Genomic DNA, 144,179 nt, shown 5'->3' with positions numbered 1-144,179 from the left:
AAATGATGGAGAATTCTTCTGGTTAATCAACCCCACCACTCACCATCGTACAGAACTAGTTCCCGACAGCGCCTCACAAAAGGACAGCTTGAAATGTGGAAGTTAAGATTAGAATTTTGATTGCAACGTGGGCATAGTAGAGGTGTCGACGGTTTTCAACAGACACGAATTTCCGAGATCCGACCCAGGACTCGAGCAGGTCCGACGTCCTAAATTCAGACTTTTGTCTCGGACTCGGGTCGGGTCTGATATAACTGTAACGGGTCTCGGGTATGTGCAATTGAAATGTATTTACCGACTGGACCAATTGCAACTCGATAAAACGTATATAGCTTATGTCCAGCTGAAACTGGTTCTGGCTGCTCGCCTGCTGCTGAGGAGAGAGAGTGAGAGAGAGCGAGAGAGAGAGAGAGATAGTGAGAGAGAGAGCGAGAGAGTAAAAAGAGTATTGGCCTAAGCTACTTTTGATTGCGAAGACGTTTTTCCTTGAAATAAAATGGAAGTTAGAGGAGAAAGAGTACAGTGAAAAGAAGCCGACAAGGGGAATCTTTTAATATTGCTACTGCAGGCCTATGAAGGCATAGTGCACCGGCACTCCAAACGAATCTGATAGTTGAACTTGAGGTGAGGAAGAATGTTTGAGGCCTACCAGAGTTACTGTAACGGCTTTCTTCCTGGGAAGGAGAGGCGGACCAAAACGCAGCGTGGTTAGAGTTCATGTTATTTTAATAAAGTAACTCAACATGAACAGAATGCAAAACAATAAATGTGAAAACCAAACACAGTCTTATCTGGTGCATAGACACAAAGACAAGAAACAATCACCCACAAAACCCAACACAAAACAGGCTACCTAAATATGGTTCCCAATCAGAGACAATGACTAACACCTGCCTCTGATTGAGAACCATATCAAGCCAAACACAGAAATAGACAAACTAGACACACAACATAGAATGCCCACCCAGCTCACGTCCTGACCAACACTAAAACAAGGAAAACACACAAGACCCATGGTCAGAACGTGACAGTACCCCCCTCTCAAGACTCCGACCGCACAACCTAAACCTATAGGGGAGGGTCTGGGTGGGCATCTGTCCGCGGTGGCGGCTCTGGCGCTGGACGTGGACCCCACTCCATAAGTGTCTTAGTCCACCTCCTTAGCGTCCTTTGAGTGGCGACCCTCGGCGCTGACCTTGGCCCAGTAACCCTAACAGAGGGCCACACTGGACTGAGGGGCAGCTCCGGACTGAGGGGCAGCTCGGGACTGAGGTAGCTCAGGACTGAGGGGTAGCTCAGGACTGAGAGATAGCTCAGGCTGGTTGACAGCTCTGGCAGCTCCTGGCTGACTGGCGGTTCTGGCTGACTGGCGGCTCCTGGCTGACTGGCGGCTCCTGGCTGACTGGCGGCTCTGGCAGATCCTGGCTGACTGGCGGCTCTGGCAGATCCTGGCTGACTGGCGGCTCTGGAAGATCCTGGCTGACTGGCGGCTCTGGAAGATCCTGGCTGACTGGCGGCTCTGGAAGATCCTGGCTGACTGGCGGCTCTGGAGGATCCTGGCTGACTGGTGGCTCTGGAGGATCCTGGCTGACTGGCGGCTCTGGCGGCTCCATGCTGACTGGCGGCTCTGGCGGCTCCATGCTGACTGGCGGCTCTGGCGGCTCATGACAGACGGGAGACTCTAGCGGCTCATGACAGACGGGAGACTCTAGCGGCTCTGGACAGACGGGAGACTCTAGCGGCTCTGGACAGACGGGAGACTCTAGCAGCTCTGGACAGACGGGAGACTCTAGCAGCTCTGGACCGACGGGAGACTCTAGCGGCTCTGGACTGACGGGAGACTCTAGCAGCTCTGGACAGACGGGAGACTCTAGCAGCTCTGGACAGACGGGAGACTCTAGCAGCTCTGGACAGACGGGAGACTCTAGCAGCTCTGGACAGACGGGCAGCTCAGGCTGCGCTGGGCAGACGGGCAGCTCCGTCAATGCTGGAGAGGAAGGCTCTGGCAGCGCTGGACTGACGGGCGGAAGCTCTGGTAGCGCCGAACAGGCGGTAGCACCTGTCTTGATGGGACGGAGGAACAGCCTGGTGCGGGGAGCCGGCACTGGTGGTACCGGTCCGGGGACACGCACCTCCGGGTGAGTGGCAGTGCCATCAGTGAATCTGAACGGGTCTCTCGGATCCCTACCAGCACGGGACTGTTTGGGTCTGTTTTCCACGGTCCTTTTCGGAACTGGTCTGAAGGTGATTGGGTCCATTCGGAACGGGTCTCAGTGAAATATGTATCTATTTATGCATAATTGGGTCGGGTGGGAAAGCCACGGATCCATTTAGAAACGAGTGTCAGTGTCACGACTTCTACCGAAGGTGGCTCCCCTTCCTGTTCTGGTGGCGCTCGGCGATCGTCGTCACCGGCCTACTAGCTGCCACTGATCCTTTTTCCCCCTTGTCTGTTTATTAGTTACACCTGTGTTTAATTAGGGTTATTGGTGGGGCTTTATTATCCAGCCGGCCCGCCTACTATGTGTGCGGGATTATTCTCTGTGTACATTTGTGCACGACTGTAGGTCACGGTTGTCCGTGTATGTCGTTATTTTCTGGACTGTTTAGTTCCCCGTGTTTTGGAGCATTTGTTTGTTTTGGCATCGGTTTCACCTGTGTGGTGAATTAAAAGTATCGCTACCCTGAACTCTCTGTTTCCTGCACCTGACTTCTTCCTCCACTACACCCCGGGCATTACAGTCAGGGAGTGTACGGGAGGCGAAGTCAGGTGCAGGAGAGCAGAGTATAGTTAACAGGCGCACTTTTATTCTTGTTCCAAAAACAAGAGCACTACATAAATCAAACGCGCTCAAAACACAGAACATTACAAAAGTAAAGTGCATAATAAAACACCACATAACATGAAACAATAACACACAAAGACATGATGGGAAACAGAGGGCTAAATACATGTAGATTGATTGGGGAATGAAAACCAGGTGTGTATGGAACAAAACAAAACTAAATGGATATATGGAAAATGGAGCGGCGATGGCTAGAAAGCCTGTGACGGTCGTGACAGTACCCCTCCTTGACGCGCGGTTCCAGCGGCGCGCCGACACCGGCATCGGGAACGACCCGGAGACGGTGAAACTCCTGCAGCAGTTCAGGATTCAAAACATCCGCAACCGGAACCCAGCACCTCTCCTCCAGACCGTATCCCTCCCACTCCACGAGGTACTGAAGGCCCCCCACCCGACGCCTCGAATCCAGGATGGAACGAACAATGTATGCCAGGGCCCCCTCGATGTCCAGAGGGGGCGGAGGTAAGGGATATAACTTACCTCTGGGCAGGTGTCTCTGAGCCTTACACTGGGCACACACCGAGCAGGAGGAAACATAAACCCTTACATTCTTTGCCAAGGTGGGCCACCAGTACTTCCCAGTCAGACAGCGCACCGTCCGACCGATCCCAGGATGACCAGAGGAGGGTGACGTGTGGGCCCAATAGATCAACTGGTCACGGACAGCAGGCGGAACGTACACACGCCCAACGGGACACTGGAGGGGAGCGGACTCTGTACGCAACGCCTGCTCAATGTCCACGTCTAGCTCCCACACGACCTGTGCTACCAGGCAGGAAGCCAGGAGTATGGAAGTCTGATCCATAAACACAAAATGGGTAAAGAACATGGCCCACCTTGCCTGATGAGGATTCAGTCTCCTCGCTGCCCGGATGTACTCCAGGTTGCGGTGGTCAGTCCAGATGAGGAAAGGGTGTTTAGCCCCCTCAAGCCAATGTCTCCACGCCTTCAACGCTTTAACCACAGCCAACAACTCCCGGTCCCCCACATCATAGTTACGCTCCTCTGGGCTTAGCTTCTTCGAGAAGAAAGCAGAGGGGCGGAGTTTTGGTGGCGTACCCGAGCACTGTGAGAGCACGGCTCCTAGCCTCGGACGCGTCCACCTCCACTATGAATGCCAAAGAGGGATCCGGATGGGCCAGCACGGGAGCCGAAGTAAACAGAGCTCTTAGCGCCCAAAATCCCTGTCCGCCTCAGCTGACCACTGCAACCGTACAGCACCCCCCTTCAGCAGTGAGGTAATTGGAGCAGCAACCTGGCCAAAACCCTGGATAATTCTCCGGTAGTAATGGGCAAACCCTAAAAATTGCTGCACCTCCTTTACCGTGGTGGGAGTCGGCCAATTATACACGGCTCCAATTATACACACTCTCCATCTCCACCCCTGATGTGGAGAAGACAGCCTGCTGAAAGAACAGGCATTTCTCAGCCTTGACGTACAGGTCATGCTCCAACAGTCGTCCAAGTACCCTGAGCACCAAGGACACATGCTCGGCGTGTGTAGCGGAGTATATCAGAATGTCATCGATATACACCACTACACCCTGCCCGTGCAGGTCCATGAAAATCTCGTCTACAAAGGATTGGAAAACTGATGGAGCATTCATCAACCCGTACGGCATGACGAGGTACTCATAATGCCATGTGGTGGTACTAAAAGCTGTCTTCCACTCGTCTCCCTCCCGGATACGCACCAGGTTATACTCACTCCTGAGATCCAGTTTCGTGAAGAAGCGTGCCCCATGCATTGACTCAATCGCCATGGCGATAAGAGGTAGCGGGTAACTGTACCTCACCGTGATTTGATTGAGACCTCTATAGTCAATGCACGGGCGTAAACCTCCATCCTTCTTCTTCACAAAAATAAACTCGAGGAGGCGGGTGAAGTAGAGGGTCGAATGTACCCCTGACGCAGGGATTCAGAGACATATGTATCCATAGCCACTGTCTCCGCTTGCAACAGGGGATACATGTGACTCCTGGGAAGTGCAGCGTCTGCCAGGAGATTTATCGCACAATCTCCCCGTCGATGAGGTGGTAATTGTGTCGCCTTCTTTTTACAGAAGGCGAAAGCCAAATCGGAATATTCTGGGGGGGATGCGCACGATGGAGACCTGGTCTGGACATTCCACAGTGGTGGCACTAAAGGCAACCCCTACACACCTCCTCGAGCACTCCCGCGACCACCCCGTGAGAGCCTTCTGTTGCCAGGAAATGGTAGGGTTATGATGAGCCAACCAGGGAAAGCCTAATACCACAAGAAATGCAGGAGAGTCAATGAGGAAGAGGCTGATTCTCTCCTCGTGATCCCCCTGCGTCACCATGGCCAAGGAGATGGTGGCCTCCCTGATTAGCCCGGAACCTAATGGTCGACTATCCAGAGCGTGTACCGGGAAGGGCCTAACTACAAGAAAAATGGGGATCCCTAAACTAATGGCTAATGCTCTGTCAATAAAATTTCCAGCTGCGCCTGAATCGACGAGCGCCTTATGCTGGTATGGTAATGTGGGGAAAATTCAGGGAAACAAACAGGTACAAACATTTGGTCAAAAGAGGACTCTGGATGAGTATGGTGCAAACTCACCTGAGGTAACACCAGAGTGCCCTGCCTGTTACCTCGACTCCCAGAGAAACCGACACGGCACCGACCGGCAGTGTGTCCTCTGCGGCCACAGATGGTGCGCGTAATGGCTCCTCCTCCAGTCTACCTACGCGCAGCCACTCTCAACTCCATCGGCACTGGAGCGGGGGGTGCTGGAGGATGGCACTGACAGAGCCCCCTCTGGATGTCCGCGGGTGACCAGCAGGTTATCCAACCGGATGGACAAATCCAACAGTTGGTCGAAAGAGATGGTGGCATTCCTGCAGGCCAGCTCTCGTCGGACGTCCTCTCGCAGGCTGCACCGATATTGGTCGATGAGGGTCGTTTCGCTCCAGCCTGCTCCAGCGGCCAGGGTCTGGAATTCCAGGGTGAATTCCGCCCGAACAAGGAGAGGAGCCGACTTCGGCGGAAGTTGTGACAACGAGTCCAACCTTTTGGACCTGTAAAGACCTCTATCACATAGGCTCTAGTGGGATTAATGAAATAGCCTGAAATGTTTGTTTTTTTTAGCTTAGATTTACTCAAGAAACATACAACGCAGTGTAGGCCTAGGGTTTTAATATTTTTTTTATGTATTCATTTGGCGTTTACAGTGTGGACTAAACAGAGGTCCCCATATGGAACGGTTTAGTACGAATAAGTGTACCGTTGCACTCCTAGTAATGGGCTAAGGGCTATACCCTCTCAAGCAATGACGTGAATTGGCCATAAAAAAAGAATGACATGCCAATTGGCTATATAAAGTGACAGAAGATGCAAACTTTGAAAGCTCACGCCCTTCACCCCATTTTAGCTAAAGTCCTGAAATTCGGTACATACTGTAGGTCCTTCGCCTCACAAGAAACATATTTGCCTCAAGGACCCATAAGGTCCACCATTATGGATTTTTTTATTTTGAAATTTGTGAAAAACACTTTCATGGGTAGTGCAGTTAAAACTGTGCTTTCCTGTTTTTTTGTATGATATTTCAACACACTGAGGTCGAAACAACACTCACAAATTATGATAATGCCCTTTTTGTATAAGAGCTGTTTGGGAAAAAAAACCTGCCACTTAATGTCACCTGCCAATCTGATTATAATAGATCAATTAATGTTCATTGTTTATTTACATATTCCCTCCTAGTTTTGGTGCTGGTCCCGCCCAAAAGCAAGTGTGAGTGTGCAATATGGCTGCCTTTGCACTGTATAGCCGAACAATTTCTTAGTCTAATTTGGCTTAGATTTATTTTTCATAATCTTTTTTATTATTAAATTTTTTTATTTAAAATTGTACCCCTTTTTCTCCCCAATGTCGTGGTATCCAATTGTTTAGTAGCTACTATCTTGTCTCATCGCTTACAACTCCCGTACGGGCTCGGGAGAGACGAAGGTTGAGAGTCATGCATCCTCTGATACACAACCCAACCAAGCCGCACTGCTTCTTAACACAGCGCTATCCAACCCGGAAGCCAGCCGCACCAATGTGTCAGAGGAAACACTGTGCACCTGGCAACCTTGGTTAGCGCGCACTGCGCCTGGCCCGCCACAGGAGTCGCTGGTGCGCGATGAGACAGGGATTTCCCTCCCGGCCAAACCCTCCCTAACCCGGACGACACTAGGCCAATTGTGCGTCGCCCCACGGACCTCCCGGTCGCGGCCGGTTACGACAGAGCCTGGGCGCTAACCCAGGGTCTCTGGTGGCACAGCTGGCGCTGCAGTACAGTGACCTTAACCACTGCGCCACCCGGGAGGCCTATTTTTCACTTTGCAATGGACTACATTGCAAATCAGGCAAGCTATACAGTGTATTTGGAAAGGATTCAGACCCCTTCACTTTTTCCCAATTGTTTTTACGTTACAGCCTCATTCTTTAAATGGATCAAATACTGGGGCTCTCTCATGCCGTCCCTGGAGGGGGTGCATCACCTGAGTGGGTTGATTCACTGTTGTGGCCATCCTGTCTGGGTTGGCGCCCCCCCCCTTGGGTTGTGCCGTGGCGGAGATCTTTGTGGGCTATACTCAGCCTTGTCTCAGGATGGTAAGTTGGAGGTTGAAGATATCCCTCTAGTGGTGTGGGGGCTGTGCTTTGGCAAAGTGGGTGGGGTTATATCCTTCCTGTTTGGCCCTGTCCGGGGGTGTCCTCGGATGGGGCCACAGTGTCTCCTGACCCCTCCTGTCTCAGCCTCCAGTATTTATGCTGCAGTAGTTTATGTGTCGGGGGGCTGGGGTCAGTTTGTTATATCTGGAGTACTTCTCCTGTCCTATTCGGTGTCCTGTGTGAATCTAAGTGTGCGTTCTCTAATTCTCTCCTTCTCTCTTTCTTTCTCTCTCTCGGAGGACCTGAGCCCTAGGACCATGCCCCAGGACTACCTGACATGATGACTCCTTGCTGTCCCCAGTCCACCTGGCCATGCTGCTGTTCCAGTTTCAACTGACCTGAGCCCTAGGACCATGCCCCAGGACTACCTGACATGATGACTCCTTGCTGTCCCCAGTCCACCTGGCCATGCTGCTGCTCCAGTTTCAACTTCCACCTGACTGTGCTGCTGCTCCAGTTTCAACTGTTCTGCCTTATTATTATTCGACCATGCTGGTCATTTATGAACATTTGAACATCTTGGCCATGTTCTGTTATAATCTCCACCCGGCACAGCCAGAAGAGGACTGGCCACCCCACATAGCCTCGTTCCTCTCTAGGTTTCTTCCTAGGTTTTGGCCTTTCTAGGGAGTTTTTCCTAGCCACCGTGCTTCTACACCTGCATTGCTTGCTGTTTGGGGTTTTAGGCTGGGTTTCTGTACAGCACTTTGAGATATCAGCTGATGTACGAAGGGCTATATAAATAAATTTGATTTGATTTGATTTGATAAAATAAAAAACTTTCTGAATGCACTGTACATGCGGATTTCTCAACATTTTCATGTACCGAATAAAAATCTAAAGTTCAATGTGTTTCTATCACATTTTCAACTCTACCAATAGTTTTGTCACAAAAACGTTTGCGTTAAATAGCTAATGCATGTATTTTATGTAATCGTACCTAACATAGTAAACGCAAATCCGGGACACTGAAATTAGTATGATATGTTACATTTGATAAGGTTACATAAGACAGATGGCTACTTAAAGGCAAAAAAGAAAGTAGAGTGGATGGGTGGGCGTATAACGTCTAGCAACCCAAAGGATGCGTGTTCGAATCTCATCACGGACAACTTTAGATAATTACCAACTTTTCAACTACTGACTACTTTTTAGCTTCCTTTAGCTTCCTCTACTTAGCATGTTAGCTAACCTAACCTTAACCCTAACCTTAAACCATTTTTGCTAATCCTTCCCCTAACCCTAACCTTAACTCTTTTAGCTAACCATTCCCCTAACCCTTTAACCCTTTAACCTACCTCCTAAACTTAACTCTAACCCCTAACCCTAACCCTGGCTTAAGTAACGTTAGCCAGCTAGCTAACATTAGCCACCTTGCTGGAATTATTTAGCAATTTTGTAACATTTTGTATATATATTTTTTAATTCGTAACAATGTACGTTTTGCAAATCCGTAAACATATGATACAAATTGTAATTCATAACATAACATACCAAATGGGTGATGGACATCCACAATTTAATACATACCATATGAAACTTAACATATCATGCTAAACGGAGTGTCTAGGATTTAAGTACAGAATAATACGAAATGCTCTGAGACTAGGTTCATACCAGGTTCATACCCCTTGACTTATTCCACATTTTGTTGTGTTACTGTCACACCCTGGCCTTAGTTATCTTTGTTTTCTTTATTATTTTGGTTAGGTCAGGGTGTGACATGGGGGATTTATGTGTTTTGTCTGGTCTAGGGGTTTTGTATGTTTATGGGGCTGTTTCCTTTCTAGGTAGTTTGTATGTCTATGGTTGCCTAGATTGGTTCTCAATTAGAGGCAGCTGTCTATCGTTGTCTCTGATTGGGAACCATATTTAGGCAGCCATATTCTGTGGGTACTTTGTGGGTGGTTGTCTTCTGTCTTTGTGTCTATGTTTCGTTTTTTTCACATTTGTTCTTTTGTATTTTGTAGCGTTCACATTTATTGTCCTTATTAAACATGTTGAACACTAAACACGCTGCATTTTGGTCCTCCTCTCCTTCAACGGAAGAAAACCGTTACAGTTACAGACTGAATTCCAGAAGGATTAAATATAATTTTACACACATTTACACACAATACCCCATAATGACAAAGTGAAAACATTTTCAGAATTTTTTCAATTATATTGAAAATGAAATAAATAAATATCTAATTTACACAAGTATTCACAGCCCTGAGTCAATACATGCTGGAACCACTTTTGGCAGCAATTACAGCTGTGAGTCTCTTAAGAGCTTTGCACACCTGGATTTGTACAATATTTGTAAATTATTCTTTAAAAAATTCTTCAAGCTCTGTCAAGTTGGTTGTTCATTGCAAGACAGGCATTTTCAAGTCTTGCCATAGAGTCTTGCCAAGTCAAAACTGTAACTAGGCCACTCAGGAACATTCAATGTCGTCTCAGTGTATATTTAGTCTTTGGTTTTTGGTTATTGTCCTGCTGAAAGGTGAATTTGTCTTCCAGCGTCTGTTGGAAAGCAGACTGAACCAGGTTTTCAGTATTTAGCCTGTGCTTAGATCTATTCTATTTCTTTTTATCCTAAAAAAAAATCCTAAGTCCTTCACTGTCAAACGCTCCCTAAAATCGAATATTCCCCGCGATATGCAACTTTCCAGGGAAGTCAGGAAACAATACACGCAGTCAGTCAGGAAAGCAAAGGCCAGCTTTTTCAAACAGAAATCTGCATCCTGTAGCTCTAACTCCAAAAAGTTTTGGGACACTGCAAAATCCATGGAGAACAAGAGCACCTCCTCCCAGCTGCCCACTGCACTGAGGCTAGGTAACACTGTCACCACTGATAAATCCACGATTATCGAGAATTTCAATAAGCCTTTCTCTACGGCTGGCCATGCTTTCCTCCTGGCTACCCCAACCCCGGCCAACAGCTCCGCACCCCCCACAGCTACTTGCCCAAGCCTCCCAGCTTCTCCGTCGCCCAAATCCAGTTAGCAGATGTTCTGAAAGAGCTGCAAAACATGGACCCGTACAAATCAGCTGGGCTAGACAATCTGGACCCTCTCTTTCTAAAATTATCCACCGCCATTGTTGCAACCCCTATTACCAGTCTGTTCAACCTCTCTTTCATATCGTCCGAGATCCCTACAAATTGGAAAGCTGCCACGGTCATCCCCCTCTTCAAAGTGGGTGACACTCTAGACCCAAACTGTTATAGACCTATATCTATCCTGCCCTGCCTTTCTAAAGTTTTCGAAAGCCACGTTAATAAACAGATCACTGACCATTTCCCATTGATAAAAGATTGTACTGTGCAGCTGTCTTCATCGACCTGGCCAAGGATTTCGACTCTGTCAATCACCGTAATGTTATCGGCACACTCAACAGCCTCGGTTTCTCTAATGACTGCCTCACCTGGTTCACCAACTACTTCTCAGACAGAGTTCAGTGTGTCAAATCGGAGGGCCTGTTGTCCGGACCTCTGGCAGTCTCTATGGGGGTACCACAGGGTTCAATTCTCGGGCCGACTCTTTTCTCTGTATATATCAACGATGTCGCTCTTGCTTGGGGTGATTCCCTGATCCACCTCTACGCAGATGACACCATTCTGTATACATCTAGCCCTTCTTTGGACACTGTGGTTAAAACCTGTTAGGGATGATGCGAATTTTCGCAGCTTTTTGTTAAAAATCGCGCAACATTTCAAAGTCCTGCTACTCATGCCAGGAATATAGTATATGCATATGATAAGTATGTGTGTATAGAAAACACTCTGAAGTCTCTAAAACTGGTTAAATCGTGTCTGTGGCTATAACAGAACGTGTTTAGGAGTAAAAATCCCTGGTAAAACTGTTCACCAAAAACACAAAAAAAATATTCATCCGCCAGTCAATGAAATGTCTAAGGCGACAGAAAATAAATGAGGATCCCCTGTAAACGCCTACAGCTTACACACGATGTCGCAAGTACTGGCATTTCATGTCTGCTTTATCCTTGGTTAGATGACGTATAGGCCCTTCCTGTCTTTGGGCGCACCACAGGATGTTGTGAAATTGAAAACATGGACGATGATTTCAAGACTTGCTGCTATCGAATACAGATCGCCCCGTGATCAATTTTATAGATTATTAACGTTTATTAATACCTAAAGTTGGTTTAGAAAAGTAGTTTGAAGTGATTTGTAAAAGTTTATAGGCAACTTTTGTAATTTTAAAAAGTGACGTTGCGTCTTGTAAAGGGGCATTTTCCTGGATCAGACCGGCCTTCAGCAAATGACATTTTGGGTATACAATGACGGATTTAATCGGGAAAAAGACCCAATTGTGATGTTTATGGGACATATAGGAGTGCCAACAAAGAAGCTCGTCAAAGGTAATGAATGTTTTTTATTTTATTTCTGCGTTTTGGGTAGCGCCGGCTACCGCAAAATCTGTTGTTTAGGTGAGGGTCTGGTATTTTGGGGGGTGCATGCTATCAGATAATAGCTTCTCATGCTTTCGCCGAAAAGCATTTTACAAATCTGACTTGGTGGCTAGATTCACAACGACTGTAGCTTTAATTCAGTACCTTGCATGTGTGTTTTAATGAAAGTTTGAGTTTTATCAAAAACTATAGGTGGGGCTCTAAATTTTCCGCTGATTTGATCCCGCCACAGGAACACTCCTCCATAAGAAGTAAAACAAACCTCCAAACAAGCTTCAATGCCATACAACACTCCTTCCATGGACTCCAACTGCTCTTAAATGCTTTTCAACCGTTCGCTTGCTCTTAAATGCTTTTCAACCGTTCGCTGCCCACACCCGCCCGCCCAACATTGCCTCCTTCACTCACGCCGCCAAACATACCCTAGTAAAACTGACTATCCTACCGATCCTCACTTTGGCGATGTCATTTACAAAATAGCCTCCAACACTCTACTCAGCAAACTGGATGCAGTCTATCACAGTGCCATCCGTTTTGTCACCAAAGCCCCATATACCACCCACCACTGCGACCTGTATGCTCTAGTCGGCTGGCCCTCGCTACATATTCATCGCCAGACCCACTGACTCCAGGTCATCTTTAAGTCTATGCTAGGTAATGCTCCGCCTTATCTCAGCTCACTAGTCTCGATAACAACACCCACCCGTAGCACGCGCTTCAGCAGGTATATCTCACTGGTCATCCCCAAAGCCAACACCTATTTTGGCCGCCTTTCCTTCCAATTCTCTGCTGCCAATGACTGGAACGAATTGCAAAAATCGCTGAAGCTGGAGATTTATATTTCCCTCACTAACTTTAAACATCAGCTATCTGAGTAGCTAACCGATCGTTGCTGCTGTACATAACCCATCTGTATATAGCCCATCCAATCTAACTACCTCATCCCCATATTGTTTTTATTTACTTTTCTGCTCTTTTGCACACCAGTATTTCTACTTGCACATCATCATCTGCACATCTATCACTCCAGTGTTAATTTGCTAAATTGTAATTAATTCGTTACTATGGCCTATTTATTGCCTTACCTCCTCAAGCCATTGGCACACACTGTATATAGACATTATTTTTTTTCTATTGTGTTATTGACTGTACTCTTATTTATTCCATGTGTAACTCTGGGTTGTTGTTTGTGTCGCACTTCTTTGCTTTGTCTTGGCCAGGTCGCAGTTGTAAATGAGAACTTGTTCTCAACTGGCCTACCTGGTTAAATAAAGGTGAAATATATATATATTTTTTTTATTTAAAAAATAACATGATGGAGCCACCACTGCTCTTGGCTTGTGCCAAGTGGTGGCTCCAAACAACATTTTAAACCAGTCTTGGTTTAGTCACTCATTTAATTTTGCTGCACACAATTTGAATTTTGTACAGAACAAACATTATCAAAGCAAAAATAATGAATACATCCCCTATTTAAATGCATCTCATCTAGTTGAAGTGCTGCAATGTGAAAGCAACTCTTTGTGCAAGTCCTCGTTGGTCATTGCCTGCCTCATCTGCTTGATCCTGATCTTCCATTGGAGATCGTTTCGTTTCAAGCATCACTGCTCAACTGATAATTGTATGAGAGATTAGTCATTAGTCATTCAAAAAACCATGCAACTTAATATGTGACTTGTTAAGCAAATGTTTACTGCTGAACTTATTTATGCTTGCAATGACAAAGGGATTGAATAATTATTGACCCAGTACATTTCAGCCTGACATTTTTTATTAATACAAAAATAATAATCTCAGAACATAATTCCACTTTGATATTATGGGTTATTGCTTGTAGGCCAGTGACACAAAATCGAAATGTAATTAATTTAAAATTCAGGCTGTAACACAACACAATGTGGAAAAAGTAAAGGGGTGTGAATACTTTCTGAAGGCAGTGTTTATCGACTGAATGGATTCCGCTAGTGCAGTGGTATTCAAACTGTTTCAGCGGGGACCACATTTTCTTCTCAGGAATTTCTCACAACCCCACCTCAAATCTAATGACACAACCTTAAAATCGATACATTTAAATTTTTACATCAACAAATAATCTTCAATTCATTACATTTTCATCTCTTATCAAAATGAAAAGAAACGAATGAATACATTTACTCAATAACATTACATTTTTCAAATTATCTTCCTCAAAAACTTTTGCATATTGTCCCATACAATAATCTGTACTCCCAACATTTTTTTCCTAAAAAAATAAATATACTTTAAGTGTACAAACATGATGAACACCTGCTCTTTCCATGACATAGACTGACCAGGTGAATCCAGGTGAAAGCTTTGATCGCTTATTGATGTCACCTGTTAAATCCACTTCAATCAGTGTAGGAGACAAGTCACAGAAGGATTTGTAATCCTTGAGACAATTGAGATGTTCCATTCAGAGGGTGAATGAGCAAGACAAAAGATTGAAGTGCCTTTGAACGGGGTATGGTAGTAAATGCCAGACGTGCCGGTTTGTTGTCAAGAACTGCAACGCTGTTGTTTTTTTTCACGCTCAACAGTTTCCCATGTGTATCAAGAATGGTCCACCACCCAAGGGACATCCAGTCAACTTGGCACAACAACTCTAGGAAGCATTGGAGTCAACATGGGCCAGCATCCCAGTGGAACGCTTTCGACACCTTGTAGAGGCCATGCCCTGACAAATTGAGGCTGTTCTGGGGGCAAAGGGGGTAGGTGCAACTTAATATTAAGAAGGTGTTCTTAATGTTTTGTACACTCTCATAAAGAGTATAATCTCATAAAACATTTTCTTTTAAGTCTCAGTGTCGTTATCCTCACAAGGGTGATGGAGTACTGAAAATAGGGGTGTCAAAATAAATGTATATTACCAATTTAACAAAATCTCTTTCTTTGAGCAAGTGTATTAGTATAAAATAATAATAATAATAATAATATATATAAACAATTGAGAATACAATATAGCTCAGTATCTTTAATATTTTATGCAGTCTCTTTTGGTCTTTACTTTTTTGGCGGAGTGGGGGGGTGGGGGGTGGACCATCCCTTTTGTCCTGATTCAACAGACACTTACCTCTGGGTGAGTCATGTAAAGTTTCATGTAAAGTTTCTCCTCATTTCCTCTTGCTTGCTCTAGTTGTCGCTCACTCAATCTCACACGTGTGCAGTTGCAGAGAAGAGGAAGAGATTAGCCAATTACACTCATTTCTAATAACAGCATGTCTTACCTTTTTTTTGTATGCCGGACAGTGCCTGATTTGACCTTGTCTGATTTTCAATGCAGTATTACACTTGGCTCTAACAACGTTTGAATGCTGAAGGTGCCGCTCAGATGAATGAATATTAGATTCTGACTTGTAGATCATGTATTATCAGACTTGGAGATAGATCATTTACATGTTTCAATTCAGTCACAAAATATTACAGGTATTTCCGGAAGGCGGAGAGAAAAACATCATAGAACTGGCGCTGTGCAACGTTTGGGTGTATATTTAGTGGTTTTGCACATCTTCGTGACTTATGAAGACACTGACATTTTTTATTTGAGAATTTGTGAATGTGTTTGCTATTGTTATGAAGCTTTAGCTGTCAGTATTACTGTTGTTGCATTCTGTATTCTGAGTTCTGTTCTTATGCTTCTGCATCATGGGATGAAGGTGAAGGCCTCGAGGGGAGCTGCCAGAAGCAAACGTTGAACCAAAATAACTGCTTGGCTGGGGGAAAAACACATTATAATAAATGATATGATTTTAGGAGTTAAGTCCTTTATTGTTATTGTAATTCATTCCTTTCTGTTATGTTTCTTTTTATTGTATTTTTACTAATAGTATGTCAATAGGTTTCAGTTACCACAGGACCAGTTGTTCACCAAAAAGTTCCACAGGACCATATAGATCCCATAAAAAATGTTGTGGTACAGCTAGGATCACGATTACCACATAAACCTGAATTCCTGTGGTATACAGCTACCACACAATTTACCATTACAACAACAATTACCATACCATGTGGTTACACCAAATAACCACAAACAAAAAACATTGAATTACCACATAAAAACAAAACAAAATTACCATACAAAACCACAGGATTTGTACCCCAGCTATAACAAATGTATGTAGTAAAATGTTCCAAAATACCACACAATGTCTGGATACCACAGGTCAGGTACCACAGGAATAGCCCAGAGTTCCACCCCAATGGGCAAAATCAACATTGTTTCCACGGCATGTCAACCCCAAAAACAAATGTGATGATGTTAAATCAAGGAGATGAGCACTGCTGGCACTACCTAGCATGGGGAATAAAATGCCTGTAGTGGGAGGGGTGAGTACTATGTGAGTGTCCAGGGTTGGATGGGAGCAGTGCGGTGAGAAGGGGTACTGACACTGGGTGGGATACTATGAGGCTGTCTGGTTCCCCCCTGGCTCACACCACCGTCAGAAGGCATGGACCTTACAGGAGCACACAGCTGCTCTTGGACACTTTCTTACTAATGAGGTCATGCTGTGTGGTGGCCAGCGACTGGATCAAGCCCCAGAAGTGCTTGAAGGTGATTCCCTCACCGTCCGACACACCCATCTGTTTCATCATCTTGCCCAGACCCTGCTCTGAGCCTCCAGTCTGGGGGAGGGAGGGAGCACAAAAACAATTCTTTATAATATAGGCATGGTATTTAACACTTAATAAGCACTTATGGACATGTAATAAGAAATAAAGTAATCATGTATAGACATGTGTAAGCAGGAAGTTAGCAATTAGTCTTTTACACTTTTGAGAGTATAGCATTGTTGCCTTCATTACTCGGTAGGCTATATTCACAACAGTACTACTGATATCCTCAGCGTAGTAATTATGTTTGACTTCATAATCCAATATTGTTCACTCTTCAACTGTACTGTATGCAGCTGTATCAACCTGGACTCAGGGGTAGACGTAACATAGTAGATGTACATTTTTCTCCCTCCATTTAGTATGTGCATATGGCGGAGGCGTCGGTGAACGCTCAAATGGAGGGGCGAGGGGAATGGAGTGATTTGGTATTCAGCCAAAGTGTGAACTTTGTCAACTGTGTCATATGTTTCAGGCTTTGTTACCCTCTAGTGGTTATAGATCCATGGCTATTTTTCTAGGAATCACCACCATATTTTACAATAGGTATGGGGTTATTTTCTGCAGTGGTGTAAACTACTTAAGTAAAAATACTTTAAAGTAATACTTAAGTATTTTGGGGGGGTATCTGTACTGTACTTCACTACATTCCTAAAGATAATAATGTACTTTTTACTCCATACATTTTTCCTGACACCCAAAGTACACATTACATTTCGACAGGAAAATGGTCCAATTCACACACTTGTCACGAGAACATTCCTAGTCATCCCTACTGACCCTTATCTAAACACTAACACCTACTGACCGACTAAACACAAATGCTTTGTTTGTAAATGAATGTCTGTGTTGGAGTGTGCCCCTGGCTATCCGTAAATAAAATAAAAACAAGAAAATGGTGCCATCTGGTTTGCTTAATATAAGTCGTTTGAAATGATGTATACTTTTACTTTTACTCTTGTAAACTGAAGTATATTTTTGCAATTACATTTACTTTTGATACTAAAGTATGTGTAAAACCAAATACTTTTAGACTTTTACTCAAGCATTATTTTACTGGGCGACTTTCACTTTTACTTGAGTCATTTTCTATTAAGGTATCTTTAACTTTACTCAAGTATGACATTTGAGTACTTTTTCCAACACTGATTTTCTGCTTTTACAACCTTTCGACGCCAAACCCACCACTGGTGTGCGTGGCCAAAGAGCTCTATTATGATGTCATCTGAACATGGCACTGGTTCAAATCCAAGTGCCAATACTGTTTAGCATTTGTTGGATGACATGAAAATAGAGCTCTTAGGCCACTCGACCTGAATGCACTGTATGTCCGAGCTGTTGTGGCTAACTATTGTGTAGCAGAAATACTCTACTTGATTGTCAAGTGGTGGATGAAGTCGACTTGGTGCAAGGAGTCATATTACAATTAGGCCTACAGTTGTTCTGTTCTGTTCGTAAGGAAAACTGTTATTTACTTCTCTGTCAGAACATTTAATCCCCCTCCAGATGAGAGAACAACCTTAAACCTTCATCACTTGTTTATATATTTGAACGGACCTTTTCCTGTTTTTCAGAAGCATAACTATCTTTGTCAACCACTGGCAGATTCAGACTAGTCCTGGAAAACCGCCTTAGGGCTCAGACAACTAAGCAGCGAGTTCCAAAATGAAGATACTTTGGACTTTTTAATGTTTCAAATAAAGCATGTGTCAGATTCAGTTCCTAGCGAGACGTTTCACTTTAAAGGGCCAGTGCCCTTGTTTTATATACACTGAGAACACCTGCCTAATATTGAGTTGCACCCCCCCTCTTTTGCTCTCAGAACCGCCTCAATTCGTCGGGGCATGTACTCTATAAGGTGTCGAAAGTGTTCCACTGTGATGCTGGCCTATGTTGACTCCAGTGCTTCCCAAAGTTGTGTGAAGTTGGCTGGATTCATTTGGGTAGAGGACCATTCTTGATACATATGGGAAATGGTTGAGTGTGAAAAACCCAGCAGCGTTGCAGTTCTTGACACAATGAGGATGCCCATGGCACACATACACAATACATGTCTCAATTTTCTCAAGGCTTAAAAATCCTTCTTTAGCCTGTCTCTTCACCTTCATCTGCACTGATTGAAGTGGATTTAACAAGTTACACCAATAAGGGATCATAGGTTTCACCTGGATTCGACTGATCAGTCTATGTCATGGAAAGAGCAAGTGTTCATGTTTTGTACACTCAGTGTATATTTACACACTATGAGGTTGGAATAATACTGTGAAATTGGGAAGAGCTGTTTATAAAGACTGGCTGAAATTTCTGCCTGTTTTGGTGGGATGGAGTTTTGGCCTGTCTGGTGTTATCACCAGGCGGTATAAGGTAATAGACGAATAACAAAGAGTTTTAAACCTCTCTGCCAATAAAATCTAGTTTTAAGGTTATATATCCCTCTCATTAGGCTCGTCCAATTAGGCCCCTCACTCAGACCACTCCCAGACAGTCCTAATTCATTTATTTGTGTGTCTTTTTGCCCATTTTAATTGAAAAACATAACAGTAAAGTACTTAATTGTTACCCAGAAATGATTTTATATTGAGAGAAAATATGGCTGCATTGGGCCTTTAAACCATGGACATCCAGATAGTTTACAATCCAGCGTAGGTGCTCATGATATGTGCTAACATGTTTAAAACTCAATTGGTTACTGAGTGCCAAGTAGATTACAGCCAAGTTTATTTTGCATCCAGCCTGGCAACCAACGCCTGCAGGCTTTTCCTGAGTGTTTGTTTGGGAGTCATAGGATGAGGCGTGTACTGTATGTGTGTGGTTGAGGGGGGTAGTAAGAGTCAGAGTCACGCCCTACTGGTAGAATCAATAGCAGGTGTGGCCGAGGAGGGCGAGGGCAATGTAGCCGACAGTTGCAGCTTATGTACCTTGACTAAGTTGGGCAGCTGGGAGGAGAGGAGGTCTTTGAACTCTTTGGTTTGGAGCGTGGGACCTTTATTGGCCGCAGCGGCATGGAACTTTGTGACCAAAGTGTCGATGGCCTTTTCCAGGTCGGAGTGCTGCGCCAGAGGAGGAGAAATAAACGTGTTAGGGTGGGGGGATCAAATAATATAACAATAACAAAAGCATTATCTGACAGTACTTTGAAGTTCATTATGTGACGTTTATTATTATAATAGATCATTAAGAAAGAAAGTTAACATATTCATCAGACAGACTCCCCAGGTGAGTGCCGAAGTGTACCGACCTCCACTCAATTTAGTCCCAAATACCAAAACAATCAGACACACTCACATCCGCCCTCAAGTGCATATCCTGCATGCCTCCATGCGTCGGAAGTTTACGCAAAGACGACACTCCGATGTTTAACCCTGTCCTTGAGTGACTGTTCGAACAACACTGCAGCATTCTTCTCCGCACAAATCACGCACTAACCAACTCTGTGTCGTTTTTGTCAATGTTGAATAGTTAGTATTGTGCTATAAAGCTAATAAGCCACAAAACAACTAACAGTATGCTCATGGGTGACATAGGATGACAGAGTTTTAAAGAAAAAATTGTGAGAAATAATATGCTGAGTGAAAAGTACAGTTATACAGTTAGTTATACTTCCAGGTTGCAAATGACCTGTTTGAAAAGTAGACCTTGTGTTTGGCAGTGGAATATGAAACTGTGTCACACAGACTTGTTATGTTGGTCATTGTGAAGGACATCATTCCATACTCTCTTTAAACCAAGAACCAAACACCCAATCTATTGTAACTGTTGTTTTTTTTGTTCATACTACTTTTTATTTATATCCTAAATCACTAACATTAAATAACTGTTCAGGGACTTTGCTATGTCACTCACCCCTATTCAAATAGATATTTGAATATGCTATTGAAATGTGAGCATCTGTGGGTGGGTCGGGAGGAGAAGCTTAAGTAACGAGAGACTTTTGGAAGGCAAATTGAGACAACCTGTCTACATGTAGAAGGTACTTGAAATACCTGCAGGTTGGGGTAGCTACAGTATGACAGCTCAACCCCTGACTGTTTATTTTCAGGGTGTGCCAGGAGTGGAGTGGCCATCTGGAATTTCAGGCAAATGCCAGATGGGCTGTTACATTTTTTTTCCCATCGGGCCTGTCTAACTTATAATGGGGGCCTTGAGGAAAAAACTGGGGCGTTGTGTCAGTCCGTACGTCTGTCAGTCTGTTCATCTAGCTGTCATCCCTCACTAATCTCCAAAGAAGGTCTCTGTGGCATAGGCCATGGGGACGGAATAAGAAGGGACTGATTGCCTCCCCGTGCTTTCCATTTCCACACATGGTCTGTCTATAGACACAATTGAGAATTGCTCCTTGCTCCCTCAACAGCATATGGCCTAGATTCATTTGTTATTGTCCACATTCTTTGCTGCTGTCCAGCATGCACACTGATCAGTGCATTGAAATGATTTGTGGTAAACTTAAACTGGCAAGAGTGCATGCAAAGTTGGCTATATACAAACACCTATAGGACGATCTCATGGACTGTGTCATGATGTAAATTGGATAGCATAATATGTCAATGGAATTTTGGTTAAACTACATATTGTGCCACTTCCAACGGTAATCAGAACCATGCATAGAAGTTGGGGGAAGTTATCACTCCATTCCTTGCTTCTAGGACGTGATAAGCCACCATCTCTTCAACTGCAACGTTTTGACAAGTGCTGATGAATGAAAATGAATGAATGACATTTTATTTGAATGTCAAATCACCAGTTGGCAACCCATCCCTAATGGGATTAATTGACACAAACAAACATTACAATAATTCACTGTGAAACGATCATTCTTCTTCCGGTGTTCTCTACATTGCACATCGCATCAAGAGTGAAATAATGTATGGTAAAAATCAATACATAGTAGTAAATAAGGTTATCCAAACAATAATTATATCCCTAGAGCAGTAAAAGAATATACATACATACTGTACACACATAGATACATAAATACAGAAAAAGAAACCAAAGGTCTGATATTAAAATGTTATAGTAGGCCTACCTGTTCAGCCATTTGGATCGTTTTGTGCTGTCCTTTTTCAAAGTAAAGTTTTCTCTCTGCGATGTTCAGCAATTGCTACTTTTCTCGCTCAGCGTTCAATTGCTTCTGTCACATATTGGCAAGATTCCTAAATGATCCCACTCAAGAAAAGAAAAAAATGCAACTTGATTCCACCTTCCGTGTCAGTCAGAGAAAGCTATGGGAAAGTGCAGTGCACTCAGTGTAACCCGATGCATTGGGACTGTAAACTCCAGGAGGCAGACATGCAGTCATATAGGCCTACCACCCTTATTTTATTGCAAAGTTCTCTTTAATTTAGAAGTTTTGCAGAGAGTAGCCTACACAGTTGTGCATTTAAAACATATAGGTTATTCAAGAGGAGCCTGGGAGTGCTTCCCTCAACATCTGGAAACATTTAGCAAAAGTTGAAACAGTCTGCAGATTTACACTGGAATTCATCTTTATTGTTGCATTTTGTTGAACCCCTCGTATAAGCCTACCTATTTCATGCAGTGTCTGTAAAGCTTTGAATATCCTCCCCAAATAATGTTTTTCTCAATAGGCCTATTTGTAAGAAACTTTTATGAACCATGCATACATGGACGGTCCTTATGGGTAGGCTTTTTTTCCGAGGTTGTTTATAATTGAAGTCGTTTGTCATTGTCCATTCCAATTGCCATTTGGCCTGCATTCATTTTTACAAAGTTATCAGAGGTTGATAAGGACGTGCTGGCGAACTAAAAAGTGATGTGTGCGCAATGAACAGGCACGACAACATTCTTGTAAGTATTAACAGAGTGGTGGGGAGACAATGGGACTCGATAAAACTGTTTCTGTCCATAAATTGTCATAGGCCTATTGGGGTTTTTACATGAAAACCAGTCAACCAGATCCTTTATTATGCTACCACAAAGAAATGGGCTGTTGCAGCCTGGTCTCATTGACTATACGTAACATAGGTAAAGCAAATCCGGGACACACAAATTACCATGATATGTTACGTTTGGTATCGTTACATAAGACACAAGGTTACTTAACGCAAAAACAAAATTGTAATTCGTAACATATCATCCAGAAATTAATATATACCATGCGAAACATAACATACTGTATCATCCTAAATGATTTGTCTTGGATTTACATACAGAATAATATGAAATGTTATGAGACCAGATTGGCTGTTTTGACAGGCCTAAATCTAGCCTAGATACTGGATCTGCACAGTCGGGTCCAAACCCATTGCTTCGCACTACCACTCACCTCTGTTAAACATACAGTATATCACAAAAGTGAGTACACCCCTCACATTTTTGTAAATATTTGAGTATATCTTTTCATGTGACAACACTGAAGAAATGACACTTTGCTACAATGTAAAGTAGTGAGTGTACAGCTTGTATAACAGTGTACATTTGCTGTCCCCTCAAAATAACTCAACACACAGCCATTAATGTCTAAAGCGCTGGCTACAAAAGTGAGTACACCCCTAGGTGAAAATGTCCAAATTGGGCCCAATTAGCCATTTTCCCTCCCCGGTGTCATGTGACTCGTTAGTGTTACAAGGTCTCAGGTGTGAATGGGGAGCAGTTGTGTTAAATTTGGTGTCATCGCTCTCACACTCAACATAGCACCTCATGGCAAGGAACTCTCTGAGGATCTGAAAAAAAGAATTGTTGCTCTACATTAAGATGGCCTGGGCTATAAGAAGATTGCCAAGACCCTGAAACTGAGCTGCAGCACAGTGGCCAAGACCATACAGCGGTTTAACTGGACAGGTTCCACTCAGAACATGGTCGACCAGAGAAGTTGAGTGCACGTGCTCAGCGTCATATCCAGAGGTTGTCTTTGGGAAATAGACGTATGCGTGCTGCCAGCATTGCTGCAGAGGTTGAAGGGGTGGGGGGTCAGCCTGTTAGTGCTCAGACCATACGCCGTACACTTGCATCCAATTGGTCTGCATAGCTGTCGTCCCAGAAGGAAGCCTCTTCTAAAGATGATGCACAAGAAAGCCCACAAACAGTTTGCTGAAGACAAGCAGACTAAGTACATGGATTACTGGAACCATGTCCTGTGGTCTGATGAGACCAAGATAAATGTATTTGGTTCAGATGGTGTCAAGCGTGTGTGGCGTGTGTGGCGGCAACCAGGTGAGGAGTACAAAGACAAGTGTGTCTTGCCTACAGTCAAGCATGGTGGTGGGAGTGTCATGGTCTGGGGCTGCATGAGTGCTGCCGGCACTGGGGAGCTACAGTTCATTGAGGGAACCATGAATGCCAACATGTACTGTGAAAAACTGAAGCAGAGCATGATCCTCTCCATTCGGAGACTGGGCCGCAGGGCAGTATTCCAACATGATAACGACCCCAAGCACACCTCCAAGACGACCACTACCTTGCTAAAGAAGCTGAGGGTAAAGGTGATGGACTGGCCAAGCATGTCTCCAGACCTAAACCCTATTGAGCATCTGTGGGGCATCCTCTAACGGAAGGTAGAGGAGTGCAAGGTCTCTAACATCCATCAGCTCCGTGATGTCGTCATGGAGGAGTGGAAGAGGACTCCAGTGGCAACCTGTGATGCTCTGGTGAACTCCATGCCCAAGAGGGTTAAGGCAGTGCTGGAAAATGATGGTGGCCACACAAAATATTGACACTTTGGGCCCAATTTGGACATTTTCACCCAGGAGTGTACTCACTTTTGTAGCCAGCGCTTTAGACATTAATGGCTGTGTGTTGAGTTATTTTGAGGGGACAGCAAATGTACACTGTAATACAAGCTGTACACTCACTACTTTACATTGTAGCAAAGTTTAATTTCTTCATTGTTGTCACATGAAAAGATATACTCAAATATTTACAAAAATGTGAGGGGTGTACTCACTTTTGTGATATACTGTATGCTTGTAAAAAAACAAATTCATGTCATAATCGAAGACCACAGTAAAACGCTTAATGTGTCTCTAGAATGCGCAGCTGTTTGGTTTCACATGCGGGCTCAGTAGCGACTGGTTTCCCAGGGGAGAAGGGTGTGTCCTGCCTTCAGAGCTTTCGATGTCCTGCTCTCTCGCCACTCCTCCTCGCTGTCTTCCAGAGAAACAGACACCACGCCCAAATTTGTAAAGCCACAGGATCAAGTGTGTTTGACAGGGCTGGCAAGCCCTAACTGAGGTATCTGTCAATGTCTCTGGTACGATGTCTCATTGCTGAGACGTTTAGGCCTATGTTGAAATGGCACTGTTCAGGAGACTAAGGGGTGGCCTCCACGCTACAATGTACGTACTATTTTAAATAATAGACAAATTAGGCATTAATGATCAAATTATCTTTCATGATTTTAAGATGAAAAACTCTCCATGAATGAACGAGAGTACAGCATGAGTAAATAACTTATAGAAGCTTCTTCATAAAAGACAAACACACACAATTACTCAAATCCATATATGTTTTTGTAACAATGGCGCCGGAGAAGAAGGCTGACGTTTTACGTGTCCCCAACCTATTGTCTTTGTTTATTTGCGTTGTTTGCGTGTACTTATTTTGTACATAATGTTGCCGCTACCGTCTCTTATAACCGAAAAGAACTTCTGGACATCAGGACTGCGATTACTCACCACGGACTGGCAGAATATTTTATTTTTCCTTTAACGAGTCTGTTGAGCATGACGCAAATGAGATACTGCTTTCTCGGGAACAGGCCCAGATCCCCGTGATTTGTGTGAAGATGAGGTGGAGAAAAAGGGGCCAGAGGGTGCCTTCTAAGACTTTGTAGGCGATCGAATAAACCCCCACTTCCCTCCATTCTGCTAGCAAATGTGAAATCTTTGGAGAATAAAATCGATGACCTACACGGAAGATTAAACTACCAACGGGACATTCAAACTGTAACATCTTATGCATCAGGGAGTTGTGGCTGATCGACGACACTATCAACATGCAGCTGGCTGGTTATACGCTGTACCGGCAGGATAGAACAGCGGCATCTGGTAAGACAAGGGGCGGTGGACTATGTATTTTTATAAATAACAGCTGGTGTACGATATCTAAGGAAGTTTTGAGCTATTGCTTGCCTGAGGTAGAGTATCACATGATATGCTGTAGACCACAGTATCTACCAAGAGAGTTTTCATCTGTACTTTTCATTGCTGTTTACGTACCACCACAAACTGAGGCTGGCACTAATAAGACAGCATTGAATGAGCTGTATTCCGCCATAAGCAAACAAGAAAATGCTCACCCAGAGACGGCGCTCTCTGTAGCCAGGGATGACGCTACTAGTAGCCAGGGACTTTAATGCAGGGAAACTTAAATCCGTTTTACCAAATGTCTATCAACATGTTAAATGTGCAACCAGAGGGAAAAAATCTCTGGACCACTTTTACTCCACACGCATATAATGCTCTCCCCCGCCCTCCATTTGGCAAATCTGACCATAATTCAACTTCCTGATTCCTGCTTACAAGCAAAAATTAAAGTAGGAAGCACCAGTGACTAGATCAATAAAAAAGTGGTCAGATGAAGCAGATGCTAAGCTAGAGGATTGTTTTGCTAGCACAGACTGGAATATGTTCCAGGATTCCTCCGATGGCATTGAGGAGTACACCACATCAGTCATTGGCTTCATCAATAAGTGCATTGATGATGTCATTCCCACAGTGACGGTACAGACATACCCCAACCAGAAGCCATGTATTACAGGCAACATCCACACTGAGCTAAAGGCTAGAGCTGCCCCTTTCAAGGAGCGGGACTCTAACCCGGAAGCTTATAAGAAATCCCCCTATGCCCCCCGATGAACCATCAAACAGGCAACGCATCAATACAGGACTAAGATCGAATCATACTACACCGGCTCTGACGCTTGTCGGATGTAGCAGGGCTTGCAAACCATTACAGACTACAAGGGGAAGCACAGCAGTGACACGAGCCTACCAGATGAGCTAAACTACTTCTATGCTCGCTTTGAGGCAAGTAACACTGAAACATGCATGAGAGCACCAGCTGTTCCGGAAGACTGTGTGATCACGCTCTCCGCAGGAGATGTGAGTAAGACCTTTAAACAGGTCAACATTCCCAAGGCCACAGGGCCATACGGATTACCAGGACAGGTACTGCAAGCATGCACTGACCAACTGGCAAGTGTCATCACTGACATTTTCAACCTCTCCCTGTCTGAATCTGTAATACCGCCAGGTTTTAAGCAGACCACCATAGTGCCTGTGCCCAAGAACACTAAGGTACCCTGGCTAAATTACTACCGACCCATATTACTCCCGTCTGTAGCCATGAAGTGCTTTGAAAGGCTGGTCAAATCTTACATCAACACATTATCCCAGAAACCCTAGACCCACTCCAATTTGCATACCGACACAACAGATCAACAGATGATGCAATCTCTATTGCACTCCACACTGCCATTTCCCACCTTGACAAAAGGAACACCTATGTGAGAATGCTATTCATTGACTACAGCTCAGCGTTCAACACCATAGTGCCCTCAAATCTCATCAAAAAGATAAGGACCCTGGGACTAAATACCTCCCTCTTCAACTGGATCCTGGACTTCCTGACGGGCCACCCCCAGGTGGCATGGGTCCTCAGATCTACAAAAGGTTCTACAGCTGCGCCATTCACAAGGCACTACATAGGGTAGTGCGAACGGCCCAGCCAAGCTTCCTGCCATCCAGGAAGACCCTAAAAATTGTCAAAAACTCCAGCCACCCTAGTCATAGACTGTTCTCTCTGCTACTGCACAGCAAGCGGTACCGGAGCACCAAGTCTAGACCCAAGAGGCTTCTAAACAGCTTCTGCCCCACTCCCCCTCTCCACCTCTTTTACATCGCTGCTACCCTCTGTTGTTAGCATCTATGCATAGTCACTTTAATTCCTCTACCTACATGTACATATTACATCAACTAACCGGTGCCCCTGCAGATTGACTCTGTACCGGTACCACCCGTATATAGTCTCGCTATTGTTATTTTAATTACTTGTTACTTTTATTTTTTATTCTTATCCGTATTTTAAAAAACTGCATTGGGCTCATAAGTAAGCATTTCACTCTCTGTTATATCGACGCATGTGACTAATACAATACAACGATTTTTTGATTTGATTTGATTTGGGGAAGGAAACACTGGCACAGGCAATTCAGTGCAGTCTTACAGTCTTCCACATAATTCACTTTCAGACAGTCCTGCCCTTTGCATTGTAATAGTGTCATTATGTGATGTCTCATTCCAATGTCTCTGCATGCATTGGTCTGTCTGTCTGTCTGTCTGTCTGTCTGTCTGTCTGTCTGTCTGACTTCCAACAGGACATCATATCACTTATATTTTAAATAAGAATTATGTTTCACTATGACAGAGATTTTTTCAAGTGAACCCAAAAAACAACCAGCTAAACAACTTTTCCTCTCCCTTCAGTCACCTCATTATTACGGAATGCCAGAACCTGTTAAAACTTGCAGCACAGTGAATTCACTATGTTCCGGTCTTGTTTGCATACTTGGCCATAGACATCACTGCAACTTATGTGTGGCTCAACACCCTGTCATGAGGTGAGGCGCTGATACAGCTGATGAGAACCTGGCAGGATCACGTTTCCCAGGAATGTCAAATCGATGAGTACAGTGCAAGGGTGCCTCTCAATAGTCTATAGGGTCTTCCTCTCCTTGTCTCCTCTCTTTCATCTGCACTGGTCTGAAAACACAGGATAAGTGAAAGCAATATGGTGGATGCCGACCGGAAGTATAATTTGACCTATCCAGTTCTTTTCTCATCAGTTCAAACAAAGGAAAGGAGGCGTGGAGAAAAGGGTGCTTTAAATGATTGAGATTCACTCAGATTTCCTGCTAGCCTCATCCTCTAGACCGGGAATTTCCAAACTGAGGTAGCGTACCCCAAAGGTACGCACAAATCTGTTTTTTCTTCACATTTTCAAACAGTCCATTTATATTTTCCCACGGGGCTATACATTTGGGTGATGTTTCAGTGTTCAGCGAAATAACAACACAATGTCAAATACAGGTAGCCTAGTCAAAAAATGATCATCCAATCACATTAACCTTTACTCTCTCGTGGGAAATCCACTAACGGTCAGTATGTAGCCAAACATAGCTGCTGCTCATTCCGTTTGCTCGAAAAATGATAAATGGTTAACAAAAGTAAGGCCGTGTGTGTCCATAGAGAAACATACCAGCTCTACTGGTAGTACTGCTACTACCAGCAGTACTACACCTGCACCTGTCGACGACACAAGTTGTTCTGCTTCCATGAGCACATCCAATGCTAGCATCAGTAATTCTACATTTGTTGTTAGCCCAGCTAGCATGGACACTGACAGTTGTGAATCTGATGCAGCCGAAGAGCTACTGCCCCCTTACCCGGGAAAGCACCGAACAACAGCCAGGTACGTTGGGCCATCGAAGAGGTGCAAATATGATGAGAACTACATTGATTTGGGGTTCACTTATAATGGGAGTAGTGCCTTTCCTCAGCCACAGTGTGTTATATGTGCAAAAGTACTATCTCACAACTCGATGAAGCCTTCACTCTTGCACAGACATTTAGAAACAAAACATGGCCATTTATAAAATAATCCACAGGGGTTTTATGAGGGAGAATTAAGATGATTTTGGAGTAGTAAGACATGCATTTGATTTGATTTAATAATAAGGGGCTAGAAGCGTCTTATATGGTGAGCTACCGAGTGGTTAGGACAGGCAAGCCCCATACTATTGTGGAGGACTTAATTCTTCCTGCTGCCGCAGATATGGCTGGGACAATGCTGGGGGAAAGGCCAAAAAAAACTATACAGCCAATGACTTCATCAAACACTGTTTCACGATGCATCAGTGACATGGCAGGAGATGTTTTGAAACAATTACTGCTTTGCATACAAGCCAGTGAATTCTATGCGTTACAGCTAGATGAATCAACAGATGTGGTGGGCCTGGCACAGCTCCTGGTATATGTCCGTTACGTTTATGGGGGGTCAATTAAGGAAGACATCCTCTTCTGGAAACCAGGACAACAGGATAGGATATTTTTAAAGTACTGGACAGCTTTGTGACATCAAATGGACTTTGGTGGTCAAGATGTGCTGGTATCTGTACTGATGACGCAAAAGCCATGACAGGGAGACATAGTGGAGTGGTAACGAGCATGCAAGCAGTTGCTCTCGAAGCCACTTGGGTACACTGCAGCATCCACCGAGAGGCTCTTTCTGCCAAGGGAATGCCTGAAAGCTTGAAAGACATTTTGGACACTACAGTGAAAATTGTTAACTTTGTTAAAGCAATTGAATTTAATCAGAAGCCACTCCCAGATTTCTGGATTAGGCTGCACTCAGAGTATCCTGCCTTGGCAAATCACGCTGTTAAGACACTGATGCCCTTTGCAACCACGTACCTATGTGCGAGTGGATTCTTGGCCCTCACGGGAATGAAAACTAAATACAGGCACAGACTGTGTGTGGGAAATGATTTAAGACTGAGACTCTCTCCAATACAACCCAACATTGCAGAGTTATGTGCATCCTTTCAAGCATACACTTGTCATTAACATGTGGTGAGTTATTCACAATTTTCGATGAACAAATGAGGTTTAATATGTGAAATGGCGAAATAAAGAGCAAAATTATTGATTATTATTATTTGTGCTCTTTGTCACTTCCCACGAGCCGGGTTGTGACAAAAACTGACACTCATTCTCATATTTAGTAAATGTATGGTATAGTGTGTGTGTGGCAGGCTTACAATGATGGCAAAAAACAACATTTGTGAGTGAACTGACCCTGGTTCTAGATGGGGTACCAGCTGGAAGTTGAATGTTTGAAGGACTATGGCACTATAAAAAGTTTGGGAACCACTGCTGTAGACCTCTACCATTGAAGAAACATCACACACCCTACAGGGCATAGTAGGTAGTACAACTTAAATGTGAAACCAGCAGCATTATCACTGTAATTGTCACGTACGTCGTAAGGAACGGACCAAAATGCAGCGTGGTATGTGTTCATGATGAAGTTTTTAATTAAAGAAAGCACTGAACACTGAATACAAACTAATAACGACCGTGCCGCTATAATGAGAACTGTGCTGACACAAGCAACTAACATAGACAATCACCCACAAACAAACAGTGAAACCCAGGCTACCTAAGTATGATTCTCAATCAGAGACAACTAATGACACCTGCCTCTGATTGAGAACCATACTAGGCCGAAACATACACATCCCAAAATCATAGAAAAACAAACATAGACTGACCACCCCAACTCACGCCCTGACCATACTAAATAACGACAAAACAAAGGAAATAAAGGTCAGAACGTGACAGTAATCTAAATGTGATCAACTGCAATCCCCAGGGGCTGCAATCCTGCTGTTTTTCATTTTCCCCTTGCAATTCATTGATTCGCGTCATTCATTTCCCAGAGACGGATTCAACGAAATTAACAAAACCTGTCAGACACTTACGATTGCATTTTCAACGCAGTAAATAGTATTAACAAATTGGTGAATTACTGTAGATCTGCAAAAGAGAGTCATTATTTAGTTGAATATACTAACGTTCCACATTGACCACACATCAAGAACTAGCTCTTCTGCTATACATGTAATGATCAGCTACATTTCCAAGAACAGAGCTGTCAATTATTAGTGGTTGTAACTGTAATTAAGTGATGCAATGGTTCTGTTGAGGTATTTCTTAATGTTGTAATAGTCAAACAGACGAGTGGACAGGAAACGCAGGCCTTTGCAGAGGGCTGAGCAGTGTTTTTAAATGAGGTTGTGTGGTTAGAAGTGGAGAGGGACTGAGTCTGTTCTCACAAACACTATGAGGCCCTCAATAGACAAGTGACAAAGTAATGAGGTATACACTACCAAACACCAGGCAAGTCAACATTAAACTGCCTTTAAGAAAGAGTACCAGTAGTCATTCTTGATGGCATAGAGGCAATCATCAGTCCTGTTCAGACCAGGAACTGCTGAAGAGTTAATTCATCATAATATGACATGTGAAAAGTACTGTAACATTTTACTGTATATGTAATCCACAAACAGGAGGGCAACCATTACCTACTGAACATGCAGACAAATGTAAATCACTGAAATACCCCTTTACCCCAGTACCATCGTTTAATTAGGCAAGTGTTGAGGATTATCTACCATGACTAATGCGAACACTTTGGACTCTCGGTCAAAATATTCCCAACAATTGGACTAGTCTTGCCCTAAAAGGTTTCTAAAATAAAGAATAGGAAGAATGTTAAAATATTTCAAAAAAAATATTGTGATCCTGTATGTTCTATGTACATTTTTAGCCTTGGTGTAAAGTTTACTCTCTTGTCTTGTCAATAACTCTTGAGGATCTAAAATGTAAAAAAACATTTCCGGGCCACCTAGACCATAGGTTAGCTGTAGATACACTGTTGAAAAGCTTTTATTCCGTTTATTCTCTGACGTGTCAAGAAGTGTGCTTGTCTTTTGCTAATCATCCAACTCTTGATGAGTTGAATCGGATGTGATAATTGTGCTGGTATAAGGGATTTCCTCCTCTTCTTCCGAAGAGGAGAGGCGAAAAGGATCGGAGGACCAATATGCGGCGTGGTAAGTGTCCATGGTTCTTTTAATAATAAATAGTACACATGAACAACTGAATACAAAAACAATAAACGTGGAATGAACGAAACCCAAAACAGTACCGTGTGGTGAAAAACACAGACACGGAAACAAACACCCACAAACACACAGTGAAACCCAGGCTACCTACGTATGATTCTCAGAGACAACTAATGACACCTGCCTCTGATTGAGAACCATACTAGGCCGAAACATAGAAATCCCCAAATCATAGAAAAACAAACATAGACTGCCCACCCCAACTCACGCCCTGACCATACTAAATAATGACAAAACAAAGGAAATAAAGGTCAGAACGTGACAGCGGGGACAGAACCAAAATGTGCACATGAGAGCAATGTTAGAGAGCAATGGACTTAGAAGCACTGCAGTACTACAAATAAAAGCAAACATGCATAGTGGTTGTTTATTGCAGTTGGATATACATACGTTAATTGTTCAGCCCAATAGGATATACAGTACAATACACGAAAATAATGCAATTTCCTGTAGTTGGCATAACTCCAAAATGATTCAAATGCTCAACATTCAACATCATACACCCCTAAAGGACACAGCAAGGCATTACAATTCAAAAAAGGAACGTAAAAGTACAGTATACACATTCATCAAAACATGGTATAATGTTTAGTAATGGATATTTTGGTAATCATCACATATTTTGTATGTGTTTGTAAAACCATACGGCCGTATACTGAGGAGCTCACAGTGTTAGAACAGAGTCTCTCTCCACCTCTAACTACACAATGAGTCATCAAAAACAAGGCTGTGTTCTCTGCATGGGCCTGTGTTTCCTGTCCACTTGTCTGTTTAAAGCAGGGTGTACACGGACTATAACAACACAAGGAAACCCCTCGGTAGAATCACTGCAACTCACATTTCAGCTACAACTAGCTACTATTAAACGACAGCTCGTGTCTTGTTTTAGTTGCTCACAATGTATTACAGAAAAGCGGGTAGAAGTAAGACTGGTAAATATGAGCAAATATTGACAACAAAAAAATGAACGTACAAGAATTGTACAAAACATCTTTAGCCCTCAGTACAACCTCAATTCGTCGGGGCATGGACTCTACAAGGTGTCAAACGGTTCCAAAGGGAAGCTGGCCCATGTTGACTCCAATGCTTCTCACAGTTGTGTCAAGTTGGCTGGGCGTCCTTTGGGTGTTGGACCATTCTTTATACACGCGGGAAACTGTTGAGCGTGAAAAACCCAGCAGCGTTGCAGTTCTTGACACAGCGAGGATGCCCAGGCACCTACTACCATACCCTGTTCAAAGGCACTTCAATCTTTTGTCTTGCTCATCCACCCACTGAATGGCACACACACAATCCATGTCTCAATTGTCTCAAGGCTTGAAAATCCTTCTTTAATCTGTCTCCTCCCTTCATTTACACTGATTTAAAGTGGATTTAACAAGTGACATCAATAATTTATCATAGCTTTCACCTGGACTCATCTGATCAGCGCATGTCATGGAAAGATGTCCTTAATATTTTGTACACTCAGATTATGCCAATGAAGATACATTACATGCAACCAGTTTCCAAATGAGGAGTTAATAAAACATAAAGGCTAATTTAAGTGGAGTAAAAACATTTTCTTATGGAAAAGTAGAAAGATAAGTAAACATTTACAATGTCATTACTGAAAAGAGTGTGAGATCTGTAGCTGAGTATGTGAGACTCAGTAGCAGAGTAGTCCTAAATGTGGTTTGCGTTCTGTTTATAATTGTGCCAGAGCAGTGGACAGGAAGTGACACCTATCAAGTCAGGAGGTACAGCAGCTACTTTGTTGTGTCCTCTTTGCACTGGTTTAAAGTACTTAGGTAAAAACACTTTAAAGTACTACTTAAGTAGTTTTTGGGGGTATCTGTACTTTACTATTTATATTTTTGACATTACCTTCCTAAAGAAGATTATGTACTTTTTACTCCATACATTTTCCCTGACACCCAAAAGTACTAGTTACAATTTGAACGCTTAGCAGTACATGAAAAAGGTCCAATTCACACACTCAAGAGAACGTCCCTGGTCATCCTTACTGCCTCGGATCTGGTGGACTCACTAAACATAAATGCTTACTTTGTAAATTATTTCTGAGTGTTGGAGTGTGCCCCTTGCTGTCAAAAAAAAGTTATAAAAAGGAAATTGTGCAGCCTAATTTGCTGAATATAATGAATTTGATGTATAGTATTTACTTGTACTTTTTCTCAAGTATGACAATTGAGGACTTTTTCCACCACTGTACTTAAATACATTTAAAATGTTATACTTTTACTCAAGTAGTATTTTACTGGGTTACTTTAACTTTTACTTTAGTCATTTATATTAAGGCATCTTTACTTTTACTCAAGTATGTCAATTGAGTACTTTTTCCACCTCTGCGTCTTTGTCGTGTGGTTTGAAGAGGCGGCACCAACTGCGGTGGGCTTTCAAGGTAATGCTCATAGGTTGACTTCTGAAGAATACATGCACTCATGACAAAAAACTCCCCATGGCAACTTGTTGTGACCTTCTGTGTCTTTCTGAATAATTTGTCAATAACAGTGTTTTATAAACCTTTTATTAATTATGACATACTGTCATACTGATCATCACCATTTGTGTAAATTATATTCCAATTCAATAAAACAAATGTAACTTTGCCTGCTGCGCTGACTCTCATTGAAACATAACGGAGACCACTATGTCGTGTAACTACTTCTTCTCTCTAAAAGATGGTCATTTGTCTGAGGTTGCTAACCAGAATGGTAGCATCAATTGTCTGGCGTCTATTTTTCCTCTCTGACATGGCCTCACAACCTTAACCAGGTCAAAGACAAGACCACCATATTGCACATTTAGGTTGGAAAGCATTTCAGTCTGTGTCCAAGTTTGATTCAACCCTTGCTGATATGCCAAATGAATAAAGCTACTTTTGAATTAGCTTAAAGAAGAGTGGCTTGCATAAAATGTAAAGATGTGCCTTGTAGAGATAAACTGATGTGAACAGACCATATATAACTTATAATTACTTGGACTGAAAAATGGACTGACATGCCTCAAAATATAACATTCTCCTGAATCTGCCATGGACTGCATCGAGAGACAACTATCACTTTAACCCCATATCAATCTATGCAAAGCATTAGGTTAATTACCATGTTTCTATATTCAGTTGCAGGGCCCATCATGTTGAAGGACTCAACAGTGACCCAGTTTCGACCTTTTGTTGAATTGACGTGGTCGGCGGCAACATCACCATGAACTGCGTTCTGGAGGGGTTGACATCTTACTGTTATACTGTTGCCTGCATGAGATTGCCCACACAACCCGGGGTGCTGCGAGTCCCCAAGAACACCATTATCAACATCAGGTCTCAGTATGACATCTCATAGAAGACGTGCCCTGTGTTCATCTACACCGCAGCTGTCACCGTCTCTGGGATTTACTACTGTGCTGTCATATACAAGTCCAGGCTCTGGCTAGGCCACTCAAGGAATTTCAGAGACTTGTCCCGAAGCCACTCCTGGGTCTTCTTGGCTATGTGCTTAGGGTCGTTGTCCTGCTGGATGGTACACTTTCGCACCAGTCTAAGGTCCTGAGCGCCCTGGAGAAGGTTTTCATCAAGGATCTCTCTGTACTTTGATCAGTTCATCTTTCCCTCGATCCTGACCAGTCTCCCAGTCCCTGCCGCTGAAAAACATCCCCACAGCATGATGCTGCCACCACCATGCTTCACCGTAGGGATGGGGCCAGGTTTCCTCCAGACGTGACACTTGGCAGTCAGGCCAAAAAGTTCCATCTACGTTCCATCAGATCAGAAGGTTTTCTCATGGCCAGATCAGAAAGTTTCTCATGGCCAGATCAGAAAGTTTCTCATGGCCAGAGACCTTTTAGTGCCTTTTGGCAAACTCCATGCGGGCTGTCATGTGCCTTTTACTGAGGAGTGGCTCGCGTCTGGCCACTCTACCATAAAGGCCTGATTGGTGGAGTGCTGCAGAGATGGTTATTGTTCTGGAAGGTTCTCCCATCTCCACAGAGGAACTCTGGAGCTCTGCCAGAGTGACCATTGGGTTCTTGGTCACCTCTCTGACCAAGGCCCTTCTCCCCTGATTGCTCAGTTTGGCCGGGCGGCAACCTCTAGGAAGTGTCTTGGTGGTTCCAAACCTCTTTCATTTAAGAATAATGGAAGCCACTGTGTTATCGGGTGTTGCAGACATTATTTGGTACCCTTCCCCAGATCTGTGCCTGGACACAATCTTATCTCGAAGTTCTATAGACAATTCCTTCGACCTCATGACTTGGTTTTTGCTCTGACAAGCATGGTCAACTGTGGGACCTTATATTGACAGGTGTGTGCCATTCCAAATCATGTCCAATCAATTGAATTTACCACAGGTGGACTCAAATCAGGTTGTAGAAACATCTCAAGGATGATCAATAGAAAACAGGATGCACCTGAGCTCAATTTCGAGTCTCATAGCAAAGGGTCTGAATACTTATGTAACGGTATTACTTCTTTGTCATTAAGGGGTATTGTGTGTAGATTTATGAGAATTTGTACTTTATCCATTTTAGAATAAGGCTGTAATGTAACAAAATGTATAAAAAGGGAAGGGGTCCCAATACTTTCTGAATGCACTGTATAGCCAAGTTTTACTTTAACTTCTATTCAGTAATAGTCACAGGCATGTATTTGTAATTTTTTTAATAATAATTAGAAATCAGTTTCCAAATCATCTAATAGCATTTTAATTTCCTTCACCAAAACCCTGCAACAAAATGGGAACTCCTCTTCCCTTAATATCATAGTTTGTACTACTGTAATAAAATTGACAGTATGTTAATGTAGTAAGTAGTCGTGTTAATTTGACAATAAATTCAGTGAATATGAAGATATTGAAAACGTTTTGTATTAAATTGTACCGTTCCATTTGATGAGATGTTATTGTGTGTCCTGTCAGACTTCTCCACAGTGTTACACCATAGTCAGTCTACAGGGTGCTGGGTCTCCTCTCTTCTTCTCATTACACTGACTGCATGGGCACAACTATCAGTCGAGAGCAACATTTCAGGTAAGATGTATTTCTGTATGATATTGTATACACTGAACAAAAATATAAACGCAACATGTAAAGTGTTGGTCCCATGTTTCATGAGTTGAAATAAAAGATCACAGAAATGTTCCAAATGCACAAAAAGCTTAATTTCTCACAAATGTTTTTCACAAATTTGTTTACATCCCTCATAGTGAGCATTTCTCCTTTGCCAAGATAATCCATCCACCTGACAGGTGTGGGATATCAATAAACTGATTAAACAGGTGCACTTTATGCTGGCCACTCTAAAATGTGCAGTTTTGTCACACAACACAATGCCACAGATGTCTCAAGTTTTGAGGGAGAGTGCATTTTGTCATGCTGACTGCCAGAGAATGTAATGTTAATTTGTATACCATGAGCCACCTCCAACGCCGTTTTAGAGAATTTGGCAGTACTTTCAAATGGCCTCACAACTGCAGACTAAGTGAAACCACGCCAGCCCAGGACCTCCACATCTGAAACCAGCCACCCAGACAGCTGATGAAACTGTGGGTTTGCACAACTGAAGAATTTATGCACAAACTGACAGAAACCGTCTCAGGGAAGCTCATCTGCGTGCTTGTCGTCCTCACCAGGGTCTTGACCTGACTGCTCACCTTCGATGGCCACTTGCATGCTGGAGAAGTGTGCTCTTCACAGATGAATCCCGGTTTCAACTGTACTGAGCAGATGGCGTCATGTGGGTGAGCGGTTTGTTGATGACAACACTTTGAACAGAATGACCCATGGTGGCAGTGAGGTTATGGTATGGGCATGCATAAGCTACGGACACCGAACACAATTGAATTTTATCGATGGCAATTTGAATGCACAGAGATAGTGTGACAAAATCCTGAGGCCCATTGTCATGCCATTCATCCACCGTCATCATCTCATGTTACAACATGATATTGCATGGAAACTTCTCGCAAGAACCTGTACACAATTCCTAGAAGCTGAAAATGTCCCCATGGCCAGAATACTCACAAGATAAGTCACCCATTGAGAATGATTGAGATGCTCTGGATCAACGTGTACGACAGCATGTTCCAGTTCCCGCCAATATCCAGCAACTTCGCACAACCATTGAAGAGGAGTGGGACAACATTCTACAGATCAACTCTATGCGAAGGAAATGTGTCACGCTGCATGAAGCAAATGGTGGTCACACCGGATACTGACTGGTTTTCTGATCCATAACGGATCTGTAAGCAACAGATACATCTGTATTTCCAGTCATGTGAAAACCATAGGTTAGGGCCGAATGAATTTATTTCAATTGACTGATTTCTTTACACATATGAACTGTAACTCAGTAAAATCTTTGAAATTGTTGCATGTTGCGTTTATATTTCTGTTCAATGTAGTCACGTATGTTGCCTGAATCATAGTCAAAAGTCAAAAAAGAAAGAAAAAAGTCAAACAAAAAAAGCAGACTAACTGAAAGTGCTATCTGTGTTCATTAGTTTTTTATTCAGGCTAACTTGAGAAAAGTAACAGAAAATCCCCAAACTAAAGAAAGGAGGAGGGCTTTCATTGTGAAAACTGCAGTAAACCAACATTCAGAATAAAAGTGCTTTGAGAGATTCGGAGTGCTTCATACCTACTAGGAAGATGTTAAATGCAAAATGCATAAAACATGTGTTAGAGGAGCCCAGTCCTTCCATAAAGTGCTATCTATCCTTCAAGTACTGTCATGATGAAATGCTCTTCTTTCTCATCTTGTGTCACTGTCTCCAAACATCCAGTAGATGTGAGTGTTTACTTCAAATCTACCTGTCCTGTCATTCAGATAGTCTGTAGTTTTTCTCCTTCCTATTCTAACATCAGGTAGGCTGGAGTTAACTATACAAACACATTAGGTAGGAAACTTCGTTAACCAAGTTATCTGTATCAACATTTTAAAAAGTAGCACGGGTCTATATTGCCTCATGTTGTATCATACTGTAGAAGTGTATAATTGTGGGGGGTTTTCAGTTCACTAAAGTCATAACTTTTTACTTACCAAAAACGACTACTGTCCTTTGTATTAAGAGTACATTAACATTTCATTGTAAAACTTTTATGTCTTGCCATTACTTACTTGATTTCATCATGACTGAATCCAGCTACACTTAATTGAAAACTACTAAACCTTATATTAAATCATGTGTGAATTGGATGGAATGCAGATCCTTGTCACTCATCGGCCAGAGTGCTTTATTTCCCATTCAGAACCAAGTGGGAGCATAACTATTTTCCAATCCTTTAAAATACTGTTGTTGTAGAAAATGAACTGTTAGAATAATAACAGCACATTCCATCTATTGTCTGAGTTTCATTCATTTCGTGAAGGCTGCTGAGGTTAGGTGATCGGATGGGAGCTGATAACCTTTTTACTTTCGTGGTATGCTATCTAGTATATTGCACTATTAGGTGAAAAAGTCTGAATATAGAATCTGCTAGTGGTTTGTTATAAGCAAAGCGGTGTCTGTCCAAAAGCATATGCTCAGAAAAACCACTCCTCACAGAGAAAGAGAGCGAGAGAGATATGCAGCTAAAGCTTAAACTACTGTGGTCAGCTTCTGTTCCGAAGGCTACAGTCCTGCACATGTTACCTGTGACACTTTCTCATGTTACACAATCTGCAGTCTGTGCAGGAGCCTTCTCATTTTGGTCAGAGAAATTAAGACGTACACTTTGTCAAAGTGCGCTTGAGATTGAGAATTTTAACATCATATTTTTTGTTGTTGCATTCAAGCAAAGTTTTTAAACATATGTTTTAGATATCTGTTCAAAAACAGAGGCATGTTTGGCACTAAGGGTTCCAGGGAAATGGTAAATTAGATAAGAGGTGATAAAATGAAATTTAAAAAAAACAAAGATTCATTTACAAGCCATATTGATTGATTGATTTGATTTTGGATAATACAATTCTTACAGTTGTAAAAGTACAAAGAATCCCAGAGGATGACACACAATAGTGTAAGAACACTTATTTCCAATATGGTCTTCTGTGTAGGACAAAAACAGGACACAACACAAGAAAATCCATGGAAATCCATGGGCCAGTGGAGGCTGCTGAGGGGAGAACGGCTGATAATAATGTCTGGAACAAAGCAAATGGATTGGCATCAATCCATGTGTTTGATGTATTTCATACTATTCCACTCCAGCCAATACCACGAGCCCATCCTCCCTAATTAAGGTGCCACCAACCTCCTGTGACATGGGCCTATGATAAGTCCCTAACTAGCCTACACCATAATAAATACACAATCCATACAAAATTCAAGAATATTCAGTAATTTTCCTATTTAGACCTGTGCACTTTTTCTGACGGGAGGGATCTAACCTGACCTCTGAAAGCCTTTCTGGACTGGGACAGCTTAATGACTAATGGGAGACTACTCCACAGTTGAATTCCAATATAAAAGAAAGTACTTTGCAATTGCGGACACCGGCTCTTGCTTTATACACAAATACATAAATAATCATCTGAAATGTTTTCAGTGGCAGTTCATAAGCATCTACATCATGACAAAATACAAGGAATTTTTATGCAATTTCTTTGTCAAAATCTGATTGGAGAACTGTATTTGTGCGTCTCCCAAAATTGATATGGTCCAAAGTCGCATACTGGACCTCCTGTGGAACGATCAACACCAGGGAGTTAATTCTCAAGGGTTCAGAAATAGGTACAGTATAGTTGATGCTTTATATTCAAGTATACAAAACTGCTTTAAAACTTTATGTGGACTGAATTGGGGCAGCAATACTGCAAATGTAAACCAGGCTCTCATATGTCAGGATTCATACCATAGAAGTGATATTACGTCAGTCAATCAATACATTCACAATTGAGATAACTGAGTAATCTAAAACAATCACTCTAGGGGTGAAAGTAGGTTTAGCCTCAATTAATTTGAGTTTGTTTACAAATATAATCCATGTACAAATGTCAATGTGTATTTACACAAACAGGTATATCACCTATAAGTACTGTATTTTCACTATACTTAACAAGTAATACACCAGTACGAGACATTTCAGAGCAGTATGTTCGGATCATAACATTAGTGTTTTTTCAACATGAATACACTATGGGGCCTTTCCTGAAAAAATATTAAAATATTAACTAAAAACCATGTTCAATGGAAAATGTCCATATAACATGTTTTTTTTTAGTCAAGGACTATTGGCTGAATCTATTCCCAGTAAACCGTCCCCAAGAGTTAAATTGGGCCGAAATGGAGATAAAAAATGAGTTCCACCACCTACACTATGTGAGAAAATCTGATAGCATGGCAATGGATTATAAAATCATGCAACATTAAAAAAAAACATTTAGCACGACCAAAAATCATAGTTTAACCCAAATACAATAACTACTTACCGAGAACGATGATCTAACTGGCCTTCTTGCTTCTCCCCGTCTCCCTGCAAACGTCAGAACTCAGAACATAAACACCAATGCAGCCATGACATCCACCGACAAACTACTTCAAAAAGACCTGGAATCCTTCAATCAACCGGCCCTGCATACGCCATCAAGAGACACTGTGGAAACTAAGGGTGTCTAAGTGCTACAATGGTACACAATGTGTTTCTCTACGACTTATTTTGAGCAATTTGGCGAACAAATAATATTTAATTAAAGCGCATTCATTCAATCTATTTCAACTGAATAGTTAAAAAGATAATGAAAACGCTAAAACATTTCCGCCACTAAATACCTCCATGTTGATAAAAGCCATCTTGAAATCCTTCTAAAGTAGTCGGCTGTTGTATTTTATTCATCCTAAAAAAAATATTTAAAAAATGAAGATAATAATTACCAGATTGATCCCGTTTGTTCTCAGTGACTGTGCCTCTTTGTCTGAAATTAAAACAGAGGATTTCACACTCTAGCAATCACAGGCTTTTCTATAATCCAATTTTGGAATGAATGTCAGACTCAAACCTTGTATCTGCATCAATAACCACAGGATGCCCTATAGGAAAAAACAATCAAAATAACACATTTAATATCCAGGTTGAAGAAAGCATCATGATTCAGTGATAATGTTTGTTGTCCATGGCCATTTGTTAACATTGACTCTCTGATCTCAAAAGCAGGTGGAGTAGACTGCTGTCTAAACGTAGCAGACACTTGCCATAAAGGTCACTGTAACCACTACAGAGAGCCTGACTTGTGTGAAAGAGGGGAAAGAGGAACAAAGTCAAGAATTATCAACAGATTTTAATTCTCAACATTCCTGTGCAAGAGAAAATACAGGCCTACGAAATACGATTTTATTCCATTTCCTCAGAAAATGACCTAATGGAATAAAATATTTTCGCCCATATTTAGCCACCTATTCTATGGTGTAACAAAACAAAAGAACTTGACCCATATGGGTCTGACCATTGAACTGGTTTACCTACATGACTACCCATAACCATAGGCATCACAACATGCACTTAGTGTTTTGAGTGGATACTAGTAAGTTATTAAAAAAAGACCGTGTAAATGTATATCCTGCAAATGTACCAATTGATGGGGCATGTTTCCCCTAAATTACAATGGTCATAACATCCTTTTCTGAGTACTATGGTATAAATTGTCTTGCACAAGATCATTTGGTGTTTGTTGAGTTGATCTTACCACGGTGCAGACACACAGCGATAGTGACAGCAACTATTATGGTGAGGAGAGCAGCTGCAGAGGCCCCATACATCAACATTGTGCACATGGCATTGGAATCTATAGTGAAAATAAAGACAAAGTCTAAATAAAGATAGTTTCAAGTTATATCTTTGTTTTCAGTGTTAAATCCCTTACTGAAAGAACAGGTGCAAAAGCTTAGTAAATCTGGGTCTAATGCAATTACCATTTTTCTGCAGCAGTGTTTTGGTGATATTTTTCCCCTCAAACTCCACCACACATGTAAACTCTGCTCGTCTGTCCCACTCCTGTGCCTGGACAAGAATCTGGTTCCTAGTAAACTCTGTGGCTGAATCACTGTTGTCTGTCCAGGTGGAGTCAGTGAGTCCACTCTCTTCTCTCCCGTCTATGAGCCAGAACACACGGACCTGAGACGGGACCACTTCCAACACCAAACACAGCAGAGGGATGAAGATGCGGTCAACCTCTGGCGAAGAGACGATTTGGATGGTTGGGGCTTTACTGCTGTTCCCTACCCTTTCTCTCTCTAAGGACAAAATGGTCATCATTTAACAATTACATTATTAAGAATTACCAACTTGGTTTTCCTCCCGGTAAACTGGTTGTTTAAAATAAAACAATGACTGGATTTATGATCAAAGAACATACAGTACACTACAGTTCAATCGTTTGGGGTCACTTAGAAATGTCCTTGTTTTTTTAAAGAAAAAAAAGCACATGTTTTGTCCATTAAAAGAACATCAAATTGATCAGAAATTCAGTGTAGACATTGTTAATGTTGTAAATGACTATCGTAGCTGGAAATTGCAGATTTGTTTATGGAATATCTACATAGGCTTACAGGGGCCCATTATCAGCAACCATCACTCATGTGTTCCAATGGCACGTTGTGTTAGCTAATGAAAGTTTCTCATTTGAAAAAGGATAATTGATCATTAGAAAACACTTTCGCCATTTTTGCAACAGTTGAAAACTGTTGTGCTGTTTAAAGAAGCAATAAAATTGGCCTTCTTTAGATTAGTTGAGTATCTAGAGCATCAGCATTTGTGGGTTCGATTACAGGCTCAAAATTCCCAGAAACAAAGTACTTTCTTCTTTAACTTGTCAGTCTATTCTTGTTCTGAGAAATGAAAGCTATTTCCATGCGAGAAATTGCCAAGAAACTGAAGATTTCGTACAACGCTGTGTATTAGTCACTTCACAGAACAGCGCAAACTGGAGCTAACCAGAATAGAAAGAGGAGTGGGAAGCTTGTGGAAGGCTACCCGAAACGTTTGACCCAAGTTAAACAATTTAAAGGCAATGCTATCAAATACTAACTGAGTGTATGTAAATATCTGACCCACTGGGAATGTCATGAAAGGAAAAAGCTGAAATAAATCACTCAACTATTATTCTGACATTTCACATTCTTAAAATAAAGTGGTGATCCTAACCATTTCTTTTTTTTCTACATCGTATAATAATTAGTTAAGAAATCAAAACCATGAAATAAAACATATGGAATCAAGTAGTAACAAAAAAGTGTTAAACAAATCAAAATATATTTTATATTTGAAATTCTTTAAAGTAGCCACCTTTTGCCCTGATGACAGCTTTGTACACTCTTGATATTCTCTCAACTAGTTTCATGAGGAATGCTTCTCCAACAGTCTTGAAGGAGTTCCCACACATGCTGAGAACTTATTGGATGATTTTCTTTTACTCTGCAGTCCAACTCATCCCAAACCAGCTCAATTGGGTTGAGGTCAGGGGATTGTGGAGGCCAGGTCATCTGATGCAGCACCATCCCTCTCCTTCTTGGTCAAATAGCACTTACACAGCCTGGAGGTGTGTTGGGTCATTGTCCTTTGAAAAACAAATGGCGCTAACCAGACGGGATGGCGTATCGCTGATTCCTCTGAACAATTGATGTTGAGATGGGTCTGTTCCTTGAACTCTGCAAAGCATTTATTTGGGCTGCAATCTAAGGTGCAGTAAACTCTAATGAACTTATCCTCTGCAGCAGAGGTAACTCTGGGTCTTCCTTTCCTGTGGCGGTCCTCACGACAGCCAGTTTCATCATAGCGCTTGATGGTTTTTGTGACTGCACTTGAAGAAACTTTCAAAGTTCTTCATGTCTTAAAGTAATGATGGAGTATTGTTTCGGTTTGCTTATTTGAACTGTTCTTGCCATAATATGGACTTGGTCTTTTACCAAATAGGGCTATCTTCTGTATACCACCCCTACTTTGTCACAAGACAACTGATTGGCTCAAATCCATTAAGGAAAGAAATTCCACAAATAAACTTTTAACAAGGCACACCTGTTAATTGAAGTGCATTCCAGGTGACTACCTCATTAAGCTGGCTGAGAGAATGCCAAGAGTGTGCAAAGCTGTCATCAAAGCAACTGGTGGCTACTTTGAAGAATCTCAAATATATATTTTGATTTGTTTAATAACACTTTTTTGGTTAATACATGATTCCATATGTGTTACTTCATAATTTTGATATCTTCACAAAATAAAGAAAAACCCTGGAAAGAGTAGGTGTCTAAACTTTGATCTGGTACTGTATATATTGTTTAATTTAGATGTAACATTCAGTTTTGTGTTTATTTTTTAAAGGTTTATATCATTATATACATTTTAGTTTTTTAGCAAAATATATATTTTCTAGTTTAGTAAACTTTGTAAATAAATATGAACATACAAGACATTAAATTACCTGTCAAAATAATAACCTTAGAACCATTGCCAGAGTACACCGTTTTGGAGTGAACAGCCAAACAGTAGTACATGCCAGAGTCGCTCACATTTGCATTGGTGATTGTAACGGAACATAGGTTGTCCTGTTCCTGGTCCGTTGAAATGTTATCAACCGTTAAGGTTGTACTCATGCTGTGTGTTCCAGTCCTGGGGTCCACTTTTATCCAACTCACAGAGAAGCAGTAGGTGATAATCTCACTCAAATGGCATTTCAAGGTCACTGTATCACCAGCTTTCACCATCACCACTCCAGGTGTCTGGGTTATAACTGATGCGTGTGTAGCTAAAAACAGAAGTAGGAATAACAAGAATATAACATATATTTAATCTAATTACTGTTTAGCATGTTTGGTGCGTTTTCATAACTTTGTCAACTTTTTTCTCATGAATATACCAAGCATGGATGCCGAACAGAAAAAAAAGCTTAAATCACTGTCCACTTGTAAACAATATTTCGAAATGGAATCTTATAGGCCTGCTTTGTCTAACCTAAGATGTTAATTATCTTGAAATTGCTTGATTATAACATGAACAAAACTACATTATAAACAGGTTATAGAGTTAATGACGTACTGTATTTCAGATCACTGTTTCATCTCACATACAGGTAAGTAAGTTCATGAAAAAGTTATAACGTAGGCAGACAAGAATACTGTGGATATTTCTTGAAATAAATGAATGTAGGCCTATTTAGAGTAATGATGAAACAGTCTAAAGCCCTCACTGTCATCACGAGTTAGCGTTAGCCTAGCTAAACGTACCTTTTCTACATTAATTATCGACACATTGTCAACGTGTGCAGAATATAGTGTCATACTTGCCTTTCAAGACATAGCTCCAGCACAGCAGAAGTAGCAGGGGGCCTGGCATTTTAGTTTCACTCAATTTGAAGGGCATCATCACTTTGAGTCCGTTGAGCAACCTTTACGAGATGAAGATGTCTTGCCCATAGGCCGAGCCTACATCTCAAAAAGCGAGACCGCCGTGACAACATTTCACCGGAAATAAACACATGAAAAGTCCTGCGTTATAACTCAAACTGTGAGCAAAAAAAAGATAGGTCAGATTCCAGCAAAGACAACAACAAAACATGTTTTTCGAATGAATGCGAGAAGATTGAGAAGATTGCACCGACCTACCTTTTTTTTCTCACTCTAAGAACATATTATAGGCCTAGTTTTCTGTGAAGTAGTACAGGCCGAAACTACCTTTTGTGAATTGTATTTGACATGGGCTTAATTCAATATTAATATTAGGCTATTTCATCATTATTATATTTGATTTTATCAATAATCCTCGTTTTTAAACAATGCATCACTAAAAACGTTAGGTCAGAGGCCTGTATGCCTATATAGTATTGGTACATAATAATAATATAGTTATTATAATTGTTAACATTGCCTAATTATCTGAACTTAATATAATGTACTTTATTCATGGCTCTGTATGCAACTAATGATGATTCCAAGCCAAATTCAATTTACAAACTTGCATTATAGGCTGTTTTATTTCCAGAAGGGAATAAAGAAAAAAGTAGAACAAAACAAGTTTAAGAGAAACATTACATAGCCTACATTCAAATACAGACAGTTACGTGCTTCATAATGCTTATTGTTGTCTTATATAACAAAACAACAGTTGCACTAAATTGGCTATAGTTCATGTTCAAGTGGGGGAAAACAACATTGTATTGAATAGGCCTTGCCTATCATTGAAAAAAACGAAGAGCTACATACAGATCAAATGGCCAGAGTAACAATATATTCAGCCGTGTTTGTGCTTATGTTCGTAAACTCCTGCCATTTATTTCTAACGTTGCTTGCCTTGATCTAACCACAAAGGGCGCAAGCGACGTTGCAACTCAGCGAGGAAAAATTGCTTGTCTCGGCGTCTACACAAACTACCTGTTTACCATTGTGGTTTCTAGACCACCAAGCCCATGGAAACTCTTGAGATTGTCATGCACACTATGGTGTCATTGCTGAACATGTCAGTCGGAACATATGTCCGGAAATCGCCAAAGGAGTTTGATGAAATTACAATAAAATGTTGTAGGCTAAAACACAAGAGATGAATGGAAATTGCCGAAGTAAAACTGAAAATATGTCTAACGGATAATTTTGTCTTCACGGTAAAAGCGGCATGGCGATGGAGCTAAATGCGTTGATGCTGCAGTCATGCGTAAAAAGAAACGTTCGCAGTCTTGGTGAAAAATGTCAGCATTTACAACACAACTATGCTATGAGTTTGTGGCTTTCAAGAGTTAATATTTTGCATCAAGTCTTTAATGCAGTGTTTGACGGATGAATTAATGATCAAGAGTACCACAATGGAAATAAGTCCCAGACTTTGTGTTATCCTCGTGCTTGTTTTTTTTAAATGGTCGAATGAATAAACTAAACTAAACCTGATGCTGAACTGTGAACTCCAATAATTTCCCCATAACATTCACGTAGATTCTTCTAGTTGTTAGGAATTAGATTAAAATAAAAAACATTTGGATTTACAATGATTAGGGGTGAACTTGAAGATATTTCAATCTATTTAAAAAATACAAGAGTTTTACCTTTATTTAACTAGGCAAGTCAGTTAAGAACGAATTCTTATTTACAATGACGCTGGGCCAATTGTGCGCTGCCATATGGTACTCCAAATCACAGCTGGTTGTGATACAGCCTGGTGTATGGATCAAATGCATTATAGACCCACAATTGGCACAAACAAGCGCGTTCAAATGCCAATGCCCGCGCGCCCTCTTTTAATAAACATTTACGCACGGTGGTTAGGCCACCATTTATTTACCTTGTCTATCGAGTCGCAGACAGTCAGAAGACACTACCATGGCTTATATCCTATCAAAGACAAATTATAAACGTATAAATCAACAGCCTACTTAGCTACATTAATAACAGGGTATTTACTTGTAGGTATTTACTTTTAGATTGTAACACTTGTTTGGATTTGCAGGCCTATTGAATAATGTGTTATGGCAATAAGTACCATTTATTTACCATGTCAGATAAAGTGTAGGCTATGGACCAATATCTGAAGGAGCTGTCAATACACGTACCCCTCGATTTTGCATATTTGGAAATGGTGCAAAGACCTGCAAAAATTTGAAACATTGCCATGCACACAAAGGGCTGTTCCGAGGTAGCTGCTGAGCCTAAAATCTGATTTTCCCACCTGTATTTGGGGAGTTTCTCCCATGATTCTCCACAGATCCTCTCAAGCTCTGTCAGGTTGGATGGGGAGCGTTGCTGCAGAGCTATTTTCAGGTCTCTTCAGAGATGTTCAAGTCCGGGCTCTGGCTGGGCCACAAGGACATTCAGAGATTTGTCCTGAAACCACTCCTGCGTTGTCTTGGCTGTTGTCCTGTTGGAAGGTGAACCTTCGCCCCAGTCGGGGCGCTCTGGAGCAGGTTTTCATCAAGGATCTCTCTGTACTTTGCTCTGTTCCTCTATCCCTCGATCCTGACTAGTCTCCCAGTCCCTGCTGCTGAAAAACATCCCCACAGCATGATGCTGCCACCACCATGCTTCACTGTAGGGATGGTGCCAGGTTTCCTCCAGACGTGATGCTTGTCATTCAGGCCAAAGATTTGTTTTCATCAGATCAGAGAATCTTGTTTCTCATGGTCTGAGAGTCTTTAGGTGCCTTTTGGCAAACTCCAAGCGGGCTGTCATGTGCCTTTTACTGAGGAGTGGCTTCCGTCTGGCCACTCTACCATAAAGGCCTGATTGGTGGAGTGTTGCAGAGATGGTTGTCCTTCTGGAAGGTTTTCCCATCTCCACAGAGGAACTCTGGAGCCCTGTCAGGGTGACCATTGGGTTCTTGGTTACCTCCCTCACCAAAGCCCTTTTCCCGCAATTGCTCAGTTTGACCGGGCGGCAAACTCTAGGAAGTCTTGGTGGTCCAAACTTCTTCCAATTAAGAATGATGGAGGCCACTGTATCTTGGGGACCTTCAATGCTGCAGACTTTTTTTGCTACCCTTCCCCAAATCTCAGAGCTTTACGGACAATTCCTTCGACCTCATGACTTGGTTTTTGCTCTGACATGCACTGTCAACAGCAGGACCTTTTATAGACAGCTGTGTGCCTTTCCAAATAATTTCCAACCAATTGAATTTACTACAGGTGGACTCCAATCAAGTTGTAGAAACATCTCAAGGATGATCAATGGAAACAATATGCACCTGAGCTCAATTTCGAGTCTCATAGCAAAGGGTCTGGATACCTATGTACTGTAAATAAGATATTTCTGTTTTTTTATTTATGAAAGAAAAATAAATGTGCAAAAAATTCTAAAAACCTGTTTTTGCTTTGTCATTATGAGGTAATATATGTGGATTGAAAAACACAAATTAATTTTTGAATAAGGCTATAATGTAACACAATACGGAAGAAATGAAGCAGTATGAATACTTTCCGAATGCACTGTATATTGGAAATTCTGTGACTATTCAGTCAATAGCTTTTGAACCAAGCATGCCATGAATATGGTATATTCTGAATCAGGGGTGGATGGAGAACAATCCACACCTTAAAAATAAATACTCCTCCTAATAATAATAGATTTCCGAATGCACTGTATGTTAAAAATTCTGTGACTATTCAGTCAATAGCTCTTACACAAAACATGCCTGTAACGGCGTTCTTCGTTTGTTGAAAGAGAGTCGGACCGAAATGCAGCGTGGTGGTTACTCATGTTACTTTAATGAAAGAAAACGGAACGATACATGAAATAACTGTGAATACAAAACAACAAACGGAACGTGAAACTATTTACAGCCTATCTGGTGAATACACAAAGACAGGAACAATCACCCACGAAATACAAAGCGAACTCAGGCTACCTAAATACGGTTCCCAATCAGAGACAACGAGAATCACCTGACTCTGATTGAGAATCGCCTCAGGCAGCCAAGCCTATACAACACCCCTAATCAACCGCGATCCCAAATACTACAAACCCAAATATATAATAAAAACACAAAATACAATGACCAAGGCGTGACAATGCCATGATTAGGACAATGATATATTCTGAATCAGGGGAAGATGGAGAAAATTACCCCCCCCCCCCCCCCAAAAGAAAATGCAATGAAAAATGTTATTGAACAACAACAAAAACATTATCCATCCTCCCCTGATTCAGAATATATAACTATCATAGTCATGGCATGCTTTGTGTAAGAGCTATTGAGAGAGAAAACCGAATGTCCACCGAATGTCCAATATAAAACACATTTTACCTCGGTCCAGCAATTATGCATGTGTTGTAGCCTATACATAACTGTGGCTAAAACTGGACCCCTCAAGCTAATAAAGCCTAAATGCCAGGATCAATACTTTAGATGATAATAAATAGACTGGTTTAAGAAGGAGCCAATAATGGACAGTCTAAACAAGCGGTGCAAGCGTTGTGTCAATAATATAGTACTAGGGGGTAACCCCCCCCCCCCCCCCCTGTAATTCACATTAAGACCACAAGATATTACCAAATTATTTCCCCAACACTTTCTCTGGCTGACACTCATCTTGCTCAACCAAAAATGGCCTGTGTCATCACAACTTTTGGAGATATTTCAACAAAACGCGTGTGGTAAGTTGATCTAATTTATTTCAATTTAGAAAAAGTTGTAGATATATTCCACTGAAGTTCGATCTATAATTGTTTAAAAAATATATAAAAGTAGGAAAGCCTTAAGATAAATAATCCATTTGTTTAGAGAGAACATTCTTGATATATTTTTACTAAAGTAATAATATGTTGGATGAGTGTGTTGAGGGCAACTCAAGGGTAACTGGCCCCTTTTTGGTTATGAATGGGTTTCTACCTGTCATTTAGACAATGACTAGGCCAGTTAGCGCTAGTTTATGCTAACTTGAATTGTGCTCCAATTTTACTTGGGATAGCTGTATTTGTTACGTATGTACAAGTTAGAATTGTGCAATAGCAGAGCATAAGAGAGTTGCCACATCAATGTTACACTGAATTAATTAGTTTTATACAATAGTATTGTTATTAAATGTTATGTTCCATTCCAATAGTATATTCAAATTAATATTGTTTTTAATTAATACAAAATTATTTCAAAACCTTTTGCTCCTGAATGTAATTTTAAAGACTACTTGGATCTAAAAACTTGCATTATTCAAATACTATTTAGTGCAAGTGTACTAATGGTGACATGTGCAACATCACCCCCCATATTGTATTTAAATAATAAAATAAGACAACTCGACTTAGCTTTTACGTAGTACTTACTAAAGAAAAAAAGGGGTGGGGGGGTGAGAGTATTTTTTTTTACACGCCCCTTTTCTAAAAACAACATTTAATGAAATAACTAATGTTGGCATTTATTTACATGACCTTTATCCGCATACCAATTTTTCTCCAAACATTGCTTTTTTTGTGTCAGCAATTAGAAATTGTTCTTAGTGTGGGCTAGTTACCCCCTATAACCCGAACCGTTTCGACCTCACGATTATCCCTTGAGAAATACTTCATTGGGGATTTCCTCAGCATTGATAGGGCGAGATATGTTTTAGCAGTCGTTAAACTGCCTAGTTCAAAATTGCCGCCGGTATAGGCATGTAACGCCCATCTGACTATCCAAGATAGCGGCTGCGGTGGCAAATTGGTTTAAATTACATGAGAAAAAAATTATGGTCTGTTATAATAAGCGTTTCTCTTGTCCTTTCCTTAATGACCTTCTGTAAAACCGTCCCAACAAGAAGGCTGAGTGAAGGGCTTTCTATAATTTTCACCAGAGAATTGACCAGAGAGAGAGATTGACTGAAGATAAATTCTGTGGAGGGTGCAAGATCAAGTCATGACCAGGTAAAACTGATTTCTTTATCTACAGTACATGTCTGCACCTGTCATGAGCTCTGAGGCGCAGGGTTGCAGGCAGATGTTGGGGGTTTATGCATCATGTGCTGTGTAGGTTAAGTTGTGTTTTATACCCAGAAAGCTGGTCCACTCCAGCATATCAAGCAAATGAATGGCTTAACAATATGTAACTTTTTCCCAGGTAATTTATTTGCACGTTATAGGCTGGTGGTTGGTGGTTTCGCCTGCAAGGTATGTGTGCATAGCCTACCCAATGGTTTGATTTGTAATTAAAAGCTTAGGCTATGAGATGCTTTTCTGTCATTTTGTAGATATCAAGTGGCCATCATAGTTTCAGGTTTTGATCAATTCAATTTAGCTAGGCCTACCTATTCAAATATATCCTACCGTAGACCTATTACAATCGGAATTGTTTTGTTTCCAAAAACGGATAGTCAAGTAATATGTCTGCCAGAATGCTCTGCTGAAGTTGAGTTAGTCGTGGTTGATGCCAGTAAAAGCCAGACTGGGCTTTAAATTGACAACGGCATTGAAAAAAAATGTGTCAATGTGAATTGTAATGAAGGGAAAATGTAATGATGTGACCTCAAGCGACATGGTGGATTTGATCGTATAGCCTACAATATTGTGTTTAAAAGCAACAGAGGATAAAATACATGTTGGTTAGTCTTACCGGTTTTCCTCCTGTAGATGGCGCCTGTTGATCACTAGAGATCAGTCTACTAACAGCAATCTGTTGATCAACGGTGTGTGTTCACTTCGCTGAACAGGGGCAATACAATTGTATGGGAGAATGCAGGCCATTCAGACAGGCGTTTTTCATCTGGGAGCGCCTTGAGCAAATGTTTACGGTCAGAGTTTTCCTCTTGTGGGCACGATTTATTTCGTTCGTAGCGAGAAGAGAGCTTGCTACCTTAGTGGCGTTAGGTAGGCTTCTACAACAATCAGACCGTCTACCTGAACGCAAGGGCGCTCTGGTTAGATCAACGGGAGGGATATAAACGCACAAACACTCGGTGAAGGTACACAAATCCTCTGCACTTTGAGATGTGGGTAAGAACGCTGTGTCGAGTGGCATTTTAGTAGCTTTTGTTATATTCGTTTGCACAACACGTTAAATATAGGCTATATAGCTAGTTAGCTACTTTAATTTAGCACATTTCAACCAGCACAACGAGAATGTCGTTAGCCTGCTAACGTTTGCTAGCTCACCCTTTTTTTCAGTGAGTGTTTTGATTGCAAACAGCCCATGTTATAGCCAGCATACTCATGGCAGCCTGCACATGCTTCTGTCATTTGCGTTGAAACGGAACAAAACATCCGATGCACATGTGTGATAATGCACGGTTGTTGTATTTTGCAAATGATTCCGAATGACTTTTGCGCGCTGTGTACGTAGAGAACGCAACACTTCTGGGCTGAATATGGGAAAACACGTGCTTCCCTCTGCCTGTGGCGGAGTCGCGCTGTGGAATGTATTGACTGTTTTCCTCTTGCACTTGGTTGTTATTGTAACGTTATGCAACCTGCTTTCAGCGATGCCGCTGGAATTCAACGTTTGTGAGTGTTGGGTAATATCAGCAGTGAAAATATCAGCTATAGTCTCTGGGCACATAACCTTTGCCCTGTCTGTTTTCCCGGCAACGTTTCCAACCATACTCATAACATGGGTATGGTTGTCTACACTCGGTCTCAAACGTGAGTCTACCCCCTGATTCCACTGCTGCACAGAGATAGAGAACAGGCTACATCTGTGTAACAAAGTGATTTGAATGCCTTTTTGTTATTCTGTGACAGACCTAATGCCAAGGGAAAGCCATGCTTGGCTGCAAATAAAGGCACGGAAGTCATAATTGACTGACTATTGTCTTTATGGAGAGGGAGGGTCTTCTTGCTCTTAACCTATTGAGGTGGACAATTGGATAGATGGTTGAAGTGTGCATCAAAGGGGCACAAACAATTGCTTCTTCCCTTTGAGGAGGAATTCCACAGCTCTTGAAACCAAAGTTTGCACAACAAAATCATCTTGTATGAACTCCGCTTCAGCCTCAGGACATGCTTGCTGGTGCTTTATAACCTGGCAGGGAGTCGTTGTCCAACCCTTTTATCTGACAGTATTGTTCATAAATGGGGTATTTTCCCTCAGATCTTTGTATCATGCCTCAATGAGTAATGTTTGATAGCAGGTAAAGGGGTGTGGTGGGCAGAAGTGCAGGTATCTGCTGGTTTGTCTATTTAAGAGAGGCTTTGTATGCTTCATTCTCACACACGTCTCCAGGCAGTCGTCTGTCAGCTGTGTACAGTCTTGTATCATTAACCTTTTTTTAATTTACTATATTATTTGTTTATTTAAGTGGAACTGACATAATGCTATCAGGTTGTAAATCACAGCTGGCCCGGTACATTGTTTGCTGCCTCAAGCCAATCGGGATGCACTGTTTCAGTTTTAAAACTTTGGACAAAAGTGGTTGAATGTAACGAAGGCTGGGAATGTCAATACAATCATACTAGCATAGGCAATGATGACAAGTCAGTCATAACGTGGCTAATAGGATAGCTTATCTATTGATTTATTTAGCAAGCTAAAAACACAGAGCCAAATGTTAGTTATAAATGCAACATGTAAAGTGTCGGTCCTGCGTTTCATGAGCTGAAATAAAAGAACCCAGAAATGTTCCATACTCACAAAAAGCAAATTTCTCAAGTTTTGTACAGAAATTTGTTTACATCCCTGTTAGTGAGCATTTCTCCTTTGCCAAGATAATCCATCCACCTGACAGGTGTGGCATATCAAGAAGCTGATAAAACAGCATGATCATTACACAGGTGCACCTTATGCTGGGGTTAATAAAAGGCTACTCTAAAAGGTGCAATTTTGTCACACAATACAATGCCAAAGATGTTTTGCGGGAGCATGCAATTGGCATGCTGACTACAGGAATGTCCACCTGAGCTGTTGCCATATAATTTAATGTTAATTTCTCTACCATAAACCGCCTCCAATGTCATTTTAGAGAATTTGGCAGAATGTCCAACTGGCCTCACAACCACAGACCACATGTATGGCGTTGTCTGTGAGTGGTTTACTGATGTCAAAGGTGTGAACAGAGTGCCCAATGGTGGCGGTGGGAATAAGCTATGGACAACCAGTACAATTGCATTTTATCGATGGCAATTTGAATGCACAGAAATACCATGTGATCCTGAGGCCCTTTTTTTAAGGAATCTGTGACCAACAGATTCATTTCTGTATTCCCAGTCATGTGACATCCATAGCTTAGGGCCTAACTAATTCATTTAAATTGTCTGATTTCCTCATATGAATCTTTGAAATTGTAGCATTTTTATTCAGTATAGCTAGCTGCTGGGAGGATGATGTCATTGAGTGAGTGGGCAACTTTTCCCCCCCATATCATTTTTTGGTGTCTACAGCTAGAGATGCCGGTGTCATTTGGTTAGCTAGCAAAACATGTGTATCACTTTGCTAGGTAGCTATGCTGAACTTGAATGACTGTTATCCACAGTTAGCCTATCTCTTAGTTGTCAATCAAATGTATTTGGCGTCCATCAAATGGGAGGCAAGGCAGGTTCAGACTCTGTTGTCAAAATGTGGTTTGGGACAAGCATGAATTGGCAGGCAAACTACAGAAAGGCAAGCAGGCTACTATTCTCCATGGACAAGCTGAAAAGGTTTTGAGTGTTTATCTACTGTTCACTCGTTAGATTTGAGCTCCTATCTCACTCTTGTTAACATTAGTTGATCTTGTTGTTGATGTGCATAGGCAACTGAGTGAGAGAGAGCCTACCTCATTGTTTGATCAATAAGACTGTAAAGTTCCCAAAATCTAAGAGGACTCCTGTGGAATTAGCATATTTTCAGAAATCCATTCAGGTGTGTTTTGAGGCTTTTGGCGAATGCTTTTTAATTACCGGAATTGCTGGACTATTAAGCGCACCTGAATATAAACCGCACCCACTGAATTATTAAAAAATATGTATTTTGTACACAAATAAGCCGCACATGTCTATAAGCCGCAGGTGCCTACCGGTACATTGAAACAAATGAACTTGGTCACTATCTTCCTCCTCCTGTGCACTGAAACCACTGAAGTCATCTCCTTCGGTGTCGGAGTTGAATAGCCTCAGAATTGCTTCATCCGATGTTGGATCGTTTTCATTGTCGCTCTCGTCACTTTCATCCGGAGGCAAATACCCCGCTGAGCTCATGCTGCCCCTTCAACACGCAGCAGTCCAGCCTTTCGAAACCCGTTGATGATAGTGGATTTTTTGACAATGCTCCACGCTGTCAGGACCCACTGGCAGACTTGACCATAAGTTTCTCTTCACATGCAGCCCGTTTTAGTGAATGATTTTTCTCCCCACTTGTCATCCAAGCCTACCACTGAACAAGGAGCGCCACCTTAAATGCACGATTTACACTGATGTCGAGTGGCTGCAAATACTTTGGGCCATCTGCTTTTCTTCCCTCTGAAAGCTTTTGTTGTCTTTTTGCACTAAGTCAGTTCCTCACGCTGCTGTTTCCAACGTCTTATCATCGACTCATTAAGGCCAAGCTCCCGTGCAGCAGCTCTATTTCCTTTTCCAACAGCCAGATCGATCGCCTTCAACTTGAAAGCTGCATCATATGCATTTCTCCGTGTCTTTGCCATGATGAGGGTGACAAAATTACTACCGTAATCAGAATGATGGGAAGTTTGAGCGCGCTCGATTTACGTCACATTATGTGACGGTGCTCAGTTTTTTGGCGGCATGAATCTTGTGAAAGCGGGAAAAATCCATAAATTAGCCGCGTCATTGTATAAACCGCGAGGTTCAAAGCGTGGGAATAAAGTAGCGGCTTATAGTCCGGAAATTACGGTATGTGAAGTCGCTCTGTTACTGCTGCCTGTAAACACGCAGCCCAGTTTAAAGTGAATGATGGCAGGCCTGTGTGGAAAACGTCTTATTTTCATATAGGCCTACTGTAGCTCTGATTGGCTATTGTTATGTAATCAAATCAACTTTTATTTGTCACATACACATGGTTAGCAGATGTTAATGCGAGTGTTGCGAAATGCTTGTGCGTCTAGTTCCGACAATGCAGTAATAACCAACGAGTAATCTAACCTAACAATTTCACAACTACCTTACACACACACACACACACACACACACACACAAGTGTAAAGGAATTAAATAATATGTACCTAAACATATATGAATGAGTGATGGTACAGAACTGCATAGGCAAGATGCAGTAGATGGTGTCGAGTACAGTATATACATATGAGATGAGTAATGTAGGGTATGTAAACATTATATGAAGTGGCATTGTTTAAAGTGGCGAGTGATTATATTTTTTACATCAATTTTTACATTATTAAAGTGGCTGGAGTTGAGTCAGTATGTTGGCAGCAGCCACTCAATGTTAGTGGTGGCTGTTTAACAATCTGATGGCCATGAGATAGAAGCCGTTTTTCATTCTCTCGGTCCCTGCTTTGATGCACCTGTACTGACCTTGCCTTCTGGATGATAGTGGGTGAACAGGCAGTGGCTCGGGTGGTTGTTGTCCTCTTTATGGCCTTCCTGTGACATCGGGTGGTGTAGGTGTCCTGGAGGGCAGGTAGTTTGCCCCCGGTGATGCGTTGTGCAAACCTCACTACCCTCTGGAGAGCCTTACGATTGTGGGCGGAGCAGTTGCTGTACCAGGCGGTGATACAGCCCGACAGGATGCTCTCGATTGTGCATCTGTAAAAGTTTGAGTCATTTTGGTGACAAGCTGGACCAATTCAGTTTGTCCGTGATGTGTACGCAGAGGAACTTAACTTACTACCCTCTCCACTACTGTCCCGCCGATGTGGATAGGGGGGTGCTCCCTCTGCTGTTTCCTGAAGTCCACGATCATCTGTTTTGTTGACATTGAGTATGAGGTCATCTTCCTGACACCACACTCCGAGAGCCCTCCCCTCCTCCCTGTAGGCCGTCTCGTCGTTGTTGGTAATCAAGCCTATCACTGTAGTGTCGTCTGCAAACTTGATGATTGAGTTAGAGGCGTGCATGGCCACTCAGTCGTGGGTAAACAGGGAGTACAGGAGAGGGCTCAAAACGCACCCTTGTGGGGCCCCAGTGTTGAGGATCAGTGGGGTGGAGATGTCACCTACCCTCATCACCTGGGGGCGGCCCCTCAGGAAATCCAGTCCCCAGTTGCACAGGGCGAGGTCGAGACCCAGGGTCTCGAGCTTGATGACGAGTTTGGAGGGTACTATTGTGTTAAATACTGAGCTTTAGTCGATGAACAGCATTCTCACATAGGTATTCCTCCTGTCCAGATGGGTTAGGGCAGTGTGGTTGCGATTGCGTCGTCTGTGGGCCTATTGGGGCGGTAAGCAAATTGGAGTGGGTCTAGGGTGTCAGGTAGGGTGGAGGTGATATGGTCCTTGACTAGTCTCGCAAAGCACTTCATGATGACGAAAGTGAGTGCTACGGGGTGGTAGTCGTTTAGCTCAGTTACCTTAGCTTTCTTTGGAAAAGGAACAATGGAGGCCCTCTTGAAGCATGTGGGAACAGCAGACTGGGATAAGGATTGATTGAATATGTCCGTAAACACACCAGGCTGCTGGTCTGCGCATGCTCTGAGGACGCGGCTGGGGATGCCTTCTGGGCCTGCAGCCTTGCGAGGGTTAACACGTTTAAATGTTTTACTCACGTCGGCTGCAGTGAAGGAGAGTCCGCAGGTTTTGGTAGCAGACCGTGTCAGTGGCACTGTGTAGAGTCCGGTCCTGGACAAGATGGATGTTTTTATTATGGTTTATTTAGTGCAATGTCTATTAATTGCCCAAACACGCAGCCGCTTTATAACTCTCTATATTACTTTAGAATTTTCACAAATGCCTTACTTTTTAATATAATGTTTGGGATTGAAGTAGAGTATGAAAACGACCATATGTTTTTTATCTAACTTGGCAAGTCAGTTAAGAACACATTCTTATTTACAATGACAGCCTACATCGGCCAAACCCGGACGAAGCTAGGTCATAGTGCGCTGCCCTATGGGACTCCCATTCACGGCCGGTTGTTTTTTTATTTGTAATAATGACAAGTACAACAATACTGAATGAACACTTATTTTAACATAATATAAACAATACAAATACATTTAGCCTCAAATAAATAATTCAACATGTTCAATTTGGTTTAAATAATGCAAAAACAAAGTGTTGGAGAAGAAAATAAAAGTGCAATATGTGCCATGTAAAAAAAAAAAAAAAATCGAACGTTTAAGTTCCTTGCTCAGAACATGAGAACATATGAAAGCTGGTGGTTCCTTTTAACATGAGTCTTCAATATTCCCAGGTAAGAAGTTTTAGGTTGTAGTTATTATAGTACTATTTCTCTCTAAACCAGGGGTCCCCAAACTTTTTCCTGTGAGGGCCACATAACTTTTCCCTTCTCTGATGGGGGGCCGGTGTCAGTTTGTAACAGAAAAAGTGTGACGATCGTAGGGGAGCTTAAAAAATGTATTGTTTTCCAGAAAGCCACACATAACCAAATAACACTTTCCAGGTTCTTTACAGAAAAAAAGTCAGGAAACAAATAACACTATTAATGAAATAAATAATAACTAAATAACCCTCTCTGAGTTCTTCACAGAAAAAACAGGAAATAAATAATAACTAAATAACTCTCTCTGGGTTCTTCATAGAAAAAAAAGCCATGGAACATTAACTTTCTGTCGTGCCATGCACAATCTTAACAGATAAAAGTTCAGCTCAGTTGTCAGAGCAGAATCTCTCTGACACATATGAGCAGTCTCTTAAAGTTCTTGTGTTCCTTCCTTATAATCCTTTTGTAGGTTCCAGTAGGCTTGTAGACACCGCTGTTTGCAGCTCTCTCTCATCAACTTTCCTGTGAAAACCACAAAAGAAGCAGGTTGAGAAACTGAACTAAGTGATACAGCACCTACACAGCACAATACATTTCACTACCAGTATGGTTGTAAAGATGGATTTTATCCCAGTAGATTTTATTATGATTATATTTGTTTATGCTCAGAATGACTCATTCAAGTCAGAAAAGTGAGCTTACCTATGTATGTTCATCAGTGTGAACTGTGGGCCTGCATCTGGCTGGTGAGAAGTTGAATATCAGGTTCCATTCTAGTTACAGCCAGTCTCAAGCACTGATGCAAATGTTCATCTGTCAATCTTGATCTCATCGGGGTTTTCAGCAGTTTCATGCGAGAAAAGGTTTTCTCGCAGATATACGTGCTGCCAAAAACTGTGGACATTTTCATTGCGTGTTTTTTGATGTTTGGATATGTGTCGTTTGGGAGGGCGGCATAGAAGTCAATGAGACTGTTGGGCTTGAATGCGTCTTTCAGAACATCACAGTTCTGTAACTCAGCCAACTCAAACTGATATGAAGGCTGGGCTTCATCAATGTCGGCAACAAAGGGGTTCTGAAAAAGACGGATTTCTTTTGCATGAACATGTAGTTCACTGAATCGCACACCGAACTCCGCCTAGAGCATTTCCAGTGCTTCCACACACTTTTCAGCTGGGAACGGGACCGCTGGGTTCTCTGTCGACAGGTTTTGGGTAGCAGGAAGATGGACGAAGTTGCGCTTTTTCACTTGTTCCAAAAGCAGCGCTAATTTCACCTCAAATGCTTTTATGTGTGAATACATGTCGCAAATGAGTTTCCCCTCGCCTTGTAGCTGCAAGTTAAGGCTGTTAAGTATTTCTGTCACGTCTGTTAAAAATGCGAGGTGCCATTTCCATTCTGGGTCGATCAGCTCTGGGACCGTTTTGTCTTTTAAATGAAGAAATGCGTTAATTTCGGGTAGCAGCTCGTAAAAACGCCTCAAAACTCTGCCCCGGCTCAGCCATCGGACCTCTGTGTAGTACAGCACATCTCCGTGCGTAGACTCCAGTTCAGACAGGAATTCTTGGAACTGCCTGTGTTTAAGTCCCTTTGCTCTGATGAATTTTATGCACGACACCACAACCTTCATTACAGAATCCCACTTCAACACTTTGCAGCACAGTGCTTGCTGGTGAATTAGGCAGTGGACTCGTAGCGGGGCGGTGAGACCCATTTTTTCCAACTCCCGGTTCATGCGTCCTATTAGACCGCGAGTTTCGCCCACCATGCTAGGAGCCCCGTCAGTCGTGATGCTAGCTAGCTTTGACCAGTCCAGGTCCAACTTCTCCATGGTTTGGCACACTTTGTCAAAAATATCCTCTCCGTTGTAGTCCCTTTGAGACTTTGGAGGGCTGCCAGCTCCTCGCATATCTCAAAGTTTGCGCTAACTCCACGAATAAAAATGAGCAGTTGCGCTGTGTCTTGCACGTCCGTGCTCTCATCCAGTGCTAATGAAAAAAAGTCAAATTCTTTCGTCTTCTGCTGCAGCTGGGCATATACATTACTCCCGATTTCTTCAACGCGTCTGGTGATTGTACTCGCCGACAGATTTACGGCATTAAATGCATCTTTCTTCTCGGGACACACCTCCTCCGCGACAGCATCCATACATTTCTTAACAAACTCTCCGTCAGTGAAAGGCTTACCGCTTCTTGCTATCAGTTTAGCAACCCGAAAGCTGGCCCGAACGGATGCCTGGTTCAGCTGAGCTTGGCGTACAAATGTATTCTGCTGAGATAGTAGTCCACTTTTTAGCTTTGAGAGTTTGTCTGCTCGTATTTGGCCTTGCAAGCTATCGTACTTGTCTTTGTGACGGGATTCATAGTGTCGGCGAAGATTGTATTCTTTGAATACCGCCACCATCTCTTGACAGATGAGACAAACAGCCTTTTCTTTGCATTGAACAAAAAAAAATCGTTTGTCCACTGCAGGTTAAATACCCTGCATTCTGAATCAATTTTTCTCTTACCTAACCTTTTCGCCATTATTCCGTTCTCTCTTTGACAGGGCCGGGCCTAGGATTTTTTTTTCTGGAGGCCAAATAGGAAAAAATTCGATAGCGTCTCTGGTATTGTTCAGAGGGCCGGGCCAAATGTGCTGACGGGCCGTATCCGGCCCGCGGGCCGTAGTTTGGTGACCACTGCTCTAAACCATTTGTATGTCATATACCTTTGACTATTGGATGTTCTTATAGGCACTTTAGTATTGCCAGTGTAACAGTATAGCTTCTGTCCCTCTCCTCGCTCCTCCCTGGGCTCGAACCAGGAACACATCGACAACAGCCACCCTCAAAGCATCGTTACCCATCGCTCCACAAAAGCCGCGGCCCTTGCAGTGGGGAACAACTACTCCAAGTCTCAGAGCGAGTGCCGTTTGAAACGCTATTAGCGTGCAACCTGCTAACTAGCTAGCCATTTCACATCGGTTACACCAGCCTATTCTCGGGAGTTGATAGGCTTGAAGTAATAAACAGCTCAATGCTTAAAGCACAGCATGCTGCTGGCAAAACGCACTAAAGTGCTGTTTGAATGAATGCTTACGAGCCCGGTGGTGCCTACCATCGCTCAGTCAGACTGCTATATCAAATCAGACTTAATTATAACATAATAAAACACAGAAATACGAGCCGTTGGCCATTAATATGGTCAAATCCGGAAACTATCACTTCGAGAAAACAAAACATTTATTATTTCAGTGAAATACAGAACCGTTTCGTATTTTATCTAACGGGTGGCATCCCTAAGTCTATATATTGCTGTTACATTGTACAACCTTCAATGTTATGTCATAATTACGTAACATTCTGGCAAATTGGTTCGCAACGAGCCGGGTGGCCCAAACTGTTGCATATACCCTGACTGCGTGCAATGAACGCAAGAGAAGTGACACAATTTCACCTGGTTAATATTGCCTGCTAACCTGGATTTCTTTTAGCTGAATATGAAGGTTTAAAAATATATACTTCTGTGTATTGATTTTAAGAAAGGTATTGGTGTTTATGGTTAGTTAGTCATGCAACGATTGTGCTTTTTTTTGCAAATGCACTTTTGTTAAATCATCCCCCGTTTGGCGAAGTTGGCTGTCTTTGTTAGGAAGAAATAGTCTTCACACAGTTCGCAACGAGCCAGGCGGACCAAACTGCTGCATATACCCTGACTCTGTTGCAAGAGAAGTGACACAAAGATATTCATGTTAGCAGGCAATGTTAACTAAATATGCAGGTTTAAAAATATATACTTGTGTATTGATTTTAAGAAAGGCATTGATGTTTATGGTTCGGTACACGTTGGAGCAACAACAGTCCTTTTTCGCGAATGCGCACAGCATCGATTATGTGCAACGCAGGACACGCTAGATAAATGAGTAATCTCATCAACCATGTGTAGTTATAACTAGTGATTATGATTGATTGATTGTTTTTCATAAGATAAGTTTAATGCTAGCTAGCAACTTGCTTTGGCTTCTTGCTGCATTCGCGTAACAGGCAGTCTCCTCGTGGAGTGCAATGAGAGGCAGGTGGTTAGAGCGTTGGACTAGTTAACCGTAAGGTTGCAAGATTGAATCCCCGAGCTGATGAGGTAAAAATCTGTCGTTCTGCCCCTGAACAAGGCAGTTAACCCACCGTTCCTAGGCCGTCAATGAAAATAAGAATGTGTTCTTAACTGACTTGCCTAGTTAAATAAAGATGGAATAGAGGTGTAAAAAAAACAAAAAATCGACCGAATTGGTGACCAAAAATATCGATTTCCGATTATGAAAACTTGAAATCGTAATTAATCGGTCGACCTCTAATATGAACAGATTTTTATATACGATTTCATGTTGCTATAATGCTATCAGTTCCACTTTAAGTCTGACTTTGTTAGTATAATGAGTAATTAAGCAATGTCAAGTTACAAGTTAATTGACATGAGAACTTGAGAAATAGCAACTCTACAGAGCGCCAATGGCTAAATTACTTCCGGACATGAAGGGTTTGTAGAGTTCTTCCTCCTTCTCACCTTTCTATGCTCTGGGCTGGTCAGATCTGCTGTAGTCATGGCAACTCCACAGGGGCCTAGGGGATCAAAGCCTTCACCAAGCCATTCCAGGAGATTGCTTTCACGTTCTCTCTCTGTCCCGCTCTCTCGATGCCATATATATATATATATACCCAGACAAAGACAAGTCTTTCTTGCCTTCTCTCTCTTTGCAGCTGGGGTTATCCCTACCTAGGGCTATAGAGGTCATGAAATTTTGTCATGCGAAAGACTGCCTTTCTCAAGGGTAATTGACAGTTAATGAACATAAACATCAACATTTATAATATAATGAATCAATATAATTATAATATAGTATAATGTATCAATTGAATATATACCATAGTAAATCCATTGTTTGTTTCAGGTAGGTCTAAAGAAACATGATATGAAGAAAATGTTTTTCAGATGAAGAGAATATGGGTTGGCCTATCTATTGTAAGTCATCTGGCTATGCCACAGGCTTGTTCATTTAGCAGACAAGATATGTCATTATTTTTTATGAATTTATAGTAAGAAGAATATAATTGAACTTAGCAGAATAAAATGTAAAGGATATTTTGGATGATTTGAAACAGGTTTTATAGGTTTTAAAGTTGCCAAATAACTCTAGTTGTTAATGATACAAACCTTACATGCTGACCAGACCGCACGTGCGCATGTTGATTTTTGTCAATCCACCCCAGATGCGCTCAGGACACGCAGGTTGAAATATCAAAGCAAACTCAGAACCAACTATTAATTTGGGGACAGGTCGAAAAGTATTACACATTTATGGCAATAGCTAGCTAGCTTGCTGTTGCTAACTAATTTGTCCTGGGATATAAACATTGGGTTGTTATTTTACCTGAAATGCACAAGGTCCTCTACTCCGACAATTAATCCACAGATAAGAGGGTAACGTTAAACCAAGTTTGTTTCTTGTAATCTCTCTTCAGGCTTCTTCTTCTCCTTTGGACTTCACACGGCGGTTTAACTTTAACCTCTACAGGATCGGTGTTTCCCCCTGCGTGACGGTTGAGTAATGTAGGCTAATGTGATTAGCATGAGGTTGTAAGTAACAAGAACATTTCCCAGGACATAGACCTAACTGATATGGGCAGGAAGATTAACAAGAATTTAAGCTAACTGCACTGTCCAATTTACAGTAGCTATTACAGTGAAAGAACACCATTCTATTGTTTGAGGGGAGTGCACAGTTATGAACTTGAAAATGTATTAATAAACCAATTATGAACATTTGGGCAGTCGTGATGCAACATTTTGGAAAAAATGCAATGGTTCAATGGATCGATCTAAAACTTTGCACATACACTGCTGCCATCTATTGGCCAAAATCAACATTTTGCCTCGATCCCTAAGTCATGTTGGCCTTTCTCTTGCATTTCAAAAATGATGATTAAAAAATAAACCACCAAAACTCTTCCCGGAGCTGGCCGCCTGGTCAAACGTAGCAATTGGGGGAGAAGGGCTTTGGTGAAGAAGGTAACCAAGAACCCGATGGTCACTCTGACAGAGCTCCAGAGTTATTCTGTGGAGATGGTTGTCCTTCTGGAAGGTTCTCCCATCTCTGCAACACTCTACCAATCAGGCCTTTATGGTAGAGTGGCCAGACGGAATCCACTCCTCGGTAAAAGGCAAATGACAGCCCACTTGGAGTTAAATGTAAAATTTCATCATTTTTTAAAAACATATTTTATTTGCAAACATTTCTAAAACCCTGTTTTTTGCTTTGTCATCATGGGGTATTGTGTGTCGATTAGTTTTGTTTCTACATCAGTCTAAGGCTGTTAGGTAACAATGTGGAACAAGTCGAGGGGTCTGAATACTTTCTAAAGGCGCTGTTCATGGGCTGCACGGTGCGACTAGAGCGGGCCTGGATTACAGGCTACCGATTTATTTGAGAAAGTCGCAGAAAAAGCTTGCGCTCTGTTCCTTGCCTTAAACGCTGTTCTCTCAAGTGATCATATTTCCATCCATCAGACTACTCCAATTGATCACGATTTAGGGGCAGAGGAAAAAAGACATGTCACCCCCCTATGTGCCCGAGGCCGCTATCCTCCTGTTTGTTTGGGTAGGATACTCTGGTTATTTCGCTCCATGCATCAACTTCTGTTTGAGGAGCATGCAGCCTCTCACTGCACGGCGGGATATTCCATACGTAGCCTCTCACTGCACGGCGGGATATTCCATACGTACGGTAGTGAGAGATTCTGTAGCCGAAGGTATCCTAATGTGTCACCATATTAATTATGAAAATATAAAAACATGTCATATTACTAGGCTATTCAAAATCAATACAAATTCTGTATTGTAGGCTAACTCTGTAAGTCGCCCTGCACAATCAATGAACCAACAGCATCGCCTAGGCCCATAGGTTCTCTCCTAGACTCATTGATAAAAACTTTGGAATGTAGCACAAGATAACCAGTCCATCCAGTATACATGATAATACATTCTACGTTCAAAGGCGATTTACTAGAATTTGTTTAAATTGTTCTAGCCTATATTCCAAAATTAAAGACATCTCAAATAAAAACCTTTTTTAAGCGGTTTTCTGCTGTGCGTAATTTGCTGTAAGCTATGTATTGTATAACGAACGGCACAATCATTATTTTATTTCAGTTTTTTTTCTGTCTTGATGTCAGTGGTTAGAAGGACAATAGATCCTTGAGTACCAGGGCATTAGTGAGTTAGACAACCAACACATGTCCTGAATGCATAGGAGGAGATGACCTTTTTTGGAATTTTATTGTGGTCATGACTCATGACTGCCGGTGTGGGGGTAATACAGTTTTCTCAACAGCCCTACCCCAATGAGTCATAGTGACATTTTAATTTAACCCTAGTCCCCAATTTAGTCTCAGATTATACCCTGACCAGAATTTGGTGGTTTTAGCACCGACATTACGGTATAAACATCTGAACTATTGTCGCTGTGAAGCTGTTAATATGAAGCAGTTTTCTTTGCTTATTCACTTAATCCCCTTTTTGTTTTGGTGGCTCTGTTTTGCATGGCTTTTTTTTGACAGATTTGGGGAAGCTGCATACAAAATGTTTTTTATTTCAAGAGAAAGTTCTGTTTAGCCCCAATTCAGAGTCACACACCGAAGTGAACTTGTAATTTAGAATGGTACTGTGAAATTTAAGAAGTATTTGTCCGTGGAGAGATGATTTGATCACTTTGCTGCTTTATTAAAATAAAGATTCACCTATTTTGAAAGTTATATTGTTTTTGTGAATCTCTGAGCGATGTTCAATCAATTCCCGGGGGCCTTTTCATGTTTTCATGTGTCTCTGCACTATTGTCTTTCAAGCAAGCTGAAATTCTGCTGGGGTGACATAGCATCATGATAAAGCCGCTGTCACTACACTGGAAGTCAATAGGAATACAACTTTTAGACCATGAAAATGTCTATCATACATGTCAGATGTAAATACTGGCTGATGTCATAACGCAAGAGCTTGTCTTCTCTCGAATGAGCCATTGATCATATTTTTGCGACATTCCTACTTTGAGAAATGTATAATTTAAGAGGTTGCTCCACATTTCTCCTATTTGTCTGCCTCATCAGTCCAAGGGTGCATTCATAGAGATACACTGAACAAAAATATAAACGCAACATGTAAATAGTAGCCATCTTTCATGAGCTGAAAGAAAACCCCAATAATGTTCCATACCCACAAAAAGCTTATTTCTCTAAAATGTTGTGCACATTTGTTTACATCTCTGTTAGTGAGCATTTCTACTATGCCAAGATAATCCATCCACCTGACATGTGTGGAATATCAAGACGCTGATTAAACAGCATGATCATAACACAGCTGCACCTTGTGCTGGGGACGTAAAAGGCCACTCTAAAATGTGCAGTACAGCAACGAATATAAGTCTATGAAGCAGTTTTATAGAGTTAGTATTCAACAACAGAAGGGACATGTCTCAGTTACAAACAATTTTCTTTACAGATAACAAACATTAAGTATTTATTGCTGAATTGTAATGACAGCCACTAGCAGGTTAGCTTATTGGCCAAAGAGCAAGCTAACTAGCTAGCTAACTTGCTAGCGAGCATGAAGGAGAACTCTATGGGAGTGTTAGCCATGCTGTTGGTAGCGGTAATCATATTGTATCCTTAGCTGGCGGGAGCGTGCAATTGGCATGCTGACTGCAGGAATGTCCACCAGAGCTGTTGCCAGATAATTTAATGTTAATTTCTCTACCATAAGCCGCCTCAACGTCATTCTAGAGAATTTGGCAGTATGTCCAACAGGCCTCACAACCACAGACCACGTGTCACCAAGCCAGTCCAGGATCTCCAAACAGCTTCTTAACCTGCGGGATGGTCTGAGACCAGCCACCTGGACAGCTGATGAAACTGTGGGTTTGCACAACCAAAGAATTTCTGCACAAACTGTCAGAAACCGTTTTCAGGGAAGCTCATCTGCATGCTCTTCGTCCTCACCAGGGTCTTGACCTGACTGCAGTTCGGGGTCATAACCAACTTCAGTGGGTTAATGCTCACCTTTTGATAGCCACTGACATACCATTTATTACAGAGAATCTGTATCCTCTTGCCTATAGGCGACTTAGCTTATTCAAGCCTGTCTCAAAATACAACACGGCACCTTTAAGACCAAAAGAAAACTATTCACGTGACTCGCTTTTCAAAGATGTCTAGAAATGTACTCGTTTTGTGCCCTTGTAGGAAGCAATCACTCCCCTATTGCTGACTACAAATGATCTATAACTGGGCTAATAACTCGCTAACTCGCAAAGGATATAAACAAAGTGTGCACACGTGGTTACATGCAGTTCTCGCTTTGATCTCAAAACAAGCGTATCTACTAACGACCGTTCATGCTGTAAACACATTCCAGTTCAAAGTAAATGGCACAGATCCATATGGCAATGGTCTATTTAAGCAATAAGGCATGAGGGGGGGTAAGGTATATGACCAATATACCATGGCTAATGGATGTTCTTATGCACAACGCAATGCGGAGTGCCTGGATACAGCCCGTAGCCGTGGTATATTGGCCTCATACCACAAACCCCTGAGGTTCCTTATTGCTATTATGACCTGGTTACCAATGTAATTAGAGCAGTAAAAAGAAATGTTTTGTCATACCTGTGGTATACGGTCTGATATACCACGGCTGTCAGCCCAATCAGCATTCAGGGCTCGAACCACCGAGTTTACAATTGCATTTAGGCCTATTTCAGCTCTGATTGTTTATGCCGCACGGGTATGTGTAGAGTAAGGGCTGAGTAGTGCATGTCAATGTAATAGAATCCTACTCCGATGCATTCTGCCTCCAACAAAATCTCTTTGAATAGTTTGTTTTGGTATTTTCCATTGAAAGTGGCTGTTATTGCGTGGATTCTATCACATTTGCCACAGTAAAAGGAAACGTTGATGGTGTTAACAGCGAAATCTCTAGAACAGTGGTCACCAACGATATCTATCTACGGTCAGATTTTTGTTTGGCTTAACTTGTCATGCCAACGCATTGTTTGGGACATTGCTCACTCATACTTTTTAAAATAATTTGCTTTTTATTTTACTGTGCTGATGGCGCCTGCATCTGTTGGTCATTCTCAGCAGAGGGAGAAAGCAGCAGACTGAGGGTTCGCCTCTCAACATCCCTCCACTCTCCATTTACTCTACTAACCAAAAAGGTACACAGTCCTCCAGCTGCTAGTGAAACTCGAGTCGCACCGCATCATGCACAAATTCATGTTGTTACTCCTATGAACAGAGAAAGTCAAATATTCCTCTATATTAAAGAAGACCCAAGCCGCTAATAATAACAATGCAAGCCTATAGATGCACCTTCCTACTGAGTAAGAAATTTAAACATGAACTTTCATGAACATACGGAATCTCTTTGCCATATGTGTTGACAGTTATCTCTTGTCATGATTTTAAACATTTTGAAATCTCACAGTATCAACTTTTCTGTAGCTTTCTTTTATGCCTGCTACGTTGCTGCAGACACTATTCTGAGCCGTCCGATTGGCCAGCAGTAGGCCTATAGTGCTCTTGATTTCCTCTTTGGGCCCGCCGGGAAGACAGGATTTTTGTACCTTCAGACACATGAAATGGTTCAAAATGGCATCTGTTTTCCTACCCAGCGTGCAGTGCAGCTGATTGGGTGCACCTACTGCCAACAACCCCCCCCCCCCCCCCAATCAAATAGGAATGGCTTGGAGATCAATCGGTTGGTGACCACTGATCTAGAAAGTTGGGTGAAGTTCAATCTCTCTGTAGGCGTATATTTCTCTGTGGCAGTCCGGGGAGCTGCATGGCAGTCTCGGGGCAAGCGTGCGCCCCAACACACATGCAGCTTAGAGGGAACATTGGTGACAACACTAGGAATGACCCAGAGACCCTTGAGCTATGTGGGTTATAGTGACAGCAGGGCTCCTCTCATCACATGTATGTCACGCTGGAGGTGTCACATGGACACGCTGGCGTCCCTAATCCTTCTTATTCTGATGGTCATGGACTAGTAGTCTTAATGATTCCAGTGAGTTTTTTTACTTTATCACTCAAGTATAATAACTCAATGCATGTACATTGAGTTAACGCTCAAATGTCATCAATGTGTGCATATCCCAGACCAGTGGTTCCCAACCAGGGGTACTAGGACCCTTGGGGGTATGTGGTCTAGCCACAGGGGGCATTTGAGAAGACTCATTAGACCTTAGACTTACTGGTAAAATGCACAATAGTGAGTACTCCAGACAGAGTCAAATTCAGTTGGTGGTACATTAAATGAAAACTGTTGGGAACCAATGACCCAGAGTACAGGCTCAATCTAGGTGATGGAAAAAACAGCCAGATTTTCCAGTGATGTAACCTGGTCTACCAAGCCTGAAAAAACGGTTCTGCAAAAGCTGGTCCCTGATAATTGTAAGATCCCCCACACAACGCTCTGTTTTCTATTAGTGCCCTTCAGGAATGCAGCATCGCCTGCGTATATCTCGCCCTACGAGATACGAGCATCCTTCACAACACTGCCCAGATAGGTAGAAACAGGGTGAGGGAGAGAGAAACTGAAAGGGAGAAAGAGAGATTGACACTGCGAGAGAAACCAAGGTGGAGACAATTGGAGAAGCCTAGAGAGGCAAAGACTGACCACCAAGGAGATCTCAAACGGGCTCTGCAATCTGAATTTTTAACCCCTTGGTGAATGAATGTTTGAGATGTGTTTTTTGTTTTGTTGGAATAGGGAGATTAGTAGCTACTGAATTGGATGTTTTCATTCTACAGAAGGAAACTTTGAAACCCCCAGAAGATGGGTCACCCTGACATAGGTGAATGTACTTTATATAAAGGTGAAATAAAAAAAGACAAACTAACCAAGGACACACCTGCTGTGGAATGTGTATGTGTGCATGTTCCAAGAGTAGGCTAATTAGGCTATGCTTGTTCACATTTTGGACAAATGGCTGTTGTAATAGATGTCGTGAAAATATTGTACATTTTATATTAGACCTATTCGAGTTAGATAAGACAGTCTCCAAAAGGGTTGTGGCAAGACGGATGAAGGGATGAATGGCAGGTATATTTATAGTTCCAGTAGATTGTCTTGGAACGATTACTCAGATTAATGATGAGATCTGTTGGCGAGGTGCTTCCGTCTAGACAGCCTGAGACTTCAACCTGTCCTCATTGCCACAGGTAAAGTCTGACATATCTGTGCTAATCCTCATGCATACAGCATCTGGGTAATCCTGTTATGCCACTCTGACAGGGGTGGACTATGTTCTTGATTGGCCTTGTGACCCAACACAGAGTTGGCACCGTCTATGGAGTTATGGGGGCTCCTCGCCGTGTCTAGCTTACTTAAGTAGGGCCCTATAAAATCCTGGATGTCGAACGCGGAATCCAGACATTGAAACAGAATTCAACAATATTCGAAATGTATAGAATTTAGAAGAAAATATATTCTAAAATGATTATGACCAAGAATATCATAAGACATGAACATAAATTGCGTAAATTGCATTTGCCTTCAACCTTCTGAAGCACAGTGTTAAATAACACTGACAACAATATTTTTTGTGATTTGATTTTATTAGTTTTCTTATTTTTACGTTATAAGGTTGGTAGCAACATGGAATATCATTGTGGAGATCTGTTGCAGATATTGTCTACTATAAAATCCACAATGGAATGCTCTATGGGATGGCTGGCTAGCTAGCTAAGTCGCTAGCTAGCAAACGTAGCTGCACACAATATCAGCATGTAGCGTAGCTAGTTAATGCACTTTATTTAGGTGATTTTACAGCTATCAATTTAGGACTCTACAATCTCACCATGTTCAATCTGCAGATAGTTGTGCCTCAGAGTAGAGTCAACATTCGCAAGGGCAGATATACTTTTGAGGATTGAAACGTTGCGATGGATCATTGGGGATCATTCAATATTCCCTTTTGTTCAGTGAAATCATCCCATGTGAAGAGTCAACTCATTTAATTAAATTTCAGTTTGTAACTAAATCGTTTTTTTTGGTTTCCATTGGACGGATTTTATCACTTGCAATTGTCTACTTATGATAAGGTAAAATGTTTATGTTTCTGTCTCCATATGATGTGGTAAATATATCCAATGCAAAAAAACATCAACATTTAAATGGTATAAATATTAATTTGCATATTCCCGTTAATTCCACGGGAAGTTTCCACCTCTGAATGTGCCCCAAAATGTGCAAACCTAATCGTGACATTACGTACATTCAACGAAAATAGACATGTTTCTCGACACATACACCGACTGTGAGAAGGTATTGCGTGATGATTAGCTTAGCAACTGCGTGACGCAGCATGACAACGTGAATTTATGCTGCGTGGGACGTTATACGTTCCTTCATTCATTGGATTACTAGCTCCTTTCTATAATATCTCTGGCAACGGCACCATGCAATGCACCCTGGACTAAAGAGGTGGACAAATAGGAAAGATGTGCTAGACCCTCCTTTTAAATTACACATTTCTCAGGGTAGGAATATTGCTAAAATATCACCAATGGCTCATTCGAGAGAGGACTTCCTCCCTACTTATGACATCGGCCAGTATTGAAATCTGACATGTATGATAGACATTTTTGCAATCTGAAAGTTGTGTTCCTGTTAACTTCATCACGGTGCTACGTCATACCTTCCGGATTTCTACCTGCTTGAACGCCGATCACTTGAAAACATGAAATGCTTTTAAGAGCAAAAACCTGAATAAACAGGAACAATCTTAAACCTGGAAAAACTAAACAAAGAAAAAGTAATTTTGGGAAAAATTGAATTAGACTAATTTAAATAGATTTGACATGGCCATTAATTACCTTGCACAGTAGATATCAATGAACATATTGGTAATGCATTTCACTAGATCATTTTCTTTTAAAAGGATCATATTGTTATGAGCAGCAGTCATTTCAACCTAGTGTAGAGTAGGTCTTATCTGTATTCCTCACTGAACCCCCTTGTTGTTCTGTATGTCAAACGGAATTTCAAAGTGATTAAGTCCAAAATCAGTTTGTCAGGCATTTCTCTAGTTATAACCGAAATGACTGAATTTTGTACCGTATGAATCATTTAATTTAATTTAGGATATTCCATGAAGTTTCTAGTAATGTTTTCCACTAAAGAGCCTGTACTCGTCTGAAGTAATTTATTCCTCTTAATGCAGACTTGTGACGACTGATTTTGGATATGTTTTTCTGAACTTATTAGATAATTTTAACTTTGTCACATGACAGAACTAAAGAACCGTCAGGTTGATGGTGCCTTATGATGCTAAGTTATGATCTATAATGCTCAAACACACTAGTGGTTTTTCTTCGTAGTGTAGAGCATCGTTTCCCAAACTCGGTCCTCTGGACCCCAATGGGGCCACGTTTTGGCTTTTGCCATAACTCTACACAGCTGATTCAAATGATCAAGCTTGATGATTAGTGGGTTATTTGAATCAGCTGTGTGGTGCTAGGACATATATCAAAATGTGCACCTCGTTGGGTCCCTGGGACAGAGTCTGGGGAAACTCTGTGTTAGAGGAAGTGGCCTCTCCCCCCTCTTCTCGTGAGAAATGAGTCATTCCCTTGCATGCAGGCTCTCTATCCACCCACAACTCCACTTTGCTAAGGGAGTACTGATCTTCTCTCTGACCCTCCCTCCCTCCATCTCTCTCTCTTTTTCTCTCTCCCTCAGATGCGATGACGGCTGGCTCCAGAGACCAGAGGAAGTGGCTTTTGCATCGGTGCTGCTCCCACAGACCCAGTGTTTGACATCTCAGACAAGCACCAGCCACTTTTCGCCTGACGCTAGCTCCCTAGCCCTGATTTTGCTCTTTGGGTCATCATGGAACACCAAGGCCTACTTTCTATCATCGTGGTCATTCTATGGGTTATGGCTGTGTGTTTGGCCAGGCTTACCCCCCGGGTCTCCTTTCCGATGGGTAAGTCGAACACACATTTTATGATCTTGTTAGCTCCTCGATTTGTGAATATGAACTTTGAAATGGAGTGATAGATTTCAATGCTTTCATTTAGTCTCACTGTCTTGAAATGAAGTGACAGTCGCTTAAAGCAAAGTACTTTGCAGTTGTGATACGCTCCAGTGACTGTCTAGTTATGGATTTGTGTTTTTTTGACTTAAGAACAGATCAGAAAGACACTCTTTGTGAGAATGCTTGCCTGTCATGCCCTGCTTGGGCTGAAGACACCCACCCAGTCCACAGACATTTACAAGCCCAATTTAACAGTGCTCCCGTACTTGTGTCGTGATATGAAAATGGTAAGGACTTGCAATGGCTGGGTAAGTATTGATCTCTGTTATGGTGGTCACTATTAGAGCTCTGGTATTAACTGCATCCCTGACATGACAAGATGGAGGTTCAACAGGACCAACGAAAGGTCAGAAGTGCAACAGCGCAAACAGGGTAGACATGCGATCGTGACTGACAAGCGAGGCGAAACATTTCTCTTGGTGAGGGAGTTTCAGCTTTAAGTCGTGTTAGTTCAGTCCGTTTTCAAGAATGAATCAAAATCCAAATCTTTGTCGTCTGTGTATGGTGGTGGTGGTGCTGTGTTTATGTGCACATTGTATTGCTAGGTCCAAAGTTGTCCCACGTGAGCCTATTACAGGCCTGTTGCCATACATAATTTGTGGATATTCTGGAGAGGGGAATGAAAGTTGAACTGAACCGATGCTCTGTTGTCTCTCGTACAAAGCACTGCTCTGAGGTCTTAAGAAAAGCTCACGAGTTTTGTCCCAACTAACGATCTACTAATGGGACAAGCATTATGGTTAACGAGGCAGCCAGCAGATGACATCACAATGGTTGAACTGTTTGGTTGCATCGTCTTCAAAGCTTGTATTCATTACTATCGTTAAGGGCCTGGGTAAAAATATATTTTTCTGTGATATGGTTTTTAAACCGTTTCAGTTTGCTCCAGTTTTGAGTATTGGAAATTGTAACATAAAGTAAATAGCTGTTGGCCATTTGTTTGTATAACAATACTGTTCCTGCCTTAGTTTGTACTGAAAATGCCTCCATTTCTAACCAAGTATCTCGTTATGCACGGTATCACACACAAATATTTACGTTTTATCTTTCCAGGTTATGGCTTGTGGTTCATTTAAAAGCTGTGTTGTCTGTTGTGACCGAGGCCCTAATAGATTTATACTTAACATCGGAAGTGTTGTGCGACGCTAAATATTGAGTTGCCGAGAACTACTCAGTAAAACAAGGAATTAGTCTGCAGTGTCATGAAGGGAATCGAACAGGTCCTTGGCTTGCAAATATTACGGGACAAGATGTGGACACTGGCACAATTTGGAAAACAGTTTGTAGTCCTATAATGTTCATAGGGCCCTACACATTTATTTATTCCTTTTTTTCCTAAATTATTTTTTCTTCGTTATGTTTTTAAAGGTTTCTGTAAAACGTTTGTTTTTCGTTCTGAAAATCACATGTGTTTTAAGGGAATATCCAATGTACTTTTTTGAATCCACAACGATGCTTGAACCTACTTTTGAGGTCTGGTAGAAATAGAAGAAATTTAGATTTTTGGGTGTAGTTACCCTTTAATGCAAGTGCACACCAGAAAGAGGCCGTTGTTTGGTTAGCAATGTTTCTGTAGCGCTCATGTGATTGCCTAGTTTGCAAAACAAATGGCCACTGGATTGATGCAAACAATCGTAACTACAAAGTAGCCTAACGTTTAAGGTGTTTGGGAAAGCCTTTCCATATCCGCTAGAAGAAGGTTATCATTAGCATTATCGCTAACAGCTAAACAGTGTAGACATACGCACGCACACACAGGCATTCCTGTGCTGTTTCAGAAAGTTGAAGGAAAATACTAGTCACTGATGCATTTTGTTCATGTCTTATGATTTACAATGAATGACTCTTCTAATAGGTTCAATACATTTTAGTTGATTTACTACTAAGTTCAGTATATTGTTTGAATCCCATTTGAATGTCTGGACTCCGTGATTCCGTTTTGCTTTTATAGGGCCTTAAGTTCACATTAAGAGGACCTGCTGTATAACACAAACGGAAGCCCAAATGGGGTCCGACTACAAGAAAAGGAAGCGAAGATGACCTGATTGAGGAGACAAATGAATGTTAAAGTTGATATATTTGTTGATGTAGGTGAAGCCTTTTGTTTTCTTTGTGGCCTGGAATGAATATCTCCGTTGTTTGGGCACAGTATCAGATAAGGTTGTGTGTGTGTTGCACAGGAATAGTACAAGTAGGGTCACTCATACCCTTTTCACAGTATTGTGCCCACCCAAACCGTTCTTTGCTGGCTTGGAAGCATCTTCTCACATTGTCCTTTTCAGAATGGTTCCAACAACAGGCCGATGCAGTATAGCTCAGCTCAGTAGTGTGAAAAGGGTAAGCTTTTAGTTTTCGCGGGAAGCCTGAATTGAACTCCTGGAAAAATGCCCATTCTCATAGACAATTGCCAACACCCCATTCAAGACCCATTTTCCCACACTCAATGATACAGCACAAATGCTAAGTTAGAGTTGACAACACTTCCTCCATCTAGGGACACAAGATCAGCATCTCCACCAATGCTGAATGTGTAGGGCCTGGGATTAGGGTCTGGGGTGCTGATCTTTGATCATTTCCTGAGAGGTGAATGTAGACACAGCTGCTTCAGTGTCTTTTCTCCTTTCAGATATCACTTGAAGGTTGGCGGCAGGCAGGGGTTTAGGGAACTTAATAGAAACCTGTGACGTCCCCCTCCTCCCAGGCAACTCGTAAAGGTGATTAGCTCTGCTACCTGTGGCTGAGATGACCAAGAGAGCCTGGCAGGCTGATGCCTTAAGACCTGCCTGCTGCTTTAGTTTGGTTGTAGTTAGGGATGCATGATATATCTGTAAGCATATCGGATTCGGACTATATTAGCTAAAAATGCCAGCATCGGTCTGATGTCTAGTTTAACGCTGATGTGCAAAACCGATGTCAAAGCTGACATGCATACCTATATAACGTAGGTAGATGACGTAATGACACCACGAAGAATACAGGTCTACACGTGCAACTCAGCATTCCTAACCTAGCCCACAATGTCTGCTGTGTCGATTGAGCAGTCAACAAGTCGAGCAGGCATTTGAAAGAGTAAGAACATTTCAGCGAGACAACTCAAAGGCGAAATCCATTAACGCCAAGATAATGAAATTCATTGCACTTCGAGGACTGGTACACACTACCAAGTAGGTGCTATTTTTCAGATGCTGCCCTACTGGAGTTGCACAGTGTTGTTGAACTCACATCCAACCAAACTGACATTTGGACCAGCAATATCAGCCCCATGAGCATTAGGAGTCTGACAGCTAGGGTTGCACATTTTGGGTAATTAACGGGAATATATGGGAAATATATGCAAATTAATGTTTTGCATTGGATATATTTACCATATATGGAGACAGAAACATAAACATTTTACCTTATCACAAGTAGACATAATTGCAAATGATTAAATCTTTCCAATATATGTATATTTTTTAAATGTAGTTATGAATTGAACTTTAAATGCGTTGACTCTTCACATGGGATGATTTCACTGAACAACAAAGGGAATATTGAATGATCCCCAATGATCCATCGCATCTCCCAAAAAACATTTTCAACATACATCTGTAAAATGATAGTCTAGAAACTAAAGCTTTGGTTGTCTTCCTCTCAGGCTTCCATGTCTTCTCCCTTCACCTCCTCAATGTCCACCTCTGAGGCCTCATCTTCACTGTAACTTTCCAACCTTGTTGAGGATGGCTCGTTGTCAGGCTCAAAAAGCCTCAAATTTGCCCGGATGGCCACCAATTTTTCAATTCTTCTATTGGTCAGCCTGTTGCGTGCTTTGGTGTGTGTTCCCAAACAAGGACCGGATGATTGAGGCAACAGAGGAAAGAGCCTCAGATCCACAAAGTCCCTTCCACCAGGTGGCTGATGAGATACGTTGGCACAACTACCATATTGCATCTCCTCATACAGGCCAAGGTGGCGAGGCGGTAGTGATGACACCATAGGCCTTGTTGATCTCTGCACCAAACAGGATGCTCTTGCCAGCATACTTGGGGTCCAACATGTACGCAGCGGCGTGTATGGGCTTCAGGCAGAAGCCTTCACGCTTTGATGTACACTGCTCAAAAAAATAAAGGGAACACTTAAACAACACAATGTAACTCCAAGTCAATCACACTTCTGTGAAATCAAACTGTCCACTTAGGAAGCAACACTGATTGACAATACATTTCACATGCTGTTGTGCAAATGGAATAGACAACAGGTGGAAATTATAGGCAATTAGCAAGACACCCCGAATAAAGGAGTGGTTCTGCAGGTGGTGACCACAGACCACTTCTCAGTTCCTATGCTTCCTGGCTGATGTTTTGGTCACTTTTGAATGCTGGCGGTGCTTTCACTCTAGTGGTAGCATGAGACTGAGTCGACAACCCACACAAGTGGCTCAGGTAGTGCAGCTCATCCAGGATGGAACATCAATGCGAGCTGTGGCAAGAAGGTTTGCTGTGTCTGTCAGCGTAGTGTCCAGAGCATGGATTGAGCATGGAACCTCCATGGGTTGATACATTTGATTTCCATTGATAATTTTTGTGATTTTGTTGTCAGCACATTCAACTATGTAAAGGAAAAACGTACTTAAGAAGAATATTTCATTCATTCAGATTCTAGGATGTGTTATTTTAGTGTTCCCTTTATTTTTTTGAGCAGTGTATTTCAGAACTGCAGTTTCCTCTGTTTGGAGCAACAGTGTAGTGGGCAGGGCAGTATGGATTTCTTATCTTACATCTGCAAGTAGAGTCTGAACATCAGACAGGATGGCATTGTCTCCCTCATTCTGTGCAATGGCTGCTGCTTTAGGTTTCAGACCACTTACCACTCTCTCCCAATATGCATCATCTAGGAGGATCCTCTTGATGGGGCTGTCCATTTCGGCAGACTGTGATTTGGCCATTTCTTGGAGAGACTCCTTCCCCTCCAGGAACCTTTCAAACATGATGACACCACCCCCCCAACAGGTGTTGCTGGGCAGCTTCAATGTGGTGCTCTTATTCTTCTCACTTTGCTTGGTGAGGTAGATTGCGGCTTTAACTTGATGACCCTTCACACACCTAACCATTTCCTTAGACTCTACAAGAGAGCCATCATTTTTTGTCAGTGCCATGATGTCCTTAAGGAGCAGATTCTCAATGCATGAGCAGCACAGCCAATGGGTGTGATGTGAGGGTAGGACTCCTCCACTTTAGACCAAGCAGCCTTCATGTTCGCAGCATTGTCTGGCACCAGTGCAAATACATTCTCTGGTCCAAGGTCATTGATGACTGCCTTCAGCTCATCTGCAATGTAGAGACTGGTGTGTCTGTGCTCTTATAGAATACTGGTTGAGGGGTGCAGATGATGTAGTTAATTATTCCTTGCCCACGAGCAGTTAACCCACTGTTCCCCGGTAGGCCGTCATTGTAAATAAGCATTTGTTCTTATCTGACTTGCCTAGTTAAATACACATATACTGTATATATTTATTTTTTCGTAATTGTAATCTAAATTTACCCGAAGGCATGTAGTCCTTGGCTGACAGTGTAGTAGTGTGGGCTCAATAGCATCTCATTACTATGCAAGATCTTGAAGAATCAGCTGTAGATGTGATGGAAGAATGCACTGTGCATGCAGAGGGTTGCAATTCTATTGAATTGGGGATAGGTTAACCAAAGTATGCCACAAGACCTAGAATTGCCTTATGTGTATCCCACAAAAATGGTTCACTGTTATAAGCTAACTGTTTTGATGAATTTAAGCAAAATTCTCCAAATTCCAGGGCTTGACTTCTCATGGAAAGTTTCCAACCCTTTGCAACTACTACTGACAGCACAGTGGGTCGACAAGGATTTCACACTGAGGAAAGCTGTATTGCATGCTCAAGTGTTTGCTGGTTCTCATACCACTGCTGCCATTTCAATGGCATTTGAGAGCACGTTTTAAACTTGGAAACATGAACAATCCAAGTCCCATTCGAAAACCTGACTTGAGAAATATGCTCAACTGTGTCTGCAGCAGACGTGATACCCTGGCATGGCATTGAAACACCTGCTCAACAAAACTGCCAACACAGACCATCGGGTTAACTTGGAAAAGTACTCTACTAGAGGCTGTGAACAAGCAATTCGGTTGCATTCTCTCTGAGCCTCTACTGTGTGGCCACCATGCTCGATGCTAGGTACAAGGACCGCTACTTCGATGCAGACCAGAAACAGGGTTTACGTGAAATGTTAGACACAGCTGGACAAGATGGAAAAGGACACAGTGACAGTGCACACTGGGGAAGAGAGGCCAGGGGTTGACAGAGCTGAAACTTCACTGCTTGACATGTATGATGAAATCCTGGTTGAGACTGAACAATGAAACAGCACAGCAAGTAAGTGATGGGGACATACTTAAATACTTACAAAATAACTTTTTGGTCAGTTAGTGTGTGTTTGTTCAACTATTTTAACTACTAGAATGCTTTTAAAGGCTGTAAAAAAAAAAATTGTAATATCGGTATTTTGGAAAGGAAAATATTGGCTATTGGTATCGGCCAACAATGTCATATCGGTGTATCACTAGTTGTAGTCCTATTTTCTCACAATAACATTGCGTTATTGGAGTTTGTGTACAGGAATCGCCTAACTTACAAAGTGGTTTGTCTTACAGTATGTTAGACCTGTGGTCAAATCAGTATAATAAGTAGTTTATGCTTTTCTCCCAGTTTGCCAGGCATAGCGTATTAACCCCAATATCTGGTCTACCTCTGCTGTAGTTAAATTGCTCACTCTCTGTTAGCTAAATGAGTACAAACACATTTTTGATAGTGTTCGAGCCAAGAGACATGGTTGAGATAGACAACCACGTTTACAAGCTAAACTCCTTGTGACCCGAGACTCTGTGCTGTTTAGAATTCCACAGAATAGGGTTTGAGTTGGCCGTCGGCGAAGACCTGACTATCACTTTACAGAACTCACTCATTTTTGTTGTTGACATGAGGATTTTTGGAGTTCCTCGTCTCGTTGGTCTTGAGGAAATGCCCTCGGGTAGTACATTTCTGCTGCTTGCACATCTCCATTTCCATCAGGCTTTACTTAACCACTCGGCCTCAGACAGTGGGGCCTCAGTCGGCTGGAGCCAGCCACCAATGTAGTAGCCATCGCGCAACATGTGGAACAGGAGTTGTGTACACATGCGTGCGCTTACACCCGCACACATTTTATAGACACACAAGTTTTAGTGAATGACGTTTTATTGGAGTGTGACACAAGGAATCACACAAGTGTTGAGATCATTACAAATGGATGTCCATCACGGTAGTTATTCAGATTCAAAATGGCATCAAAATGCCAAGAGAAACATGAGTCCTGTATCCACAATTGTGTTCAGTGTGAGATTGAAAATAATCTCTTAGGATTAGTTTCCACTGAGGTCTCTTCATTTCCTCACTGAGGCGAGCCTTGAACCCCTGTGTGTGTGTCTGTGTGTGTGTCCAGATAGCTGAGGGATGATGACGCGCGCTGACAGGTAATGGAAAGGATCCCTCCCAATCCCCAGGATGATAGGTCTTATCTGCAGTGTTGCGCAACCCCCCCCCCACTTCACGCTCTTTCTAAATGGGTGACTGCTCACAGCCCAGCCGTTGCTCCTTCATGAGTAACCAACCCATGAGACATGACCCATAGAGCAACACCGTAGTCAGGAAATACAGTATTCACTCCCTCTGTCAAATGTCTCGCATGGCAAATTCTACAATGTGACGTGTTACGTTTGTATTCACAGGTAAGGAGCTCACAGATGTTTTGGACTTCTAGATACGAAAGTTTGTTATTTTACTATTTCAATTGAAGTCAGTGTGACTCTAAATGTAAACTCATCTCTTTAGCCGATATCCTGCCCCATTTTCCACTCCAGCTGTGTTGCGTTAAAATACCTGTCTGAAGGCACGTGAAACAGCAAAATCAACTGTTGCTTGTTTGTCTGGGCAAGGCCTCCTCCACACGGCCTTACTCAGGACCCCTGTGAATCCCTTGCCAAGCTTGGATGGGTTGCGGACAACATTTCACTTGAACCTTTGCCAAGGACTGTTTGCTTCACTCCCCAGGCCTCATGAGACTTGATCTGTGTGAAGTCATGCTCTGCGGAGAGTTTACGTCTCAGCTCGTGCCTGCAAGGGTGTGGAGTCTGTGATTCATCTGGCCATGCATGGGTGTGAGGGTGCAAGTGTGTGGCGTGTTTGTGGGGGTCATTAGCCAACGGACATCATTCATACCCACCCCAGTCAGACTGAGAAAGACCTGTGTATTTTTGTGAACTTTCATTCTGAGTGTAGAGGAACTTTGAGGTTGTGGGAGAATCTTCCAGTGTGCTTTTTGCACACCCCGGGGAGAGGGAGATGTGCCCAGTAATGATGAGTGTGGCTATAGACATGAATTAGTGTGAGAGGATGTGAAAGAAAATGTCTGGGGGGAGAGGAAAAAAGTGAGAGACAAAAGAGAGCAAATGTGAGTGAGAGAAAAACAACATATGAGAAAGAAACACTGAAACAGTTGGCTTAAAGGAATAATCCACTCAAACTTTCTTTTGGTGTTTATCCTCCCATTAGTCCACTGTTCATGCAGTCCCAAAATGTTGTGCATCTCCACAATCAAGTATTCAATATATAGGACTTTCAAAAACCGAATTGTAATGATGTGGCAAGTTACAAATAGCTTTTTGACAGTCCTATAGCTCAACTTGATTGCTATTTTGTGAAAATGATCAACAGCACGTGAGTAAAACCTGATGTTGCGTTTTTCCATAATACAGTACCTCTTGGCCCAGCCTGAGCCTACAGCTGCTGGGTGGAGTTAGGGTGGGGTAGGGTGAGGATCTATGTCCTTGCTTGAGGATGAGGGGGTGGGGAAGGATCTATGGCAGTGTTGGTTCTTTATACAGGGGTTACGTCTGTAACCTCCGGTTGCCACTAGCATTTTTTTTCTTCTAACAAATTCGGCGATATCTTTGACAAAATGATTGTCTATCAACAATGACAAGCAACTGGGGTCTGACAATCTGGATGAAGAATTACTGAGGATAATAGCGGACGATATTACCACTACTATTTGCCACATCTTCAATTTAAGCCTACTAGAAAGTGTGTGCCCTCAGGCCTAGAGGGAAGCTAAAGTCATTCAACATACAACAATAGCTAAGATGGGGAGAAGTCTGTCCATAATAAAGTGCTGCTCTGCCTTAACACTATCAGCAAGGCAGGTCCGACAGGCCCTGGTTTTGTTGCACCTGGACTACTGTTCAGTCGTGTGGTCAGGTGCCACAGAGGGACTTGGGAAAATTGCAGTTGACTCAGAACAGGGCAGCACGGCTGGCCCTTGGATGGACACCGAGAGCTAACTTTAATGACATGCATGTCAATCTCTCATGGCTCAAAGTGGAAGAGAGATTGACTTCCTCATTACTTGTTTTTGTAAGAGGTGTTGACAAGCTGTCACTGAGCTGTCTGTTTTAAAATACTAGCACACAGCTCGGACACCCATGCATACCCCACAAGACATGCCACCAGAGGTCTCTTCACAGTCCCCAAGTCCAGAACAGACTATGGGAAACGCACAGTACTACATAGAGCCATGACTACATGGAACTCTATTCCACATCAGGTACACGTAGTACCTTATGGAACAGCGGGACTGTGAAGTAACACAAACACAGGCACAGACGCATGCATACACACACCATAACATACGCACTATACACACACACACACAAACACTTGGATTTTGCGTTGTAGATATGTGGTAGTGGAGTAGGGGCCCGAGGGGGCACACTTAGTGTGTTATGAATTCTGTAATGTTAAAATTGTATAACTGCCTTACTCTTCCTGAGGTCAGGCAAAATTATCTGCTGCTGTAGTGTAGCTACATACTGAACATAATCATACACCATTATTGCCTGACAATCTTCTGAACTTCCCAATACCTTTCTGATGCATTTCAGTCACTTCAAACCATACTTCCTTCAGATTGAAATACTTTCAAAATTACTGTCAGACTGATTTGTAATGGGCCCAATTAAAGAAGTTAACACTGGCCATTGATTACCTAACTGTTTTTAACATGGTGGAGTTGCAAAACAATTTTGATATATAAATGGGGTCACGGCCATAAACGTTTGGGAACCCCTGTCTATGGCTTTGCCTGGGAGGCTGAGAAGAGTTGGTTTTGACTAAACACATCTAACATGATTGGTGCTGATCAAATGTTCACTGTCGAACCTCGAGTCTGGCCCTCGTTTGTGTACACAGCACTGAGATCTGGAACACACATGGCTTGGCCCGAGTCCAGTTCTTCCTGGATTAACCAAAACTGAGCATCCGAGAGAGAGACGACCCATATCAGACCCTGAGGTGAGGGGGTGGTGCCTTTCAGACAAGTATTTTAACGCAACTCAGCTGGAGTGGAAAATGGGGCAGGATATCGGCTAAAGAGATGAGTTTAAATTTAGAGTCACACTGACTAGAGTCATATCAAACTTTCATGTCTAGGAGTTCTAAAAAAAAATGTGTTAGTCCACTGTTGATGCAGTCACAAAATAGCAATCAAGTTTTCAAGATATAGGACTGTCAAAAAGCTATTTGTAACTTGCCACATCATTACAGTCCGGTTTTTGAAAGCCCTATATCTTGAAAACTTGAATGCTGACATGCACAACATTTTGGGACTGCATCAACAGTGAACTAATGGAAGAAAAAAAAATACCAAAAGAAAGTTAGAGTGGATTTTCTGGCTTCTCTCTCCCCTAGAAAACCCCTGAATAATGTAATTAATTAATTAATGTGTATTGCCATCCTCCCATTTCCTGGCGCAACCACTTCTGTGAGGGAGAATCCCAGTGGAGAAGCACATCCCCGTTGAAGCATAGACCACACTCATCATTACTACGCACATCTCTCTCTCCCTGGGGTGGGCAAACGGCACACTGGAAGTTTCTCCCACCACCTCAGTACCTCTACGCTCAGATGGGCTGGGTATGAATGTTGACTGATGTCCCCCACAAACACGTCACACTCTTGCACTCTCTCACACACACACACACACACACACCCATGCATGGCCAGATTAATCATCACAGATTCCACACCCTTGCAGGCACACGTTGAGACGTAAACTCTCTGCAGAACATGACTTCACACAGATCCAAGTCTCCTGAGGCCCGAGGAGTAAAGCAAACAGTCCTTGGCAACCGTTCAAGTGAAATGTTGTCCGCAACTCCAGCAACCTTGGCAAGGGATTCACAGGGGTCCTGAGTAAGGCCGTGTGGAGGAGGCCTTGCCCAGACAAACAAGCAACAGTCGATTTTTGCTGTTTCACGTTCTCCACTAACTCCTAAGATGAAGCGGTTTTCTCATGACCTCCACAACAAAGGAGCACTGTGTGCCCAGGGCCTGGAAAGAGCCACTTCATAGGTGGGGTGGGCATGGAGGACAAACAATTACCTTGATCGCTGAGCTGGTGTTTTTGCGAGACGTCTCCCGCTAGCTTGGAGAAGGACGGAGTGGTGAAAGGTGACCTTGCACACAATGAAACCAGTGTTCAACTAGAGAGGGGTGGCAAAAACAACCTTGACCGGGGCCTAATGACAAGTGTTGACTACATTAACACCAACTTTTTCAACTGGAATCACACATTTTTCATGTAGGGTTGTAGTCTGTTCAAAAGATACACTGCTCAAAAAAATAAAGGGAACACTTAAACAACACAATGTAACTCCAAGTCAATCACACTTCTGTGAAATCAAACTGTCCACTTAGGAAGCAACACTGATTGACAATAAATTTCACATGCTGTTGTGCAAATGGAATAGACAACAGGTGGAAATGATAGGCATTTAGCAAGACACCCCCAAAAAAAGGAGTGGTTCTGCAGGTGGGGACCACAAACCACTTCTCAGTTCCTATGCTTCCTGGCTGGTGTTTTGGTCACTTTTGAATGCTGGTGGTGCTTTCACTCTAGTGGTAGCATGAGACGGAGTCTACAACCCACACAAGTGGCTCAGGTAGTGCAGCTCATCCAGGATGGCACATCAATGCGAGCTGTGGCAAGAAGGTTTGCTGTGTCTGTCAGCGTAGTGTCCAGAGCATGGAGGCGCTACCAGGAGACAGGCCAGTACATCAGGAGACGTGGAGGAGGCCGTAGGAGGGCAACAACCCAGCAGCAGGACCGCTACCTCCGACTTTGTGCAAGGAGGAGCACTGCCAGAGCCCTGCAAAATGACCTCCAGCAGGCCACAAATGTGCATGTGTCTGCTCAAACGGTCAGAAACTGACTCCATGAGGATGGTATGAGGGCCTGACGTCCACAGGTGGGGGTTGTGCTTACAGCCCAACACCGTGCAAGACGTTTGGCATTTGCAAGAGAACACCAAGATTGGCAAATTCGCCACTGGCGCCCTGTGCTCTTCACAGATGACAGCAGGTTCACACTGAGCACATGTGACAGTCTGGAGACGCCGTGGAGAACGTTCTGCTGCCTGCAACATCCTCCAGCATGACCGGTTTGGCGGTGGGTCAGTCATGGTGTGGGGTGGCATTTCTTTGGGGGGCCGCACAGCCCTCCATGTGCTCTCCAGAGGTAGCCTGACTGCCATTAGGTACCGAGATGAGATCCTCAGACCCTTTGTGAGACCATATGCTGGTGCGGTTGGCCCTGGGTTCCTCCTAATGCAAGACAATGCTAGACCTCATGTGGCTGGAGTGTGTCAGCAGTTCCTGCAAGAGGAAGGCATTGATGCTATGGACTGGCCCGCCCGTTCCCCAGACCTGAATCCAATTGAGCACATCTGGGACATCATGTCTCGCTCCATCCACCAACGCCACGTTGCACCACAGACTGTCCAGGAGTTGGCGGATGCTTTTAGTCCAGGTCTGGGAGGAGATCCCTCAGGAGACCCTCATACACCACCTCATCAGGAGCATGCCCAGGAGTTGTAGGGACGTCATACAGGCACGTGGAGGCCACACACACTACTGAGCCTCATTTTGACTTGTTTTAAGGACATTACATCAAAGTTGGATCAGCCTGTAGTGTGATTTTCCACTTTTAATTTTGAGTGCGTCTCCAAATCCAGACATCCATGGGTTGATAAATTTGATTTCCATTGATAATTTTTGTGTGATTTTGTTGTCAGCACTTTCAACCATGTAAAGAAAAGTATTTAATAAGAATATTTCATTAATTCAGATCTAGGATGTTATTTTAGTGTTCCCTTTATTTTTTTGAGCAGTGTATTTATTGGCTGAATACATGACTAATTTGAGGACGTTACTGCATAAAATATTCAGATTGCTTAACCTTTGTGAACCCAGAGGTAGAACTTGCTTTCAATGCAAGGAAATGAAGACTTGAAGAGAATACTTCTCAAAAGCATCATTTTTAACGTCTTTATGATTCAGTCGTATGATCGTTGCATTGATTCTAGGGTGCTGAGTATAGTGGTCGATGTAAATGGTTCCCAAGCTCTGCTACAATGACACAAACCAGTCAAACCACCACGCTGTCTTCACTGCAGCTCATACAGAGTAAACCCATATTTCACCAAACTTTGTACTGTTGCAAAAACTACCCTTCAGAGTTCACGCGGAACTAGTCTTGTCCACAAGCCGTGTGTCTGACAGCTGTGAACCCAGGAAAGCCATGCGAAAGCAGAACGAATGCCTTCACAAGTCTTAAAAAAAACCTGTTTATGTAAAAAGCGTGAAATAGGCCTAATCAATGTAATCCGTTTGACTGTTGACTGGTTTTGAAGAATTGCCTAAAGCTGTTTTCTGGGTTCACTCACAGCACTTACTGTTCAAGTCTCATTAATGTTGTCAATGTTTTGTCGTCTGTAACGCCCATGGCGCTCTAGTATTAGCTTCTGACGCCCCAGGCTTACGCGTTCTCTCTTGACAGGAGGTACAGGAGGTATTGTAACAGATCATAACAGTTTTCTGGGTGGCAGTGCCTCTGTTCAGTAAGCAGAAGTGTTAGAACAATTCAGAACACTGATGTACTTGTCAGGCATCCACACGTATAGATCACTATTCACGCATGCATTTGTGCTGTGTTTAAATCGAGGCCTGCGTGTTAAATGTAAGGGTTGTGTGCGTGCATGTGTTTTGAACACCTCTTTTTATGTGTGGCCGTGTTCGAGTCAGGACTGTGTGTTTCTGTGAATGCATTCAATAGCGGACCGTATGGTTGAGCCGCGGTACATGTATGTTTCCGCTGTTGTGTTAGCACATCACTCCAAATCTCTATCTTATCTCTTATGAAACCGAGATCTCATCTCACCAGAAATACTGCCCTAAGCAGGAAGTGGCTTTGTGCATTGTTCGTCAGCTCAATGTCACACATACACAGGCACCTTTCGCAATCACTCAACACAAAGCTGTCATAGTGAAGCTCTGTGCCGATTTCAAAAATAAATAATGTATACACATACAGTTGAAGTCTGAAGTTTACATAGTTAGGTTGAGGTCATTAAAACTAGTTTTTCAACCACTCCACACATTTCTTGTTAACAAACTATAGGTTTGACAAGTCAGTAAGGACATCTACTTTGACACAAGTAATTTTTCCAACAATTGTTTACAGACAGATTATTTCACTTATAATTCACTGTATCACAATTGCAGTGGGTCAGAAGTTTACATACACTAAGTTGACTGTGCCTTTAAACAGCTTGGAAAATTCCCGAAAATGATGTCATGGCTTTAGAATCTTCTGATAGGCCAATTGACATAATTTGAGACAATTGGAGGTGTACCTGCGGATTTATTTCAAGGCCTACCTTCAAACTCGGTGCATATTTGCTTAGCATAATAGGAAAATCAAAATAAATCAGCCAAGACCTCAGAAAAAAAATTGTAGACCTCCACAAATCTGGTTCATCCTTGGGAGAAATTTCCAACTGCCTGAAGGTAACACGTTCATCTATACAAACAATAGTACACAAGTATAAACACCATGGGACCACGCAGCCGTCATACCGCTCAGGAAGGAGGCGTTCTGTCTCCTAGAGATGAACGTACTTTGGATTGAAAAGTGCAAATCAATCCCAGAACAACAGCAAAGGACCTTGTGAAGATGCTGGAGGAAACGGGTACAAAAGTATCTATATCCACAGTAAAACGAGTCCTATATCGACATAACCTGAAAGGCCGCTCAGCAAGGAAGGAGCCACTGCTCCAAAACCGCCATAAAAAGCCAGACTACGGTTTGCAACTGCACATGGGGACAAAGATAGTACTTTTTGGAGAAATGTCCTCTGGTCTGATGAAACAAAAATATAACTTTTTGGCCATAATGACCATTTATGTTTGTAGGAAAAAGGGGATGTTTGCAAGCCGAAGAACACCATCCCAACCGTGAAGCACGGGGGTGGCAGCATCATGTTGTGGTGGTGCTTTGCTGCAGGAGGGATTGGTGCACTTCACAAAATAGATGGCATCATGATGATGGAAGATTGTGTGGATATATTGAAGCAACATCTCAAGGCATCAGTCAGGAGTTTCTTAGTCGCAAATGGGTCTTCCAAAGGGACAATGACCCCAAGCGGACTTCCAATGTTGTGGCAAAATGGCTTAAGGACAACAAAGTCAAGGTATTGGAGTGGCCATCACAATTCCCTGACCTCAATCCTATAGAACATTTGTGGGCAGAACTGAAAAAGTGTGTGCGAGCAAGGAGGTCTACAAACCTGACTCAGTTACACCAGCTCTGTCAGAAGGAATCGGCCAAAATTCACCCAACATCGACAACAGCCACCCTCGAAGCAGCGTTACCCATGCAGAGCAAGGGGAATAACTACTCCAAGTCTCAGCGAGTGACGTTTGAAACGCTATTAGCGCGCACCCGTTAACTAGCTAGCTATTTGACATTGGTTACACCAGCCTAATCTCGGGAGTTGATAGGCTTGAAGCGATAAACAGCTCAATGCTTGAAGCATTGCGAAGAGCTGCTGATAAAAAAACGCACAAAATTGCTGTTTGAATGAATGCTTACGAGCCTGCTGCTGCCTACCATCGCTCAGTCAGACTGCTCTATCAAATCATAGACTTGATTATAACATAATAACACACAGAAATACGAGCTTTTGGTCATTAATATGGTCGAATCCGGAAACCATAATCTCGAAAACAAGACGTTTATCCTTTCAAGGAACCGTTTATTTTTCTTTCTAAGTCTAAATATTCCTGGAACCTTCAATGTTATGTCATAATTACTTAACATTCTGGCAAATTAGTTCGCAACGAGCCATGCGGCCCAAACTGTTACATATACTCTGACTCTGCGGGCAATGAACACAAGAGAAGTGACACAATTTCACCTGGTTAATATTGCCCGCTATCCTGGATTTCTTTTTAGTTAAATATGCATGTTTAAAAATATATATTTCTGTGTATTGATTTTAAGAAAGGCATTGATGTTTATGGTTAGGGACAGTCGTGCAGCAATTGTGCTTTTTTTCCGCAAATGCGCTTTTGTTAAATCATCCCCCGTTTGGCGAAGTTGGCTGTCCTTGTTAGGAAGAAATCGTCTTCACACAGTTCGCAACGAGCCAGGTGGCCCAAACTGCTGCATATACCCTGACTCTGTTGCAAAAGAAGTGACAAAGATATTCATGTTAGCAGGCAATATTAACGAAATATGCAGGTTTAAAAATATATTATTGTGTATTGATTTTAGGAAAGGCATTGATGTTTATGGTTAGGTACACGTTGGAGCAACGACAGTCCTTTTTCCCGAATGTGCACCGCATCGATTATATGCAACGCAGGACACACTAGATAAACTAGTAATATCAACCATGTGTAGTTAACTAGTGATTATGATTGTTTTTTATAAGATACGTTTAATGCTAGCTAGCAACTTACCTTGGCTTCTTACTGCATTCGCGTAACAGGCAGGCTCCTTGTGGAGTGCAATGAGAGGCAGGTGGTTAGAGCGTTGGACTAGTTAACCCTAAGGTTGCAAGATTGAATCCCCGAGCTGACAGGGTAAAAATCTGTCATTCTGCCCCTGAACAAGGCAGTTAACCCACCGTTCCTAGGCCATCATTGAAAGTAAGAATGTGTTCTTAACTGACTTGCCTAGTTAAATAAAGGTGTAAAAAAAATGGCCAAATCGGTGTCCAAAAATACTGATTTCCTATTGTTATGAAAACTTGTAATCGGCCCTAATTAATGGGTCGACCTCTAGTCCAAGCACACCAAGCCAGTCGTGAAGAGGGCATGACAAAACCTATTCCCCCTCAGGAGACTGAAAAGACTTGGCATGGGTCCTCAGATCCTCAAAAAGTTCTACAGCTGCACCATCGGGAGCATCCTGACTGTTTGCATCACTGCCTGGTATGGCAACTGCTCGGCATCCGACCGCAAGGCTCTACAGAGGGAATTGAGTACGGCCCAGTACATCACTGGGACCAAGATTCCTGCCATTCAGGACCTCAATAACAGGTGGTGTCAGAGGAAGGCCCTAAAAGTTGTCAGACTCCAGCCACCCTAGTCATAGACTGTACTCTCTGCTATCGCACAGCAAGCGGTCTAGACCCCCCTCCCCCCTGCTACTTTCTGTTTATTATCTATGCATAGTCACTTTACCTACCTACATATATTCCCTCAACTCACCTGTACCCCCGCACATTGACTCTGTACCAGTACCCCCTGTATATCGCGCCTCTACTGTTATTTTACTGCTGTTCTTGAATTCTTTAAAAATATATATACACAGCTCACAAAAATAAAGGGAACACTAAAATAACACATCCTAGATCTGAATGAATGTGCTGACAACAAAATCACACAAATTATCAATTGAAATCCAATATATAAACCCATGGAGGTCTGTATTTGGAGTCACACTCAAAATTAAAGTGGAAACCACACTACAGGCTGATCCAACTTTGATGTAATGTCCTTAAGGCTCAGTAGTGTGTGTGGCCTCCACATGCCTGTATGACCTCCCTACAACGCCTGGGCATGCTCCTGATGAGGTGGCGGATGGTCTTCTGAGGGATCTCCTCCCAGACCTGGACTAAAGCATCCGCCAACTCCTGGACAGTCTGTGGTGCAACGTGGCGTTGGTGGATGGAGCGAGACATGATGTCCCAGATGTGCTCAATTGGATTCAGGTCTGGGGAACGGGCGGGCCAGTCCATAGCATCAATGCCTTCCTCTTGCAGGAATTGCTGACAAACTCCAGCCACATGAGGTCTAGCATTGTCTTGCATTAGGAGGAACCCAGGGACAACCGCACCAGCACATGGTCTCACAAGTGTTCCCTTTATTTTTTTTTGAGCAGTGTAATATATATATATAACTTTTCTAATTCATTTTTTTTACTTAACACTTATTTTTCTTAACTGTATTGTTGGTTAAGGGCTTGTAACTAAGCATTTTCACTGTACGTATGTATTCCGCGCATGTGACAAATAACATTTGATTTGACGTTTCTGCTGCTGAAAATGTAGGCCTAAGCCAATATTCTTTTAGACCATTTACTAGCTACTCGAATCCAACATGGATAGCATATGCGGGATTTGAACCCACGACCTCTGTGGGGCTGACACCATGTTCCAACTATCTGAGCCGTATGACACTCCTTGATTTATATGAAGGTCCAGGTCTACCTGTATGCGCTTTCTTTTGAATGTGAAAGGGAAGCCTAATGCCTGTCACTTTAATCTATTGGTTAACAGGTTCACCCGGGAGGTGTCTCAGCCACTTCGACAGCTCGGACGTCGGCAACACCACCACACTGTTGCTAAGCGATGACGGCGACACGCTGTTTGTGGGAGCGCGGAACTCAGTTCTCTCATTGGATGTCAGCCAGGAGGATGCCATTGTGATGAGGAGCAAGGTGCGGGGTTGACATTTACACCCGTGTTATTAACGTTGTATTATGAGCTCTATGAGACTTCATGAAGCTTTATAGACCCCATAAGCTTTAAAGCTTCATGCATAAGACCACCAGATTTTGTGGGAAAATACTTCAGCCTTACAGTTCATGCAGGCTATATCGGATCAGCAGTTTTCTATTGGTAAATATTCAACACTGCCTGGAGCTCGTCTATGCTGCAGAAAATGTCCCCCTCCGGTGGTTTAGTTCAGTGGTTGTTATGTGAAACACAAACACAGCTGGTTCAAGTCTGAACACTGACCTCTCTCCCTTCATCCTTCTCTCAGCTGGACTGGTCCCCCTCAGAGAAGGACCTGGACGAATGCTCCATGAAGGGCAAGAAAAAGGCAAGTTAACCCTGGCTCATACAATCCACCCATTTAGTGTTATTAATGCCACATGCGGACAGTGTTTCCCCCGAGATTTGGTCTTGGACAGGCAATGAATATCGCAAGGTTTTTCAATCGCACTTAATTTGAACTTTAGAGCTTAAATAATCATTTAATACGTTAGAATTATAAATGACAAAGCAAGTAGGTGGGGCAATATAAGGCTGGGCAAGCGGGTCGGTCTTAGGGAGGATAAACATGACTCACCGGAGGCACAGCTGTCGCTGCATTCCACTACCATCCACCCCAGCAAGACTGTAATTCCCTAATGGAACTTTTTTTGCTATTTGATTGATTGGATAACTTACACCGGCTTCCTGGCCGTCAATGTGTTTGCAATACGAAAGGAGGAAGTTGATACAAGATGGTCTTAGCCAATAGGGATTAGCAGATTTATGGACCTGTAGGTAAAGTGTTCTTGTTAACTCAGAAATCTGCGTTTTTCACAGAAGATGAAATGTCTTGCTGCATTTTGTAAACACAGATCTAAAATGCTTATTGTAATTTCTGTTCAGCATCAGACTAACTTTGGGCTTCAGTTGCACTTCTCCACTTGGATGAGAATTCACAAACAGGCATTCGTTTAGCAGACAGCACTGTGACTGAAGTGTCGCTACTTTTGTCTGGTACTTTTCTGTGCATCCTACTCTCCCCGGTAAAATGCCATATTAACTTCAAGCAAAACATTAGTAAATGTAAATGGCTACTTTCTTTTGATCGACTTTAGGAATATGATGGCCATGCGTAGTTTTAGCAAAAAAATACCTTGCTTTTTCATTGTGAACGCGTTTACTTGTGTAGCTGCTAGCCAAATAGCGCTGCACTTCTGTTGTCTTCTGATGAAGCTATTTTCTGCCGAATGTATTGTACTAATGTATTTACTGTGAAGAAAAACTATAGTTGCATGCCCCTGATCACTCTATTGAAGACACAAAAACTGTTGACATTCAAAATAAAACGCAGGTGAAAAGTGTTAAAACGCAGATTTTTTGGGATGGTCTGTGTTTTGAAAATGCAGATTTCTGAACTCTCAACGCGACCCCTGACGTTGCGTCACATGCAATGGGCTTAGCTACATTTGACATATCTTCCTCTGACCGGTCAAACAAAGCCATTCTATACACAGCCATAGTATAAATCAGATAAGAGATGACCATAATGGCCATGCATACAAAGAAAGCCCAATTCCATTATATAATATAGACTTGATCCTCTTCAAAGGTTATGCGAGAGCTTATACACGAAGGTACCTTGCACAGCTCTATGCACAAAGGTAAATATGTGTCATAATTACCAACATGCCCCATATCCCATGATTAAGGATTGAGAAAGGAGCTAGGATAAGTTATATCTTACAGAGGGATAAAGAAATGATGCGAAGCAAGCTGGTCTGTGTGTGTGTGTTGGGGGAGAATATGCGCAATTCTAGCAATAAAAAATTCCCAATTGATCTTAATTCAAGTTAAAAACATGACGTTTCGGCCGCCAATGGCCTTCATCAGAACTGCCGCTGTTGGGGCAGAAACAAGGAACTGCCATGGCTTATTGTAATGCAAGTCTTCCATGAAGTAAGCCTCCACATGTGGCTCCATTAAACTAAGTAATAGGATCAGGGTTACCAGCGCTCACGGTGCTTCCTCCCCCTTACCTGCTATCTGTAAGACTAATCTAGAGGCGAAAGAAATGCACACCTATTTAGGCGAGGTGCTGGCTGGCGGAGTGGAACACTTAAAAAAAATAAAGGGCCTCCCGTATGGTGCAGGGGTCTTGGGCACTGCAGTGCTAGCTGTGCCACCAGAGACGCGGGGTTCGCGTTCAGGCACTGTCGCAGCCGGCCGCAACCTGGAGGTCCGTGGGGCGACGCACAATTGGCCTAGCGTCCGGGTTAGGGAGGGTTTGGCTGGTAGGGATATCCTTGTCTCATCGCGCACTAGTGATTCCTGTGGCGGGCCGGGCGCAGTGCACGCTAACCAGGTCTCCAGGTGCACGGTGTTTCCTCCGACACATTGGTGCGGCTGGCTTCCGGGTTAGATGCGCGCTGTGTTAAGTAGCAGTGCGGCTTGGTTGGGTTGTGTTTCAGAGGACGCATGGCTTTCGACCTTCGTCTCTCCCGAGGCCGTACAGGAGTTGTAGGGACGAGACAAGATAGTAACTACTAACAGTTGGATACCACGAAATTGGGGAGAACAGTGGGTAAAATAAAATTTAAAATAAAGGAGAGCCACACACTCTAGGAGCTCAGATGCAAAAATATTTTTGTCCAACGTTTCGACAGACAAGTGGTCTTCATCAGGGTTTAACGTCTCTACGTTATATTGGCATCGGACATGTCACCCACCCTAGGAGAGGAAGTGACCTCGACAATTTATTGTTGAAACGAGAGGCTGCTTGGATCTTTAATTTAAAGACCCTTGCTCCCTTCGTTCTCAACGTAGACTTTGATCTGAAGCCATTCTTGTGATTTTGATATTGTAAATGTTTGTAGGCTTATGTAGCCAAATTGTATCTATGATCGTACGCCAACCATGTATGATTTTGGATGCTATTTTAATATGAGAATTAACCAATTATCAGGCCACACCCGGCCATGACTGGACACCTGTGTGTCTTTTGACACTATATAAATGAGTCATCCTGCAGTGTTTGTCACTATACCCTGATGAAGACCGCTTGTCTGTCGAAACGTTGGACATAAATATTTTTGCATCTGAGCACACTGAGTGTGTGGCTCTCCTTTATCTTTAGACAGACTGACATTAGCTTTGTTGCAGGGTCACCCAGTTCTGGTTCTGGATGTTCATTGTGTTTTGGAGGTTTATTTATTTGGCTTGGCTATCACCTACAGTTGAAGTCAGAAGTTTACATACACCATAGTCATACATTAACTCAGTTTTTCACAATTCCTGGCATTTAATCCTAGTAAAACATTCATGTCATTCCCAGTGGGTCAGAGGTTTACATACACCTAATTAGTATTTGGTAGCATTGCCTTTAAATTGTTTAATAACTTCAGTCAAACGTTTTGGGCAGCCTTCCACAAGCTTCCCACAATAAGTTGGGTGAATTTTGACCCATTCCTCCTGACAGAGCTGGTGTACATGATTCAGGTTTGTAAGCCTCCTTGCTCGCACACGCCTTTTCAGATCTGCCCACAAATGTTCTATAGGATTAAGGTCAGGGCTTTGATGGCCACTCCAATAACTTGACTTTGTTTTCCTTAAGCTATTTTGCCACAACTTTGAAAGTATGCTTGGGGTCATTGTCCATTTGGATGACCCATTTGCGACCAAGTTTTAACTTCCTGACTGATGCCTTGAGATGTTGCTTCAATATATCCACATAATTTTCCTACCTTATGATGCCATCTATTTTGTGAAATGCACCAGTCCCTCCTGCAGCAAAGCACCCCCCCAACATGATACTGCCACCCCTGTGCTTCACAGTTGGGATGGTGTTCTTCAGCTTGCAAGCCTCCCCCTTTTTTCCTCCAAACATAACGATGGTCATTATGGCCAAACAGTTCTATTTTTGTTTCATCAGACCAGAGGACATTTCTCCATAAAGTACGATCTTTGTCCCCATGTGTAGTTTCAAACCATAGTCTGGCTTTTTATGGCGGTTTTGGAGCAGTGGTTTCTTCCTTGCTGAGCGGCCTTTCAGGTTATGTTGATATAGGGCTCATTTGACTGTGGATATAGATACTTTTTTACCTATTTTCTCCAGCATCTTCACAAGGTCCTTTGCTGTTGTTCTGGGATTGATTTGCACTTTTCAATCCAAAGTACGTTCATCTCTAGGAGACAGAACGCCTCCTTCCTGAGCGGTATGACGGCTGCGTGGTCACATGGTGTTTATACTTGCGTACTATTGTTTGTATAGATGAACATGGTACCTTCTGGCATTTGGAAATTGCTCCCAAGGATGAACCAGACTTGTGGAGGTATAAAAAAAATGTTCTGAGGTCTTGGCTGATTTCTTTTGATTTTTCTATTATGCCAAGCAAAGAGGCACTGAGTTTGAAGGTAGGCCTTGAAATACATCCGCAGGTACACCTCCAATTGTCTCAAATTATGTCAATTAGCCTAAAGCCATGACATAATTTGCTGGAATTTTCCAAACTGTTTAAAGGCACAGTCAACTTAGTGTATGTAAACTTCTGACCTACTGGAATTGTGATACAGTGAATTATAAGTGAAATAATCTGCCTGTAAACAATTGTTGGAAAAATGACTTGTGTCATTCACAAAGTAGATGTCCTAACCGACTTGCCAAAACTATAGTTTGTTCACAAGAAATTTGTGTGAGTGGTTGAAAAACGAGTTTCAATGACCCCAACCTAACTGTATGTAAACTTCCGGCTTCAACTGTATCAAACTTGGCCAAAGTTTAAATTCTACAATTCCTAGAACAAGAGTATTGTGTAGACTGGAGTGACAGACAGTAGCACATAGTGTACCTCAAGGACCAGGATTAGGAAACCGTTTCCCAACATTAACCTGCCTTTGTTTTCTCCATCTCTTCCTGCACTCTCGTTTCTAGGAGCTGTACCTAGTTATTTGCACTGTTTAATTTATTATTATATATATTTTTTAAGTTATCCGTCTCCATCTTGTCCCCCCCTTCAGATGGACTGTCCCAACTTCATCCGGGTGCTGCAGTTCCTCAACTCCACGCACATGTACGCCTGTGGAACCTTCGCCTTTAGCCCACGCTGCGCTTACGTCGTAAGATTCTCTTTTCTCCGTCTTTCTTTGACTCCAATCTTTTACTGCCGCGACATACATTTGTACAGTATATTGTAACCCACACCCACGTAGATTATTTTCTTTAAATAATTTTCTCATACTCCAGACTCAAATGAGAACGAGCTTTATCGCCACCAAATGTATGATGCAGTGTACTCCAGGGCAAATAGTGATGAGGCCAAGAACTTAACAGGTTTTAGTATTCATCCCACACAGTCTTGCATTTATCACTGTGTCAAGCTTATTTTATTGGTTGTTTATCCCTATTTGTTCTCTCCTTCCGTCACTGCCTCCCTCACCATCTCTCTATTTGTTTTTTGGTCTGTCTATCACTTCCTCTCTCCCACCCACTGAGTATCTTCTCCAACTCTCTTAAGAGGGTAATGGTGCTTGGTCATGGGCTGTACAGTAAACCCATATTAGATATTCAATGGCAACGACATTAGTGCCAAGCACATCACGGCTGTAGGTCATTTTTTTGCTCAGAAACGTGCGTGCCGGTGCTTCACATGAAGTGGATCATTTCTTAATCCGGTTATGTGTGTGTGGTACTGAGCTCAACAACCAGTTCCGGCTTCAATGCTTGCCAGGTCACTCAAACAGGACATCCCTCACATATAATGATTCCCAAGACTGGGCTACACTTGTCTCTATCTCTATCTAGATAAAGACAATTTGGTTGCTCCTTCATATACTTAGCTAGAATTAAGCATCCTTTAGCGTCAAAGAAGCACGTGTTTCTTTAGTAGTCATTTTTACATTTTAGCCAGGTTTTACATGAGGTTACGGTCTCTAGTAGTCTTAACACTTGTAGGTTTTTAGCTGCTACACTGGCAGCTCAAGCCACTTAATCAAGTATTTACCCTCATGAGCCGATCTTCAATTGGCAGAAAATAGGCTCCAAGCCTAATGTCACGCTTTAAAAGGACGCTTCGCTCATACAGCCATTGAAGCAGGATTCATTAACTGCCGGGGGAGGGTGTTACTCTTGGCATATGCTCAGCAGAAAATGAAGTGTCCAGTGTAGCAGGTCTAACTATTACGGTCTTAGATAAAACTGCGCTAAACACAGATTAACGTAGGCTTCCTCATGAGTCATGACCTTTGGTGTGACCCTGCTCTGCTCTTTTCCTTACAGAACTCCGAGACTTTCTCCCTGGTGACGAGCCCCAGCGGAAAGCCAGAGGAGGGCAGAGGTCGCTGCCCCTACGACCCCTACCAACGTAACTCGGCCATCACCGTCGGTAAGAGATGACTCACAGGAAGTGGAAGTGTAATTTGACAAAGGGCGATGATGACGACATACACATTCTTCAGGAAGTGTTCCGTTGCGGTCGGAGCTCCAGTCAATGTAATCACTCAACCCAATGGCTTTCAATGCACTGAACGGAACCAACGATATCATGCACGCCATGGTATACTGGTGTCTACTCCTGAGATCTGAAAGGATTTGACAGGTCTGAGTTATATTGCAAACAAAATTAACCCAACCAATGAGAAGGCAACATGAAGCAATTAACATATTGCTTGAACCAATCCAATCCTTTCAGATCTACAGGAGTGCCTAGGGGGATAGGGATCCATGTGAACTTCTTTGTCTCTTCGATGTCATCATATTTGTCCCGTCTCATTGTGGGGTTAAGAATAGTGTGCGTGAAGGTGGTGGAGATTGCCATGATAACGTGGTGCTGTTTTAATCTGTGATTGTGTGAGCGAGAGGAAGAGCAGACGCTGATAATCCTCTTGTCAATACATCCTTGGCCTGATGTCTTTATCATTATGTGGGCAACATGTGACTGCTAGCAAGCGTTACAGGAGGGTGGGCAGCAGTTTTGCATATGTATCCTGATCAGGCCTATAAATCTGCCAATGGCCATAATTAACATTTTATGTTTTCAAGATTGTGATTTCACTTGCCGTTTTTAATTTTGACTGATTGTGAGAATCTGTCCCCAGCAGAATCTGTCTCCAACATTGCAAACATCTGGGCCTCCTTGGTGGCGCCACCAAGGAGGCCCAGATGTTTGCAATGTTGGAGACAGTTTCTGCTGGGGACAGATTCTCACAATCAGTCAAAAGGTACTGCAGCGTCAGCTGTGCCACCAGAGACTCTGGGTTCGCGCCCAGGCTCTGTCGCAGCCGGCCGTGACCGGGAGGTCCGTGGGGCAACTCACAATTGGCCTAGCGTCGTCCAGGTTAGGGAGGGTTTGGCTGGCAGGGAAATCCTTGTCTCATCGCGCACCAGCGACTCCTGTGGCGGGCCGGGCGCAGTGTGCGCTAACCAAGGTGGCCAGGTGCACGGTGTTTCCTCTGACACATTGGTGCGGCTGGCTTCCGGGTTGGATGCGCGCTGTGTTAAGAAGCAGTGCGGCTTGGTTGGGTTGTGTATCGGAGGACGCATGACTTTCAACCTTCGTCTCTCCCGAGCCCGTATGGGAGTTGTAGCGATGAGACAAGATAGTAGCTACTAAAACAATTGGATACCACGAAATTGGGGAGAAAAAAGGGGTAAAATGTATTTAAGAACAAAAAATCAACATCTTTTATTCCTCACAATATATATCAAGTCTTGACAGAACCTGTCTTGATGTGGAAGGCCATCAGTACATAGTGATTACATGCACTGACTGTACAACAATAATTTTTCTTTCCTCTTACCATGACCTTGTTGTCATCCAAAGCCAGTACAACTATCATTGCACTCTTGAACTTGTTGGCTGTTATGTCATTCTCCTGTATGTTTACTCAGATTCACGTGTTTGAGGCACACAGAGGCTTGTACTGGATGACGCTCACTGTGTGTGTGTGTGTGTGTGTGTTTAGATGGAGAGCTGTACACTGGAACGGTAGCGGACTACATGGGAAACCGGCCGGTCATCTCCCGCCACCTCAGCGAGGGCGGCCATGTTGATCTGAAGCTGGACGACACTTTGGGCTGGCTGGAGGGTACGTGTCTTCAACAATCTACTCATGATGTATTACACACACCCCCAAGACTCTTACATATATAGGATATTTAGCAATACGTGACAGAGGGAGAAATACCTACAAGTAACTTTTTCCACATAAATCCAACTAAAAGGAAATGTACATTTTGACTTCTGTATTTAAAGCACTCAATTTTTTTTAGGCAAGTGTTGAATGTTAAGTCATTTGGTGTTGGTTAAGCCTCCTAAACAATACGTCTGGAATACTTTCCAATGATTCCTTCGTTAATACATTTTCCTCACCTGCTTTCAGTAACGCACTCATCTCAATTAGTCTAGCCAATTGTTCAATCTTTTTCTCCAGATCCCACTTTCATCAGCTCCAACTTCGTCCCCAGCGAAGAGAAGATCTATTTCTTCTTCAGCGAGGTGGGCCGGGAGTACGACTTCATTGACAAGTTCACTGTATCTCGCATCGCCCAAGTCTGCACGGTAAAGACCCTAAGAGATGCATTATTGTGTGTTTGCCAATCATCGATTGTGTGGTTGTACGCCTGCGTGTGTGCGGATGCGTGTTAATGGTAATCCTCTCAACCATTTCCTGTCTGTCCCAGAGTGACGTCGGGGGCCAGCGTACCCTGCAACGACGCTGGACCACCTTCGCCAAAGCCCAGCTCCTGTGCCAGTCTGACAACGAGCTGCCCTACAACGTCATCCAGGACATCGTCACCCTCCCGCCACCTGAGGGCGCCCCAGTGGACGACACCCTCTTCTTCGGCATCTTCAGCTCTCAGTGGTCAGTAGTTTACACATTCTATACTCTATGAATGGGATGAAGTCATCTGTTGACAGTCTCCCGTAGGAATGGCAACTGTTTCTTGTTAGCAGGTCTTAATGATATGTACAGGTCTGTCACCAGCTCTCAACCCAATTGAACACTTATGGGAACCAGTAGTGGTGTGTATGTAAAATCACTGGTGAAGCCCAAAAAAAGATTACAACCTATGTATTAGATGATGATAATTGCGTTGTTTGCTCTATAACCTGTTAGTTCATATACCTTAAGTAAATTCAACAACATCTTCGTTTCATCACAAAACCGGAGAGCAACATCTGTCTGGTGGAGTCCACATAGCATATTACATGTAACAAACAGTTACATGACCTACAGTATGGTCAAGCAAGTTAATGTTTCTGACATTTTCAGACAGTACGGAGAGAATTAAATTAAACCACAAGGCCACATCCATGGCGATTTAGGATAGGGACAATTTTAGCTAGCTAGATAACCACTGGAGAACAACAACACAATGAGATGCAACAAATCAAGTTGTTTTTGTAAATGAGGTATGCTCAATGCGATTCGATAGGAGTGACGCCATATCCAAACTGGACCCCCCCCCCCTTTAAAAAAAATATATATATTCAGCCTCTTGCAAATTGAAGGAAATTATGAAACGTAGAGAGACGAAATACATTATTTTATGTTTTTTTTTTCTTAATACTTTTTTGGGGGAAGCGTGGCTACACTTGGCATTCATGAATGCACGCCACTGATGGGAACACTTTCTGGCGTGGCACCTGATAGCGTTTTCCTCCACCGTAAAAAACCCCCACCAAATGATGGAATTTCTTGTGGAAGAATGGTGTCGCATCCCTCCAATAGAGTTCCAGAAACTAGTAGAATCTTTGCCAAGGTGCGTTGAAGATATTCTGCCTCGTGGTGCCCCAACGCCCTACTAAGACACTTATGTTGGTGTTTCCTTTATTTTGGCAGTTACCTGTACCTGGCTAGTTCAGTATTGAACTCCACATTTTATTTGAATCCCTCCCTGAAAAACATTTGTCAAATAAGACCGCTTTAAAAATAAATAAAAAAGACTGGTTGGTATGTCGAGGGTTTTTGAAACGTGTGCATTTCAGAAGGGTGTTCAAGTTTTTACAAATTTAGCTGCTACCACATTGTAGCGTGGTTGTGACCGCAAGTGTCTTTGATGTTTGTGCACTACTAGGTCGGTGAACTCAGGGCAGTCGGCAGTGTGTGCGTTCCGCCTTGGCGATATCAAAGCGGTTTTCGCAGGCAACTACAAGGTTCTGAATCGGGACACGCTTCGATGGAGCATGCGGGTTCAGGAGAAGGTTGCCAACCCGGGAGAGGTAAGCTGTGTCCCCGTCTTGAATGACAGAGATCCCCAGAGGGTTAGCAGAAATAAATTGGCTTGTTAGCTAATTTGACCTTCTAAGAAGTTGGATAAAAGGAAAATATACATAAGAAGTTAAAACAACTTCTCTAGACAAAACAATGCTGGGAGAATGCCTTGTTTATCCTTTCCTAGGTAAATGTTTCTGATTTGTCTTGGATGCCTTGACATATTGTGTTGTCTCCCTATGTTGTATTGAGGATTAAATCAGCCATGCCTTACATCAGTGGTAAAACATTTACCAGAGTACAGATTATTGTATGGGAGTGCATTTCAGAAAGGTGTTCAAGTTTTTACAAAATTAGCTGCTACCAGATTGTAGTTATCTTAACCTTTTTGAGATAAATGTATTTATTGGTTTCTTTTCATTTTGTTGAAGAGATGAAGATGCAATTAATTGAAGGTTATTTGTTGTTGTAAATTGACAGATTTTAAAGTTGTCATTAGATTTGGATGGGGGGGGGGGGGGGAATTGAGTCTCCAGAAATCCTGGTGTAAAACATGGGGTCCCTGTTGAAAAAGTTTGAATACCACTGCCTTATATCATAAGCATGGCCTGGTTTGATGTTCAGTAAGAATAGACTTCCACACATTGGAATAATAAATGTGATATTGGAGTTAAGACTTTGAAGTCTTCTTTATGCAAATGTTTTCCTTTTCTTCAAACTCCTTAACATAATTGTTGTGGATGACTGCCATACCAGCCAATTGGCACACAGCTGGATGTATCTCAATAGCTGTGCCTGGCTCAATCCCATTTCTCTTCCTCGTCTCAGTGTGGCCTGCACAATGCCTCAGACAACACCCTTCGCTTTATCAAAGAAAACTTCCTCGCAGACGACAGCGTACACCCTGTGGGGCGGAGCCTGACCATGGTGTCACCTGACCAGCGCTACAGCCATGTGGTCTCCCAGAGAGTACAGGCCGCCAACGGCAAGGACTTCACCGTTCTCTTCCTGCTCACAGGTACTGGACATGTATTTAACTCGGTGTGGCAGGCAATTGAACTGGAATCGGCCTAAATATGACTGTATTACTCAGTACATGTATGCATGTCCAGACCATTACTGTGTTAGTAATTTCTTTCAAACGCTTGCTTTCAGAATCGGGCTACCTCCACAAAGCAGTGTTGCTGGAGAAGGGTGCCCACATCATTGAGGAGATCCAGGTCTTCGAGCAGCCTCAGGCCGTGAAGAACCTCCTGCTTTCCAAATCAAAGGTACCGTTCTAGTCATTAGGTATTCTCCATCTCAAGTTAGGTACTCATTCCACTTTACCCTTGCCTCGCTGTCACATAACATTTTAATTCAGAACCGGCTGGCACTCAACTTTAGTGCTTCAACCGTGCATGATGCAAACTGTGAATCCCCCTGTCGCCAAAGCTCTCAGGAGGTTGTTTAGATGAACTGCCCCTGTCATCTCTTCCCTCAACCTTCCCCACAACCAAACATCTGGTCACCTCATGCGTGACGGCCTTGTCAGTTCCTTTTACAGCGAGGCAAGCAATTGCTCGCCCCTGAGGAACAGATCACATTAAAGTATAACACAGTGAACCACGCGACAGTGGAGCGAGTTTCACGCTAGTTCTTCGCGTGATGCATATGGTGGGGCAGGCAGGCCCTGGTGAGGGGTCAGTGTATGTTTGTGTATGTGTGGGTGCACTAGGTTCATCTGCTCTCTAACCTCACCAGAATGCCCAGAGGTCTCAACCAATCACGTCACATCTGCTGGTGACTGACAGATGGACATGGCCTGTGGAGTCCGTGTCACTTGCTGGCTTCATACCGTCTGTGAAGTGCGAGGTGGTTGGTTAGCACGGAATAGACACACAGTCAATTGCACATGCAGAAACTCTGTGAAACGTTTGTATTACCACTGCATATAATATTTCAAAGTTTATCTAACAGCCTTCACACATAATGAAATACTGATGACGAATACAAATTGTTAAATTTTTGGGACCGTTGAACTATTAAGTGTACACTGAACACCACAGTGTAGGCTAAAGTAACAGAAGCTGGTAAGGTTTTGCAGGACTGTGTCCGAGGCAGCATGACAGTAGAGAAGGACATGGTTTTAACCCCGATAAGCCCCCTCTCTCGGACCTACTGCACGAGAGCGAGCGAGAGAAATAAGCTGGCAAGCTGTCTGTATGGGGGTGTGTATTTCACAACGCAGCTTTCCAGTGTGACAAATGTTATTTCGGACATCATGTCGCAGAGAATCTTTGTTCTCTGACTGAAGTAAAATATGCTCATTTAGCAGACACTTTTATCCAAAGCAACTATCAGTTGAAGGGGTTACATTCAGTACGTGACCCCTAACCCCATACCCACAACCCCAGTGTTGCGAGCGCCTTGGTTTAACCAAGATGGTCAAGATTAGTTTCAATTAATTATTCTCGTAATTACTACCCAATCATCAGTTTGTGCCATTAGTCATTAAGTGTATACTAATGCTAACATGCTTCTCGCCTTATCTCACATGTACACTAATATTAGCGAATTAGCACTAATGCTATCCTTCACCCCCACAGGGTGTGTTGTTTGTGGGCTCATCAGAAGGCGTGGTGAGGGTCCCGTCCTCCAACTGCTCCCACTACTGGAGCTGTGCCGAGTGTGTGCTGTCCCGGGATCCCTTCTGTGGCTGGGACCCCTCCGTCAAAGTCTGCACCCACGCCACCAGCATCCAGGACAACGCGTGAGTGTCACACCCCATCATGTTGCATTACAACCACTCCACCCAGCAGGCACAAACCCAATCAAATGGATTTATAGAATGTACCATGGCAAGTAGAATATGATACTTAAAGCTGGGTGTTTAAAAATGACATTTGGATAAAGGCTGTTGCATTTGATTTTGTGGAATTCATTTCTTTCTTTCAGGGCTGTATTCCCTGTACAGATGAGAGCATTTCGCTACACTCGCATTAACATCTGCTAACCATGTGTATGTGACAAATACAATTTGATTTGATTTGATTCCTCAACTAAAAAGCACTTTTAAATTGATAATCTCCATTGAACATGCTTCTTAGTGCAGGAGAAGGCTTAATGTGGACTTTAAACTGGCCCATAATATTTAAAAATTAAAAGAATAACATTTAATGGGTGTAGGTAGAGTAGATACTTTTATTGGATCATTTAAAAAAAATATATATATATTTTAACATTATAGAGTTATAGAGCCCATTGCATTCTCCCAGAAGTGTAGTTGCTGCTTAAAACCTGTGAATTCAAAAAAGCAAAAAAGTGATGTGTCCAAGATGATGCATAAAGCTTACTTCATTTAAAAAAATATATATAAAACATAATAATATTCACTGCATCAGGGATGGTTACACAGAAGTTTCGGCTTTGCAGCCTTCAGTGTGTAGGTACAAATCTTTTCCATTCAAAAAAGATTTACACTGCATCACAGTGTTGCTGTGTCACTACAGCCTAGGGTTCGATCCCGGAGGATGCAAGACTCGACTTTCACCTCTCCCGAGCCCGTTGGGGTGTTGCAGCGATGAGACAAGATCGTAATCCCAACCTAAAAAATAATACAATAATTAGTACCTACACAGTGAAGAAGGCTGCAATGCCAAAACATCTGTGTACGCTACGCTATCCCTGATACAGTGAATTTTATATATATATATTTTTTTTTTAAGTACATTTATGCATCATTATAGAGTTAACCAGAATGTAAACCGGAACTTTGCATGGACCGACGCACAGAATAAATCACACAAACTCACACGTAAACAAATACACCCACACACAAACTGACAGTGTTTATCTCGTCTTCTACAGAGGCCAGGATGTAGAAGGAGGGAATGTGCAGGAGGCGTGTGTTTCGCCCAGATCCAGATTTGGACTGCACAAAGGAAAAGCAGGTGAGAATCACACATCTTCATACTTTATCCTGTCAGACTAGTATAGTTAGATAGTGTTCATAGGTTGCACCAACATAGTGGTGCCCTAAAGTGGTGCTAAGCCCAGCCATGCTGGATGGAGGCTAACTACTATTTTGTCTAAATTGCCCTGTAGTGCCTGAAAATATGATGACATTTGCCAGCGTTATCATGTCGTCAAATGTACTTTAGTCAGATGGCAATGTTGTCATTGGCTAGCAAAGTGTGTCAAAAATAGCTAGCAATGCTAACATTAGCTAGGTAAAATCCGGTGGCCTCGATCCCCTCGATCTTAGCTAGCTAAGTAGTGTTATACTGCATCTAAAGTCAATCTGGTGACGACAAAAGGTTTTCCTACTAATTATTTGCCTCCTTTTGAATGTCATAGTATTTCCAAGCCACCGTAATGCTCTTTTGATGAAATCTTAATCAGCGCTCATTGATGATGTATTGAGTAGAATGCTCAGTCGGGCATCAATCCAGAACGAACGTTCAGAACAATATTGTGACCAAACATGCAACCTATGAAAACATAGATACACACTGCAGTGTGTGTGTGTGTGCTCAAGCCTTTGCTTGTGGGCTAGCTGCTAGCTTAGCCGCCAACTGCCATAACTAGCATCTGGCTCAGTCTAAGCTTGGGCCTCAGTCAGTGACTCCTGATTTCTGTTAGACTCCTTTCCCCTAGGCGAGCTGGTGTCAGTGTCCCTGAATGAGGTGGTGCGACTGCAGTGCCCAGAGGCCTCGAGCCTGGCCCACCGCCACTGGGAGCGACCCAACAGCCGCCTCTCCCCAGACCTCTACCTGCAGCTGGAGGATGGAAGCCTGCACTTCCTGGCCACGCCTGCCACCCTGGGCCACTACCTGTGTCTCTCCACAGAGAACGGCTTCCAGCAGAACCTGGCCATCTACCAGGTAAAGCAGAAGAGCAGCCCCACCCCTCAGGCCACTGCCATGACGACCACACGCCCTCAGAGCCCAGCGCTCCCCCCAACCACCCAGGCTGGTTCAGGAGGATGGCTCACTCCGCACTTGACTGGGCCCAAGCAGACCAAGCCGGAGCCCACTGCGCCAGCAAGGGAGACTCCAGTCACCACGAGGCGAACCAGCAGGAACTTTACTTTCTGGGTGGAGCAGTCGGGGGAGACTGAGACTGAGGCGGAGGGGTGGGGAGGGGAGAAGCTGCTCCTGGGGCAAACCTACCTGAAGGAGTTGGTGGTGGTGTCTGTACTGTTAGCGTGCTGCGTTAGTATTCTGCTAACTATGATGCTGTATAGCGTGAGGCAGCGCTGCCGCAGCAGGACGGCGCCCCAGGCCAACGCCCCAGGAAGGGACTCGGAGAGGGGTGGCCCTCAGGAGCGGGAGGCCCTTCGGGGGGGTCAGTCGCCATGCAGCAATGGCATGCGGAATGGGCAGATGGCACACAACGGCCAAGCCAACGGGGTTGTGTGCAACGTCACACCGAGGGGCTCCAATGGGCATCTTCCCAACACCCCTATCTGAGCACAGTCAACCACATCTCACCCTAACTATTGACATACCATATCTACTCTACCTAAGAACAATGTAGCCTTTACATGGTCACTCTTGAGCCATGGAGTTTTACATGAACACGGCTAACTGCAGCACTGTGTGTGGACTGTCATGACAGCGAGTAAGACTGTATGTATGGCCTGATGTGGTAACTCAACTAAAAGGACACTGTTTTCTTCTGGTACGATACCAGCCTGTGTGAATCAAAGTGCAGACTGATTAACATGACTCACTGCTCTTAATAAATAATCTGTATTATACTGTGCTGTATGTAGTTTGGAGACGAGGTTCCATTGACTAGGCTGTTATGTGTATTTAATGAAATAGCCAAGAAAGCCGATTTTATCGAATGTACATGAACTGCATCACTACACTGCCACAACCACTGCCGCCACACTGCCACAAAAAAAAAAGAAAAATGGCTCCTGACTAACTATTAAGGAACATGTCCACTCAAATCACAGGCAGGATCACAAACAACAGCCTTTTTTGTTCTAACAGTATTTTTGTAGCATCAGGTCTACATTGCTAAACCACTGTCTTTGTATGCAGCGCTATTGTGAAAGTTAGCGTAGCACGTTGTATGGTACAATGTTCTATTGTTATTTATTTTGCTGTTTTTTTGTTGTTGTTGTCATTCTGTTGATTGTGCTGCCAATTTACTCTTCTTTTTTCTCTTTCACCCAAAACGCACATTTTTTAAAATCCTGCGGTCTGTGAAGCCATGAGAACATGATGTTGATTTGACACTGTAGGGCTTACCTCTTCCAGAACAAGATTATGCTGGTGTTTCGAGACCTTTTTAGTTTTTATAATTTATGTGTTGTCAGCATATTAACTGGACAGAAATCCTCAAATCTCTTAAACTGTGATATTGCCAAAATTGCATTTTGAATGAAAACATGTTTTTTTTGCTAGACAGCTATTCAGAAACTGAAAGCAGATTATGAGAATTGGTTCATTTTAAGCTGCTTTAGATGACGATGAGAGAAACGAATAGTTATTAAACAAATATATGGTACTCCTCGTCTTCGGTACAGATCACAAACCACTTGTTAAATAAGTAGTTGTCTTTATTTTTATACAATCGTATCTTACTGTTTCAATGTTGCAAATAAACTGTTCAATTTGTGCAAAAATAATATCTGTAATTTGTGTTGAATTAAGGCCTACTGTGATTTTCTACAGCATTTTAAAGCTGCACAGTAATATGTTATTAATGTAAGCTTAGTTGAGTAGGATTTAACAGAGAAAATGGCCCCAGGCTAATCTCCAATATAATTTGGCCATTGTGCTGTGTTGTGAAACTGTTTTTCACAAAGATGTGATTCTCTGTCCCATAAATTCAGTCAAAAGACCAACAATTGGGCAAAAGATCAGAATCTGGCTTTCTGTGTAAACGCAGCCATAGTACCATATGCCACACAGAAGGGCTTGTTTGAGAAATACATTTAATGACTTGCTACAATGAACTGATAAGATGAATGGACTCAACATGATCAGATTGATTTTCATCAGTGTCTTGATGTAATATACTGAACTTCAAATCAAATTATTAATAGTCACATGCGCCGGTTACAACAAGTGTAGAACTTACAGTGAAATGCTTACTTACGAGCCCCTAACCAACAATGCAGTTAAACATATATATATATATATATATATATTGATTAGAGATAAAAGTAACAAGTAATTAAAGAGTGGCAATGAAATAACAATAGCGAGACTATATATGGGGGGTACCGATACAGAGTCAATGTGTAGGGCCACCGGTTATTTGAGGTAATATGTACATGTAGGTAGAGTTATTAAAGAGGGGGGGTCACTGTAAATAGTCTGGGTAGTCTTTTGACTAGATGTTCAGGAGTCTTATGGCTTGGGGGTAGAAGCTATTTAGAAGCCTCTTGGACCTAGACTTGACGCTCCGGTACCGTTTGCCAGTCTATGAGACGAGTGGCTGGAGTCTTTGACAATATTTAGGGCATTCCTCTGACACTGCCTGGTATAGAGGTCCTGGATGGTAGGAAGCTTGCCCCAGTGATGTACTGGGCCGTACACACTACCCTCCACAGTGCCATGTGGTCGGAGGCCGAACATTTGCCATACCAGGTAGTGATGCAACCAGGATGCTCTCGATGGTGCAGCTGTAGAACCTTTTGAGGACCCATGCCGAATATTTTCAGTCTCCTGAGGGGGAATAGGTTTTGTCGTGCCCTCTTGACGACGGTCTTGGTGTGCTTGGACCATGTTAGTTTGTTGGTGGTGTGGACACCAAGGAACTTGACGCTCTCAACCTGCTTCACTACAGCCCTGTTGACGAGAATGGGGGCGTGCTCGGTCCTCCTTTTCCTGTAGTCCACAATCATCTCCTTTTGTCTTGATCACGTTGAGGGAGAGGTTGTTGTCCTGGCACCACACTGCCAGATCTCTGACCTCCCTATAGGCTGTCTTTTCGGTGATCAGGCCTACCACTGTTGTGTCATTGGCAAATTTAATGACGGTGTTGGAGTCGTGCCTGGTCGTGCAGTCACGAGTGAGCAGGGAGTACAGGAACTTGCTCCATATCCTGTAGATAGGTCATTTATGACATTTTTGAATGTCACTTTAAAAGTTCTCCCATTTATCCACTGGGTGACACCCACTACACAGAAACAGCCACACAACTGATACAAGGTTAGCCAAAGATTTTTTGTAACTAACCCAAGATAGACCCGAGCTTGTCGTGTCCAATGGGAGTAAATTAATCATAGTGGGCAGAAGAAGGAGGTGGGCGGGGCCAAGCACAGGCTAGTGAGATCCTATTGGTGCATTCTAGCATTTATTTGCATATTTCCGTTAGGGAACTCCTACTCTGTGAAGTGCGCGTGTGCAATAACTCAATGCGCCCTTGCACTCCTAAACAATGCAATTTATTTTAAACTTTGGCAAAGGGTAAAGTCTACAAAACGCAGTCCACTCTGTTACAGATTCTAGTTTTACAAACAGAAAACTGTATGGCGATCAAATGTTTCATTGATGAGAAAATTAATAAATGTCGGCCATCTCGCTCCATCTTCTCCCACTGCTGGTCGGTGGACTTCCTCTCATCACCATATTTGGTAGTGAGTAGAAACGCCAACAAGATGCTCTGGCAATGATTTTGCCCAATTTGTCACAAATGCGCTGAGGAGGGAAAAAGTTTGATGTCAGGCTTGATTTGAACAATATGCAGTAAATATGCGAGATTGGTTGCAGTTGCGAGCCCTATTTTTGTAGCTCACGATTGGTCAGTTTTATGCGACATTACCATATTTGGTAGTGAGTGGAAACGCAAACCGGATACTTCACATTTGTACATCCGGTGGAATATCTGTCTCATTGTTCTTTCTGTGGTTTAGCATTAGTCTTGGAATCTTGCCATTTATCACCAAGCTATTCAAACTAGATTTCTAGTAGTAGGTCATATCCGGTAATCTGCAGCACTGACGTGATGCTTAAAACATTGTTATAATGATACTTAAAAGAAGAGTACAAACACCAACAATAGATCGACTAAGGATGCCAGGTAATAAACTTACTCACTCTCACTAACAGACACACGTACGTACACACACAGAGAAGACAACCGTAACTCTATTTGGCTGTATTTTCTCAGTGACATGAGACCGGGGTGTGCCATCAATCTATTTCCTACATCTAAATACCTGCAAATGGATTCTGTAGATTTACAGAGGAGACACAATTCACTGTGACCAAGTATTTTCAAATGTTAATGATCACTTCTGTTTATCTGCAGCAAAGCATCAGCCCACCCAAGGCCACTACGCAAGATTACTGAAGCCTATCCTGCTTTGAGGCTGTAACAAGCATATCCGCTGCTAGGCTCAAGTTTGTAGAGGGTGTCATCCGGATTGCGAATGGAAAAATTGACGGTCTTGACAGAAGAAATCTAAGGGTAACCATTAAGTCTGGATTCTGTGAGGGCAAACCGAGTCCAAAAGAGTTTGAAGTACTGCACTGAAGGAGTATTCAGATTGTTAGCAACTTGACAGGGACTGTCCTCCAGAAAATGCTTGACATATTTCTGGAGAAAAGCATAGAGGAGGGGCACCATGGAGAAGAGTGTGAAAACCTTAAATATTACAAGGCAAGGGTACAACATAGACCATTTCAGTTTCCTTTGTTTGCAGTCGAGGCCACAAATGACAAGATCCGAATCTCAGACACTCTTCTCAGAGGAATCCAGTGATTCTCTTTTTATGCCAGGACCTGAAACTATTGGAAAAAACTATTTACCATAAAACTTTAAAGCATTGACAAAAATTATACGCATACATTTAGCATAAAACTATCTTGTTTCCTTGTGATCATTACAGTAATACACGACATGCCAACAATATATGGACACCCGTTCAAATGAATTGATTTGGCTATTTCAGCCACACCTGCTGCTGACCGGTGTATAAAATCAAGTACTCATCCATGCAATCTCCATAGACAAACATTGGTAGTCAATTAGCCTGTACTGAGGAGCTCACTGACTTTCAACGTGGCAACATCATAGGATGCCACCTTTCCAACAAGTCAGTTTGTGAAATTTCTGTCCTGCTAGAGCTCCCCGGTCAACTATAAGTGCTGTTATTGTGAAGGGGAAACATCTAGGAGCAACAATGGCTCAGCCACGAAGTGCACAAGCCTAAGATCACCATGCGCAATGCCAAGCGTTGGCTGGAGTGGTGTGAAGTTCACCGCCACTCTCTGGATGTGATAAATCACGCTTCGCCATCTGGCAGTCTGACGGACGATTCTGGGTTTGACGGATGTTAGGAGAGCGCTACCTGCCCCAATGCATAATGCCAACTGTAAAGTTTGGTGGAGGAGTAATAATGGTCTGGGGATGTTGTTCATGGTTTGGGCTAGTCCCCTTAGTTCCAGTGAAGGTAAATGTTAACGCTACAGCATACAATGACATCTAGACGATTCTGTGCATCCAACTTTGTGGCAACAGTTTGGGGAAATCCCTTTCCTATTTCAGCATGACAATGCGCCCGTGCACAAATCGAGGTCCATACAGAAATGGTTTCTTGAGATTGGTGTATAAGAACTTGACTGGCTTGCACAGAGCCCTGACCTTAACCCCATCGAACACCTTTGGAATAAATTGGAATGCCGACTGCGAAGCCAGGCCTAATCGCCCAACATCAGTGCCCGACCTCACTAATGCTCTTGTGGCTGAATGGAAAATCTCCACAGCAATGTTCCAACATCTAGTGGGGGAAAAAACATTCCCAGAAGATTGGAGGCTGTTATAGCAACAAAGGGGGGGACCAACTCCATATTAACGCCCATGGTTTTGGAATGAGATGTTCGACGAGCATACTTTTGGCCATGTAGTGTACATCAAAGAACATTGAGTGAAAACATACAAATGGATTCTATTTCTATGTGAAAACAATTGTATATTTATAAAATAACTAGTTTGTCACCATTTTATTGTGATGGTTAAACATGACATAAGGTTCAAGTCAGTAAATTGGATATATTCAATATTAATCTGTCAAGCTAGCCTACGACAATTAGCAGAGTATGAAATGAACAAGACACAAACTGGGCAAATTGTATGGGGACAGCTTCCAGTGCTGAATGGTCAATAACATTAAAACCTCATTCAATTGAATTGAAATAACATTAAATAGAAGGATCACAATGGAAATAAGACTCCAGGCTTTATTGTGTTTTATTCATTCTAATTGAATGTATTTATTGTACACATGCCAGCACCTCTGCGTCTACACTACATTTGAATTTCTTTGGGTGAAAGTTCAAATGACATCTTTTTGGATTCATCATCTGGCTATATCCATGCCGGACTTTAGTAACACATTTGACATACAGCCACACACTTGACTAATTTAAATCAATGGATAAATGTATAGTGTTTCTGTCATTCCAGGAATGAGTTAAATAGGTTATCCTATGAGTTTGACTGCTGCTGTAGTTTTATAGACTTGACCTCTAGGACAGCTGTTGTTTCTGTTCTACACTAGGTTACTGATTTGACTAAAGGCATGACGAAAGGAGCTTCAACTATTTAGTTCTGCAATCCATCCTGTGAACAGGGACATATTTGGAGGTACTACAACATCAAACTGTCATAATAACCACAATAACCTTTTAATAGGATAACATTGTATAGAATTTGTATCCACTCACATCCATGACTATTCACATGTACTTCTCCATTTTTACATGAAATGAAGAAATGTGTGATTCAAACAGCTTTTTGTGCACATTCTTAACACAATTCTGTGAATAATTTGACATATTTCTATATCTGGCAGACCTGGATCATTTGGTTGTGTATTCTTCATCACAATTAACATTTTAAGATATAATTGTGGATACTACAATTATATTTCATACAGGCATGGTCAGGCAAAATGTATCCAATAAGTTGTTTGGTGGCTCTATTGGAAAAAGGCTTCTGTGGGATTAATCCTGTGATTCTAGCTGTGTGTGCAATTTCGTCCTTCTACCACTAAAGTTTTCAAAAACATAGTTGCCCCCACAACATAGATGTCTGAGTTTCCAACATTCTAATGTCAATGGCACAATTTGCGAGATTTTTCAACAATAGTTGTAGCTAGTGCATTCAAAGTTTGTTATTTATATCATTTCATGACCTTTCAGAACACAGTTTCAAATGTATCAGGTCTTCTGATATGTACCCTAGGGAGGGGTCAAATGTCAAAGTTCTGTTGAACTGAACATTCCTGAAAATGTGTCTGATGGATAGCGGTGAATCTAAGCATTCCATTTATGATTGAATTATGTCATTTGTTTTATACTGACAATGTTTGTCATAGGGTAAAAGTCCTGGGATGGCGGGTGAAAGAAAAAGAGGTAACAGAAAACTCCCAGATTTGGGGGGATGGCTCATAGACTACTATTAATGACCCCGAGCCCATGTCAGTTTGTGACTTGGGCGTCTGCAGGTGATTTCGTTTGGCTGTCATTCCTCATTCACCTGACTGTGGCACATATTCATCACTCCACCCGTACGATAGATGGCGGTAGAGATCCAGTAAACTAATTACAACCCCTAAAGAAGTAGTAGGGGTCAAAGTGGAACGATTTACGCATGTGACATTGAAAACGAGAAGGGGTAAATGCAATTTTCTGATTGATCATTTGGAAATGTATGTTATATGCATTGGTTTGCTATCTATTTTAGTTGCGTTTTCTGTATTGTGGAGACGATTGACTTTCAATCTTCCTTGAATCCTCGGCATGCATCTCTCTTTTCAAGCTAACTAACGTTAGCGAAATGTCAACAAAATGTCACAACAATTAGCTACATTGCTAGCTCTAGTTTTTTTCGGGTTAGCTACTAAAATTAAGCTAACTAGCTACATATACGCTTGGCAACGTACTACTAACCAGAAATTGCAGGTGTGTTTTGCTATAGCCAGAAGAACGATTACCATTCTAGCTAGCATAGCCAATGTTATCCAGCATCTAACTGACCAGTGATGAAAATGATGGCTCTGTCAATATCAGTGTTGCATTTGTGTCAATAAAACATCATGACAATGCACACAGTTATTCATACAGTGTATACTTACATTATTTGTATCTATTTTATAATCAACTTTACATCACAGGAGAATTTGCTGATCAGCACATTTCATCTATGTATCCAGCAAGCTATCTATACTGTCACTATCATAGAGATCCTAATTATATGGTTGCTATACTGTATGGGCATCAATAATTAGGCTGTTGAGTAGTAAATGTTGAAAGATAATGACTTCTCTTTGCCTCCCTCTGATTTTTACAAACCGCACACACCAATTAAGTAAAATTCTGTTTTAATTTTTTTTCCCTCCAGAAAAATGCGCTTAACAGCCATACTGTCGATGGCCGCTAAGGCTGCCTTCCCTAAAGACTACCGCTACGGCACAAGTCGGCCATGGACCATAGCAGCCAAGAGATTGAACCCACCAGGCAAGAAGAGAAGAAAGGTGTTCATTGAGCCCATAGCTTATGAGGACTGGTCTGTTTTCAAAGGGGACACAGTAAGTGGTCATGCCAAAAGGACAATGAAGATTTTTAGATATGGAATATTTAAGCAATAAGGCACGAGGCGGTGTGGTATATGGACAATATATCACGGCTAAGGGCTGTTCTTATGCTCGATGCAGCGGAGTGCCAGCTCTTTGCTGTGGTATATTGGTGGTATATTGGCCATATACCACAAACTTGATAATTTATAATAAATATTATGCACTGAAAATGTTATGCTTCCCTCTAAACACTGGTATTGCAGTTATATGCCTAATTATTTTGCAGATATAACAGTTATTAGACACAAACAAATTGTTAGGCAAACCATTGAGTTGATCAATTCCTTTCTATAAAAGCAACACATGGAAGGTTACGATAATGAGATGTAGGGCTGAAAAGGGAGTGTCACTGTCAAGGTTTATTCAGCCATTAGCCTAATGTTTTGATGCTTTGATATTCTAAACTGGTGTTCCACCTTGACCAGGTTGAGATTCTCTCAGGGAAAGACAAAGGAAAGCAGGGCAAAGTGGCCCAGGTCTTCAGACACAGAAACTGGGTCATCCTGGACGGGCTGAACACGGTAAGAATCCTAGTCATCGTTGTCAGAGGGGATATGTTTACCAGTTCCATAACAGAGAAGACATTCATACACTACATTCAGTATAAACACCCAACAGTTGTATACTATTTTGTTTACATACTGTATAACCCACTTGATATAGTGTCAGCTATGGTTGTTGTAGTCACATATTTATTTGAGCGTTTTAGAAAACTGTCCCTACTACCAATGAGGAGCTTCATAAATGCTCGATGGGCTACCTTCTAATATTTTTATCATACCGGTTTCTAGTGCACTGTCTTTGAATCTGGGTAGCCTTCTCAATGGCTTCACAGGCCAAGCTACAGTTGCAAAAGCAAAGACCAGGGCCCGGTTTCATCGCTAGAACCATAGGATCCTATTTTAAGAGCAACTCACAAACTAGACTTAATGCCATCCAGCAATTTATTTTGCTAGCATCATTACAGTGAATTTAGTGAGAATCCATTGTCATGTTTTGGACTATGATGATAAACAAGTATGGTATGTTTCTGTTAACAAATACTGTATTTATGATGTTGAACCCCACTTTATATTATTAAAAAAGAATATGGCCCTTTTTAGGCTGCATTACAAACAATGGACATTGATTTCAACTGCAATTGAAGTTCTGTTGTCTCTGCAATGTTTGAATAGATTAAATGAACGCAGTATTTCTCAATTTTAGCATTTCAGGTACATTGGGAAAACTGCAGATTACCGGGGGACCTATATTGCCAGCGAGGCTCCCCTTCTAATCCGAGACATCTCACTTGTCGACCCTACTGACAGGTGAGTCCCAGTGCATTATGGGGAGGTCCAGATTCTAACATTTGTCTAAGCCCATGATCACCAAACCTGTTTCTGGGTGTGCAGGCTTTGGTAACAGCCCAAAACTGAAACAACTGATTCAGTTAAACAGGGCTTCAGTGGAAAAGTCTCATGGTTTTCAGATCTTTACCACAGAGTGGTGCAGAAAACACCAATGCAAAAAAAGAAGCGGAACAATAACCTGCTCACCCAGTAGCTATCCAGAACCAGGGTTTGTGTCCATGCTCAGAGTTTAGTTTTGGATTTAGTTTAGATTTTCAGTAGATTTTATGTGCAGGGCTTGGATTTAAAGGTGCAATAAGTAGGATTTTTGTACACAGATGCACCCACATTTCTATTTTATTTAAATAGTTTATGATTAGTGAATGCTTTGACTTGAATCCTGACTGATCCTGACTACTTTAGTCCTGAGTTTGATACCAAACCTGACTCCTGTCTTGCTCCAACAGGAAACCCACTGAGGTGGAGTGGAGGTTCACAGAGGAGGGGGAGAAGGTGCGCGTCTCCCTCAGGACGGGCCGCATTGTCCCCAAACCAGTGTTCCAGCGCAGAGACGGCATCGTACCGCAGCAGTGGAAGGGTGAGTCTGCGTTTGGGGAGGGAGGAAGAGAGGCTAGAGGAGGGGCAAAGAAATCTAGATGGATTGAGGTTGAGAGGGAGCTTTTGTGAATGAGAGTCAAGCTTGTCAAAAATGTGGGTGAAGATGAGTGAGTGGAAAAGCAGGACACAAGCTGGTCTGGATGATGTTTAAGGAACGCCTTTATTTGTTTAAAGCGGTAATCAGCAGTTGAAACAATAACAAAGCTTATTCCCCACCACCGTTTTGGTAAAAGCTGAGGGATGGGACTGGAGGAATGTCACCACTCAAATTTCTTCAGAGTTATGGATGCAAACTGTCCATGATATCAATGTTCTAGTTTAAAAAATGTCTTTATGTAAATGTTTGTTCACATTTTACTTTGTTTACAAACATTGGAGTAAAACAAGCTTACCTTTGGGGTTCTGATAGGGTATGCCAGTTGAACTAAGCTCATGAGGCATTGATAAGTTATATTTTGAAGAATAAAAAAGAATTTGGTAGCAACTTCCGATTGCCCCTTTAAAGGCCCAATGCAGCTATTTTTTTTCATCTCCGTATCAAGTCATTTCTGAGTAACAATTAAGTAACTTACTGTAATGATTTTCAATTAAAATGTTTAGCAAAGAGCAATTTCTCAAGCAAGAATTTTGCTAGGAATGTTTGGGAGCGATATGAGTGGGAAGGGGAAAACTAGCTGTTGTTGGCAGAGGTCTTTCTTATTGGTCTATTAACTAATTAACCAAAACTCCATCCCACCAAAACAGGCTGAAATTGCAGGTGGCCTTTTCAAACCACTCTAGAGTGGAAATATACAGTGCCTTGCGAAAGTATTCGGCCCCCTTGAACTTTGCGACCTTTTGCCACATTTCAGGCTTCAAACATAAAGATATAAAACTGTATTTTTTTGTGAAGAATCAACAAGTGGGACACAATTATGAAGTGGAACGACATTTATTGGATATTTCAAACTTTTTTAACAAATCAAAAACTGAAAAATTGGGCGTGCAAAATTATTCAGCCCCTTTACTTTCAGTGCAGAAAACTCTCTCCAGAAGTTCAGTGAGGATCTCTGAATGATCCAATGTTGACCTAAATGACTAATGATGATAAATACAATTCACCTGTGTGTAATCAAGTCTCCGTATAAATGCACCTGCACTGTGATAGTCTCAGAGGTCCGTTAAAAGCGCAGAGAGCATCATGAAGAACAAGGAACACACCAGGCAGGTCCGAGATACTGTTGTGAAGAAGTTTAAAGCCGGATTTGGATACAAAAAGATTTCCCAAGCTTTAAATATCCCAAGGAGCACTGTGCAAGCGATAATATTGAAATGGAAGGAGTATCAGACCACTGCAAATCTACCAAGACCTGGCCGTCCCTCTAAACTTTCAGCTCATACAAGGAGAAGACTGATCAGAGATGCAGCCAAGAGGCCCATGATCACTCTGGATGAACTGCAGTGATCTACAGCTGAGGTGGGAGACTCTGTCCATAGGACAACAATCAGTCGTATATTGCACAAATCTGACCTTTATGGAAGAGTGGCAAGAAGAAAGCCATTTCTTAAAGATATCCATAAAAAGTGTTGTTTAAAGTTTGCCACAAGCCACCTGGGAGACACACCAAACATGTGGAAGAAGGTGCTCTGGTCAGATGAAACCAAAATTGAACTTTTTGGCAACAATGCAAAACGTTATGTTTGGCGTAAAAGCAACACAGCTCATCACCTGAACACACCATCCCCACTGTCAAACATGGTGGTGGCAGCATCATGGTTTGGGCCTGCTTTTCTTCAGCAGGGACAGGGAAGATGGTTAAAATTGATGGGAAGATGGATGGAGCCAAATACAGGACCATTCTGGAAGAAAACCTGATGGAGTCTGCAAAAGACCTGAGACTGGGACGGAGATTTGTCTTCCAACAAGACAATGATCCAAAACATAAAGCAAAATCTACAATGGAATGGTTCAAAAATAAACATATCCAGGTGTTAGAATGGCCAAGTCAAAGTCCAGACCTGAATCCAATCGAGAATCTGTGGAAAGAACTGAAAGCTGCTGTTCACAAATGCTCTCCATCCAACCTCACTGAGCTCGAGCTGTTTTGCAAGGAGGAATGGAAAAAAATTCAGTCTCTCGATGTGCAAAACTGATAGAGACATACCCCAAGCGACTTACAGCTGTAATCGCAGCAAAAGGTGGCGCTACAAAGTATTAACTTAAGGGGGCTGAATAATTTTGCACGCCCAATTTTTCAGTTTTTGATTTGTTAAAAAAGTTTGAAATATCCAATAAATGTCGTTCCACTTCATAATTGTGTCCCACTTGTTGATTCTTCACAAAAAATACAGTTTTATATCTTTATGTTTGAAGCCTGAAATGTGGCAAAAGGTCGCAAAGTTCAAGGGGGCTGAATACTTTCGCAAGGCACTGTATATAGCACACAGTATAAATCACATTTTGTCCAGCACTGGGCATTTAACATATACCACCTTGTGAAATCAACAGACAGGCCATAACTCCACCCATGCAAAACCTACTAATTAGAAGGTCCTGTGTCGATTGTATTTTCAACCAGAAACTATCAGAAAATAACACTGATAACAAAACCAAAAAAATATATATACTTTTACAGTGTTAGTTTCATCAGCTGTTATTACACAATAAAACACAGGAAATCTTAATTTCGACTCCACTGGGCCTTTAAATAATTATATTATAGCAATGTGAGAGTTGTGCTGAAGTTAAGTTTCCTGCGTCTCTAGTCAGAATTTGGCCTATGATTAGGATCATTTTGCAGTCCCTCCATGATTTTTGCGATGGCATTTTAGATTTTTTTTTTTTTGCCAAGTCAACGATTCTCTGCAAATTTGATCAATTACCGCATAAAACAGTAAAATCATCGCAATATCACAAAAAGGTGACCGATCACACACTACGATAACAGGGCTCGCCATTTAAACAAATCGCTCACATTTACTGCATAATATGGTTCAATCAAGCCAACAAACTTTTTCCTTCGTCAGTGCATTTTCGTAACAGGCAATCACAAAACAATTACTAGGGTGATGTGTACCATATGATAGACTGGAAGTTAGGTAAGTTGGGTCAGCTACATGCTGTGTACATAGTGTAAGTATACCCTTTCTTCTGATTTGACCCCCCCCCCCCCCCCTAATTTTGGAATCCCCTTATTGGTTGGTGTCTGCCATCCCAGACGGCCCCAAGGACACCAGTCCGGAGGAAACCCTGGAGAAGACTTACACGCCCTCCCTCAAGACTCTGGAGGAGGAGGTGATGGAGAAACTGGGCATCGAGGAACCCAGGAGGAACCGGAAGACCTACTGGTACTGAGGGGGAAGACCCTCTGGTGTCTGGGCCACACAGCCACGGGTTGGGTTGGGGCGTTGCATCCACGGTATCCCTACTGAATGCTCTTTATGGACCTACAGTAGGCCTATATCTGTGTATTAAAGAAATGTTCCACATCGCTCAGTCCAGATGGATATCAGAAATGGGTTGAGTGAGTACAGTAACGTGATGGGAATCTTCATGCGCACATAGAGATGTAACTGCATTTCAGGTCCTCTGTCAGGCATAAATTCAGCAGCAGTCACTATTTATGATGCTTTCAGAGTTTGTCTCAAATGTTTTGGTTTGTTTTTATCATAAATAAATGTCTAAGTAATCTACAATCCTGTTCTTGATTTGACTTTGAGTTTTCCTAGATAGTGGGACATACAAATGAACAATAGAAGTAATCCTAATGTTTCTGTGCTACAAATTGAGCAGGTCCATGCATGAGGTAAATACTACATCTGCATTTGTTATAGAATTGGCTACTTTAGTTATCCATTCAGATGTTGAACAAGTGGTCTTGTCAAAGCATCCCCAAGTGAACTTATGTCTGAGACCTGATGAATATGTGTAAAGCTGCAATGACGTCTCGTTGTTACCAGAACTGCACCATCAGCAACTAGTTCAAGCTTTTTAAACAGGTTTTTACTTTTGCAGGACGGCGTGGCTTTTGAGGGACATTTTGACAAATAGAGCGCTCAGAATTTGACAGACGAGTTGAAATCAGAGTTCAGGAGAAAGACGTCAAGACTCTAAAGTTCGAGCTGCAGCAAACGCAGAGCCAGGAAAATATATGTAGTTGCCAGCCTTTCTTGTAAAAGGGTTTGGGAAGATGAAGTAGAAAATACCTTAAGTCATTACTCTTCTTGGGAAAGCTCACCGCCACTTTGGCCATTTATATGTTCAAATGAGTTATACTACTTTGGGCCAGGGTGTAATAATGCCATTTTAAGCTTTAAGACAAATGTCTGGGTCTCTTTTCAATCCGTCTGAAGAAAAGAGGCGAAGGACCAAGTAATGGACATAGTCCAGAAGGAAATCCTTAGCAAGGGAGTGGCGAGGAGCTGGACGCCTTCTCAATAGGACCACACTCGCCTCATTTGATTAGGGTTCGTCATCTTATATGCCCAGTCACCTCATTTGACTCTGTTGGAAGCTGGATATGTGACATTCAAACTTACCACAGGGTGGTGTACAAAGTACTCATACAGGTTTTATATGATGGTCAAGAAGGGAAAAGCCCACCCCCAAAAAATAACAATACTGATGTACTGAACTGTTGAAAGTCCATGATTTATAATTGATTCATCTTTACATTTTATTTTACAGACGTGTAATAATATTCTGTCGGTCAATAGTGGAAAACCTACAGTTGTCCTTATTCAACTGAAAAGCAATCTTCATAAGTCTGTTTCTTTTGTCACTGTGCCATCCTACTTGTTAATTTGCATAATTTTAAAATAGCAGCTGCAAAGGTGTAGTGTAATATGGATACATCCATTTCTTCAATTTATACTGTCGATCCAGTTGATGCTTAGATTAGTTGATGCTCCCTGGTGATAAAATGGCGCAGACAGATAGGGCAGCCGTGCTTCTAGCTCCGAAGCAACTTTGCAGATTTTTTATATTTTTTATGTGTTATAGCTTACATTATTAGCCCAGAATTGTTTGGGGGTTAATTACATACAACTGGAAATAACTTTTGGATATCAGAGCGGCGGTAACTCACCAGCATTACGATCAGGAATAGAACTTTCCTGAATTTGATCCTTTGTTCGTACCCCCCATGGCAATTGAACTGATTCCAGAGGCTGATCCAAAACACTGCCGGTGGAGCAGAGGTATTCGGACTCCGACTCAGGTGGCGCGCACACCACCCATCGCTTCTGAGTATATTACTCGCAAATGTTCAGTGTCTGGATAATAAAATTGACGAGTTCAGTGTAAGGATCTCCTTCCAGAGAAACATCAGGGACTGTAACATACTTTGTTTCACGGAAACATGGCTTTCTCGGGATATACTGTCTGAGTCCGTACAGCCAGTTGGGTTCTCAGTTCATCGCGCAGACCGGAATAAAGATCTCTCTGGGAAGAAGACGGGGGTGTATGTTTCATGATTAACTACTCATGGTGTGAATGTGATAACATACAGAAACTTATCATTTTGTTCACCCCGGCCTGGAATACCTCACAATCAAATGCCAACCATATTACCTCCCAAGAGAATTCTCTTCAGTTATAGTCACAGCTGTGTATATTCCCCCTCAAGCCGATACCACGACGGCCCTCAAGGAACTACACTGGACTTTATGCAAACTGGAAACCACCTATCCCGAGGCCGCATTTATTGGAGCCGGGGATTTTAACAAAGCTAATCTGAGGAAAACGTTTCCGAAGATCTCCCAAAACATTGACTGTAGCACTCGCTCCGAGAACATTGGCCCACTGCTACTCAACAAAATGCCTACAAAACTGTCACGTAGAGTAGGCCAGAAGGATAAACTGAAAAACCTAACCTCTATCAAATAAAAAGATGGCTGAGCCATAAAAGTACTTATATGCAAGGGTGTTTATTGTTTAGTGAATCCGGAAGAAAAACAAAAGTACTGCCATCCAAAGTATACATTATGGGGACAGCTTTAAAACAATGCTGCCCCATCAACAGCTCAATCCAAAATAGTTCCCCCCTTGAACTGAGAGGCTCATTTTGTAGGGGAAGCCCCTCCCATCAGAACATACCCAGCACTAATTCATCAAAGCCTACATTTTCCACTCATCTAAACATAATGAATTATATACATTGCAACACGTTTCTCATGATACAATACACCAATATAACACACACCAACATAACACAAATTCCCATCCCTACTGACATGGAGTCTTCCAATATGCCCATTCACATGAACAAGCCATTCGGTTCAGGCACGACAAAGCCAGCCTGATTACCGTAGCTCTGGTCCTTATCCCAGCATACCTGGAAGCTACAGAGATGGAAAGAGAGGAACAGAACCAAACAAACAACGCGCTTGCCTATAAAATTGATAACTACAATGTGTTGCTTAAATTAAACATGAACGCTTGTCTGTATATTCTTTAAACTGTTACTGACGGGAGATAAGAATAAAGTATGAAATGTATGTACTAAGATAGGGAAGTTAACTTGTGTGACGACCTACATTGTTAACGGAGCTGATAACGGAGCAGGGAGGCGCGCTGAGTGTGTGTGTGTTAGTGTACCAAACGCTGCCCGTGGCCAGTTACAGACTTTTCCGTCACAAAGACCCTCTCCCGCCCTCCCTTCAGGAAAATCTGATCATTACTCCATTTTGCTCCTCCCTTTCTATAGGCAGAAACTCTAACAGGAAGTACCCGTGCTACGGACTATTCAACACTGGTCTGACCAATCAGAATCCCTGCTTCAAGATTGTTTTGATCACGCAGACTTGGATATGTTCCGGGTAGCCTCTAAGAATAATATAGATGAATACATGGATACGATGACTGAGTTTATCAGGAAATACATAGATGTACCCATGGTGGCTATTAAAATCTACCCTAACCAGAAACAGTGGATAGATGGCAGATGGATAGATGGCGGATTAGCGCAAAACTGAAAGCGCTAACCACCACATTTAACCATGGCAAGGTGACTGGGAATATGGCCGAATACTAACAGTGCAGTTATTCTCTCCGTGAGGCAATCAAACCGGCAAAACGTCAATACAGAGACAAAGTGGAGTCACAATTCAATGGCTCAGCCCCCTCCTGTACTTCCTGTTCACCCATGACTGTGTGGCCACGCACGCCTCCAACTCAATCATCAAGTTGGCAGACGACACAACAGTAGTGGGCCTCATTACCAACAATGACGAGACAGTCTACAGGGAGGATGTTAGGGCTCTGGGAGTGTGGTGCCAGGAAAATAACTTCTCACTCAACGTCAACAAAACAAATGAGCTGATCGTGGTCTTCAGGAAACAGCAGAGGGAGCACCCCCCTATCCACATCAACGGAACCGCAGTGGAGAAGATGGAAATCTTCAAATTCCTCTGCTTACACATCACTGACGATCTGAAATGGTCCACCTACACAGACAGTGTGGTGAAGAAGGCTAAATAGCTCCTCTTCAACCTCAGGAGGCTGAAGAAATTTGGCTTGGTACCTAAACCCCTCACAAACCTTTACAGATGCACAATTGAGAGCATCCTGCCGGGCTGCATCACCGCCTGATACAGCAACTTCACTGCCCTCAACCGCAGGGCTCTCCAGAAGTTGGTGCTGTCTGCCCAACGCATCACCGGCGGTAAACTACCTGCCCCCCAGGACACCTACAGCATCCGATGTCACAGGGAGGCCTAAAAGATCAAGGACAACAACCACCCGAGCCACTGCCTGTTCACCCCTTCTATCATCCACAAGTCGATGTCAGTACAGGTGCATCAAAGCTGGGACCGAGAGACTGAAAAAGAGCCTCTATCTTAAGGCCATCGGACTGTTAAATAGGCATCGATTGCACGTTAGAGGCTCCTGCTCTATATACGTAGACTTGAAATCACTGGCCACTTTAATAATGGAACACTAGTCACTTTTAATAATGTTTACATATGTTGCATTACTCATCTGATGTATATACCGTATTCTATTATATTCTACTGTATTTTAGTTTTTGCCGCTCCGACATTGCTCGTCCAAATATTTACAGTTGAAGTCGGAAGTTTACATACACCTTAGCCAAATACATTTAAACTCAGTTTTTCACAATTCCTGACATTTTATCCCAGTAAAAATGATCTGTCTTAAGTCAGTTAGGATCACCACTTTATTTTAAGAATGTGAAATGTCAGAGTAATAGTAGAGAGAATGATTTATTTCAGCTTTTATTTCTTTCATCACATTCCCAATGGGTCAGAAGTTTAGATACACTCAATTAGTATTTGGTAGCATTGCCTTTAAATTGTGTAACTTTGGTCAAACGTGTTGGGTAGCCTTCCACAAGCTTCCCACAATAAGTTGGGTGAATTTTGGCCCATTCCCCCTGACAGAGCTGGTGCAACTGAGTCAGGATTGTTGGCCTCCTTGCTCGCACACGCTTTTTCAGTTCTGCTCACAAATTTTTGATAGGATTGAGGTCAGGGCTTTGTGATGGCCACTCCAATACCATTTTGCCACAACTTTGGAAGTATGCTTGGGGTCATTGTTCATTTGGAAGACCCATTTGCGACCAAGTTTTAACTTCCTGACTGATGCCTTGAGATGATGCTTCCATATATCCACGTAATTTTCCTTCCTTATGTTGCCATCTATTTTGTGAAGTGCACCAGTCCCTCCTGCAGCAAAGCACCGCCACAACATGATCCTGCCACCCCGTGCTTCACAGTTGGGATGGTGTTCTTTGGCTCGCAAGCCTCCCCTTTTTTCCTCTAAACATAATGATGGTCATTATGGCCAAACAGTTCTATTTTTGTTTCATCAAGCCAGAGGACAGTTCTCCGAAATGTATGATCTTTGTCCCCATGTGCAGTTGCAAACCGTAGTCTGGCTATTTTATGGCGCTTTTGGAGCAGTGGCTTCTTCCTTGCTCAGCGGCCTTTCAGGTTATGTCGATATAGGACTCGTTTTACTGTGGATATAGTTACTTTTGTACCTGTTTCCTCCATCTTCACAAGGTCCTTTGCTGTTGTTCTGGGATTGATTTGCACTTTTCGCACCAAAGTACGTTCATTTCTAGGAGACAGAACGCGTCCCCTTCCTGGGCGGTATGACGGCTGTGTGGTCCCATGGTGTTTATACCTGCGTACTATTGTTTGTACAGATGAATGTGGTACCTTCAGGCGTTTGGAAATTGCTCCCAAGGATGAACCAGACTTGTGGAGGTCTACAGTTTTTTTTCTGAGGTCTTGGCTGATTTCTTTAGATTTTCCCTTGATGTCAAACAAAGAGGCACTGAGTTTGAAGGCACACCACAGGTACACCTCCAATTGACTCAAATGATGTCAATTAGCCAATATGAAGCTTCTAAAGCCATGACATAATTTTCTGGAATATTCCAAGCTGTTTAAAGGCACAGTCAACTTAGTGTATGTAAACTTCTGACCCACTGGAATTGTGATACAGTGAATTATAAGTGAAATAATCTGTCTGTAAACAATTGTTGGAAAAATTACTTGTGTCAAAGTAGATGTCCTAACCGACTTGCTAGAACTATAGTTTGTTAACAAGACATTTGTGGTGTGGTTGAAAAAATAGTTTTAATGACTCCAATCCTAAGTGTATAGAAAATTCCGACTTCAACTGTATATATTCTTAATTCCATTCCTTTACTTTAGATTTGTGTGTGTTGTTGTGAAATGTAGATATTACTTGTTAGATATTGCTGCACTGTTGCGGCTAGAAACACAAACATTTAGCTAATAATATCTGCTAAACATGTGAGACCAATAACATTTGATTTGATCAAACACCTCATCTAAAGACATCCCGTCTCCAGATCTCATCATCTCTTCCGCTTGCTCAACAGTTCTCCGCTCGCTCAATGGTTTGTATTGTGCTCCCTGGCTTTTTGTCGAGTGGCTTTCTGTGAGTCTTTTTAGCTATTAACTTGTCAGTTTTCTGTTGGCGTGTGTGTCTTTGTTTCAGTGCCTAGCTTGCCTTGTCTGTCCACTTTAAATAGCCCATTTTCTCTGTACCCATACTCTCTGCACTATGAACAAAGGATACTGTTAGTTCTGCCGCAGACTGCCATAGGGGTGGTCTGTCATGAATCATCGTCTGTTTGACTCTGAGGCTCAACCGTGTGTGTATGTGTAAAACCCCAATGTATATATTCTTCCAAACACCACCGCTGACATGTTATATCCACTGGTGTCCATTTCCTCCCAGTGAATCCTCACAGGATTCAATCTGCTGGAAAAACTATCATCACCACCAGCCGCCGAGACAAGAGAAATGATGTGTCACGTGTCATATAAATACATCATTACCTCATTCATGGTCATCCATATCCTCCCTTGGCCAATGCAATACCATCATCAACTGGGAGTATGACTAGCCAGAGGTTTGGCCAGGGCAGTCCGCTTCGTACTGTAAGTGAGACAAGCACAGTTATTTGCCCAGGCTTTGCATCCAAGGAAAAAGAACGTCGAGTCAGCAAAAAAAAAAGAAAAGTCTGGTTTTGTGGTTTCTTTTAAAGGAAAGGAATGAATGGGAAAAATGACTTAACAGCTCGTCTCTCTTCCCACTGCCGTGTGAGTACGTTATGGATCGCAGCGTAGGAATATGGAGAGTAGGCCTGTAGCCGAACTCTTGCTCACATTTTTACACCTGTGTGTTGTGGGATCTCTGTCTCACTTTCTGAATTAAATTTAAGAAGCTATATTGGCTTAGAAAGTACAGGAACTTACATTACCAAAGCAAACGTATAGGGACGTATTGACTGAATGATGACAGAAGAATCTCCCTCTGGAATTCTCAATATTTAATTGGCAGATGAAACAGATTTCTCAACAACCCATCTCTGAGCCTGCACAGTAATGGGAAAAGTGACCTTGAAAAATATGTAAACTTGTATTTTCCTTTATGTGGTAAAACAGCAGGAAGGATAACCGGCCATTTAAATAATACCGCTGAGAGTGACTCAGACAGGCTAAATTAGAGACTTCTAATAAACACAACTCGGTTCCTTGTAATTTAGGTGATTCACTTAGTGACCCTGCTTGTCCATGGAAAACAAATGCATCCCACCTATAGGCCTGTATTTAATGCATTTTTTTCTTACCTAAATTGTTAACCTTCTTATTGTGGGTTATTTGTTTCAAAGAGTTCCGGCATACTTCTAATGTAATGTTAAACCGCATTTGCAATCATGCCCATGAGTCACTAAATGACCTGTGTCAATGATGGTTACTTGCATGTTTGGTTGACTCCATTTTGCATAGCTTCCCTCACCAAAGGGTAATTGGTAACGAAATGAAACAGTATTGATGCTCATGATACTGACATCAGTGTACTGCTAACAGTATAGCTTCCTCCACCGTCCCCAAACCGGGTCAAACCAGTGATCCTCTGATCGCATACACATGACTGCCCTCCTTGACAACAATTGAGCTATAGAAAAGGATCCAATTTGATGGCTCTATTGGAGACATTTCGAGCTTATGGCATGTTCTTATCTCTGTCAGACAGTGACAGATTTGTGGACCTCACTTATGCTAAGAAACTGCCCAGAGGAATTCCCCAAGGTTTTGCATTCTGAGACGTGGCGCAAATAGTCTTGTGCTTCAGGACCACCAATCAACCTCCTCCAATGTGTATTTAGTCGTCCACCTGGATGCCTGAATAAGCCAGCCAAGTTATCGAAAAGAAAACCCCTCTCTCCTTATAGCCTTGGCTAACCACAGTTGAATGACAGCCAGCCCAAATCTCTATGGAATTATGTCCTCTGGACACCAGCAGGATGGGATGGATGGATGCACTGGGCAAAAGTTAACTTCGCACGTAGCTGCCACTGTGAGGGCATGTGAATGGCAGCTATGCATTGACCGAAGTGCCAGATTGGCACACTGTTGACCTTTTGATTCCCCGGTATACCAAATGTATAAAATATTCGAGACCCATCATGCCTGCAGCATGCTTATGGCTAGCTACTGGATGGCTCTGGATGCACTGCTAGCATGCAGTCACGGCTTTGTCCTCATATGTTATGATGGTGTTCTTCTCTGACTCACTTGAGCTGTTCAGTCAGATAACCTTTATGCAGAGAAGTTCCACTCTATTACATTTTCTTGTCACATGGTGGTATACAGCGGAGCATCAACCTTGCAGTACCAAATTCTCTGTCAATAGAGGGCACAAATCAAGGGACTATGTTGTCCTACCACCACTGAGGTGCCAGGACAGACAAGAGCTGTGGTTGGGATGAAGGGTGGGGAAGCCAAGTGTCCACAGATTGCTGAACAGAGTGCTTGAGCCGAGGCAGAGATGGGCAAAGATACATCAAAATGTATATTGTTACAAAATACCCCCCAAACAAATTATCAGAATACTGGTGCCAAATAAAATAAATATTTTATTTAAAATACAAAAGCCGAGTCCCTTGTGGACCAAATTCACTGCACGATCCTCGCTCTGGAGGTGCATCCCTGTTTCAACTGTCTTTCAAGCTCCTCCCCTCATCCATCAACACCTCTAATGGCCTCAATGGATACTGCCATAAGACTTCTGATACCAATGCATTACATTTGGGGTAATGGGAGCCACAAAATCGGAACCTCTATAAAAAATGGTAGAAAGTATTTTGTAAATGTTCTGAAGTATCTTGTTACAAATCACATACATTCTTTCCCAGGCCTTTCAAATACAAAATGATAAAATACTCAAAAGTAATTCAAATACCCATCTCTTACTGGAGGTAGGGAGGAGCGGTTTCCCTTGACAAAAACCAAGGTGTTGAATTGGATGCAAGCTGCTACTGGGAACCAATGGAGATTGCAAAGGAGCAGAGTGACATGGGAGACCTTGGGCAGGTTGAAACGCAGGGTGCTGCAGCATTCTAGATGAGTTCATGGCATGTAGCCTAGCCAGCAGAGTTGCAGTAGTCCAGACGAGATGACATGTGCCTGGACTAGGACCTGTGCTTCAGCTGCCAAGTCATATTTTGCTGTTGTTCCCCTTCAATCTATTCGAAACATTGTTCAGATTGTGATAGTCGTTTCATTTCAGTTGTTTCTGTCATGCCTCTTTACCCCTGTGAGGATGTTGTTCTCAGTCCCTGGTCTCCAGGGCCCCCCTGAGTTTCTGTCAGAAGACTCCGGTGTGCTCCCCAGCTCTGAGCCATTTCAAGTAGGTGCGTCTCTCCAGAAACACCAGGATCAACACATCCTTTTGCTCATCAAACAGACCAGAGGCGCGAATAAAAGTGAGTTGTGTTTGTGTGTGTGCATAGAAAAGAGAGTAACCCCATAGGACATACAACCCGGGGTTTAAATCGGCATTTGCTGTATTTGGTACCTGTTCGAGTCACCCCAGTCTGATTCAAAGGACATTAGACCCACCCCGCGACCTGGAACTATATGGAGCACCACTCGCCCCCAGGTAAATACGGCTGATCACACAAATGGTCTTTCTGCTCCCGTCTGTGATGTTGTCTATGATTATTTTGCCTGTGGAATACAGTTGCAAACCAATCCTTGGTAAATACTGTTTATATTCAGAACCACAATGTAAAGCTTAGAGAGGATCTCATGTTAAATACTGTTGAAGTAATGTGGCTACAGGTTCATCTGCCTCACCTACAGCCCATTCTTGTGGGAAGCTGCTATAGACCACCAAGGGCTAACAGTCAGTATCTGGATAAAATGCTTGATAATGTATGTGATATCAGCGCAGAGGTATATTTTCAGGGGGATGTAAATATATATTGGCTTTCATCAATCTGCCCACTCAAGAAAAAGCTTCAAACTATAATCAGTCAACCTACCAGGATAGTTACAAACAGAAAATTAATAAAATCATCATGTATTGATCACATCTTTACTAATGCTGCAGAAAGTTGCTTTAAAGCAGTATCCAGATGCATCGGATGTGGCGATCACAATATAGTATCCATATCTAGGAAAACCAAAGTTCCAAAGGCTGGGCTTAATATACTGTATAAGAGTTTTGTAGTGATTCCTATGTTGTTGATGTAGAGAATATTTGTTGGTCTGTGGTGTGTAATGATGAGCAACCAGACGCTGCACTTGACACATTTATGAAATGGCTTATTCCAGTTACTAATAAGCTTGCACCCATTAAGAAATTACTGTGAAGACTGTTAAATCCCTGTGGATTGATGAAAATTGAAAAATTGTATGGTTGAGAAGGATGAGGCAAAAGCAATGGCAAATGTCTGATTGGCAAACTTAATGCAAATTGAGAAATCATGTGACTGAATAAAAATAAGAAACTTTACTATGAAACCAATTTAATTTACATAAAGAATGATAGTAAAACGCTTTGGAGCACCTTAATTAGGGCTGAGATCCCGCTAATGGGAGCAATATGACAACAGCCAGTGAATGTGCAGGGCGCCAAATTCAAAACAACAGAAATCTCATAATGAAAATTCCTCAGATATACAAGTATTTCACACTTCTTGTTAATCCCACCACAGTGTACGATTTCAAATAGGCTTTACGGCGAAAGCACCACAAACGATTATGTTAGGTCCGAGCCAAGTCACAGAAAAACACAGCCATTTTTCCAGCCAAAGAGAGGAGTCAAAAAAATCAGAAATAGAGAGAGAATGAATCACTAACCTTTGATGATCTTCATCAGATGACACTCATAGGACTTCATGTTACACAATACATGTATGTTCTGTTCGATAATGTTCATATTTCTATAAAAAAATCTCAGTATGCATTGGCACGTTATGTTCAGTAGTTCCAAAAACATCCGGTGATTTTGCAGAGAGCCACATCAATTTACAGAAATACTCATTATAAATGTTGATGAAAATACAAGTGTTATACATGGAACTTTAGATACACTTCTCCTTAATGCAACCACTGTGTCAGATTTCAAAAAAGTTTTACGGAAAAAGCAAACCATGCAATAATCTGAGTACGGCGCTCAGAAAGATATCCGCCATATTGTGCAGTCAACAGAAGTCAGAAATAACATTATAAATATTCACTTACCTTTGATGATCTTCATCAGAATGCACTTCCAGGAATCCCAGTTCCACAACAAATGTTTGATTTGTTCGATAAAGTTAATAATTTATGTCCAAATTCCTCCTTGTTGTTAGCGCGTTCAGCTCAGTAATCCCACTTCATGACGCATGAGCAGACAAAGTCCTAATGTTCCATTACAGTCCGTAGAAACATGTCAAACGATGTATAGAATCAATCTTTAGGATGTTTTTAACATAATTCTTCAATAATGTTCCAACCGGAGAATCCCTTTTGTCTGTAGCATTGCGATGGAACAGAGCTCGCTCTCACATGAACGAATGTCACGAGCTCAAGGCATTCTGGCAGAGCCCTGACTCATTCCCCTCTCGTTCGCCCCCACTTCACAGTAGAAGCATCAAACAAGGTTCTAAAGACTGTTGACATCTAGTGGAAGCCGAAGGAAGTGCAACATGACCAATATTCCACTGTATCTTCAATAGGGAATGAGTTGAAAAACAACCAACCTCCAGAATTCCCACTTCTTGGTTGGATTTTTTCTCAGGTTTTTGCCTACCATGAGTTCTGTTATACTCACTGACATCATTCAAACAGTTTTATAAACTTCAGAGTGTTCTATCCAAATATACTAATAATATGTATTAGTAACTGTGACTGAGTAGCAGGCAGTTTATTCTGGGCACCTCTGGGCACCTTATTCATCCAAGCTACTCAATACTGCCCCCAGCCATAAGAAGTTAAATTAAATTTTGCCCAAAAAAGCTAACTCAACTCCATCATTCATTACATCAGATGGCTCATTCATCACAAAACCCACTGATATTGCCAATTCATTTAATACATTTGTCATTGGCAAAATGAGCAAATTGAGGTATGACATGCCAGCAACAAATGCTAACACTACACATCAAAGTTTTGAATTTTGAATTCCGTAAAGTGAGTGTGGAAGAGGTGAAAAAATTGTCTATCAACAATGACAAGCCACTGGGGTCTGACAACTTGGATGAAAAATTAGTGAGGATAATAGCGGACAATATTGCCACTCCTATTTGCCATGTCTTCAATCTAAGCCTACTAGAAAGTTTGTACCCTCAGGCCTGGAGGGAGGCAATAGTAATTCCACTACCCAAGAATAGTAAAGACCCCTTTACTGGCTCAAATAGCCGACCAATCAGTCTGTTACCAATCCTTAGGAAAAAAATTGTTTGACCAGATACAATGCTATTTTACTATTAACAAATTGACAACAGACTTTCAGCACGCTTATAGGGAAGGACATTCAACAACCACAGCACTTACACAAATGACTGATGATTCGCTGAGATAAATTGATGATAAAAAGATTGTGGGAGCTGTTTGACTTCAGTGTGGCTTTTGACATCGATCAGAGTCTGCTGATGGAAAAAAAAGTGTAGGTTATGGCTTTACACCCCCTACTATATTGTGGATAAAGAGTTACCTGTCTAACAGAACACAGAGGGTGTTGTTTAATGGAAACCTCTCCAACATAATCCAGGTAGAATCAGGAATTCCCCAGGGCAGCTGTCTAGGAACCTTACTTTTTTTCAAACTTTACTAATGACATGCCACTGGTTTTGAGTATGGCCAGTTTGTCTATGTATGCAGATGACTCAACACTATACACGTCAGCTACTACAACGAGTGAAATCACTGCAACACTTAACCTGTTAGTACTCTAGGGGCAGTATTTCATTTTTGGATAAAAAGATGTGCCCGTTTTAAGCACAATATTTTGTCACGAAAAGATGCTCGAATATGCTTGGAATTGATAGTTTTGGAAAGAAGAGAGTCTTACGTTTTCCAGAACTGCAAAGATTTTCACTGTGAGTCCCTTAGAACAAATGCTTCGGGCAAAACCAAGATGTATGACCGACCAGGAAATGAACAGGATTTTTGAGGCTACGTTTTCCATGATCGCCTTATATGGCTGTGAATGCGACAGGAATCAACGGACACTTTATCTTGTTTCCCCAAGGTCTCTGCAGCATTGTGAGGTATTTGTAGGCATATCATTGGAAGATTGACCATAAGAGACTACAATTGCCAAGTGTCCCGCTTGGTGTCTGCGTGGCATTTGGTGCGCAAAAGTCAGCTCCCAGTGTTTTTTCCATTCGAATCAGACAACAAAGCAGGCTTCAAGGACGGTGCTTTCAATGGAGAGAAATATGAGAAACCACCTTCAGGATTGATTCAAACAACGTTTTCCATGTTTCAGTCGATATTATGGAGTTAATTCGGAAAAAAGTTCGACATGTAGGTGACTGAATTTTCGGTTAGTTTCGGTAGCCAAATGCATAGTAACAAAAGGGAACGATGTGTCCTACACAAGAATCTTTCAGGAAACACTGGACATCTGCTATGTAACTGAGAGTCTCCTCATTGAACCATCTGAAGTTCTTCAAAGGTAAATTATTTTATTTGATTCCTTGGCTGGTTTTTGTGAATATGTTGCGTGCTAAATGCTAACGCTAAATGCTAAGCTAGCTATCACCACTCTTACACAAATTATTGATTTTCTCTGGTTCTAAAGCATATTTTGAAAATCTGAGACGACAGGATTGTTAAGAAAAGGATAAGCTTGAGAGCAGGCATATTTATTTCATTTCATTTGCGATTTTTAGAAATCGCTAACGTTGCGTTATGGTAATGAGCTTGAGGCTGTAGTTACGCTACCGCATACGGGTTTGGGCGGACTATGAGGTTAACAAAGAGCTGCAGTTAGTTTCAGAATGGGTGGCAAGGAATAAATTAGTCCTGAATATTTAAAAAAAACTAAAAGCATTGTAGTTGGGGAAAATCATTCACTAAACCCTAAACCTCAACTAGGTTTGTAATAGAAATAGTTGAAATTGAGCAAGTTGAGGTGACTAAACTGCTTGGAGTAACCTTGGACTGTGAACTGTCTTGGTCAAATCATGTTGATACAACAGTAGCTAAGATGGGGAAAAGTCTGTCCATAATAAAGCGCTCTTCATCCTTTGTAACAACACTATCAACAAGGTAGGTCCTACAGGCCCTATTTTTGTTGCAGCTGGACTTCTGTTCAGTCATGTGGTCAGCTGCCACAAAGAGGGACCTCGGAAATTTACAATTGGCTCAGAACAGGGTAGCACGGCTGGCCCTTAAATGTACATGGAGAGCTAACGTTAATAATATACATGTACATGTCTCATGGCTCAAAGTGGAGGAGAGATAGACTTCATCACTGCTTGTTTTTGAAAGAAGTATTGACATGCTGAATGCACCGAGGTCTGTTTAAACTACTAGCACACAGCTCTGACACCCATGCATACCCCACAAGACATGCCACCAGAGGTCTCCTCACAATCCCCAGGTCAAGAATCAAATCAAATTAATTTATATAGCCCTTCTTACTTCAGCTGATACCTCAAAGTGCTGTACAGAAACCCAGCCTAAACCCACCAAACAGCAAGCAATGCAGGTGTAGAAGCACAGTGGCTAGGAAAAACTCCCTAGAAAGGCCAAAACCTAGGAAGAAACCTAGAGGAACCAGGCTATGAGGGGTGGCCAGTCCTCTTCTGGCTGTGCCGGGTGGAGATTATAACAGAACATGGCCAAGATGTTCAAATGTTCATAAATGACCAGCATGGTCAAATAATAATAATCACAGTAGTTGTCGAGGGTGCAGCAAGTCAGCACCTCAGGAGTAAATGTCAGTTGGCTTTTCATAGCCGATCATTAAGAGTATCTCTACCGCTCCTGATGTCTCTAGTGAGGTGAAAACAGCAGGTCTGGGAAATGCACAGGACAAAATAGAGCCATGGCTACATGGAACTCTATTACACATCAAGTAACTAATGCAAGCAGTAGAATCAGATTTAAAAAACAGATACAATTACACCTTATGGAACAGCAGGGACTGTCGAGACACACATACAGGCACAGACCCAGATACATATGATATGACACGCACTCTACACACAAGTACACATGGATTTTGTATTGTGGATACGTGATAGTAGAGAAGTGGCCAGAGGGAACACACCTAATGTGTTGTGAAAAGTGTTAATGTAATGTCGTGTAATATTTTAAATTGTATTTAACTGCATTAATGTTGCTGGACCCCAGGAAGAGAAGCTGCTGCCTTGGCTTTTGGGGATCCTTAAGTAATACAAATACTACTGTCAAATTTCCTGACTCTGGCTGGAGATGAATCACATACTCAGCGGGTAAAATCTCTAAATATTCTGGTTGTAAACTGCTATTCTAGTTGAGAAGACATTATATAAAAAGATGACAACCAATAGGTTAATTACAAGCAGCAATTAGATTTCAGTACCTTGCGCAAGGGCATATCAACAGATGTTTCACCTCATTGGCTCAGATACAAAACAGCGACTTTTCGGTTACTGGTCTAACGCTCTTAAGTGCTAGGCTACCTAGACAGTTAAGCGGTAAACTACAAGGTACTCCCAGAGATCCTGATTGTCAATCATCAGGTAATCTAGAGATGACAGGTTAGGGAACGGTGGAGAGATTGGTATATCTGTTTTATAGAAGATAGCATTACAGGATATTTCAAGGTTTCGTAAGCTTCTTTGTCCTGTGACCACAGCACTTGTTATATGATATTGATCAACTGGATTTAATGACAGATGGAGTATTGTAACGTTGACCAGTCGCTCTAAGACCCCGGGTTCCAAATGGAACATTTGATTTCCAGGTAAATCTAAATGATTGAATATATTATATATAAGCTTTTCTGTTCATATTGATTTAAGATTGTTTCAAATCCAATGTCTAGTTTTTGCAAACCCTCCTTGAAAGTCTTACTCAAGGTCTGGAGATTGTTGCTCTCAAGATTCATGGTTTGTAGGCCGTCAAACCCTGGACAAAACAGCCTTAAAGGTTTGGAATGTTGTTAAGATTGAGTTCTGGGAGTCCGGTGAGATTTTCACTGCAGAAATTGCACCTTTTTCTGAGCTTTTAAAAGTATTCCCATACATAGCCAGCAAAACAGCCTAAAATGTTTTTTCAATGGAAAAATAAAATGTATATTTCTTTTTGGACAAGTCCAGGTATTCCCTTCCTATTTCAGTCCGGTTTCTTCTATTTGATGCCTAATGAACATGACCTAGCCCTTCCTGCTTTGCAGTTTTCTGCCTAGACAGTCCTGGCAATGTCTCATCAGTGTTAAATTCCTCTGGGCCCCGCCACTTCTGCCAAGGCAGAGGAGGACATCTACAAAGCACCATTCACTCACTGCCCGCCCACCAACACAGGTGCCACCATGGCACACTACCACCAGGTGTGTTGAACTCCAACTCAATGCCCATATGCAGCATGTATGTGCTGGTTTTCTCTTCCTTATACAGTGGGGAGAACAAGTATTTGATACACTTCCGATTTTGCAGGTTTTCCTACTTACAAAGCATGTAGAGGTCTGTAATTGTTATCATAGGTACACTTCAACTGTGAGAGATGGAATCTAAAACAAAAATCCAGAACATCACATTGTATGATATTTAAGTAATTCATTTGCATTTTATTGCATGACATAAGTATTTGATCACCTACCAACCAGTAAGAATTCCGGCTCTCACAGACCTGTTAGTTTTTCTTTAAGAAGCACTCCTGTTCTCCACTCATTACCTGTATTAACTGCACCTGTTTGAATTCGTTACCTGTATAAAAGACACCTGTCCACACACTCAATCAAACAGACTCCAACCTCTCCACAATAGCCAAGACCAGGGAGCTGTGTAAGGACATCATGGATAAAATTGTAGACATGCTGGGATGGGCTACAGGACAATGGGCTAGCAGCTTGGTGAAAAGGCAACAACCGTTGGCGCAATTATTAGAAAATGGAAGAAGTTCAAGATGAAGGTTAATCACCCTCGGTCTGGGGCTACATGCAAGATCTCACCTCGTGGGGCATCAATGATCATGAGGAAGGTGAGGGATCAGCCCATAACTACATGGCAGGACCTGGTCAATGACCTGAAGAGAGCTGGGACCACAGTCTCAAAGAAAACCATTAGTAACACACTACACCGTCAGTGCATGTCCAGGCCCGTCTGAAGTTTGCCAATGACCATCTGGATGATCTAGAGGAGGAATGGGAGAAGGTCATGTGGTCTGATAAGACACAAATATATATTTTTGGTCTAAACTCCACTTGCTGTGTTTGGAGGAAGAAGAAGGATGAGTACAACACCAAGAACACCATCCCAACCGTGAAGCATGGAGGTGGAAGCATCATTCTTTGGGGATGCTTTTCTGCAAAGGGGACAGGACAACTGCACCGTATTGAGGGGAGGATAGATGGGGCCATGTATCACGAGATCTTGGCCAACAACCTCCTTCCCTCAGTAAGAGCATTGAAGATGGGTCGTGGCTGGGTCTTCCAGCATGTCAAGGACCTGAAACTCACAGCCAGGGCAACTAAGGAGTGGCTCCGTAAGAAGCATCTCAAGGTCCTGGAGTGGCCTAGCCTGTCTCCAGACCTGAACCCAATAGAAAATCTTTGGAGGGAGCTGAAAGTCCTTATTGCCCAGCGACAGCCCCGAAACCTGAAGGATCTGGAGAAGGTCTGTATGGAGGAGTGTGCCAAAACCCCTGCTGCAGTGTGTGCAAACCTGGTCAAGAACTACAGGAAATGTATGATCTCTGTAATTGCAAACAATGGTTTCTGTACCAAATATTAACTTCTGCTTTTCTGATGTATCAAATACTTATGTCATGCAATAAAATGCAAATTAATTACTTAAAAAGTCATGCAATGTGATTTTCTGGATTTTTGTTTTAGATTCCGTCTGTCACAGTTGAAGTGTACCTATGATTTTAAAAAATTACAGACCTGTACATGCTTTGTAAGTAGGAAAACCTGAAAAATCGGCAGTGTATCAAATACTTGTTTTCCCCACTGTATATCTTTTTGACCAATTAAATAAGATTAGAGAATTGTGATTCACACAACTGGAGAAGATGGTGCTGCTTAAAATACAGTGCCTTTAAAAGTATTCACACCCCTTGACTTTTTCCAAATGTTGTGTTACAGCCTGAATTTAAAATTGATTAAATTGAGATTTGTTGTCACTGGCCTAAACACAATACCCCATAATGTCAAAATTGAATTATATTTTTGGACATTTTTACAAATGAAAAGCTGAAATGTCTTTAGTCAATAAGTATTTGTCATTGTAATCAAAGGGCTAATATTAATGCTATGCATGTCAGTCTCTCTTGGCTAAGAGTTGAGGAAAAACTGACTGCGTCACTTCTTCTTTATATAAGAAACGTGTTGGAAATTCAAAATAGTTTGCATTGTCAATGTATACACAGCACTAACACACACACTTACCCCACCAGACATGCCACCAGGAGTCTTGTCACAGTCCACAGGTTCAGAAAAATGTAAGGAAACGTACAGTATTATACAGAGCCATGAGGGCATGGAACTCCCTTCTTATATAGTGCAAGTAAACAGCAAATCTGGTTTCAAAAAACAAATAAAACAAGGCCTTTCCCCCATGTGAACTACTTGTTGTGTGTATGTACTGACATGATGTGTGTAACTGATAGATGCACACACAGACTACATGTTAATGTATGTCCATTTTAAAGTCTTTTGTCTGTAATGTCTTTTTCGTTATTTGTCGGACCTCAGAAAGACTAGCTGTTGCCATTGGCATCAGCTAATGGGGAGCCTAATAAATCAAATAATTTGTTATGACAAGCTTACATATATTCAGGAGTAAAAATTTGCTTCACAAGTCACATACAAAAGTTGCATGGACTCACTCTGTGTGCAATGATAATGTTTAACATGATTTTTGAATGACTTCTTCATCTCTGTACCTCACATCTGTAAGGTCGAGCAGTGAATTTGAACCACAAAGACCTTTGAGGTTTTCCAATGCCTCGCAAAGAATGGCACCTATTGGTAGATGGGTAAAACAAATTAAAAGCAGGCATTAAATATTCCTTTGAGCATGGTGAAGTTATTAATTACACTTTGGATGGTGTATCAATACACCCAGTCATTACAAAGATACAGGAGTCCTTCCTAACTCAGTTGCCAGAGATGAAGGAAACTGCTCAGGTTTCAACATGAGGCCAATGGTGGCTTTAAAACAGTTACAGAGTTTAATGGCTGTGATAGGAGAAAACGGAGGTGGATCAACAACATTGTAATTACTCCACAATACTAACCTAATCATAAATATTTTTTTTGCAGCTTTACGTTTTGCAATATTTGTTTTCTGTACAGAAGTGAAAAGGAAGCCTGTACAGAATACAAATATTCCAAAACATGCATATTGTTTGCAATAAGGCACTAAAGTAAAGCTGCAAAAAATTTGGCAAAGAAATTAACTTTATCTTCTGAATACATAGTGCAATGTTTGGGGAAACTCCAACACAACACATCACTCTTCATAGTTTAAAGCATGGTGGTGGCTGCATCATGTTATGGGTGTGCTTGTCATCAGCAAGGACTAAGGAGTTATTTATGATGTGAAAGAAAAGGAATAGAGCTAAACACAGGCAAAATCCTAGAGGAAAATCTGGTTGTCTGTTTTCCAACAGAAACTGGGACACAAATTCTCCTTTCAGAAGAACAATACCCTAAAACACAAGGCTAAATATACACTGGAGTTGCTTACTAGACAACATTGAATGTTCCTGAGTGGCAAGACTTGAAAATGGCTGTCTAGCAATGATCAACAACCAACTTGACTGAGCTTGAAACTTAAAAAGAATATTGTGCAAATATTGTACAATCCAGGTGTGGAAAAAGTCAAGGGGTGTGACTACTTTCTGAAGGCACTGTATGTACTGTGTACCAACCACTCAACTCTACTCTGTTTCCCAAAATTCACAGTTTAACCCTTAGGATGGGATGCCACACTGTGCTTGCTTTGCATACTGCTCTTTGGGGTTAAGAAGACAATGTTGTCAATGATGCACTTTCAGAAATGATTAGCAGAAAATGAACTTTGAAGTTCAAAGGTCTTTGTCAACCTTTGTGGACATAAACATTGTATGTACTCATTTTGATCTAAATAATATCCTAATTTAATATAACATATAGAATTTCTAAATCATTTGTATTATGTTCATTGACCAAAATTAAACTATTGTAAGTGCATTATAAGCCTATTGTAAATGCATTATTCATGGTTATCTGCAGGCATACATTAAATTCAATATACTTTTTTCGTAGGCTGCAGCCCATCTTCACATCGTTTTCTTGCCTGCTTCCTGCTAATCTAGCGGATACTCTCTCTCAGCGCGTGCCCGCAGCATCAGCAACTTGCCCGCATGCTGCACTGACTGACGCACTATCCCCATTTGTCTCCTCTCTACGCACGGCATTTCTCTTCTCTCGCCCTTTTACTGCAATAGAACCCTGTGTCGTTTCCATTAAATGTCATA

At 42.3% G+C, this 144,179-nt stretch overlaps 3 protein-coding genes and 1 gene segment (V, D, J or C); 2 read left to right on the top strand and 2 right to left on the bottom strand.

The window, feature by feature from the left end:
- Window positions 1-15,711: 15,711 nt before the first annotated feature.
- Window positions 15,712-21,729, bottom strand: LOC115131538 (protein S100-A13-like). Its single transcript, XM_029663334.2, has 3 exons — window positions 21,599-21,729; window positions 19,494-19,625; window positions 15,712-16,587 (listed from the first exon to the last, which is right to left on the bottom strand). The coding sequence occupies exons 1-3, from the start codon at window positions 21,608-21,610 to the stop codon at window positions 16,420-16,422; spliced, it is 312 nt and encodes a 103-aa protein (XP_029519194.1). The 5' UTR covers window positions 21,611-21,729; the 3' UTR covers window positions 15,712-16,419.
- A 17,030-nt stretch (window positions 21,730-38,759) lies between these two features.
- On the bottom strand, window positions 38,760-46,720 carry LOC115131537 (Ig heavy chain C region, membrane-bound form-like). The segment is given in 8 exon segments: window positions 38,760-40,932; window positions 41,681-41,724; window positions 42,123-42,163; window positions 42,248-42,278; window positions 42,932-43,030; window positions 43,158-43,478; window positions 45,662-45,985; window positions 46,524-46,720. Coding segments are annotated over 8 exon segments (1,029 nt in total).
- Window positions 46,721-52,367: 5,647 nt separating this feature from the next.
- On the top strand, window positions 52,368-110,832 carry LOC115131535 (semaphorin-4A-like). 6 transcript variants are annotated; one of them, XM_029663331.2, is made up of 15 exons: window positions 52,368-52,550; window positions 74,714-74,960; window positions 93,798-93,958; window positions 94,285-94,344; window positions 99,012-99,110; window positions 100,270-100,375; window positions 101,955-102,077; window positions 102,423-102,550; window positions 102,673-102,854; window positions 104,071-104,215; window positions 105,036-105,225; window positions 105,363-105,478; window positions 106,796-106,959; window positions 108,057-108,139; window positions 108,831-110,832. In XM_029663331.2, exons 2-15 carry the CDS (start codon window positions 74,864-74,866, stop codon window positions 109,658-109,660), a joined length of 2,484 nt encoding a protein of 827 aa, XP_029519191.1. In that variant the 5' UTR covers window positions 52,368-52,550; window positions 74,714-74,863; the 3' UTR covers window positions 109,661-110,832. The 6 variants fall into 6 exon arrangements, with proteins under 6 accessions (XP_029519191.1, XP_029519190.1, XP_029519189.1 ...); XM_029663330.2 differs by lacking the exon at window positions 52,368-52,550 and adding an exon at window positions 53,322-53,584; XM_029663329.2 differs by lacking the exon at window positions 52,368-52,550 and adding an exon at window positions 53,322-53,611.
- Window positions 110,833-116,734: 5,902 nt separating this feature from the next.
- mrpl24 (mitochondrial ribosomal protein L24) lies at window positions 116,735-123,419 on the top strand. 2 transcript variants are annotated; one of them, XM_029663326.1, is made up of 6 exons: window positions 116,735-116,834; window positions 117,561-117,747; window positions 118,221-118,316; window positions 119,002-119,105; window positions 119,594-119,724; window positions 122,942-123,419. In XM_029663326.1, exons 2-6 carry the CDS (start codon window positions 117,565-117,567, stop codon window positions 123,076-123,078), a joined length of 651 nt encoding a protein of 216 aa, XP_029519186.1. In that variant the 5' UTR covers window positions 116,735-116,834; window positions 117,561-117,564; the 3' UTR covers window positions 123,079-123,419. The 2 variants fall into 2 exon arrangements, with proteins under 2 accessions (XP_029519186.1, XP_029519187.1); XM_029663327.2 differs by having other exon boundaries at window positions 116,802-116,868.
- The last annotated feature ends 20,760 nt before the right edge of the window (window positions 123,420-144,179 follow it).

The sequence above is a fragment of the Oncorhynchus nerka genome, linkage group LG7 (genome assembly GCF_034236695.1).
Source record: "Oncorhynchus nerka isolate Pitt River linkage group LG7, Oner_Uvic_2.0, whole genome shotgun sequence".
In the NCBI taxonomy this organism is placed as follows: Eukaryota; Metazoa; Chordata; class Actinopteri; order Salmoniformes; family Salmonidae; genus Oncorhynchus; species Oncorhynchus nerka.
This window is presented reverse-complemented; position numbering and strand designations above follow the sequence as displayed.

Bases quoted from the DNA above. Each gene is read 5' to 3' on its own strand.
- LOC115131538 (XM_029663334.2), bottom strand. The intron at 16,588-19,493 runs GTACATAAGCTG...TCCCTCCCCCAG, and splicing joins AGCTGCCCAACTTAGTCAAG to ACTGGAGGCTCAGAGCAGGG.
- LOC115131535 (XM_029663331.2), top strand. From the start codon at position 74,864: ATGGAACACCAAGGCCTACTTTCTATCATCGTGGTCATTCTATGGGTT. The intron at 102,855-104,070 runs GTCAGTAGTTTA...GTGCACTACTAG, and splicing joins GGCATCTTCAGCTCTCAGTG to GTCGGTGAACTCAGGGCAGT. The intron at 106,960-108,056 runs GTGAGTGTCACA...CGTCTTCTACAG, and splicing joins ACCAGCATCCAGGACAACGC to AGGCCAGGATGTAGAAGGAG.
- mrpl24 (XM_029663326.1), top strand. From the start codon at position 117,565: ATGCGCTTAACAGCCATACTGTCGATGGCCGCTAAGGCTGCCTTCCCT. The intron at 118,317-119,001 runs GTAAGAATCCTA...TCTCAATTTTAG, and splicing joins TCCTGGACGGGCTGAACACG to CATTTCAGGTACATTGGGAA. The intron at 119,725-122,941 runs GTGAGTCTGCGT...CTGCCATCCCAG, and splicing joins CGTACCGCAGCAGTGGAAGG to ACGGCCCCAAGGACACCAGT.